Source organism: Lygodium microphyllum, chromosome 18 (assembly GCF_053477565.2).
Source record: "Lygodium microphyllum isolate KBCC chromosome 18, Lygodium_microphyllum_v1.1.10, whole genome shotgun sequence".
Taxonomy (NCBI): Eukaryota; Viridiplantae; Streptophyta; class Polypodiopsida; order Schizaeales; family Lygodiaceae; genus Lygodium; species Lygodium microphyllum.
This window is the reverse complement of record NC_141152.1, coordinates 114,004,834-114,140,342: the sequence shown is the minus strand read 5'-3', so window position 1 is coordinate 114,140,342 and position 135,509 is coordinate 114,004,834. Positions and strand designations below refer to the sequence as shown.

The following is a 135,509-nucleotide window of genomic DNA, read 5'->3' as shown; positions in this document are numbered from 1 at the left end:
ATTGACAATGTGAAGGATCTTCTCTCAAGATTGAATTTGAGATGAAGGATTTGGGAGAGCTACGCTATTTTCTCGACACAAAGAGTATAAGGATGTCACAGAGATGGTATATGTTGGATATATTGAAGAAGTATAGTATGGATGATTTCAAGCCTTTTATACCCTTGGATATTAATGCTAAGCTTAGTGCACATGAGGGTGACTTGATTGAGGATGTAACTATGTATCAGAAGATTGCGGGCAACCTTATCTATTTGATGATCACTAGGCTAGACTTAAGCTACGCAGTTAGTTTGAGGAGTCTGTTTACACAGCTTCTACGGAAGCTACATTTGGATGCAATGTAGCACACATTGCGCTATGTCAAGTCCACATTGGACTATGCCTTATTCTATGGTGCAAGTGTACCATTGAACTTGCATGGTTACACAAATCCAAATTGGACTCGTAGTATTTCAAATAGAAGATTGACCAATGGTTTTATGTTTTCCTTTGGGAGTGTTGCTATTACTTGAAGCAACAAGAAACTATTGAGAGTCATTCCCTCGACGCCACGCAAGTAGGTGCCACATGGCAACAGTTGGGCTGCATCAGTCGGCTGCATTTAATGCAGCCAACCTTATCAATTATTGGCATTATTTCCAGCCTATAAATAGGCTGAGTTTCCAGCAGTCTTGGCGTATTGTCTCTCACAGATTTCAGCCTGCTAACTGCGGAGATTGCTCTCGGGGCTGACGGAGATCAAGATCCTCAAGGTGGAGACATACGCAGATATTCTCTCTACACCCGTGTATAATTATGCATCCTTATACAACATTCTTCACTACAGATTTTTTGTGTTTCACTGTCTCTTCCCTCTCTCTCTGTTCACTCTTTGTCACAGTCATTCGCTTCGGCATTGCTTCACTCTGACATGGTATCAGAGCATTAAAGGACTGACCTAGGGTGGGGACCTATCTGAAGAGGAGTTTTCAGTGTGACCCAAGGCTACGTTTTCAACGTCCAAGTGCGAGCAAGTGGGCTGCGCATCAAAACAAGGCTGAGGCGAGCGTGGGCGTGCGAGAAAAGAGAAGATTTGCTGAAGCTGCTGATGTTTTTGCTGTTAGAGACAAGGCAGTCTGAGACTCTTCGGTGGGAAGAGTTGGTTCCTATGGTCTTGGACCAAGAGGAGCAATTGAAAGGAACCAATGCTTCGAAATTTGAAGCTTTGGTTGGTCAATCCTCTCAGAAGAAGGGGAAGGACCAAAAGAAGAAGAAGGAAGACAAATCTAAGAAAGACAAAGACAAGGAGTCTACTTGTCACATTTGTGGCAAAACAAGTCACTGGAAGAAGGATTGCCCCGACAAGGAGAAGAAGGAGAAATCTTCAAAGGATTCTAGAGCACTGGCTGCTCCCTCATCAGCTGCTTCCCTCCATTTGGAGGTGGTTGAGGATTCGACCCTACCGGCTTCTAATGCTACGTCGACGGCCCCATTTACTTGGGAGTGGATTGTTGACAGTGGTGTCTCTAGGCACATGACTCCTCCTTCAGCAAGTGTTACTCATTTGCGGCCTTCTCATGGTCAAACTCTTATTGGAGGTAGTTCATCTATTCCTATTCAGGGATGGGGCAACATGCATCTCATTCCAAATGGGCGTGGTGGTGCCCATGCATCTGAGGTACTTTATGTGCCGGCTTTGGGGTATCATCTTCTCTCGGTGTACAAGATTTGTGCCCTTAGCCTCTTGGTCGAATTTTATGTGGATTCTTTTTGAATTCTTGACCGAGGATCGAGAGCCGTTCTTTCTTCAGGTTATGAGGAGAATGGAGTCTATAAGTTGCGGTCTTCTTTTGCCTTGACTTCTCTTCTTCTTACCTCTCAAACTTAGTCCCGAGCTTTGGCATGCTCGGTTTAGTCACCTCAATTATGAATACCTTCGGAAGGCGTCTAAGGACCAGTTTGTTCGAGGTTTGATGGATATTGTGGTAAGTCAGCAGCCTTGCGTATCTTGCATCCATGGGAAGCAAACTCGTGATGTTGTTCCCACCAAGGCTTTAAGGCGATCTTCAACACCCTTAAAGCTTGTTTCCACTGATCTTTGTGGACCGATGCGGACGGAATCCCTTCGAGGGAGTTTGTATTTCATGCTCATTGTAGATTATTATAACAGGATGACATGGGCCTATTTCTTGAAGATGAGATCAGAGGCTTTCTCCAACTTCAAGGATTGGTTGCTTTTTGAGGAGAACCGTTCGGGGCGGAAGTTGAAGACCTTACGATCAGATAAGGGCAGAGAATTTGTGTCTAATGAGTTTGCTCGGTTTTATGCAAATCATGGCATACACCAGGAGTTTGCTAATACAAACACCCCTAAAGAGAATGGCATTTTGGAGCAGAAGAATCGCAATGTGATCAAGATGGCCTATACTATGATGGAGCATCGTCAGACACCTCAATGTCTATGGGTTGAGGCTATGGCTACTTCAGTTCACATCCTTAATCATTTTCCTACTTCCGTTGTTGTTGGTATGACTCCTTTTGAGGCGTACTCTGGATCAAAGCCGATGTTTCTTATTTCAGGGTTTTTGGGTGTGATACTTATGTTCATATCCCAAAGACACAGCGTGACAAATTTGAAGCGGCTTCTAGAAGACAAGTGTTGGTGGGCTATAGCTCGCAATCTCAAGGCTACAGATTGTATGATCCTGTGAAGCGGGATGTCTACACGAGCCATGATGTTCGGTTCATGGAGGTTCCAACCCCAAAGAGGGGTGAGGATCACCTTGTACTTGGAGATCCCAATGATAGTTGGGCCCCAAAGACTGTTCCTCTCGAGCCTGTGTCTCTTGAGGATTTTTCTTCGGATGAGGAGCCTACTTCCCAGCCACCGAATTGGTCCTCCATTGACGATGGACCTTCCAAAAACTTCAACAGCTGGAGAGCGCCAAGGTGAGATTCAGCCTTCTCATTGGGCCCGTGACACGCTCTGAGATTCAAGGATTGAGGGGGTCCTAATGAGTAGCAAACGCAGGATGGACCACAAAGGTCACTGCGGCACTAGGCACATACTATGGAGCTTGTTTGCTCTAACTACTGTTTGATGTCCCATGTTATGCACAATAGAGAGCCTACATCAGTGAAGGAGGCTTTACAGTATGATCATTGGCGAAAAGCAATGGAAGCCAAGTTGGAGACTATTGAATAGAATGGCACTTGGTACCTTGTGCCTCGTCCCTCTCATAAGAAGGTGATTAGTGTAAAATGGATCTTCAAGACCAAGTACCATAGTGATGGCTCTTTAGACAAGCACAAGGCTTGCCTTGTTGCTAAAGGTTTTGCACAACGCCCAGGCGTTGATTTCCATGATACTTTTGCCCCTACTGCTTGCATGGCGACTATTTGTGTTGTTTTTGCCTTGGCTGGTCATAGGAGATAGCCCGTCTTTCAATTGGATGTGAAGTCGGCCTTCTTGAATGGTGATTTGAAGGAGGAGATCTATGTCGAGCAACCTCCAGGCTTTGTTCTTCAGATGGAAAGGTTACAAGTTTAAGAAGGCCTTGTATGGCCTAAAGCAAGCTCCGCATGCTTGGAACGAGAAGATTGATTCCTTTCTCCGGTCTAAGTTGGGATATCAGCGCTCTAGGGCCGATCCGCAACTTTATGTGCACACTTCTTAGGGTGGTCATGTGTTGTTTGTTTTGTATGTTGATGATCTGATTGTTACAGGTAATCGTGCCTAGAAGGTCGAAGAGACGAAGGCAGCCCTACATTAGAAGTTCGAGATGATGGATTTAGAACTTCTCCATTTTCTTTTTGGGCCATGAGATTTATCAGACTCAGAGGGGGATTTTCATCTCTCAACAAAGATATGTATAGGAGCTCTTGGTGACTTTTGAGATAAAGGATTGTTGGTCCATTTCTACTCCTTTGGATCCGAGCTGGAAGGCCACTTCACACGTAGATTCTCCTTTGGTGGATGCTACCCGCTACTGTCAAAAGCTGATTGGATCATTGATTTGACTCCTCAACACACGAGTTGATCTCTATTTTGCTGTAGGTCTCTTGGCTAGGTTCATGAGTGCACCAGCAGGTACAGGTGCTTCTGATCTTGTTCTTGCAAGTTGGAGTGATTCAAATTGGGCTGGCAACATGAACCAACGGCGGTCTACTACAGGTTATTGTTTTACTTGGATGCTAGTGCTATCTCTTGGAGTAGCAAGAAGCAGCCCAAGGTAGCCCTATCTTCAACTGAGGCAAAGTATCGGGCTGCGTCTTCTCCACATATGAGACTATGTGGCTTCGGCGTTTATTGGAGGAGCTTGGCTGCCCCCAGACTCATCCTACTACTTTGCGGTGCAACAATGAGAGTTGCATTGCCTTGGCACGAAATCCCGTATTCCATGCCTGGACAAAGCACATCAAGATCTAGTACCACTTCATCAGGGAGAAGCTTCTAGATGAGACCATCGATGTGGAATATTGTAAGGCCGAAGATAATCTTGCAAATTTGTTTACGAAGGCACTTCCCTAGGCTTTACTTCACTGACATTCGAGATCCCTCCATGTGCTGCCTTGTCCAAGATCTCAGAGGGGGTGTTGAGAATCATTCCCTAGATGCCACGCAGGCAGGTGCCACGTGGCAGCAATCGGATTGCATCAGTCGGCTGCATTTAATGCAGTCGACCTCATCAATTATTGGCATTATTTCCAACCTATAAATAGGTTAAGTTCCTAGCAGTCTTGCCATATTGTCTCTCACAGATTTCAGCCTGCTAACTACGAAGATTGCTCTTGGGGCTGACGGAGATCGAGATCCTCAAGGTGGAGACATACGGAGATATTCTCTCTGCACCCATGCATAATTCTGCATCCTTATACAACATTCTTCACTGCAGATTTTCTGTGTTTCAATCTCTCTTCCCTCTCTCTCTCTCTCTTCTTTCTCTATTCACTCTTTGTCACCGTCATTCGCTTCCACATTGCTTCACATTGACAAAAACAGCCAATAGTTGCCTTGTCTAGTACAGAGGTGCTACAATTGCAACATGTGAAGTAGCTTGGTTATGCAAGCTACTTGGTGATTTGGGGATGCATGTGAATAAGAAGGTTATCACCTACTATGATAACCTTAGTAGCATTCAATTTGCTAGAAACCTAGTGTATCATGTCCGAACCAAACACATAGAGGCCCATTACCACTTCATTCAGGAACGGGTTCTGATAAGTGATACTGACTTAGTTTATGTCAACACAAAGGATCAAGTTATTGACATTTTCACCAAGGCCTTGGAAGCTGAGAAGCTTCAATACTTCAGGACTATGCTTGGAGTTCATGAGCTCATCCTAAGCTGAAGGGGGAGTGTTAAGATGTCGAGCTCTACATGACCTAGCATCCACTATGCACCTTGGTGATGTGACAAGATATTACTCACTTGCATGTTGGATGACCAACATGAGGATACACCAATGATTCTACAACTGGGACTATACCCACGTAGTCCACCCTTGGTTATGACACATTTATTATGCCGCCTCTTCTTTCCCTGACGGGTTCACACTTAATGACCACATGTACATAAGTTGTAATACTTTTATATTAGTCTTTTATCATGTCATAGATGTTCTTTATGTGGAAGAAGAAGAAGAAGATTTCAACCCTATCTCTCTATTGTAATGAAAGAAGCTGAGAGAAGAGAAAAAGAGAGCTGAGGAGAGAGAAAGAGAACAAGTAGAAGAAGGAAGAAGACTAGAAGAGGAGAGAGAAAGAGAGAAAAGAGGAGAGAAGGGAGAAGGGAGAAGGAAGCCATGGAAGCTGGAGATGAAGGTGAAGAGTGTGATCTTGATAATAACTAGTTGCCCTAATTTGGGGCTCTTACACCTTAAATAACCCGGTCAGTGTGACAGGGTGTCTAAACCCTAGTCGGTGTGTATCCCGCTTGTTACAATCCACCCCCATGCGAAAGGTTTTTGCTCTCAAAAACAAGGAGAAATAGAGGGGAGTGATAGGTGGGCTAAGGGAGGGTTGCAGAGTACTACTCAAAGCCCTTTGACAATGAAGATTAGGTGTGGAGAGACTAGGGACAGCATGCAGTCCTGAACCGGTCTGCTGAAGTAAACTTGTCATAACTTTTGATAGGCTAATCCAAATAGGGCGTACTATATGTTGAAACGGAGCTTATGACGAGTACTTTCAGCCTATGTAGAATGCACATGCATATGATTTGAGTAAGTACAAAACTGTTCTAAAACAGTGTGCAGTCTGCGGGCGGGAAGTGGGCAATTCAGGGCATGACCAGCTAGTCTTCCAGCAGTTGGGATTCACGGAGGTAGGAAAATTCATTGAGGATGGTTGCTAGGCACCAAGAGGCTTCTTCCAAGGGGAGGCCTTGCCATTTGATAAGGTATTCTTTGATGGATCGGGATCGTAAGTGCTTATCTCGCTGCCCAATGATTGCTTCAAGAACATATTGAGTGATACCCTCTTCATCTATGGAAGGAAGTTCTTCCACAGTCCACTGAGGAGCCTACAAAGGGTTTCAACTAACTGACATGAAACACGTTGTGAATTTTGGTGGTAGAGGGGAGTTCTAACCGGTAGGCCAAGTCGCCAACTCTCTTCAGGATTCGGTATGGGCCATAGAAGCGATATGCTAGCTTGTTACTGCTGCCCTCTTTGAGAGTGGAGTAGCGAGACTTAGGCACTTTCAAAAGGACCAATTCCCCCTCTTGGAATTCGAAGTGCCTTCGTTTTTCATCAGCATAGAGTTTCATGTGTATTTGGGCCTTCTAAAGATTCATTTTGCATTGCTGAAGTAAAGCTTGCATGCGATCCAATTCAGCTTGACTCTGAGGATTGATCTTATCAGTAAACAAGACTGTAGAAAGGGGAACCTTATATCCATATAAGGCCTCAAAAGGGGAAACTCCAATGCTAGAGTGTGTGGAGTTATTATATGCAAACTCAGCCAAGTGAAGCCTCGTATCCCAACTGTGTTGTACATCATGGCAAAAGTGCCTCAAATATGTCTCAAGCCATTTGTTCACTCTCTCAGTTTGGCCATCAGTCTGAGGGTGGTATGCAGTGGATGGGGCAAGCTTGGTCCCCATGGAGGTAAAAATTGTCTGCCAAAAGTTGCTCATAAACTTTGCATCCCGATCATGTACTATGACTTGTGGTAAGCCATGCAACTTGAAGACATTTTCCATAAACTAAGTGGCCACCTAAGAGGCAGTATATTGGACCTTAGTGGGGATAAAGTGGGAGGCTTTGGTGAGGCGATCAACTACCACATAGATATTGTTCCACCCTTTCTTGGTCACAGGAAGGCAAGTGATAAAGTCCATTGTGATGTGAGTCCATTTCCCTTCAGGGATAGGAAGAGGCTGCAAGAGGCCAACGGGCCTGAGTGTACTATCCTTGTTCTGTTGGCATGGAACACATTTGGTCACAAAGTCCTTGACGTCCCTCCATAAACCTTTCCAATGAAAGCTCTTGGCAATCCTGTCATATGTTTTGAAAACACCCAAGTGACCGGCAATGGGACAAGAATGCATTTCTTCCATGATCTTCTGTGTGAAGGGGAAAGTGTGTGGGATGACAATCTTGCCATGGGACCAAATAAGGCCATGCTTGAGCTGATATTGGGAGTTTTCAGCCATAACCCCATGCTATAATTTCTGAAATATGTGGCTGAAATGATCATCTAACAAGTAAGCCTCTTAGAGCTCTTCAACCCAATCACTGTGCAATTCTGAGATAGATGACACTCTGCATGCCCACATTCGCGAGAGAGAATCAGCCACAATATTATCCTTGCCCTATGTGTGTAAGATGTCGAAGTCATAGTTTTGTAAGGTTGCCACCCATGGCCTTTGCTTAGGAGTCAAAGTAGACTGAGTCAAGAAGTATTGGAGGACTCAGTGATCGCTTTTTACTTGGAAGCGGTTGCCATACAAATAGTGGTGCCATTTCTTGATAGCATGGAGGATGGCCAACATCTCTTGGTCATATAAATTCATTTGCATCTCCTTCTCGTCAAGCTTGCAGCTTTCAAATGCAATCACACCATGCTCTTGCAACAAAACTGCACCAATACCCCGGCCACTGGCATTACAATGAATGGTAAATAGCTTAGAGAAGTCAAGGCAAACAAGGATGGGGGCTGAAGTAAGCGCGTCCTTTAACTGTTTGAAGCTATGGTCTGCAGTGGCATCCCAAAAGAATGACTCTTTTTTCAAGCGATCAGTCAAAGGTGCTGCAATGGTGGCATAGTGCTTAATGAAGCGTCTGTAGAATGAAGAGAGACCAAGGAAGCCACGCAAGGAAGTGGTGGTAAAAGAAGTGGGCCAATCCTTAACACATTGCACCTTTTTCGGGTCAGCCTCCTGTATACCATTTTTACTCACAATGTGTCCCAAGTACTCCACAGATGCCTGCATGAATATGCATTTGCTCTCTTTAGCAAAGAGCCGATGCTCTCTCAATATGTCAAACACCCTCCGAACGTGTGTCAAGTGCTCCCTAGATGACTTGCTGTAAATGACGATGTCATCAAAGAAGACAAGCACGAACTTGAACAGAAAAGGCTGCAAGATTTTGTTCATGAGGCTTTGAAAGGTGGCAAGGGCGTTAGTCAACCCAAAAGGCATCACAAGAAAATGGTAAAGTCCACAATCAGTCCTGAAGGCCGTTTTGACCTCATCTCCTGCCCGCATACGAATCTGATGGTAGCCAGAGCGCAAGTCAATTTTAGTGAAAAAGCATGTCCCTTTTCACTCATCCAGCAAATCATCAATCCGTGGTATGGAGTAGCGGTTCTTCACTATAATTTTGTTCAAATACCTGTAGTCAATGCACATGCGAAAGGAGCCATCTTTTTTTTTTTTTACTAAGAGGACAGGGGATGCATAGGGGGAAGAACTCGGTTCAATGAAACCCATCTCCAACAACTCCTTGATTTGCTTTGCAACCTCTTCACACTCACACTTGGAGAGTCTATAGGGGGGTTTGTTCACTAGCTTGGAATGGGACTCTAGGTCAAGTGGTTGGTCCACTTGTCTCTTGGGAGGGAGGGATGTAGGCATTTGAAACAAGTCATTGTATTCCTCAAGTAAGGCTTGCAAGGCACAGTCATGTGATACTGGCGGAGGGCTGATCAGAAGTGTCCTTATTTAATTGCAAAACAAAGATTTGTGAGCATTTCTTAAACTCCCATTTGAGTTGCTTTGCTATAATGAGCTGAAAATCAGCATGATCTCGAACTCCCTCTAGGTGGATAGGCTGTCTATGCATCATAAACTCCATGTAAAGCTAAGAGAAGTCCATAGCAATTTTCCCCAATTGTTTTAGCCAATCACAGCCCAAGACAACATCAATGGGGCCCATATCTAGGGCAATCAGATCAACCACTGCCACATAATTTTCAGCCAAGCATAAGGGAACTGCGAGACAAACATGTGTGCTGATTTCTTATTCTCTGTTTGCTACTTGGACCTTCAAGGGGTAGTGTAATGCCATAGGGGTACATTTCAACCGATCAATGGCTGATTTATTGACAAAACTGTGAGTGCTTCCACTATCCACAAGGATAAAAACACGCTTCCCATTGGCACTGCCTTAAATGCGAAGGGTACTGGGGCTGCGGGAACCGTCCAAGCATCCAAGGAGATCGAGCAAAGGAAAGTGGGAGGTGGGTGGGATGTTAAATCAAGTATCTATGAGGGAGCACCGCCCGGGTCAAAGGGAAACCCATCCTCCAAGTCATAGAACTGCTCATGATCAACATCCTCCATGGGCTCAGTCTGATCAATGGCTAGGTCATCCTCCTCATTGTGCCAATTTTCCATGACATACATGCTATGAACTTTGACCTTAGCTGTCTTGTATGGGCATTTGGAGGCATGATCAGCAGTGTACTTATCTCCACACTTAAAGCATAGGCCCTTTTATTTCCGTTCCTTCACAACATCTGGGGAGATGAACCGTTGACTATTGGATCCATGGGAAGGTAATGCAGTGGGCTGTTTATTTTCAGCATACCGATTTTCAGCAATAGAGCCCGATGTTGTCCCAAAGGTGCCCATTTTTCTTTCAGTATGGAAGGCGGGGTAAGTGGGTACTTTGGGGCTGTTATTAGGCATAGAAGTGCCTCAAAAACCACCTCCGTATAGGGCTGATCGTGAAGGGATGCGGGGAGGTCCAACACCTTGCTGAAAATGCTCATTCTTACGGTACTTTCTTGCACATCTCTCAACCAGTTCGATTGCATCAAACAGTGTAGTGGGTTCTTGGACCATGACATCAATCGATAGACTCGATTCCAACCCATAGATGTACTTGTGCAATTTAGCATCGTCACTAATGCTTTCCACCTACATGGTCAAGTTCATGAACTGATTGGTATAGTCACGTACAGTGAGGTTACGTTGGTCAAGAGTGTACCATCGTCTTGCTAACCGTTCTTTTTCCACAGGGGACACAAAAACTTGGACCATATGCATTTTGAAATCTTCCCAATCAATGAACTGTTGATTCTCCCGATTGATATAGCACCACCAAGTGTGGGCAAAACCTTCCAAATGGAGAGAAGCAAAAAGTATTTTCTGATCATCAGTGCGGGGGTAGATGTTGAAGTAGGACTCCAACTTGGACGTCCATTCTTCCAGGTCAGATGGTGAGGGGGATTGCCCATTGTACTTTGTGAGAATGACCTTATCACGCAGATCATAGGGGCCATGCTGCCCATGAAATCCTTGTTGTCCATGCATCCCGTGGTGGCCATACATGCCCTGTTGTCCATACATCCCTTTTGGTGCATTAAGCCCATATTGTCCATTATAACTATGCTGTCCATGATTGCCAGGCTGGCCATTTGTACCATATTCTCCTTGATGGGGCTGATTCATATGGGGTGCATGGGGGCTCCTACGTAGAGCGGGTGAAATTCGACCCAAGGTGGAAGAAGGCCTCAAGTGACTGTTGCTGGCATGGTGGACGAGGAAATTCAATAGGGGCTCATCATGTGTATGAGAGGGTTCCCCGATCTCATAGGTAGAAGGGAAATTTTCCTTAGCGCCAAGTATACCCTGTGGGCCATGCGGCGGTTCCTGATGTGGAGGGCGTCTAGAGTCATTGGTCTTCTCTTGGGATAAAGCAGTCACTAACTAAGCAACAAGAGCAGTGAGTTATTCTGAGGTCTGTTGGGTCTTTGAGTTTGAGATAGCCATGTGCTCGATCGCTTCATCAAACTTGGACATCATCTGGCGGTGGTTGGTGACCATATCATTGTGGCGTTTCATATGACGGAGCTCATGTTGGCAGAGGGTGTGATTAAGAAGGGCATACAGGTCCGTTTCAGGCATTTCATCCTGTATGTCACCATGGTAATCTTACGTTGAGCTTGGTTCCTCATTCATGGAGGTCCAGGAGTCTCTAATCTCCCTTTGGAGTTCCTCTTGAGACTTGCTTTTGCCTTTCTAGCCAGCCATCTGGGTGCATTCCACAGGACCTGCTGTCAGTAAAAGGGGCGTAACTCTTTGTAGGAAACTCCGATTGGTGAGATTTCGGACTCCAATCGAAGGGGACGACGGCCTCTTCAAGATGAGCTATTAACCTTTATGACAGAAAATGATCAGAATTTTCTGTAAGGGCTTTACAGTGTTTGTCCTGGAGCAGTCTGCATCCTATCCACAGTGACCCTAGTGCACAAAAATGGGCATAACTTTCACACCGTAGCTCCGATTGGGGAGATTTTTAATTCAAACCGAAGGGGACAAAGCCCTCTTCAAGATGAGCTATAGGATTCACCCCCAGATTCAGGACAGAATTTTCTGCAATGGGATCTTTGTGACAGTCCTGCAGGACTGACCAAAAACACTGCATGTCCCTTAGTACCAATGTCTTACATGGATAGAGCATAGATCAAGGGGCCTAATCTGCCACATCAATAGCATCTTGAGCATACTGAACATAATCCCGAGCATCATTGCATACCCATCAACTCTGCCATTCATGCATAAGTACATTCACTGCCATACATCTCCTTGACTGCATGTACTTCAAGTGGCATACATGGGTGCCATTAGCATTGTGGGATAGCCAAGAGAGATCATTGGGACAGGGAAGTGGAGCTCATGGAAGTACCTGCACCTGCAAACAAGTATTGGGCTCCGGATCACCGGGAGGTCGGCAAAGTTCCCCCCAGGCCGGGTTGTGCATCCCTTCAGAGTCTTAAGTGGTAAGGGAGGGTCACCTCTCTTTTGTCTTACCACCTCGCCTGGCATCAGCCTTTTTCCTCAACCGGAGTATACATGGCAGACATTTTTAATTAGCAATCAGCATGAGATGCATTGGAAAGAAGACATTGGGCCTTTTCATGAGATGCAAGGAATGATGAAGGTTGGGGTAGGGTTTACCTTGGCAGTCCAATGACTCACTAGCTGCTACTCACCCAATGTACAATGGCTAATATTCATCCAAGACCATAAGACAGGGTAGGGGTTAATGTCAGCCATTACAATGAAATTCAGGAAGAGGTATGATGCTTGTAAGCAATCTTGAATCTCTCCAACAATGGATTAAGCTCAACAAGTGGCTAAATTGAGAGATTAAGATCAGAATGGCATACCTCTTTAATGCTTGGGACGACTGTTGAAGCCCGAATCATCATGATGCCACTTGCTCCCTTGATCAAGTCCGGTTGGGTATCCATGGAAGAGTGCTCCAGCATTTGAGTGCTCTTGCCGATGAAGAAGGCTCCCAAGCTTATCCTTGAGCTTGAGCTTCAAGAATGGGAAGCTTCAAGTGAAGCTTTCATGGCTGCCCGCAAAGCTCCCATGCATGCTGAGCTCAATGGCTTCATCCGGGCAAGAGAAATCCTTCACGGACTGAAGGGTTTGTGGGGTTGAGCTCTCCAGGCCAGAGAAAGCTTTAGTTAGAAGAATCCATGGCTGCCCCAAACTATTTCAAACAATCCCAGCTGCTGTCCACCATGGGAGTTGATTCCCGGGAGCAAAAGTGCCAAAGGGGGAAGGCCAATGTGCTGAATCAGTGCCCTGGAGTGGCAGGGAGGGGAGGGCAGCAAGAGGAGGAGTGGCAAGAGGGCTGGGGAGGGGCAGGACAGCCAGCGCAAAATGCGCCGAAAATTACGGGGCTGTCCTGCAGGCCTCCTGGGCAGCAAATCCCCCCAGCCCACCACTTAATCAGAAGCTTGGGGGCTCAGGAAGGAGTCCCGGGGCTGGTTGATGTCGGGGAGCACCCTCAGGTCAGATTTTTTTGGGGTTTCTTTGGGCTGGCAGCCATGGCAGCTTGTAGGAGAAGAGAGAGAAAGAGGGTTGGGGCAAAAAGTGATTGAAGTTTTGCCCTCTTCCAACTCCTAGGACTCTAAACTTGGCCTGGAACCCTTAAATTTTGCATGAAAAGAAGTGACGACCTGCTATTTTAACCGTTTTACCTCCAATTATGTCTAAGTCTCCAGCCATAGCTCTTGCTTGCTCCAAAAAGCTAAAGTTAACTGCAGTCCTCCTTGCTGTACCTGTACCTGTAAGCTGAGTAACTAGGGTTTTTGGGATTTGAAAAGAGAGAAAGAAGAAAGAGGAAAAAGGACCAAAGCCTGAAGCTCTAATACCACTTGTAATGAAAGAAGCTGAGAGGAGAGAGAAATAGAACAAGAAGAAGAAGGAAGAAGACTAGAAGAGGAGAAAGAAAGAGAGAAAAGAGAAGAGAAGGGAGAAGGAAACCATGGAAGCTGGAGATGAAGGTGAAGAGTGTGATCTTGATAATAACTGGTTGCCCTAATCTAGGGCTCTTACACCTTAAATACCCCGGTCAGTGTGACAGGGTGTCTAAACCCTAGTCAATGTGTATCCCGCTTGTTACATCTATGTTCTCAAGTCTCCATTGCCTTGGTGCGTGTGCTCTTGTGTTCTTCACCTCTCTCCCCTTGTTACATCTATGTTCTCAAGTCTCCATTGCCTTGGTACGTGTACTCTTGGGTTCTTCACCTCTCTCCCCTCCTGACTGTTTTCACCACCACTTAGGGATTAGACATATTCTACCCCTCTTTCAGGCCTAGACTTACATCCATCACCTCTAACAGGTTTAGACATCACCCTTCCACATACAAATTAAAGCTCGAGGCCTTCCACCACATTGACTTAGAAACTATCCTCCACCACAAATGATTGGAATTAGTAGGCAATCAAACATACATTACAATCTCCAAATTTTGGTCACATCAATAACCCAAGGACTAGGGTTAAGGTTTAGGAAACAACCATCCCTCTAAGAAATTCTGTTACTTTTAATATCTTCAATGTTAGGGTTAGTGTTTTTGTGTTATCTTCTAGTGGTGCTTGGGCACAAGTATTCTTAGAGCCTAATGGAAGCATCCATACCTCCTCATATTAAGCCCTTTAGTAGCGGTGCTAGGACTTGGTAGTGTCTTGGGTTTGCACGTAGTTTTTCTCATATTTATGTCAAGTGATAAGAGAGAAATGGGTAAAGCTAAAAGCCTAGTTCTTCTCGCATTTATGTCAAGTGATGAGAGAGAACTGGGTAAAGCTTTACCCTAGTTCTTCTCGTATTTATGTCAAGTGATGAGAGAGAATTGGGTAAAGCTACAAAGGATGCAATGAGAAACGGGATAGGTTTGCAAAAAGAAAACACAACCTGTATGACAATGACTAACTAGATGCAAATGCAGCCTCCAATGGGCATCTGAATGCCAAACGAAGCTGTCCTAGTGCTGGACGGCAACTAGAAGGGATACTGCATTGTTCCAAAAAGCAGGTAGGGAGGTGGGTGGCAGCACCAAAGTAGGGAGGCTGGTGGCAACATGCAGAGTGTTCTCTAGGGGCGCCTGCAGATGAGAACATAGCAATCATGTGGAAGGCTCCAGGGCTGGCAGCAGCCTGCAGTCCAAAGCACAACACCCTGATAGTGGGTGGCAGCCTGACTGAGGTGGGTACCAGTCAGGTGCTGGGCAGCAGTCCTCCAAGGCAAGGGCAGCAACCAAGGAAGGGGAAGATGATGACGTATGGTGATGACAAAGATGATAAGGAAGGTGATGGAGGAATAGCACTGCAAGTGAGGAACAGGATGATCAGAGTGATAGGATTGCCCAAAACATGTCCTTTTATATGAGATTTTTGGGCATTCATCCTACTACCAAATAAAGCATCCTTTTCTCTAATAATTTTTTTTGGGATTGTTTTTGTGGAGTTAAATTAGACCAAAATGCATGATAATTCATCTCATATTAAGATATTCAATTTTTACTTGCTCAACTCCTCATCAACATCAATTTGAGTCTCCTCTGCTACCTTTTGTGCTTAATGCCTGTGTTTTGCTTCTCCTACTTCCCTAGTCCCATCTATAATTGCATAATTGCACAAAGACACATTTCAAGCCTGTACAGAATGTCTTGGTCCTACAAAACTCTTTTCTTTCACCAGTCTGTTAAGAAATTCTTTTCTAACATGTTTAATTTCTGAACCATTACGGAACTGTTATTATAGGGCCATCCACATTTTGGAATTGATGGGTGGCTTCATGCATCACGATTCATTTAGTAGCCATAATTGATGGCTAGTACTCTTATGATTCGCGAACCTTAATTATGTTATTTAATTCAAGTTCAAAAGTTTTCTTAGTCCTTATCTATCAGTTAAGGCTATCTATGCTTATTTGCATATTCCTAATTGATGAATTTCTTAAATGCCAAGTGTCTTTTTTTGTGCAAGACTTGTTTCTTATCTAAAGTTTTGCCAAACTGTCTCCCATGTATGAAACCCATGTGAAATCTCCCAATCCCTGAAACTCCTGGCTACACTAGTCACATTGCAGCTTGAAACACAGGTGACCTTCAGTCATGTATGTGCTGCATTTAGTTCTGCATGCCTTCTCTTCTTCTTTGTGTCGCTGTGTTCAATCTTCTCAATATGTTTGGGGCCTAGCTGCACCTGCACTCTAATACCATAAATGAAGATTGAATGCTTGAACACTCACTCATACAGAGCTCACAAAGATGGAGTAGGAAAACATAGAACTGAATAACCGGGAAAACACAGAACTCATAACATGGAGTGGAGAAACACAAACTCAAAATATACTGTATGACGAACTCGGCCTTCAACTGAATGCAACTAGATATGTGCGCTACAACTGAGTGACACGCAGGCAATACTAGGACAACTTTTACGTGTGTCAGTGGTTAAGCCTGAGAAATAAGGGACGCCCAGAACAAAAAATGAGGTGATCATTCCATAGGTACTGACACAAGAAGCACAGAGGCTGTTCGGCATAGCTTAATATGTTTATGTGCAAGTTGAGACCAAATGTAGAGTACATGTACTCCAATGGAGAAGTTGCAGATTTTACTTGAGGGTTTTTAGCTAAATTAGAACAGCACCCTTTCTAGAAAAAAGCATGTAGGTTACAGATTATGTTATGTTGGATGTGCAAGTCATTAGAGTTACAAGCCATCAGCTACAAAGCTTCACTGCATGCGCATGCACAAACAAAGCATCTGCTACATGGACACAATAGGACGTCAAACAGACTTGTTTTTTTCCGGACTGTTGATTGTTCTCTAGGCACCTACTGTTCTAGACAAAAAGGCACCTTAAACCTTAATAAGACTTGCACAGGAGTTCTCCACCCAGTAGATTACCTGAATAAGCATTGCTCGGAAGAGCTCCCCACCCAGTAGATTTTGCAAAGGGTGTGTTATTTCTTTTTCATATCTATTACAACCACAAGAGAGCATCAGTACAAATTCTGAACGTCACTGAACAAACATGTTAATATAGAATCGGCTGCTTGTCATTCCCTTTGAAATTGCTAGTATATTGCTGAAATGCAGTAGATGGTAAATGTTCATACAAGTTTAGACATCAACATTATTAGGATGAAATCTGCAGTCAGACAGAGACACCACACGCAAGAAAAACCAACTTGACTAATTTTAGATACTTCTCTGATGCATTTGGCAATTCATGCGATTCACTAGAAGTTTAAGTTGGTCAGTAAAATGGACACAAACCATCTTAGCTTTCAACACTATTATTCTCCCAAAACAGCCATGGGCCCAACTGTTACTCAGAGCTAAAATGCTAGCAAGAAAGAAAAATCCTTAAAAGATAATTATTTTCATGCACCAAACAACTAATCATTTCTTAAGCCTGCTTGCATAGAACAGAGAATCAATGCAGAACATTCACAATGTCAGCTTATTTCAACTCTTTTTAAGCTTATCACAATATCCCAGAGCTAACTCAGAACTAGGTCCTGTTTGAAGAGATTTAGAATCTTCTCACACTCAAAAGTCACCTTTTTCAAATCTGCATACCCTTCGGAATTATCTTGTGGTCTTTTCATGTTCTCTAGCAATTTTTAACAGAAGATTGGCGTGATGTAGAAAATCTTTAACACTTTTCACTTTCTCTCCATGCAATGATACTCATATGGGGATCTTGGCTACAATGCATGAACTAGTATTAAGGGACCAGAGCCGTTTGTTAAGTGTTTGAAACTATGACATGCAAAATCTATTTTGGCTCGGTTGACTCTTTCAGTCTGACTATCAGCTAGATGGTTCCCTTGCATAAGAGCTGTGTATCAACCACTTCAGCCCACGAGAGTTTATTCATTTGCATCAACTGGGTTTAAAACTGGTGGTGCTAAGACTATTCAGATTTTTTAACTTTGTTTTTTGAGAATCGCCCCTTTTGTAAACCTTTCTGTTTCCAATCAGTTGATCTGTCAGTGGAGCAGCAATCATAGCATAATTTTACAAAGCTTTAAATAAACCAACAAAAGTTTGCAGCTCTTCAAATGTTTAAGCAGCAGTTCACTAGAGAATGGCCCCTACTTCTCAGACTCCAGACCACATGAACTTACAATACAAAGTTTGCAACTCTTCAAGGTTTTTGCAGGTCATTGGATAAGAGACTCAGCTTTCTCAAAAACTATGCGTATTGCGATTTTCATCCCATTTTGACATATTACACCCTAGATAATACACTTTCTCGGTGATAAATAGCAAACACACTTTTTCCTCATAGCACTAAAATACTTATTTAAGGTGTTAAATATGCTTTCATAAATAAGACAAGCTTCCCAAGCAATGGCATTCATGCCATAATGGATCAACTCTCTCAAAAACCATCGTATTGCAATTTTCACCTCACTTTTATATAATATGCCCTAAATAATGCAATTTGTTGGTGATAAATAGCGAATACACTTTTTCATCATAGCAATAAAACACTTGTCTAACGTATTGAACTGTTCTTAATCATGTCATCTAAAAAGACAGACAAGTTTGCCGAAGAATGGCATAGTTGCAAACTAAGCCATGAGTGTTCTTGCATTACTTAACCACAAAGGCATATCTTACAACTCAGATGATCAAAGGATGTGCAAAAAACACTCTTTGGTACATCTTTGCATCATACATGTACCTAAGGGTAAACTTATATGAGGTTGATCAATCTAACATACTTAGCTCATGTAGTTTATCATGAACCATTAGTTATATCTACAACCTCTATGTGTGTGAACACACCACAATGTGTGTTAGTGTGTGTACATACCTCAATATGTTTAATAGCATAGGGTTAGGTTTCGGGGGATCCCAAGGCTATAAAATAAGAAGAAGGAAGAACAAGAAGAAAGAAGAATATGAAAGAAAAAGAAGGGAAGAGGAGGGGGGAGGAGGGAGGAGGGAGGAGGAGAAAGCTACTAGCTCTGTGGACGAGAGAGAAATGCAGCAGAGCAGAAATGCTCCCGTGGATGGGCAGAAGAGAGAATGAGAAGAAAAAAAGTTCTGGATAAAATGTCCTGCCAAAGGTGCACATGCTGAAACAAAGTTTCAAGGATTATATTTCGGGAAAAACAATGCCACAACAACGTGAAATTTTGGTGTTTTGCTTAGCATTTGATTAATTGTTAACCAAACATGCAAATGTGAGATGCATATATGATATGCAAGTTAGTTACTTCCCAATGCCAAGCCAAGGACCCCAAAACATCAGTCGGTGCCAAAGGCAAAAGTTGTAATAAGTTGTAATTAACAAGTACTAGGTGGTTTGGCCTACATCATTTTATTAGCCATTAATGTCAATGGTGACATTAGGAAGTAGGCATTAACAAAATAGGCCTAGCCAATTAATTGTTGACTAGCAAATTTATTTTTCTAAGCAAGGATAACTAATTTAATTAATTTTCAGAATTTATATCCTGAAATTAATTTAATTTGGCTGGAAAATTCTAGAAAATGCAATTAGAAGGCTGCCCATGCAAGTGAGAGGAGGCTGACTAGAGGCTGAGAGGTGGAGAGAGTGATTCTAGAAGTCTACCAAGTTAGGAGACTATTGGAACAAGTCACCAGGAAATCAAGGCCATTTGCAGCCACCAAGAGCATCTCGAAGGGCAGACGACAGCAGCTCCAAGTACCAGGACAGCAAGCAACATCTGGGCAGTGCAGATTGTGGGCAGGTGACAGCCTCCTCACTGTAGGTGACAGCTCCAAAGGCTGTTCCAGCAAAGTAACAGCAGAGATCAGCCTATTTCTCACGACAGAACTCTGAATTTTCTCTCTCCCAGAACTCTCTTTCATTCTCCAACGATCTCTCAAGTTCTCCCAGCACTCTCTCTCATTCTCCAATGATCTCTCAAGTTATCTCAGCCATTGTAGGTGAAGAATTGAAAGATTCACTGCTAAAAACCCTAATTTACAGCAGAAAGTAGAATTTGATAGCCACCTCAGGAAGCGCGCTAGCAATTCAAGCCTAATATTTGAAATTCAGCAGCTAAAATTCAGGAATTTCAAAAGATTTCAAAAGCCCAGCCAGCCAACAAAAAGTTTGGGGCAGAATTTGTCATCCAAGGAACAGATTGAGGCCAATGCCCAAGCAAACCGGGGGGAAGCAACTAAAGGGATGAGAAAAGCAAAAACAGAAACGGGAATAGAAACGGAAACAGTGAAACGGTAAAAATGTGATGTTTCAGGGCATTTCCAGTAACAATGTTCTATGGAGACAAGCCACCAATGGTCTAGTCGACCATCCAACATCCCCCCTCGTGTTGGGACGCATATTGCAGTGGCTGTCCAATGGCTGCATGGTCCTAGGGTCTACATGGACCTTGATGACCGTCCAAACGGAAATGAACTGGAGGGTTGCTACCACTATGCCTCCACTAAGGGGGTTTACCTAGAACAAGTGGAAGGTTTGAGCAAGGGGGGTTTATATTGGGTGCCTTTGGCCTTAGATTGAGACTCATCATTGAAATGGCAGCCTTCTAACAATATGGGCAAAACCTATTCTTCTTGGGTACACTCTGCCCATTCATTTTTTATACCTTACGAACCATAGTAGTTGACAATTAAATTCGTAGACAATAGGCAACTGGGACTGTGAGATTATATAGTGAAACAATTGAAAGAGAAATGAGGTGGCAAATAAAGTGATGGCATTGGGTAGGCAAGTGGTTGGCTAGCCACTGCATGCGGCAGCAAGATGCTCAACACTGACTCTAGGCAGTTGATCCGTGGAAGGTGGTTGAGCCTAATAACACTAGTGCACCTCTCACAACCGGTCATGGGATAGGAATAGAACCCCTATGGGATAAGTACCTAATGGATAAGTACCCCCCAAAGAGGTGATGTATGGACATGTGAGAGAATGGAGTAGCAAAAATAGGGATGACTTGTGTTAATCGGTCCATTTTGTAAAAGATTAGGTGATGCACCAAAAGCAAAATCATCAAAATAAACATACAAAAAGCGGTATGACATGACCTTCTACCCCTCTTCTTACATCCACATACTAGTATGGATTTGGGTCTCCATGGTTACTAACACCCATAGCCTAGGCTGCCCATATTCCACTCTATTTATACAGGATTGGAAGGCAACATTATCCCACATTCAATGTTCTGGTAGACCACTAACCCACGATAATTTCATGCATAAAGCAAGCAATCATTGGAATGCAATATTCGAAGAACCTTTGGCTGTCCAAGAGCCTATAAAGCTTACAATTTGCCCAAACTAAGAAATGTCCTATCATCTTTAAAAGAAATTAGGAGACACATACAAACTAAACAAAATTTATCCTAATATGTAGTTAAAATCTGGCCAAGCTTAATGTAAATAGGTTCAAATAGCTCATCCCCTTTTGCACAAAACATTCACATCTATAGCTTGACCTTTACCAGAGTACATATCCAAACCTGTTCATCACAATTTCCATCAGTTCTTGCTCCGTTGCATTGTTAGAGACATCATGACCTTTTGACTGTTCTGCAAAAGCCTTCAACATCCTGTCTTGCAAATCACATGAAAGGCAACCTTAAGTTGTGGATTTCAGGAAATCTCTTACCATTCTAGAAGCCTTATGAGATGCTTTGAAACAGCTAGTTACCAAATAATGACACGAGTCTTCTAAATCAAAACAAAATGCTTGCCAAAAAAAGGCAATCTGTTTTAAACAAATCAGTCATCAATATGATTCCAGAAAAATATAGTAAATAAAAGTTAAGCCTCAAATGTTGACTGCAACGCTTCAGAAAAACATAATAACTAAAAGTTAAACATCAAATGCTGACCGCAATTCTTTTCAAATAGCTGTTTGCTATCCTTACAAAGGATGATCTCTTCACAATTTCAAACCTTCACAATTACAAGCTCTACATAATAATCTTTATGCTTAAAACCCACCTCATGTGAATATTTTCTTCTTACACACAGTATACTTGATGCAACTTAAAGAGGCAAATGCCACATCTGTCTAATTCATAGTTGTCTCTGTACATCGTACAATACCAATCATACCGTACGATCCGTACCATATGTATCCGTACGAAAAAATAGGCCGATCCTCGCCACGCGTCTACACATCCTCCCGCATTCCGCCTACGCTTTAACCCGGTGCGTTCTGCCTACATGGCCCTTTTGGGCGAGTGGGAAGCCTTAGATACCTCATCTCACCCCCTTTTCCAGCTATGCACTCCTCCCCCCCCCCCCCCCCCCCGGGCCCTCCTTGGATTCCATCCAGCTGGCAGCCCTCTTTGACTGATGACCCCTCTTTGACCATTTGACCTGTCTCTCATCTACAAAAGGTGCTCCTATCCTCCATGCTTCCACAACAATTCAGCAAGTATTTGCCATTCTCATCTTCCTCTCTTGGATCTTGAATTGACTTGTGATTTGTCATTCTCATCTCCCATCCCCTCTTTCCTATACCCTATCAAAGTATTTGCCATTCTCAAATCTCATCTCCCATCCCCGCTATCCCGCACCCTATCAAAGCATTTGCCATTCTCATCTCCCATCCCCTCTCTCTCACTCTTGTTCTTTCAACTTTACCCCAACCCTCGTGCCTCTCCTCTCAAGCATCTCTCTCTCCCAGGCCTCTTCATCCGTCATCGGCACCATGACTCCTGAGAAGCACGAGGCCTTCAATTTGCACGCAATCCATGTGGAGAGGGACACAAAGAAGTCCAACTCCCACCATTGGATATGCAAGTATTGCAAGAAGCACTATACGAGTGGTGTAGCTCAGCTTCTCCAACATCTTTCCAAGACCAAGGGGCAAGTTGCTTCATGCAAGGAAATCCCTCAAAACATCACGGAGGAGACTCTCTCCAAGATGAGAGAGGGATCCACAAGAGGAGGAGGAAGTGGCTTATCGGCACCAACTCCTATGCCTACTAACGAGGAAGCATCGAATGTGGACACATCTTCAACCAATGCGGGAGAGGCCTCTACCATTGGTGGTGGGGGCTCCAAATCCACATCCAACTCTAGTAAAAGACAAAGAGTGGAGGCTCATGCGGCACCGGAGAGACAATCCTCTCTCTCTCAAGCTCCCGGTCATGTACATGGATCAGTTGTCTTTCTTAGAGAAAGGCAATGACTTGTGGGCATTGAAATTGCATGCACGGTGATTGAGTGCAATCTTACATTCAATGTCCTAAAGAAAGAGCAATGGAAGATGGTAAGAGCCATTGCCAATGTGGGTCCATGTGAAGGATAGACTGGTGTCACATACAACGAGATGAGGACGAAAAAGATTGATGAAAAGGAGAGGATTGATAGAGCCCTCGATCCTATTCAGGCCACATGGATAAAACATGGTTGCTCCATTTTCACCAACGGACGGAGTGGTCGTAAGAAGCGGGGAATCATCAACATGCTCGTCTCATGTCCACTCGGCACTTACTTTTTGCGGGCCGTAGATACCAACGAGAGGGGGGAAAAAACAAAGGGCGCATTCATCTACTCCCACATTCCGCAAGCTATCATTGAGGAATACATTTATCATTGCCTTTTAAATTTTTTTTACTTTCTTTTATTATTATAATTGATTTATGCATAACTATCTATCTCCCTATTCTAATTTCTCTCTAATATCTATCTCGATTCTCTCTTTCCCCCCAGTCCCCACATCTCTTTATTCTTGAATCTTGAAAAGTTGAGTTGAAGAAGCCTTCTTCAACTCACTTTGCTTACATGTGGTGATTGCTGGAGCGCCTTTATGAGGTGTGGTCCCGCCTTGCACCACCGCCTTGCGCCAGACAGTGGTGTCCACTCTATGGAATGAGTGGGATGAGCATGAGACAAAGGAGGCCAAAGCCATGTAGCGCTTGTGTCTTAATGAGCAGTTTTGGCAAAAACTCAGTGACGTCATTGTCGTAACTCCCTTTTATAGGGTGTTACATATGAGTGATTGCAAGGGCCTACCATGGGCCTTCTCGTTCACTTCTTTAGAGTGGCATTGGTGGAGGCACGTGCTTGTACAATGATCACAAAGACACGGCATATAAATATTTTAGAGATAGCAGAGAGGAGATGGGCATGGATGGATAAGCCCATCCATGGTTTTGCCGCATTGGTACATCCGGTCTACAAGTCGGCAACGGTCATGGATGATAGAGAGTTCCGTTCGGACCAGCTTGCTTATTTAACTCGTGTGGTCCCTGTGGATAACCACAATGCAATGTTGGAGGAGCTAGGATGTTATGCATATCAGAAAGGGCATATGGCTTTTGCTTCTCCCACTTGTTAGAGCAGAGAGTCACTTGTGAAGCCTTTATTTTTTGTGGCAAAACTTTGGATACGCATTGGAGACCCTTCAAACCTTAGCCATGAGGGTCCTTGCCCAGGATTGCTCTTCCCATGCATGTGAGAGAAACTGGAGTGCCTATTCTCTCATTCACACAAAGATTCCCAATCGGCTTAGCACATGATAGTTAGAGCAACTAGTCTATTGCCGCACTAACTTACGCACGATGAGGGCTATGATGAGCATGGGTAGTTTGAAGCAGGTGAAATTTAAATACTTGACCATAAAATTTAAAATTTATTGTTTTAAACTTTGAACTTTGAAGTTTATACTTTACAATTAAGACTTTAGCATTTACAATCTTACGTGCATTGTATAGGTGAATGTTGATACATTCAAGTTAATGGGCGACACTCTTCCGAGTATATCACGAGGTGGACGAGGAGGAGATGATTTTTGTAGAGCTCTACAAAGAGCTTATAGCAGCAGATACTTGTGACACTCACAATCAGTGTACTCATGGGCAAGGAGTTCGAGTAGGTGATAGCAGGGGCATGGTCATTCGACGCCCTTCAACATCAAGGAGGGGTGGTTCAAGTGGATTGCAGACATATGTAAGGCAAGGCTCTAGTAGCTCATGTCCTGTGCCTCATGATAACATCCCCCTCTTGTCTACACAGCCGCCACCTAGGAATCCACCATTTGATGATGATGGTAACCTCATCAGTGAGGATGAGTATGAGTGTGTCTCATCATCTGATGCCGAGGAGTCATCTTCAGACTCTCTTGATGAGCACTCACATGGTTCTGATGATGATGATAGTGATGCCTCACCATAGATTCGCAGATCTCTCTCTTTTTTGTATCTACTATCATTGTATCCACATGCACGATGCCACTATGATACACTAGACTATAGTTATAACTTGTATCACATGTTTTGCACAGCCCATGCAACCGCGATGGTCACCCTCATGTATTCATCATATTTTGTAATGAAATGGCTATTTCTAAAATTCACTTTAAACATGTATTCTATCATTTAATGATTTTATGTTTTTTTTAAATCATGTTTAAAAAAAACTCGTACTAATATCATACCATATCTTATAAAATCATAAGGTATCATTTAGTACCATATTTTGTCATACCGTACCGTATCATACCTTTTGTACCTGACAACTATGGTCTAATTCAATATCCAACTAATCCCACTACTACACACCTCCTTCAATTCCTCTATTTGACTATGTGCAATACCAAATAAAGAACAAAGGAGTATCAACGCAACCTCACATTTTTTCCACTCCTCACATTTCTTGTACGATTGAACAATTTGGAGATGTGCATTTACTAAGGATCCAAAGGATAAGCCTCAAATTGAGGTTTCATCTAGCTATGACACCATCATGGATGCTTTTTTTCATTATCCTACATCATGATCCTCCATGGTCACCTAACCTTACTGCAATCTTCTCTACTTACAGGCATTAATGCACTGCCAAACTTTTCAAGTGCTTAAATAGCAATCCTACTTCCCAATTTATCATCATATCAATCTTTCGTTTTTATCCTAGTGAGATCCCACAATACTCTAATCTAGGAGTGAGAACTCCAAGCTCCCCTCTTGCATTTCGATTTTTGTTAGCATTAAATACTGCCTTCAAGAGAGAAGGCATTCCCATGGCACTTGCTATTAGCAAATTTGTCAACTCATGGGTGAATCTGTACATATGTATTTGTAAGATAGACATAGGAGTTTATTTTGGGCATTTTTCTAGTGCTTATTTTTATGGTTTCTTGCATTTCTTGGCTAGTAGACTACAGTCCATCATGATGTTGGCCAACATAATGAATTTTAGGTATTATTTTATGCCTATTTATTTGTAGGCTCCCTCCTCCTCACTATTAGGTTAGGGTTCAGTAGCACGTGCACACTCATAGTGAACAAGTCAACAACAAGAGAGAAGAGAGTGCTAGAAGGTCACATCCACTATGTGAGAATGAATGAAAGTACAATCCCTAAGGTACTAAGTACCGCACCCATTGACGGTGTTCACACAGGGAGAAAACCCTTCTCTAGCTAGAAGGTAAAAAGTGTATGTGGGATAAGGGACCATTCACACCAAAACTTAGGAGGAATATGATAAGTGTAGCAAACCCCCTTAAGTGAATGATGTGAATGGATACAAGGAATACGTAGATCAATCCCCAAATGGTATCAAGCCTAGAGCATGAGAAAGGCTTCAAACTTCTCTCTAGAGAGAGCTCTCGTAAACACATTTGCCAAGTTGTCTTGTCTAGGGACATAAACCAAGTCAATCTCCCCTGCATATAGCCTTTCTTTGACATAATGATAATGCACCTCAATGCGTCTAGTGGGAGCATGAAAAACTAGATTCCCCGCAACTACCATGGCACTCTAATTATCAATGTAAATAGGAGTGGGTGACTGTTGTCCCACATCAAGATCCAAGAAATGCATGAATCACCAAGCATGAAACAAATACCACTAGTAACTATTGGTATTTGACACTCTCATGTCAAAACAACCAGTCCAATCACTGTCTGAAACCCATACAAGCAAAGAGTAGTGCCTTTAGGATAAAAAAGGGCCAATGTCTGAGTGCCTTTACGATAACAAAAGACACATTTAATTGCTTGCCAATGTGTAGTACTAGCCCTATGCATAAAGTATGAAGATATGCTAGGGTTTACACTGAGGAAACACGGTATGTGCAACCAAGTGTGAAACACACAAACTCAGACAAAGACAAGCAAAACCTCAAATGCTAAACGCAAAAACTAAAAACTCAAACACAGAGACAAACACAGAGAGAAGAAACTCTACAGTGAATGATTGTTGTAAATGAATGTAAGAGTGTACAGAATGCCCAAGGACAGAGCAATGCAATGTTGGAGAGTAACATCCACCGGAGACGGATCCTGAGTGTTGTAACCACCAATTGAAGATAAGAGAGTGCTAAATAATAAAGGCCAGCAAGCTGGTCACCAAAACACATCAATCGGAGGTTGAAATCTAGTAAACTTAGTAGTGTACCACCAAAACAAGGCTGAAAACTGATCACCCGAGACAAAGAATTGTCAAGCAACAAGAGGAGAGGTGTTTGCTGATATAGACGGCTTGCTAGACAACAAAAACGCAAGTATTGCAACAATCATCCAATGGAAGAGATGGCAGCAGCCTATGGCCTGGCTGATGGGCTACAGTCCGTGATGGCTAGACAGCATATAGTAGGTGGCTAATGGCTGAAATTTGCACAATAGAGTGAAAAACCTACACAAAAGGATAAGGCTAAATGGTGGGCAGCCTGTCTATTTATAGATATTGAAGGGTGCTCCAAAAATTAAGGTTTTGGGGGACCATTGAAACACTCTCAAACCGCATACCAAATTTTCATTTTCATTAATTAAGCATGTTTTGGGACTGTTTAAAAATGCTAATCAGCTGTAAAGCGTGTTTTAGCTCCACATAAAGTGTGCCAACTGAGAGACCCCAAACTAAATATCTTGCCACGTATTATGCAAATACAATAATAGCCAACAACCTGCTAATAAAGAGATGTTGGGTTTTACTCACGCCTACACTCACACGGGAGTATCAGTGATTCGCACGTAGGACACTGGGACACTTTTTACTCTCCGTAAGAGAGGTTTTTTCCCCTAGTCACTTTTATTTTCATCTATGTATTTACGTTACACATTTTGGTCACTTATCGCAAAATACACACATCTATGTGTGAACGCACTTTAAGTCACTTTCACAACCCTAAAGTCTGAGTGTTGTACTTTGCACTTCACATTCTATTATGCAAACAGTCGTACTATGACCACTCCCTCTATCTATCAGTTGTGTTCACTTCTTTTGGCTCCATTGTGGTATTGCACTCTTACATTTGATATCAGAACTATTCAGTAAGTTGTCTCTTTGCTCTCTTCACTCTCAGCTCAGCCCACGTGCTGCTCCTGCCTGTGGCAACCTGTGCTTCTGACGTGCCTTCTCTATTCTGCTCAACCTCTGCAACTTGTTGTCGCTGTTCAAAACAGTCAAAAACCCTGATTTCACAGGCACAGTCCTGAAAACCTTAATTTTAGTGGTGCAATCCAGAAAAACCCTAATTTTATAGGCACAGTCCAAAAAACTCTAATTTTGCAGGCGCAGTCCAAAACTGCCACATCAGCACCTACACAATCCAGAACTGCTCCAGATCTATTCTGGCCTGCCACTTTCAGCAGCCATGCTCAGAACTGGTTCTGCTTGCTCTCGAGTTACCATGTCAGCATATTTTCAGATCTGCACAGCTGCTACAAGTATATTTTATCGTTTTAGTTAAAATTTCAGAACCAAAGCAAAGGGCTTTTGCAGAAACAGGTCAATTTTTGCTTCAGCAAGTGCTTCAGTGCACAAAGTGAAGAAATTTACAGATATTTGGGTCAAAAAATTTGGGGTTTTTTTATTTTTGGCGAGCATTGGCACATATAATGTGTTTTTAGTCTGAAATTGACTAAAACTACGCACATTGGATAGTCAAATTTTAGAGCTTTTGTGTTTTTAGTGTTGCTGAGTACTCTTCTTGCCTTGGACAGCATGTTGTTTGCTCAAATCTGGAAAATTTCAGCACATTGAGGCAACATTGGTTAAGTGCAACATGATTTGGTGATACTTTGAGTAAATTTGGTCGATTACAGCTCGTCTCTTGCTTTAATTTCTGGGAATTTGAAGATTTCCAAGTCAGCCAGCTTTTGTAATTGCTCTTTCTGCATTTGATTAAGTGACTGACATTTATCATGGTAGCTCATGGACAGAATGATGTCTTCACTTATGTTTCAAAAGAGGATAGATTGGATGGCAACAACTATTTTCTAAGGTCATTTATGATGAAAAATGTGCTTGTTGCAAAAGGTCTTTGGGATTATGTCAATGGGGAAGAAGCATGTCCTGGTGATATGGCTCTTGCAACCCCTCCACAAGCAGAAGGTTGTGGACAAAGGCAAGAGGGTGCAACAGCAACCTCTCAACAAGCAGCAGACATGGACAAAGGCAAGAAGTTGTCACACAGCCACCACCCCAAAGAACACCTCCTCAGAGGGCTTGGGACACTAGGGATGCCCAAGCATTGTCACTTATTTCATTGGCAATTCAGCGGTCGATAATTCCACATGTTCGTTCTGCTACTACTTCACAAGTAGCACGACTTACACTTAAGCACATGTTTGCTAGTAAGAATGAGACACGCATTTCTTTTTTGAAGGAGGAGCCTGAAAATGTGAAGATGGAAGAAGGTGACGCTAAGCAAGATCACCTTAATAAAGATTCAGGACTTGTGCAAGCAGTTAATCAATGTAGATGAGTATTATTTTGATGCTCGGATGATTTCTACTACTTTGAACTCTTTGCCACCATCTTATTTGGCCTTCCACGGTACATTGAATCTTATAATGCGAGTTTCTCCATAGCCACTTACTTTTCTTCAATTGATTAGCTTATTGCTGGAAGAAGAGCAAACAAAGAATAATAGTGGTGCGAATGTAGTAGCTTTTGAACAAGCTTTTGTGGCAAAGCATAAAGGTAAGGGCAATCGGTCCAAGAATGCTCCACAGAGTTCTGGAAGTTCTAGTACTTCACAAAACAACAAGCAGGGAGGCACACAAGCAAAGAAAGGCAAGTGCCATTATTATAAAAAGCCAAGTCATTATATCACACAATGCAAGAATGGATTGCCAAGGAGAAAAAGAAGGAATCTGGGATGTCAATTTCAGATGCACCTTCTACTTCTACTGCTACAAAGCCTGTGTCTTTTGTCATTGACCGTGACTATTGTTTTTATACTAGCAGGTATGATTCGTCTTGGGCAAATAGACCATTCAGCTCTACCGAGAATGCTAGTACTTAGTTTTTTTACAATGGTGCTTCTAAGCACATTATATCCCGCAAGGATATGGTGCTTCTAAGCACATTATATCCCGCAAGGATTTGTTTACCTCTATTGTTGTAACTCCTATTAGCAAATCAATACAATGTGCCAACAATGCATCTTATCCTGTTAAAGGCATTTGAGAGATTTTTTTGATAGCCATTAATAGCTCCGCTCTCCATTTGCACAATGCTTTATATGTGCCAAGGATAAAGAAGAATTTGTTGTCCATTTCTTCTTTAGCAAAATGTAAAATGTAGGTCACTTTTATGTAACAAATGCATGGTCATGGATAAGGAATTCTTGACTTTCGTGCTCACTGGCACATTATGACATGGGCTTTACGAGTTAGATGCTTACTCTATTAATCAATCAGTTTATTTGGCATATCCCGTATGACTACTATTAGGTGTATGGTTGCATTGGCTGCCCATTATGATTGGATTGTGCACCAGCTTGATATTAAAACTACATGTTTACATGGGGAACTTCAGGAAGAAGTGTATGTACAGCAGCCCATTGGTTTTGCAATTAAACGATCTGAACACTTGGTATGCAAGCTGAAAATGCCTTGTCTAGTTCGAAACAAGCTCCACGAGCTTGGTATGCAAAAATTTAAGCCTTCTTGCTCAGCCAAGGGTTCATAACAGCCCATCGAAGTCTACTCTTTACGTATGCAAAGAGGGGGGATCCTTGCTGGTCATCTATCTTTATGTGGACGATCTTCTACTCACAAGGACACATGCTGATCAAATTTCAACATATATAAAAATTTGCAGCAGCCTTTTGATATGTCAAATTTGAGGCCTTTACATTACTCTTTGGGCATTCAGTTTATTCATGATGCCAGAGGCATTGGATTGTCACAGTCCAGATATATTGGTAAACTCCTTGAGAGGTGATTTTTTATTGCGTAGCTGCCATTCAATGTTCATCTTGTAAAGCATCATTTAAAGAAACAGATTCCTCATTGCATGCAGTAGCGGCGACAAGTGCCTACATAACCAAGTTACCTTGTGCATGGCAAGTGGCTGCTCTAGTTCTACCGAGAAGTGGAACAAACTGTTTGTTGTACCATAATGTATCTGACAGCCATCTAGGGATTGTTTTAGATTCCCGAATAACAACCCTCTAATCAGTCACTTCATAACAACTAATGCCTTGATCAATGGGCTGAAAATCACGCTACTCTTTAGCGCATGTTTACAGCTGATTTTGTTGTTGTAAACCCTTAATAGGTTGCTGAGACCAAAATCAGGTGCACTTTGCTAAAATAAAGACAACAAACTATCAAACATGTCCATAGGTCCCACATCGGGCTGATTTTTGCAATCCATGAAGTGTTGACCAACATGTTCAATGAATACCACATCTCTACTAACAAAAATCTTATTGGTGGAGGATTGGTACAAGCAATACCCTTTCTTTTTGCACTATAACCAAGAAAAATGCATTTGACAGTCTTGTCTTCCAATTTATGTCTTTGTAGTTGTGGCACCAAAGCATATCCCAAACAACCAATGATGTGAATATGTGACACCACCAGTATCCAACCATCCCAAGCCTCATAAGGCATGCATTCAACCAATGCTTTAGTTAGGCTGCGATTCAACACATACATTGCACACATGATAGCATCAAGCTAAGACTTTGGGGATAGCTTATTGTGTGACAATAAACGTGTCATTTCCATCAAAGTGTGATTTTTCTTTCAGCCACACCATTTTGTTGAGGTGTGCAAGGTATAGTATACTGATAAATACTGCTCCTTTCAATCAAAAAGGAGTTGAACTCCCATGATATGTATTTTCCCCCTCGATCGATATGTAGTGTAATCACCTTGAATCAACTGTCATTTTCAGATAAGGCTAAGAAGGTTTTAAAGCATGCAAACACTTTTAATTTGTGCCTCAAAGCATATGCCGAACAATGACGAGTCATATCATCAATGAAGGTAACAAAGTACAAGTCATATGCCCACACCCCTTTCGCGGAGAACATCGCAGTCTCAACTGTCCCTTGCTCTCATCTATAGTCTAGCATCTATTTCCATCCTTCCATCCACAGTTTGCAACTGTTTACAGCAGAGCAATTGTTGCCGACCACTCTCCACCTGCCACTTGCTCAAATTTCTCTCTCCTCCCTCCTGTCGTTGCTTTTTTTCTCTCTCCTCAGCCTGTCGCAGCAAATTTTCTCTCCACTGCCTGCATTTGTTGTTTTCTCTGCTGCAACCTGCGTTTTTAGTCTCTCTCTCTCCTTACCTGCGTTTTTAGTCTTTCTCTGACTTGCACTGTCATCTGCATTAGATTCAGCCTTCCTTGGCTACATTTGCTGGTGTTCGACATCCGGAGGCTGCCTTGCTACGATTCGGGATCCGTTCAGAGTATGACACACTCTCCAGCTCAATACCCCTACCCTGATCCTTAAGATACAAGAGTTTGAGGTTCAATATTCATTCATTGCATAGTGTGATTGCTGCATGAGCATTATATATTCAGCAGTCATATCACTTCATTTTTTTTCTGTGTTCATTGTCTCTAAGTTACCCTGACCCTATCTGGGTTCTTTTATCAGTCTATGCTTTGTCGTATGGTTTCTGTTTGTGTTTCTATGTTAGGATATTTCTTTACATGGTATCAGAGCAAGGTCATTTGAGAGAAACCTAAGCCTTAATCTAAAAGCTCTCCGCAGAAGCAAAAACAACAATAGGTTTAGATGACTTCAAACACAACAACATTAGTTCAGTCTCCAAAAACATCTATGCCGAGAACCAATCGAGAGTGGGCAAATCAGCTTGCTCCACAAAGTTCCAACATGGTGGAAGACACTTCTAACCACAAGGAAGAAACAAAGTTATGTAAGTTGTCTGATGAAGAATATCACATGATCATGGCTTATAGACAAAAGAAGATTGAGGAGCTCGACCGAAGAATTTCCCTTCAAGAAAAGCTTCTCAATGAAGATATACATGATTTTCTCTCTTCAGATTTTGCACATAAGTCTGATGATGTTGCAGGGCCGTCAAGACCTTCCTCAGGGATGGGCCTATTGTGCTAAGAAATGCACTTAGCTACTTAAACAGCCCCAAAACATGCTTATCTTAGGCTTATTTTAGCCAAAACCCTAAAACAGGGAGCGGATCAAGAAAGTTAAGTGGGAGAGGATCTAGAACCCTAATTTTCTATAAATTGGCAGCCAGCCCTCCACTCTTTTACAATCTCGTTTTTGCAGGTTTCAGGTGTTACCAGCTTGCTGCCCACACCCCGGTCACAGAGGACATCTCAGCCCGTGCTATCCATCACTATTCCCTACAATTTGGCCCCTGTTTCCAACCCTCCACACACTAATTGTTGTTGTTTCTGCCTGGCAACTAACTGTTGTTCATCTGCACTGCTATCGTACAGCCTGCCACACCAACAAATTGCTGCATTTGCAGGCTCCAGCTGCTGCCCTGACAGTTTTCTCTCTCCTGTCTACAGTCGTTGTAGTCTTTCTCTCTCCTGCAGGCTGTTCTTCCTGCGTTTTCAATCTTTCTCTCTCCTGCAAGCTCCTTTTGTAGTTTTTCTCTCTCCTACAGGCTGTCCTACCTGCGTTTTCAGTCTTTCTCTCTCCTGCAAGCTCCGTTTTTTGTCTTTCTCTCTCCTGCAGGCTGTCCTGCTTGCGTTTTTAGTTTTTCTCTCTTGCAAGCTCCGTTTTTAGTCTTTCTCTCTCCTCACTGTTGTCTGCATCAGATCCAACTTCTCACTGCTGCATTTCCTGGTATTCGACATCCAGAGACTGCCTTGCTGCGATTCGGGATCCATTCGGAGTACGACACACTCTCCAGCTCATTACCCCTGTCCTGATCCTAGAGATACAGGAGTTCGAGGTTCAGTATTCATTCACTGCATAGTGTGTTTGCTGCATGAGCATCGTATTATTAGTAGTCATATCATTTCATTTATTCACCCTGTTCATTGTCTCTGAGTTACTCTAACCCTAACCCTAACTGTTCTTTTTATCAATCTGTGCTTTGTCGTACGGTTTCTGTTTATGTTTCTGTGTTAGGGTATTTTTCTTTATAGGGCCCCCCTATTGGAGAAAGAGATCTGGAGTATATTCCATTCTTTCATCCTCTTCCATCTACTCTGGTGTAAGGTACTTTAGATTCATCTTTTCTTCCTTCGTCTTTTAGCTCTTCTGTTTTGCAATATACTAGTAGAAATCATACAAAAGAGTACAATCTGTTGACTACGGAAAAGGTTCTCTTGAGGACCAATTCTTGTATATTAACACATGTCATGGGGATTATAAGAAAAAGCCAAGTACTTTTTCTTTTACCCTTCCTTCTTTTCAGTTTACTTCTCAAAATTAGAACGAATTTGGTGTTTCTATTCCTTCATTACATGGTGCATCTTCATCATCATCTTTTCATTTTCAATTATTAAATGGGAGAAATGAACAAAATGCATTTTCACATTTTACTCCATAAATTCAAAACCCACCTATCCCACCATCTTCTTCCATTCACACCATTCACATTTCCATTTCAGACACCCCATGTTGCACCACACATCACACCGAGGGGTTATGGAAACATAAGCACACCTTTTAGGATCTCATCCTTGCCTCAACCACGTGGCGTTCCACCTTCTTCTCACACACTTTCGGGATCATTGCAGCCTAGGTATCCCTCCTAGTCTCTCCTCAGTGGACCTCCTGATCATCCTTCTACTGTGCCCCAGCTGAACTTTGGATAGGGCTTTCATGTTTCAGTGCCTCCACCTACACCAGTATCTTATAGAAACATTCATGTTTGAGTGTCTTTGCCTCAATCGGCACTCATTGGACATTCACAGCCCATTTCTGCCTACCCATCTCTTCCCTCTCCTTCTTCCTATCAGACTCCTCCACCACCACCACCATCTTATTCCACCCATCCATCTTACACCACTTTCTCGACACCTCATGGTTCTACCTCATGTTCAGCCAAGCATGCATTCAATGACAAGACTCACTTCAACGGATCAAACTTTACCACTTGATCGAACTTAATGAGACATGTCCTTGACTCACAGAACCTATGGGATCTTATAAGGGTTTGAATCCCAACCCGATCCCACACTTGTTCCATACGAGGTTGTCCACTCATGAAAGGCTAGGAATGCCTCCGCTATTGTCGAGTTGATGCAAGGCTTATTGCCTGAGTTTCATTCTCAGCTTCAGCATTTTGACTTAGCATCAAAGTAATGGGCACACTTGACTAACCGCTATGTGGCTCAGAATAGAATCCGTCATATCAATCTTAACCATGAGCTTCAAAATTTCAAAACCTCTGGGATGACTTGAAAGTCAAGTTGGCTAAGTATCAACGTCTTCTTGCCGAATTCTCTACTATAGGGACTCCCAAGTCCTCTAACAATCAAGTCACACTATTTCTAAACAAACTCCCCATGAAATACTTCAATTTTGTGGAAGTATAGTTCCAAAGCCTACCATGCCTACTTTCTATGAATTTGAGTGTCAGTTGACGCGTTATGCACGGTTGTTCGATCAATTTCATCTGAATAATCCCTCAGAGAGGACTCTTATTGCTCATTCTCAGAAGGGGCAGCAAGGAAAGGGCAAACAAAATCAAACTTCCAATCAAAATCTCAGACAAAATCCATCCGGGGAATCACAAGGAAACTTCCAATCACAACTCAAACCAAGGTGGCAAAATGTACCTAAAAAGAATAGGTATTGTCAACATTGTCAAAAGGTTGGCCATTTCGACGACAAGTGTTGATCAAAGGCAAGAGGCACAGCACCAAAACCTAAGTCTCAGACCCCAGCCCCTCAGTCGAGTAACCCCCAACAGGGGAGGCAAGGTGATGGCAAGGGGCACTTTAAAGCTCAGACTCACACTGCCACTGGTCGACCATCTCAATCGGCAACATTCTCAACTCCAAAGAGCTTGTCCGACTAGAAACGAAAAATGTGGTATCAAATATTATTATTGAGGAGATAGAAGAAGATAAAGATATTGATTTGTTGGTTGCATCTTCAGATCCACATGCTATGACAATGGAAGACATGTATATCACTAAAAGAATGTGATAGATGCCTTATTATCTACTCATGATGGTTTGTCACAATCATGGATTGTTGACACTGGTACTTCATTTCATGTAACTCCATCTTTGGAGTGTTTTTCTTCTTATGCAGAAGGTAACCTTGGAAAAGTTCACCTAGGGAATAACCATGCATGTGATATTGAGGGAGTAGGCACCATACACTTGGCGGAAGGCATGTATTTTGAATTTAGTCCATTCTGATGTATATACCATGCCAATAAAAACTCATAGTGGTTTCCGTTATTTTATGCCTTATCAATGACCATTCTAGAAAGCTATGGGTTTACTTGCTTAGGCAAAAAAGTGAGACATTGGACGCCTTTAAAAGGTTTTATGCATTTATTAGTACTCAAAAGGATTTAAAATTAAAATACATAAGAACAGACAATGGGGGAGAGTATGTATCTAAAGAATTCAATAAGTTTTGTGATGTCAATGGGATTAAATGGGAGCTTACAGCTCTTTATAACCCATCGTCTAATGGTGTGGCTGAGCAAATGAATCGCACTTTATGTAAGAAAAGTTGGTGCATGCTGTCCACAGCTAAATCTCCTGCAATCATTTTGAAAAGAGGCACTTAAAACCACAGTGCATATTTACAACCGATCTCCATATCATGCACTTGAAAGTGGCATCCCTCAAGAGGTTTGGTCTGGCAAACCTGCTTCATATAACCACTTAAGGGTCTTTGGCTACAAATGCTATGTACATGTACAAGTTGATAGCAGAACCAAACTTGACATGAAATCCCATAGAGGCATCTGGGTTATGGGGATGAAGGTGAAATGGGCAATAGAGTTTGGGTTCCAAGCATGAAAAAGGTGCTATGCGACCGAGATGTGGTATTTAATGAGTCAAAGCTACTGAAAAATGCCACACCTAGTGATTTAGACAAAAAGAAAGTAAAATTTCAGTATGATCAACCACTTGGATTGCCATCAACCACTAAAAGGTTATGATAATCGGCGTATCATCATTGAGCCAATTGACAATGGGCAACAAAGGGATGCTGAAAATCAGCTCGGGCAACAAAATCAGCATGCTGAAAATAAATTACAGCAGCCTGAAAATGTATTATAGCAACATGAAAATGCAGTTCAGCGGCCAAATAATGAGATCATTGACATTCCTTTGGATGTGGATCCATAGCCTGATCACACAAATCATTGGGTGGGGCTCATGATGTTTTTCAACACGACTCTGAAAGGAAGAGCTACAATGTGGTATCATGTTGGGACCATAACCATGATTGACATATTCTTTATGGTCTTTCGATCAGACTTTGCCCCTGAGAGAGAAGGTCAGTATTGGCTACACATTCTAAATGTGATATGCCAAGAGCCCCATAAGAATGCTCAAGCGTATACCAAGAAATTGAAAGAGGTGTTTTGCAAATCACAAACCTCTATTCCTATTCCACCTATTGCCCAATTGTAGTACTGTTTACATGGATCAGACTTTAATATCCAAGTGCAATTGAGTAGTGTTTCTCTCTAATATAGACACTACTATTACATGAGAAGAGGAGGTAGAGTTATGCATACAAGCAACCTACGTATCTAGGGAAAACCTAAACTTGAGTCTAGGTCTTGGAAATAATTAGGCATTGATCTGTGGAAGTCTTGGTGCCACTAGTACACCTATGACCGATTTGAATGAAAGAGGAAAAACAATGCAGAATATGTGCCCATGCTATCGGCTCCTCTAAATGTTACTATACTAATGGCTAGCCAAATGATCCCACTAAATAATAGAAGCTAAATGATGAACCCTAATGTCATGCAAACTAATCAATAGTGGCTAATCCCTAATCAGGTGGTTAGGCTAGCTGAATGGCAAGTGGATGATCACTACTACGAGTCTAGTGCATCAAATATTCCTTGCGAAGTCAAGGGCATGATGAAGAATCATACTGATATGATAACGGAACAATATAGACAAACAACCATAGTTGTTAATTACCTAAAAATGCAACAAATTTTGATATAAAGTCAACGTTCTTGACGAGGGTGGTCCATCAAGATTTAGCTATAAGTGGTGTGGTGGCCAGCACTTTCCGAGAAACTAGCCTAATGTCAAATGTGATATAAGTGGGAAGTTCGGCCATCTAGCTAGTACTTGCCAAAGTAAAATCACCTCTCTTCAGTGAGGGAGTAGGTAGCTATGCCTAATTAATCATTGAGCACAAGGGAATAACCTTCAGTAAGATGAGGGACCAAAGTATATATTGTAGAGAGGAAAAGATTTTGTAGAAGAGCTGCCTAATAGTGGTGGTGTTAGCCTTATTGAAGTAGTGCATGTCAACACCACTAAGGCTTCCAATTTACAAGCTAGTACAAGAGGACAGAAGGTTAAAGAAGGCAATAGGGATATTGTAAAACTTGTTGAAGCAAACCCTAAATAGGATGATAAGGGGACATAAGTCCTTAACCCTAATGTGGAAGCTAGTCCTTTAAAAGCTACTGATGACAAAGATGATTCCAATAAGGAGCTGCCAAAGAAAAAGGTAAAAGCCAAGAAATGGGCACATAAGCCTATCTAACAAACCAAGAGAATGAATGGTCTAGCAGGAGAAGAGAACCATTGCTAATTATCATGAATTTAACTTAGCCAATTCTCTTTGCAAGATAAATCCCAATGTGAATCTTCTACAGCTAATCAAGTTATCTCTGGGTATAGATAAAGAGTTAAAGAAGATCCTTCAGACATTGGGTATATCATCGAACCCTTGGGAATAGCCTGTGTGGAAGATGGCTCATTTAAACATGTTGAAAAGCATTGCCCAAGGGTGGTAGCATATGTTGACAGCATACTAATAGATCATGCCATGGTGGATACGAGATCCTTTGTCAACATTATAAGTTCAGAATTGATGGAAAGGCTGGGGGACTCTAAATCCAAAAGGATGTATCCATAATACTCTAGATGCTGATGACGGTTTAAGGCAATCGGAAGATTGCATTACCAAAGTCCACATGACTGTTGCTAATGTGGAATGCATTTTGGACTTTAGGGTTATTAGATTTACGGGGCAACCAAGCTATCAATTATGATTAGAAAGGCCATGGATCTTGTAGTTTGACTATCAAGTTGATATACCCATTGGGCATCTTATTTTTGGCAGAGATGCCAAATGCGTAATAGTGAATCCATATCCTAAATCTCCTCAAAGCGAGATAGCACCCTTATCTTTGACATAATTAGATGTATTAGAGGATCCTTTTGGTAGTGAGACTTTGTCAAGCAATGAATCAAGAGGGGGTCCATTACAGAAGATGTCTACCAAGTGACTCTTAATGAGTTGATAGAAGCTCAAGACAAAATCAGAGATGCAGATGTGATTGAGCTAGATCTCGATACGTTGAATGAGCCATGACCAATTAAATTAGGATCTATGCTTAGTCTGGAAGAGAGGAAGGACTATGTGTCCTTGATCCAAGAATTACGTGATATTTTTACCTAGAGCTATGATGAGCTGAGGGGCATTTCTCCTAGTCTGGCTATGCATACTATTCCCCTAAAGGAGGGCAACTATCCTATTCGACAAAAGGTGAAGTGTATGCCTTTTGAGCTAAGGGACAAACTATTTGAGAAGCTACAAAAATTACATAAGGTTGGCGTAATATTTCTTGTACAACCACGGAGTGGTGTTCACCAACAGTAGATCAAGAAAAAGAAAAATAATCAAATCCAACTTTGCATAGAATTCAGGGAGCTTAATAAATAGATAATCAAATATTACTATTTGCTATCATTTATTGATCAGATCCTAGATCAATTAGTACGTAGGGATATCTAGTCGTTTATGGACTGCTTCGATGGTTATAACCAAATGGCTATCACAAAGAAAGATAAGTTGAAAACCACATTTATCATTATATTTGGTACCTTTGCACATCATGTTATTGCTTTTAGATTATGCAATGCGCAAGGTTCTTGGCAATGCACGACTGATAAAGCTTTTGGTGATATTTTCCAAGAGGAGGTGAAAGACTTTATTGATGACCCAGGGGCAGCCACCACAAGGAAGAGATAGGTAATTATTTTGAGAAAATATTTCAAGCAATGCAAGTAGTTTTGTATTGCTCTCAATCCAAGAAAATACGTATTTGGAGTGCCGTATGGATTTGATGCCAGGAGGCATACTTCACGGTGGATTCCGTGCCACGGTGGATTCTGTGAGGTTTTACGGTGGATTCCGTAAACTTTGTTGATCGGAGCTCAGACACAAAGTGGATTCTTTGTGCGAGAAGTTGATGGGGACGCCTATCCTTTTTGGGCATTTCATTAATTTAGTGTGTACATGGGTGATTCCGCAAAATACATATTAAATTAATAAACGTTTATGAGTTTAGAGTGCGCATTCGTGATAAATTAAGGTTAGGATTGATTTCTAACCAGTTAATTTATTTATGTAGCTAAAGACTGCTAGGTATTCACTTTTGTCGATTTAATTGTATTATTTTACTAACGATTGTGAATGTTTCAGTTGATGTGTAGAGATAGCAGCAGTGGCGGAGGAAAGCATTGGAGGATAGCGTGTATTCGAGTTATCACTTATATTTTGATGGGTGCATACCTTAGGCATGGCGCCTATATTTTGTCGCGCCTATTTATTGAGGCGTTGGATATTTATTTATTATTTTATATGCGCATGGGCGCACGATTATGATATTTGTATTTGGACATTGTATTGGGTATGCCTGACTCTTTGGGCGCCCGCCCATTAGCTTTATTTCTATTTTGTGCTAAAGCAAACTCAAAAGCCAAAAGCGTGCTAATTTGTAATTTGGGCTATTATTTGAGCTTGAAGATGATTAATACATAAAATACATGCTTTATGGAGCGCTCACACAAGGCATGGGGGGAGATTGTACCCAATTGGTCTCTTGTTCATGTCGTGTATGCTTTCTACCTTGATTTTTGTGCAAAAAGTAGAGTTCTTTTGTTCTTGGGGACCTTTCGGCGTTCACCACGCGAGCATACAACATCTGATCTGTGCACCAGGATTGCTATTGGGCCATGTGGTTAGCTCGATTCGTATTGTGATCAATCCTAAAAAGATAAATGTTATTGGCACTATGAGTCTACCACGTACTCCTAAAAATTGCATAGCTTTCTGTCCATCAATTTGATATTATTGATGATTTACACTAACTAAGAGAACATTGCCATTGGCAAATCTATTGTCCACAATATTATTAAGTTTGGGAATCTCCCAATTCCCATTTTTTGAATACTAAAAAGGTGGCACCCGGATAACATGCCCATAATGTGACGAGAGCTAGAGAGCAACAGCTCTTATTTCTCTCACAAGAAAAGTACTTGATTGTTTTTCTATGGCAAATGCTAAGCCTCTTGGTGTTCCTTTACCACCATACCTTAAGCTTAGCAAAGCAAACTGCCCAAAAGATAATAAGGCAGCCAGCTCTATGAAGGGTGTTCCTTATGCTTCAACTTCTGGGTCACTCATGTATGCTATGGTTGCCACTAGACCTGACATCACTCATGCAGTGGGAGTTGTGAGCAAGTTTATGTTAAATCCTAGCAAAGCACATTGGGAGGCAATGAAATGAATCTTCCGATACCTTAAGGGCACACAAAGAAAATGTATTTGCTATGGAAAGGGTACATTAGACCTGCAAGGATATTGTGATGCAGACATGGCAGGTGACTTGGATACTCGTAAGTCTACTGGCGGGTATATATTTACTTTGACTTGTGGGGCCATTTCTTGGTGCTCTAGATTGCAAAAGATAGTAACACTTTCTACCACTGAGACTGAACATATTTCAGCCACTCAAGCTTCGAAAGAAGTTGTTTGGCTTGGTCGTTTGGTCAAGGATTTTGGGCTTCCCACCAAAACACTTGTACTTGGATATGATAGCCAAAGTGTTGTATGCCCAACTAAGAATGCAATGTTTCATACACGTACCAGACATATTGATGTGCAGTATCACTTTATCAAACAGGTTCTGGATGATGGTCTAGTCACACTGACTAAGATCAAAAATAGGATAACCCTGCACATATTCTCACTAAGAGTCTTGCAAAGGCTCAACATAAGCATTCCATTCGACTAGTGGGAGTTGGTTAAAGGTTCACATAGGACCTTTAAGTGGGAGGTTGTTGGGTGTAAAGGCCATTTTGCTACTCTCATGTATATATTTACTTGTACATGTGAACACAACCTTGTAGGTCTAAGTGTACCATACCCTAATTATAAATATATTCTTTTATTCTTTGTGTGTACCACATTGGTACACACCCATCTCAAATTTCCACACACTTTGCACTCTCTCTACTATTGAATACACCTCCTTTGACGCACATACTACCTAAGTACTTCCACTCGCACCCTTCAAGGGTTTCCATGACTTCCATTTGTTTCAATGGCTAGTTGCAAATGTTAGATTGACCATACTCATATTAAAGCAATTCAGCCTAATTACTCTTCTTATAACAGTAGTAATATTAACACATCGAATTTGTATGCATTAGCATCTCCTTTTGCAAGTAGACAAAGTGTAGTGGCAAAACTCTAATCTGAGGTAGACTAGCCAAGACCGTACATACAAGAGATGCATCGGGAATTATTTCATCAATATTAGCAAGTTACTCTATAATTTCCTCGACACGTGTAATGTATGCATGCACAAAATTGTCCTTGGTCATGTGCTCCATCTCCAACTGCTTGTGCAAATAGGCTACACGAGCCTCATTACACACCTAATACGACGAAGCAAGCTTATCCCAAGCATCCTTGGCCATTGTGCATAACCAAATATATGAGATAACTTGTCTCTTGCACGAGAGTGCAATCAAAGCATGAGCTTGGGCATCATTCCCATCCCATCTCAACTCATCTACTGTGGGAGATGCAGGAGTAGCTAGAGTGGAAGATCCACTAGTGATAATGGATGAGCTTGAAAAACATATAGCATTCTAAGTAACCAGGCCTGCAAGACTCACTTCTGAACCACATACATAACCCCAAAGCTACTTGGCAACAAGTACAATATACATGCTTCATCATGTATGTCCACATGGGATAATTGGTGCCATCCAATTTGTCCAAGTCTCCAAACACGTTGAGATAGCAAGCTCAACACGTGCGGACATTGACGATGGACCACCTGGCTAGATGCGTCCGTACATCTACACTTAGCACATTGGTAGTCATTATGATACTCACATGGCCACTAACTTATCACTTATTATATTTAGTTTGTTACGCCTACCTACAACTGGCAAAGATATAGCGCTAGTCGATTAGTGTAGTTTGTTATGCACTCTTTGACTTAGTAGGCCACTTTCCTTTATGTTGTATCTTATCTATACTTTGTGTACATTGTATTGTGTGTGGAAGAAGAAGAAGAAATCAGCAAGAAAACGTTTTGGCCTCCATCTCTCTTCTTGTGTTCTTGAGTGAGCTTCCTCTTGTGTATACAGTGTGTTTTTGGCGCAGTAGCTCAAGCAAGTCCCCCACCACGCGAATCTTGGTATCAGAGCCGCGCCACTGAGAGACTAATTTTGAAGGCTGAAGTGAAGAAAAAGAAGCAAGGTTCGAGCAACCAAGCAACAGGTAAGAAGCTCTCCCATTCTTCCACTCTTTCTCTTAGTGCTTGTGGAGACACCGGAAGCAGGGTAGAGTGAAAATCTTAGATTGCTGTGAGATTTCTATTTTCTTTTGTGTTGTGAAGTCTATTACAACAGTCATCTACACTTCCCCAAATAGAGAATAATATGGCTGGGGGAAAAAACCTCTCATATGGAGAGTGAAAAGTGATCCAGTGTCCTATGGATCACCGACACTCCTCTGAGCATAGACATAAGTCAAACCTAACAAACCCCCCTAGAGTGAAAAGTGATCAGCATACAAGGATTATCCACCGAAAGCGATCAAATTGAAAGCATTGCGAAATGCTTCAAATTTGTCAGAAGGAAAATCTTTGGTGAAGATGTCAACCATATTGTTGTTGGTAGAATAGTAGACAAGGCTGAAATACCCTACATGTAGCTGTTAGATATGATCAATGCCCCACCCTCATTAGGTGCTACCAATGATCCATGGTGCTCAAAGTTGTAAGGCCCCCATTATGAGGAGAAGCCAAATGTGAGCCCGGACATTGGTTGAGTCCTGACTTGTATATCAGATGAGGTCTATGTGACCGGATGGCAAAAAGGTGACTGTTGTGGGTCTAATCTTTGGGTTAGACGGAGTGGTTAAGCTGGTAGCAACTCGAGGCACATTGCATTGAGTTGCGTGGTAAGGGAGTTAAAAGGGGCCCCTATTGTGGGGTCCGGGGGCCGCGGAAGCGGCCCCTGGCTGGGGGGTCCCAGGGGGGCCAGCGGCCCCCCTGGCAGGGGTCCGGGGGCAGCGCCCCCGGCCCGATGGTAAAGGGAATATTCCCTGGAATATTCCCTGGCCGACTAGTGGAGGCTCATATGGTAGGTCGGTCAGCAGGCCGACCTAACGACCTTCGCGGGCTATAAAAGCTAAACCCCTTTGCAGCCATCTTACACTCATCTTTCACCCAGTCAGAGTTGTTGTTCCAGCTAGCCTTAAGCTCTTCACCTATCTTCTGTCTAGATCGCCATCTAAGCTTCATTTAGTGGAAGCGCACGGGTGGACAGAGCCATCTTTGTATCAGTTGTTTGGAGTTAAAGAATTTTACTGATTCTCCTCTTATCTGTTGTGTACTCTCTATCTCTTTCTCAGATTCTGTTCGCTGCGCCGTGTAATATTTTACATGGTATCAGAGCCCAGGGGGCTCTAGAGATCGGAGAGAGTGCAAGAGGCCAAGGCTTCAACAGCAAAGAGAAACGATGTCGACTCCGGGAAGCAGTTCTGGCGCATCAGGAAGCGGTGCAGGAGGTGGTGCTGCTGTACCGGCTATTCAAACACTGAGGATTCGTCCACCAACCTTCAGCGAAGGCAAGTTAGATGGTACAAACTACACCTTGTGGAAGTTCAAAATTACTACTATCCTTGATTCTTATGAGCTTCTGGAGACTGTGCTGGGGACTGACGCAGAACCACAGCCTACCCCCGACCCATCAAATCCTAGTGTGATGATTCCTCCGAATGCAGATCTTCTACGAGCTTGGAAACGAAGGAATGCAGATGCATTGTGTGCCTTAGTTACAAGCTGTTCTGACAGTGTTTTGACTCTGATTCAGCATACAACCAAAGCGTCAGAGGCTTGGAATGTACTAAGGAGTCAGTATGAAACACGAAACCAAACAAGGATTCAAAACTTGGAGAATCAACTAGCAGCGGAGAAGTTTGCTGAAGGAGAGACGGTTGAAGCATTCATCACTCGGATTAAGAATCTGCGCGACCAGATGGCTGGCGCTGGGATACAAAAGACTAGCGAAGAGCTAGCTCGGAGGTGTCTTCGGATTTGTCCACAAAAGTTTGATGGACTAGTAACTGCCCTTAATACTCAGGTGAGACCTCAAGCTTTGACTTTTGAGGAGTTTTGTGCATTATTAATGGAGGAGGAGTTGAGGCTGAAAGCCCGAGAAGGAAGCAACAATGGAGATGCTGCATTCTCTACCAATGCAAAAGGCAAAGGTGTTTCCTCCACCAAAAATGATGGTGACAAAAAAAAGAAGGGCGGCAAGAAGAAGTTTCAAGGAGAGTGCTTCTACTGTAAGAAGAAAGGACATGCAATTGCAGATTGTCGTGTCAAGAAGGCAGATGAAAAGAATGGTACCCTTAAAAGTAAAGGGAAAGAGACAGCCAATACGGCTGAAGCAGAGTTGGAATTATTCATGGCGACCATTGAGGAAGTGTGCTCCTCGGCGCAAGAAGAATCTACCACTGACTCTTGGGTGTTGGATAGTGGGGCCTCCCGTCACATGACCAACAAGAAAGGTCTATACAGTTCTATGCAGCCTCTACAAGAATCCATCACTGTGACGGTTGGAAATGATGCTAAATGCCCTGCTGCGGGCACAGGTACTATTTCTTTTGTTGCTGCAAATGGTGAAGTCAAAAAGCTTTCAAATGTGTTGTATGTTCCCGAAATCAGAAGAAATCTCTTATCAGTTGCTGCCATAACTGATCTTGGTCATGAAGTGAGGTTCAAGAAGACAGGTGCAGAAATTATTGATAGTGCTGGCACAATTGTTGGCAAAGGAGAAAGGAGGAACAACCTGTATGAGCTAAGTGCTCTTACAGCCACCGCTGGAGTGGGCACAAGTAAGCTTTGGCATGAAAGGTTTGGACACATCGGATTTGCAGTATTGAAGGAGATGCAAAAGCAAGGTATGGTTGCTCACCTACCTACAATAACTGAATTGAAGGAACCATGTGAAGCTTGTATGATGGGCAAGCAACAGAGAAAGGCATTTCCACAAGAAAGCAATAATAGAGCACATGCTCCTCTAGAGTTGGTGCATGCTGACTTGTGTGGTAAGATGCCTACACAGGCCTTGGGGGGATCTTCTTATTTTATGTTGATTGTCGACGACTACAGTAGGAAGATGTGGGTGTACTTCCTTCGTGATAAGGCTCAAGCTTTTGGTAAGTTTAAAGAATGGCTAATACTTGTTGAGAATGAAACAGGGAAAAGTGTGAAGAAATTTAGAACAGATGGTGGTGGTGAGTTCAACTCAAAGGAGTTTGAAAGCTTTTGCAAGAGCAAAGGTATCAAGCGTCAATTGACAACGCCTCACACACCTCAGCAGAACGGTGTTGTGGAACGCAGGAATCGCACCATTGTGGAGATGGCAAGATGCATGCTAAAGGGCAAGGGATTGCCTAACCATTTTTGGGCTGAAGCTGTTAATACTGCAGTCTACATTCTAAATCGGAGCTACACAAAGGCTCTCAAGGGAAAAACACCTCATGAGGCTTACACTGGTAAGAAACCATCTGTTTCACATTTCAGAATTTTTGGATGTGAATGTTATGCACATGTTCCAGATGAGAAGAGAAACAAGTTACAACCAAAAAGCAGAAAATGTATCTTCTTGGGTTATAGTGATGAGCAGAAGGCTTACAAGTTATATGACCAAGAGGCAAAGAAGATCATCGCGAGCCGTGATGTGGTGTTCAAGGAGGAGCCGCATACAGTGGAGGAGGAGAAGGCAAGGTCTTCCACTTTATCATCAAGCGAAGAAGTAGTCCACTATGAACCTGTCCCGAGAGCTATCCCTATCCTTAAGGAGGAGGAAGCATCATCTTCAGATGATGAGGAAAAAGTTCACCAACCTGACATCACCCCACCGGAAAAGCCATTGCCGCGCTGGGTGAAGCAGCTCTATGACCACAATAATCCTATGCCTGCATCTGTTGAGGAGAAGGCAGACGGACCAAGGAGGTCTCAGAGAATAGAGGAGCAAAGGAGGGCTTCTGCTCACATAGTCAACATGGCCTTGATGGTTGAGATTATGAGAGAAGTAAAGGAGCCAACTGACTTAGAAGAAGCACTTGCAGATCCATCATGGAAGGCTGCTATGCAGGCGGAGTATGACAGCATAATGAAGAATGACACTTGGGAGCTAGTGGATCGGCCAGCAAAGCGGAAGATTATTGGCACCAAGTGGATCTGGAAGGTAAAGTACAAGGCTGATGGTACCTTAGAAAAGTACAAAGCTAGACTGGTTGCCCAAGGATTTTCACAAGTTGAAGGGTTTGATTTTCAAGAGTCATTTGCCCCAACTGCCAGAATGACCACTATTCGCACGGTACTTGCAGTGGCTGCCCACAAGAAGTGGCCAGTGTACCAAATGGATGTTAAGTCAGCGTTCTTAAATGGTGACCTCAAGGAGGAGGTGTACGTGGCTCAGCCACCAGGGTTTGAGGCCCCCCATTCTGAGAACAAAGTGTGTAAACTGAAGAAGGCATTGTATGGGCTGAAACAAGCCCCCAGAGCATGGTACCAGCGGATAGATAGGTTCTTTTTAAACCTAAACTTCAAAAGATGTGCCTCAGATGCTAACTTGTATGTTTACAGGGATGGTAAAAAGTCTGTAGTGATTGTCCTATATGTGGACGACCTTCTTATTACAGGTGACTATGAAGATATGATCAACCAAACTCGAAAGGCTTTGAGTTTTGAGTTTGAAATGACAGACTTGGGCTTGCTGCACTATTGTTTGGGGATTGAAGTCTGGCAAGAGCCAGGAAAGATCTTCATCTCTCAGAAGAAGTATGCATGGGAGATCTTGAAGGCATTTGGCATGACCGAGTGCAAGGAGATAGCTACACCTATGGAGGGGAATGTAAAGTTATCCGTTGAGGATACATCAGCACTAGCAGACATTGGGAGGTATAGGAGGTTGGTCGGCAGTCTAATCTACTTGTGTAACACCAGACCAGATATCAGTTTTGCTGTTGGTGTTTTGAGCAGGTTCTCAAACAAACCTCATGAGAGTCATTGGAAGGCTGGGATGCGGGTGCTCAGATACTTGAAGAAAACTCTTGACTATGGTATCACATACAGTTTCGGAACTTCTCTTGTGGGGAACTGTGACTCAGATTGGGCAGGAGACATTGATTCCAGGAAGTCAGTTTCTGGTTATTGTTTCTCTTTGGGTTCAGGAATTTTCTCTTGGATTAGTAAGAAGCAACCAACAGTGGCATTGTCTTCTACCGAAGCAGAGTACAAGGCAGCTTGTTTTGCTGCATGTGAGGCCGTATGGTTGAGAAGGATTCTATGGCATATGGGAGTGCAGGATGAAGAACCAACTGTGCTGAGATGTGACAATCAGAGTTGCATCGCCATTGCCAAAAATCCAGTGTTTCATGCACGCACCAAACATATAGAGATCCAGTATCACTATGTGCGTGATTTGATGGAGGATGGGATAGTGGAATTGGTCTACTGTCCAACAGAGGAGAATGGAGCAGATATCTTCACCAAAGCACTTACGAAGGATCTGCTTCAAGTTCATCTTCAGAGACTCGGCATTGGGCCGAGGAGATAGTTCACCTATGGGTGGACATTGAGGGGGGGTGTTAGATATGATCAATGCCCCACCCTCATTAGGTGCTACCAATGATCCATGGTGCTCAAAGTTGTAAGGCCCCCATTATGAGGAGAAGCCAAATGTGAGCCCGGACATTGGTTGAGTCCTGACTTGTATATCAGATGAGGTCTATGTGACCGGATGGCAAAAAGGTGACTGTTGTGGGTCTAATCTTTGGGTTAGACGGAGTGGTTAAGCTGGTAGCAACTCGAGGCACATTGCATTGAGTTGCGTGGTAAGGGAGTTAAAAGGGGCCCCTATTGTGGGGTCCGGGGGCCGCGGAAGCGGCCCCTGGCTGGGGGGTCCCAGGGGGGCCAGCGGCCCCCCTGGCAGGGGTCCGGGGGCAGCGCCCCCGGCCCGATGGTAAAGGGAATATTCCCTGGAATATTCCCTGGCCGACTAGTGGAGGCTCATATGGTAGGTCGGTCAGCAGGCCGACCTAACGACCTTCGCGGGCTATAAAAGCTAAACCCCTTTGCAGCCATCTTACACTCATCTTTCACCCAGTCAGAGTTGTTGTTCCAGCTAGCCTTAAGCTCTTCACCTATCTTCTGTCTAGATCGCCATCTAAGCTTCATTTAGTGGAAGCGCACGGGTGGACAGAGCCATCTTTGTATCAGTTGTTTGGAGTTAAAGAATTTTACTGATTCTCCTCTTATCTGTTGTGTACTCTCTATCTCTTTCTCAGATTCTGTTCGCTGCGCCGTGTAATATTTTACAGTAGCCTCTCTCGAACAAAGTGATAACGTATCTCTATGTGTTTCATACATGCATGAAACACTAACTTCCATGCCACTACAATGGCACTTTGATTGTCAGCAAACAGAGGAGCAGGCTCCGTGACGGATACATCAAGATAAGCCAACAAATGTCTCAACCATACATATTCAACTATAGTAGTGAAAGCTAGATGATGTGGCAATAGTGGATTGTTTCTTGCTAAACCAAGAAATGCAAGATGAGCCAAGAAAGAAACAGTTACCACTGGTAGAGTGACAAGAATTAAAATCACCGGCCCAATTTGAATCATTATAAGCATGTAATTGCAACGGTCCCCCCTTGGCATAAAGCAATCCAAGAGTCCTTGTACCTTGCAAGTAACGAAAAACACGCTTCACAGCTTGCCAATGTAACATACGTGGGTTGTGCATATATTTGCTCAAGGCTGAAACTACAAACTAAATATCTAGCCTTGTATTGAACAAATAAATGGCCTTGTATTGAACAAATAAATGAGGCATCCAACTATTGAAGCATATGTATAAATGTCAAACAAATCACTGTCATCATGCAAAGGCAAGTTGAGTCCAGTCTCCATCAGTGTGTTAGCTAGCTTGCAATCTTGAAAGCCAAATCTCTTAAGGAGTTTACCAATATATCAAGAATGTAACAATCCAATGCCTCTAGCATCATGAATAAACTGAATGCCCAAATAGTAATGCAAAGGCCCAAATCTAACATTTCAAAAGTTTGCTGCAATTTTTCTTGAATGCTGAAATCTAATCAGCATGTGTCCTTGTGAGCAGAAGATCATCCACATAAAGACAAATGACCAGCAAGGATCCCCCTCTTTGCATACAATGAGAGTAGACTCTGATGGGCTGTTAGTCAATCCTTGGCTGAGTAAATAGGCATCAATTTTTGCATACCAAGCTCGTGGCCTCAAGCCTTTTTCAACTTACATATCAGGTGTTCGAATCCTTTAACTACAAAACCCAAGGGCTGCTGAACATACACTTCTTCTTGAAGTTCCCCGTGTAAAAATGCAATTTTAATATCAAGCTAGTGCACAGTCCAACCATGATTGGCAGCCAAAGCAACCATATACCAAATGGTAGTCATACAAGATGTAGGAGCAAATGCCTCATAATCAATGCCCTTCTTTTGCACATAGCCTTTTGCCACAGGCCTGGTTTTGTACTTATCAATGGATCCCTTTGCTTTTCTTGTCAACTTATAGACCCATTTAGTACCAATGGCTTTCTTTCCAACAAGCAATGTAACTAAATCCCATGTTTGATTCTTCATGATAGAATCAAATTCACCTTACATTGCTGCTATCCAATGCACACTCTGTTGTGCATCCTCAAAAGAATCAGGCTCCTCACCATCAAGTGTTTTTGTTGCCGTAACAAACTCCATTGTTTTAGCATGATCATGCAAACGTGCTCGTCTCCTAGTATGATCAGCAAGAGAAGCATCCAAATGACTGTCTTTTAAAAACTACAAGTATACCATCCAGGCATTTATCTAGCCTCCTGATTATGTACATGCTCTTGATGAACCTCAAATTCAACGTCTTGCTTTGATTTTTCATCAAAAATCACATCCTATTGACAAAGACTTTCTTGGAACATGATCGTACATATATACCCTTTGCTCTCACTACTGTACCCCATATATATACACTTGGCAGCCTTGTTGTCCAACTTCTTTCTCAATACTTTGGGAATATAAGCATATGCAAGACACCCAAAAGTACGAAAGTGACCAACAAAAGGTTTACGATTGTTCCAAGCCTCAAAAGGCGTGACATTTTTCAATGCCTTGGTAGGGCACCTATTCAAAATGCGACAAGCACACATAACTACTTCCATCCAAAAACCATGTGGCAAATTTTTAGCTTTCAACATACATCTTACCATTTCCATGAATAACCGATTCTTCCTTTCTACAAACCCATTCTATTGTGGAACATATAAAATAGTATACTAATGTGCAATGCCTTTTTGCTTCAAAAATTTGTTCAACAAAGAAGACATGTATTTCCTCCCTTGATCCGAATAAAGAGTCTTAATCCGATAGCTAGATTCATTTTCCACAAGTGCAATAAAAGCCAAAAATACATCATACGCCTCTGACTTTTTCATCAATGAATAGACCCAACAAAACAAGTAAAATCATCAATGAAGATGATAAAATAATAACATCCACCCAATGATTGTTTACATAGGTCCACATATATCTGAATGCACAATCTACGACCTCGTTATTGCCTTAAAAGTAACATCACGAGAGGAAAAGAAAACCGATTCATTTTTCCCAAAATGCATCTCTCACAAATATGCTCAGTACGTCTCTCCAAGGGAGGTAAACCATCAAACATATGAGTACCCTGCATAAGCATCAAACTGCCATAGTTAGCATGCCGCATGCAAGTATCTCATAACTCTACCTGTGACATAGCAAGAGTATTAGTAGATGCCAAGTAGACTAACTAATCAATCAAATGAGCATCTAACTCATAGAGTCCATGACATAATGTGCTAGTCAATACCAAAGTCAATAATTCCTTATCCCTGACCATGCACTTGTCATCATCAAATGTGACTTGCATTCCACACTTAACTTAAGAAGAAATGGACAACAAATTCTTCTTATCGCTAGCACATATAATGCATCCTACAAATGGAGAGTAGAACCATCAATGGCTTTCAAGACAAATCTCTCCAACACCTCTAACACGATAAGATGCATTGTAGACACATTGTACAGATTTGCCAACAAGAGCTGCAATAACAAAGGTAAACAAATCCCTACAGGATGTAATGTCCTTAGAAGCACCATTGTCAAAGAACCAAGTGCCGCCATCCTCTATAGATCTAAATGCTCTATCTACCCAAGAAGAATCGTAACTACAAGTGTAGAAACAGTGGTCACAATCAACTACAAACGAAGCGGACTCCGTAGCAGTAGCAGTAGAAGATGCATCGAAAACAAACATACCAAACTCCTTTATCTCCTTGGCAATGCATTTCCTGCATTCTGTGTAGTGACCTAGACTTTTACAATAATGGCACTTGTCCTTCTTGGCATGCGTGCCCCCTTGTTTCTTGTCGTTCTGTGAAGTGCCTAAACTTCAAAAACTATGGGAGTATTCCTAGACTGGCTGTCCTTGCCCTGGTGTCTTGCCATAAAAGCATGTCCAAAGGCTACAACATCCACCCCACTGCTCTTCCTTGTTTGCTCTTCTTCTAGTAGCAAACTAACTAACTGAAGAAAGCAAAGTGGCTACAAGATTTTCGCATTGTGAGATTCAATGTCGTGTGAAAGGCCAAATAAGAGAGTGGCGAGGAATTCAAAGTAGTAGAGATCATCTCTACATTAGAATAATACTAATTTGCATTCGCTCACACAAGTCCTGAATTTTGTTAAGATGATCTTACATAGCATCACCTTCATCCATCTTTATATTTTCAAAACTCCTTTTTCAAGAAAGAAATGTGTGTCTCATTTTTCCCACCAAACATTTGCTCAAGTGTAAGCCATGCTACTCTTGAAGAAGTAGCAATACGTATATGCAAGATTATGACCTGCTGAATTGCCATGCAATAAGCGACAATGCTTGGGCATCCTAAGTGTCCCAAGCCTTCTATGCAGCTATTCTTTGGGAAAGTGGCTGAGCTGGAGCTGGCCGCTAACCACATCCTCCTTGGGGAGGTGTTGCAGGAGCCACAACTCCACAATTGACTTCTTCATCACTAACATACTCCCAAAGGTTTTTAGCAATGAGCACATTCTTCATCATAAAGGACCACAGAGAATAGTTATTGCCATCCAATCTATCCTCGTTAAATACATAAGTGAATACATCACTCTATCCTTGATTGGCCATGTTAAGTGTCATTCTTCCGAAAGGCACAAGAGCAATAGCCAAAGCTGGAATGACTTGGAAATCTGTAGATTTCCAGAAATTACAGCAAACACCAAGCTGTAATCAACAAAATTGTGTTACACATGATCACAACTCTCCAATGTGCTGAAATTTCCACAGATTTCAGTAAGTAGCACGCTGTTCAATGCACAAACAGTGCTCAGCAGCATGAAAAATGCAAAAACCCCAAAATTTAACTGTCCAAAATGCACAATTTCAGACTGAATCTTCAGTACATGTGTCAATGTCTGCCAGACATGCAAAAGTCCCAAATTTTTTGACCCGAATTCCAAGAAATTTCTGCAATCTGTGCCCAAAAGCACTTTCTGAAGCAGAAATCCACCTTTCTGGCACAAACCCTTTGTTGTAGCTCTTACTTCCTGGATAAAAATAATAAAGTATACCTGTTGAGGCGGTAGTTGGCGAATAGGCGGCAAAAGCTAACGGTGCTGGCGGAGCACAGGTACCGCTAGAGCTGGTGGCGCTGGAGCTGGTGGCACAAAACAGGGGGACTGGCTGCCCTGGCAACAAGCAGCACTGGACAGAACAGGGGGCGGTGCAGGACAGGACGGGCATGGGAGGCAACACCAACTAGACTAGGGAGCAGCATAGCTGGATTGCAGCACTGCAGGCGGCAGCTTCTGAGTTGAGGTGGCAACGGCGGCTAGGCGACAATGCTGCAGGACGCCTGTGCTGCACGCGGCAGCTGCTGGGCTGTCTGGTCGAGGGCAGCATCAGGGTGGCAAGCCTACTGGCTAGCTGGGAGCTCCGAGCTGATCTGCACCAAGCAAGCCTAGGAGCTCTGATACCAAATGTTGAAGATGGAGATGGCAGCTACCAACTCAAAATATAGTGACCTGGACCAAGCAAAATTGGGAGCTATGATACCAAATGTTGAAGATGGAGATGGCAGCTACCAACTCATAACAAAGTGAACAATAGAGAGAGAGAGAGAGAGTCAGAGTGTAGACACACCTTGATACACAATCCAATTCAAGTGTGTAAGTGAAAGTACAAAGTACAACCCTTAGACCTTAGGGTTCTATAAGTGCCTTAAGGTGCGTTCACACCCAACAATGTGTAAAGTGTGGCAAGTGACCGAACTTTGTAACTAACATAAACACAAATAGAGAATAATGTGGCTGGGGGAAAAAACTTCTCATACGGAGAGTAAAAAGTGCCCTAGTGTCCTATTGCAGATCACTGACACTTCTCTATGAGCATAGGCATGAGTCAAATCCAACAGGACTGGTGCCTTGCACCACCGAGTTCCGAGTCTTCTTGTATTCATAGTCGTCCCTACTTCCACAATCTAATGTGTTATCACCATTCAGTTATAAACAAGGATAACTAGCAAAGCATCAACAAGAGGTGCAACTTTACAAAGACTTCTTTATTTGATTTGTAAAATGATGCACTGCAGGCTAAGGTCTACTTCCCAAGTTACACATTATTTCTAAGAGCACCGCAACATGAATGACTCTTTGAGTAAGTGCATAGGTCCAGCACTCAGCCTTGGTTCCTCTACTGGGAGTGTTTATCCTTTGACTTATCCAATGGTGTTAGAAAAACTTCAGAAGTTAGCTCCTCAATGTCAACTAATACCACACAAACAACCCTTAGATTGCACACAGAGGTCCAGCATGCAGCCTTGGGTTCAATTTTCTCCATTGAGAGGGTTTATCGATTTAGGCAAACTTGCAACTGACCTTCCACTTGCCAATCACCTCCTATTCTAGTACTTCATCAAATTTTCATACACTCACAATCCTACAGCAGTAGATCTATCACATTTGTGAAAGAGCAAGGAGAACTTGGATCAGTTTGACTTGTCTGTAATAAATGAGACAGGCTTACAGCATGCTAAGAACTTTCTTCAGAATAATGCAACCATGCTCCTCAAGCACACCCTCAGTTAAAGTTTCCTTTTTGACTTCTTACATTCAAATTAGTTTACCATAGCATCAGACATGCCATTGTATGTCTGTAGACTGTAGTTATAAGCGTTGTGCTACCTTTGGTTTCATAAGTCTTCAGAACTTTTAAAGTCATTCATAAAAATCTCTCTCACTCTTCTAGAAACTCGTGTATTTCTACTGATTGAATCGCATTTCATTTCCAATCCCTAGATAGAAGCCAGATACATTCAACAAGTCTAACTTTAGTAAGAAAACTCAATTGCATTTCATTTCTGAACTCGTCAGTAAGAGCCTCACACATTCGACAAGTTTCTCTGATAACAAAAATGCAAGATGCTGCTTTGTGTATCTTCATTAAACTGGTATCTTAGAAATTCACATTTTGTATTAAGACGGAAGAGAAACCTGCGAAGTGAATCAGCTGTCAATTGAACATCTTCGATCTCTGCTGCTCCATGATGTCGTCTCCTGAATGTCTCAAAAAGATCATCTCGTATGGACAGCAGCTGACCTTCAGCAGAACCACAGCATTATCAGAGCTCAAATGATTATCTGTCTTTTTAAACAAGAGAAAACTAGACAAAATTTGAAATAGAAACTTCGCTATATGCAGCCTCAGGTTGCATGACATGCCAAAAGCACCACCCCCTTCCAAGATCCCACAACTTAAAAAGGGACCATTCCCCTCCCTCCCTTATTATGACAAGCTGCCATGCCTTTCCTTGCAACCAGTCTGGCAAACAGACAAAACTGAACCATTTTGGCAATCAAAGGCTGTTACAGACCCACTTCACAAACACATGACAATGCCAATGAAAGAAATCTATGAAATAGCTCCGAAGGTTTGCTCGGACATGTTATAAGTTCTGAAACACCTAAGTTAGAAAATCTAGACAAGTTTTGTCCACTGATAGCCTCACTAACTGCCATGTTGGAAAACAAAAACTTATTAGATATTGAGTTGCAAACTAGAGCATAACAAGACTAAACAGGTTTCCTGCAATATTCTTAGTTGCACCACACAATGATACTTCATCAATAATACTAGCTAAAATAGTAGGAGAGTATCTCAGGTTTGTAAGCACATTATACCGGCTTTTCAACATGCTCTTTTGTGAATGCCACAACAGCTTCACCACCCTGTTTCAGCCAATTTTCTAAATCGCTGCTACCCATCAGTTGGCTATGTTGAACAAGCCAACCCGATGCCACAGCAAGCCCCACAGCACCCCCTGTGTAGCGAAGCCAGAGCCTTGTCACTCTCCTTGGCTTTCGATAATTCTGCATCTGCATTCACAGCACGGCCTTTGTAGTGAAAGCCTTGAAATTTTAATTATACAAGTCTTAGCTTTCTTCACACATCGATGAGTACAAAGGCACGTACAAAGTATAAAGCTTGCAGTATATCTTCCAAGCAGTATTAATATGAAAAGAAACACTACTTACAAGAGTAGACAAGCCATCATCAAGCTGTTCCATGATTCCAAGTAACATATCCACACATCGACTGATTTCCGTATCTGCCAGGTCTTTCTTGTCAAACTCCAAGGTAATCTTCATCGTAGGTATGTTTGATTTCTCATCTTCAGCTGTGTTATAGTCAACCTGACTCAAAAGAAAGTAGAAAATATTGCTATTCCAAACAAATAATTGGAAGAAGCAAACATCATTCAGTAACAGATTAGTTATATTCTTTGTTTCTTTTTTTGTCTACTAATTCAGCAATACTCCACAGTACTGTGAGTAAACCTGATGACTCTCACATCTGTATATATCATGTATGATAATTAAGAATTTGGAACACGTTCCCAACTGTTCAGCATCAACATTCGGTACTTGTACCAGCAATACCAAAAATAGAGCAGTAGACTAAATTCCTATTTTGACTTTTATTCGCACCTTTCTCAAACCCTTGATTTATTTGCAAATCTCAAGTTCTTGGCCAGTTCACCTTAACTTTACAAGTGCACAGCCCATGACAGTATCAGATAAATTTCAGCCCAATAGTCTCCTCTTCTTGTTACTCTTCCTCCTCCTCCAACTTTTTTCTTTTGGTCAAAATAAAATGTCTGATTAAAATTACTCAAAAAAAAACATCGAAATACATGAGCTCAACAGCATAACTGAATTAGAAAGTGTTTGCATCACATACAAACAAACTTCATCTCATGGCAACCAGAGGGATTAAGGAAAAAAGCCAAGTCAGGGGGGGTAGTATTGTTGAGCCACTAATACCATCAACTGAGCTGTTAATTAATAGAATTTTCTTGTTAAACAAAGAAAACCCTCATTAAAGCACCAATAAGAAGCGAGAAAGTCACATCTCCACCCGCTATTATACCCTCATTATACCTAAAAGGTCCCACCCCAAATAAACTAAGATTGTCAGAGTGCAGCGATACGGAAGTGTGGGACCAAGACTGAGAGAGAGAGAGAACGCAAAGAGAAGAGAGAGAGAGAGAGAAAGAGTGAGCGGGATGCGTCGCTGCCGCCTGACACCATCGCCTGCAGGTCCCGCCCGTCGCCCTCGCCTGACACCCTCGCCTGCAGGTCGCGCCTGACGCTTGCCTGCACATCCCGCCCGTCGCCCTCGCTTGACGCCCTCGACTGCAGGTCCCGCCTGACGCCTGCCTGCACGTCCCGCCCGTCGCCCTCGCCTGCAGGTCGCAGATTCCGTCACGTCCCGTCGTCACAGGTTCCGCCACGCAGGTGCCGTCCCGCAGGCCCCGTCCCCGTCCCTGTCCCGTCCCGTCCCGTAGGTCCCGTCCCGCAGGTCCTGTCCTGCCGTCACGCAGGTTCAGTCTGCGGCTGGAATCGGCCGCTGGCATCCGTCCGCCGCTTTCTCTCTGCGGCAGCAGTGCGCGTCGCTCTGGTAGGCTCTGCATCAGGTTTCACGCCCTTGTCTATTCCACCAAAAACCCTAAGTTCAACAGTCGCCCTGCTCCTGGCGCCGCCAGCGTTCCCTGTTCCCGGACACTGCTGACGGACACCTGCCCAGCAGCCCAGCCTGTCCTGTCTTGCTGTGGAGACCGCCCGGCCTGTGCCTCGCCTGTCTGCCCCTGCACAGAGACAGAAAATAAGGGAAAGCGAGTGAGCCGGCAAAACAGAGGGTCAGTCCTCCTTCGAGATCAAATCATCATATACGATGGCTGGTTTGGATCTGGACTTCATAGATCAAACAGTGGCAGCACTGGGCCCGGATTCCGATGCGGAGGACCCTGAGGATATGATTCCGTGCAACGAAGAGATGCCCTCTGGTCCTGACATCCAGCCTGCGGGTAAACGTACCAAGCATGCTTCGGAAGAGATAGACGTTTCTCAGGATCGGTCCTATGCCCAGGTTGCCTCGGATTCGGTGGACTCTCAGGAAGTGGACTGGGAACACTTGTTGGAATTTGCAAACACTTTGCTTGGCGATTATGTTCAACATAATCAGGAAGCATTTTCTAACTCTGCACCTGACGATGTGCTGGACGCCACCGTGGATCCAAAAACTGTCCCACGCTCTTTTTCGGTATTTTATGATCGCGCAGTGATACTTTTCTTCACTGGTCGAATCCCGTTGCTTTCCCGTATTCGCCAGTGGTTGCAGCATCTGCTACAAGGGGACTGTGTTGAAGAGATTTTTGTTGGCTCCCGGGGTTTTTTTGAGGTCCTGTTGAAATCAGAGACGCACCGTGCTGCTCTCCTGTCTAAACTGCCTTTGTTTTTTGAACGCCGGTTGGTTCATGTGGTTCCCTGGCGTCCAATGGCAGATTTTCAGCGTCTGCTGCAACGTGAATGCCCGGTCTGGGTCGAGGTGGAAAACTGTCCGGCTGTTTATTGGCCGCTATTGAAGGATGCCATGGCTGTTGTGGGCACTGTTCTGGTCCCTCCCAGTCTCCGAGCTGTGAATCGCAACCGCTTGTGTATGCTATGGGACACTGCAAGAAAAAGGCCTGCCTGGTTACGCCTTAATTGCCCTGGCATGCACCCATTACACTTTCGTTTGAAATGGGGCAATTTTGCAGGGCACTGCTTCTCCTGTGGACAGTTGGGGCACTTTATGGCCGAGTGCCCGGAACAGCAACACACTTCCCATGATGGCCATGCTATGCCGCCCATGGAAGAAATGGTGTGCGATGCCCCATCGCTGGATGCTACCCATCAGCCTCAAGCTTTGGCCAAGGGTAAACAACAGGTTGCGGGTCTGGATTCTAGCGCCACTGATTGGATGGAAGTCCGTGCAAAAAAAGGCAACAGGGTTGTTGCGGCCCTGGAGAACAATGTGCCTATTACATCACAAGATTCCATGCGTACATACATGCGAAGGAAGGACATGCCGTCTTCTGAGCGCTCGGCTCCTGCTATGGTTTCCTCTGCCCCCCGTCATCAGCCCGCCCGGAAAATGTCCTCGGATCGTTCAAAAGGTCCTTCTGCTAAGCTGGCATTTGATACCAGAGGTAATGTCATTACCCCGTGGGATCGTCGTTATCCCCGTTCCATCCAAAAGCCCGCAGATATGCCGTCTACTTCCAAATCTGGTCCGCAGAACTCTTTTGCAGTGTTGGCAGATTTCTTGGACGAGGGAGTCCTGGACATTCTCGCTGACAAAGTCAAATCGAGGCAAGCAGTGCCTCGTACCTGATTTTGTTTTGAGTATACATGAAAATCGTCACGTGGAATGTGCGTGGAATTTGTTCGCGACACAAGCAACATGCTATGTGGACTGTGTTGCATGAAAATCAGTGGGATGTCCTGTGTGCTGTTGAGCACAAGACTCATGATGAAGCCGGAAAAGTGGTCGATTGCCATGGCTTTAGATTGTTTTATGCTGGGTCACAGGCCATGCATTATTCGGGTGTGCTCATGATTGTCCATGACAAATATCAGCCTGTTCTGATTAAAAATGATGTTCATGGCCGTTTTTTGGTGATTGAAATTATATTCGAAGGGGAAATCTTATGGCTACTTGGCCTCTATGCTCCGAATGATTCCTTATCTCGTCGGGCGCTTTGGCAAACTTTGCAGGCCTCCTTGTCACTTGGTAGACAGGGCTTCTTCATGGGGGATTTCAATATGTGTGTGGATTCCTCCCAGTCCACATCAGAGCATTCGGTGATGGATACGCCGGAAAGTCGTATGTGGCAGGCGTTGGCTCTTGACGTCCTCAAGCAAGATCTCTGGTCCTGGCTACACCCGTCCGCTACAGGGTTTACTTTCCATTCTGCCCAGTATGCAACAACATGGTCGAGATTGGATCGTATATATATCATGCAGAATGATGATTTCCTTCCTGAGCTGCTCGAAATAAAAGTATTGCAGCAATATGCCCTGTCGGACCATTTTCCTCTGCAGCTTGAGCTGCTTGCACAACCCATTGCCCCGTTCAAGCAATTTCTGGAGAGACTCCCTTTGCGTTTCAATTCGTCTTACCTGAAGCATGCCATCTTTCAGGGCTATATGCAGCAATTGATTGACAGATTTCTCTTCGACTTCTCTTCTCAGGGCACTGCGTCATTCGAACGATTGCTTTCTAATGTGCAGCGGGTTGCTCGGCAGTATGGGATCCACCATGCCTCTCTTTGTCGGCAGCGCCACAAGGCAGCCGAGGACATGCTGGCTTTGGTTCGTTCTCTGCTGGTGGACACTCCGGATGATGCATTTCTGCTCGCACTGGGCATGCGAGTGGCGGATCTTCTTAAAGAATTCCAATTGAAATCATATCAGCAGGCCAAACTGCAACATCTGACAGAGACGTTGCAGGATAATGCATGTCAAACCCATAAATTCTTTCGAGCTCTTCACGCCTCTCCTGCCAGGGAGAATATGACCAGACTCGAGGATGCAGAAGGTCACCTTATCATGGATCCGCAGACTATTGTGCAGATGTGCAGGACTTATTTCCGTGATCTTCTCGGCACCACTTCTCCACCTACAGATCAAATCACTCAGGCCCGTTCGGTTTTTTATGACTTGGTCCGTAATCAGCTACCGCAGGACATGCAAGCTGTTATGGAGTCCGATATTTGTGAGGCAAAGGTTATGGACGTCTTGTTACATTTGCCCAAGGATAAAAGCCCGGGTTGGGATGGTCTCACCAATGAGTTCTTTGAAGCTTTTGCTACCCAACTGGCGAAACCATTGCAGGCCTTGTTTCAGCAGGTATGGCAAACCGGGATCATGCCTGCCTCATGGAAAGAAGGCCTTATTAAACTGCTTCCAAAAGTTCCTTCGCCATCTACATTGACACAGTGGCGCCCCATTTCCTTGATGGGTTCAATGTACAAAATCTTTTCCAAAATAATGGCGAATCGGCTTCATAAGCATCTCCCGGCCATTGTGCATCCTCTACAGTATGGTTTCATTAAGGGCCGAAATATTCTGCACAATGTATTGAATGCTCAACTAGCTATTGATTATGCAAGGCATTCTAACCAGGAGGTGGTACTCATTCAATTGGACCTGGAAAAGGCTTTTGACTATCTGGATTGGTCTTTCGTTGCTGAACTTATGTCGGCTATGGGCTTTGGTCCCAGGATGTCTCGTCTAATCTACACCATTAGCGCTGCGGCGTCTTCGCGAGTCATGCTGAACGGTGGTGTTACTGAGCCATTTGTACTTGCCCGCTCAGTCAGGCAAGGATGCCCTTTGAGCCCGCTATTCTTTGCCCTCGCGACACATCCAGTTCTTTCCATGTTATCCCATATGGTAGCCTCTTCTCAGTTGGCCGGTCTGTCGCTTCCTTCAGGCCAACACTTCATTAGCCAATCCCTGGCGGATGATACTTTTATGATTTTGCGGGCGGACAAGGACAACCTCAAGCGCGCATTGGATGTTTGGGGCATTTTTGGCCAAGCCTCTGGCCTTCGCATCAATGCGCTCAAATCAGCCATTCTCAGCTGCACGGAGTCGGATTTGCAGTCCTTGGACTGGCAGGGTCTGGTTGTTCCTCGTGGCTCCATTGTCAGGCACCTTGGGTACCCTTTGGGTGTCGACGTTCCACCAAAGCAGCTTCTGCAGTGGATTTCTCAGAAAATGATGGCCAAGTTTATGTATTGGAAATCTCAAGCCTGGCCCTTCCATATTCGTCTCAAAGTGGCCCAGACAATTATGTTGCCAATGTTGACATATTTTTTGCCATTGTTGCCCTGGACTGCTACGACTCTCAATGTTCTTACTCAGTCTATTCGCTTCATGCTATGGAAGAAGGACTCATTGCATGCAGGTATTTCCTGGATTTCTTGGTCGCATGCCTGCACCCCTAAACGCATGGGTGGCGGAGCTATTTTAGATGTCCAAACTCACATGCAGGCACTCCGTTGGTCTCTCTTTCGCGCCATGTGCTTGGATCATCATCCATGGGTCGATATAGCCCGTTATTTCCTTCAGAGCCACGGGCTTCTACATGGCAATACCCAAATCCGGACTTCTTGGTGGCATGTTCTTAATGCTGATTCAAGGTTCTCCAGTTCTTCCTCGTCGCTGCTCAATCATTTGGTAGGTTCCTGGAAACGGGTCCTTCTAAAGGCTCAGTGGCATCCAGCGGAGGATCGCTTGACTACGAATTCTTTTCAATTGGAATTATTGGCAGTCTCGCGTTTACTTGTATGGGAAGGCAAAAATGAGCTTAGACCACAATTCAACCGGATGGCTCGTTTGGGCTTGTCTTCGGTCGCGGATGCCACCCTTGCTAGTCGTAATGTGCTTATATCTTTTCGTACAGCCAGGAGGCTTTACAGGATTCCGCGGGGATATAGGCCTTTATGGGAACAGCTTTTGCGGATGCTCCAGAACAGACAACCCTTTCCTGCCCTTGCTTCAGATCATCCCTGGCAGGATTGGAACCTACAAGGCCGGCTGCCTTTAAGCAAAGCTTCTGCTAATCAAGTTTATCATATTCTGGTCAAAGATCAACAATGGTTAGTTACCAAAGCCAATGCTTTATGGGGTTTACGAAAATCCCGGTCCTGGTGGACGGCAACTGTGATGGAGGGCTGGTTGAACAAGACCCCCTTCAAATGTAAAGTATTTCTTTGGAGAGTGATGATTGGTGGTCTCCCGCTTGCGTCGGCTCTTTCCAAGCGACGAATCTCCAATGGCAACTGTTTCTTTTGCACCACTGCGGTGGAATTGGCCCGTCACAGATTTATTTCTTGCCCTGTTGCAAAAAAAATCTGGTTCTTTTTGTCGGCTATTTGGCAAGGAGCGGTTGGATTCACCCTGCGCCCATTTGATTGGGTTTTCGGACAGCCCAAATACCCCACTCCTGCACAGCCACATATGAAACTCATGTATCATTTTCTTCGATATTGGGGCTGTTGGCATAACTGGACCATTAGGAATGCTTTTCTTTTTGACTCCGCCTATAATGTTCAGCGACATATTGCGAGGCTTAAGGGCCTTTTGTATTGGCAGTTGGATCTTCTCCGGCATTCTCATTTGCTCTCTAGGGAGGACTTCCGTCCCTGGCTTATGGCAATTTCATCTGCCCCCTTGCCATAACTTTGTAACTTGTAGCACCTAGCCCCTCTTCACATGATGGCCTGGATTGGCGTCATGTATCTTGTAATCAAGTTATCTTGTACTTTTTTTCGTAATTAATACAATTACCTTTTACGAAAAAAAAGAGAGAGAGAAAGAGACAGTGGAAGATGAAGATCTGCTGTATAAAGTGTGCTGTATACAAAGATATGCAGATATGTACACGGGCGCAGTGCGCGGGACTGCGTGTCTCCACCTCGACGATGCAACCTGCTGTTCACCTCGAAGTCCGCTGCAGTCTGCACGATCTCCAGCCTGTAACCTGCGAACAGAACTATGGAAATCTGTGCAGAATATCGGCTATAAATAGCCAGCCAAAATGCGCCCAGAATAGACCAAACTGACCGGTACAGGTCGGACTGCCACGTGGCAGTCCGACTGGTCAGTCCGACCAGGCTGCCGTACTGTACGGCCAGGAATCTGATCGCTAACACCCCCTCTTAGAGCCTGGACCGGGCAGAAGCCTGAGGGATCTGGCATGTCTCCGAAGTAGAGCCTGGGGAAGCGCCTTCGTAAACAAATCTGCAAGATTGTCCTCCGTCTTGCGGTACTCCGCAACGATGGTCTCATCCAGAAGCTTCTCTCTGATGAAGTGGTACTGGATCTCTATGTGCTTCGTCCGGGCATGGAAAATAGGATTCCATGCCCAGGCAATGCAACTCTCATTGTTGCATTGTAGCAAAGTAGGACGAGTCTGGGGGCAGCCAAGCTCCTCCAACAATCTCCGAAGCCACACAACCTCACATGTGGTGGAAGAGGCGGCCCAATACTCCGCCTCAGTAGACGAAAGGGCTACCGTGGGCTGCTTCTTGCTACTCCATGAGATAACACCGACACCCAAGGTAAAACACTAGCCTGTAGTAGACCGCTTGTGGTCCACATTGCCAACCCAATCCGAGTCGCTCCAACCTGCAAGTACAAGATCTGAACCACCTGTGCCTGCTGGATAATGAATCCCTAAGTCAGATGTTCCCCTCAAATACCGAAGTATCCTCTGGGCAGCCTGCCAATGCACCGTCTGAGGTTCACTCATGGACCCCGCCAAGAAACCAACAGCAAAACAAAGATCAACACGAGTATTGAGGAGCCAAATCAATGATCCAATCAACTAACGATAGCGTGAAGCATCCGCCAAGGGAGAATCTGAATGTGAAGTGGCCTTTCAGTTCGGATCCATAGAAGTAGAAATGGTCCGACAATCCTCCATCGCAAAAGAAACCAAGAGCTCCTGTACATATCTCTGCTGAGAGATGAAAATCCCCCTCTGAGACTGATAAATCTCATGGCCCAAGAAGAAATGGAGTAGACCCAAGTCCGTCATCTCGAACGCCTGATGTAAAGCTACCTTCGTCTCTTTGACCTTCTTGTTAGCAGAGTATTTGTCAGCTCATGTGTGAGTCTCTGAGCTTGATCTAGGCTGGGCATTTTTATTAGGTATTTTAGGTTTTTTCTAGTGTGGCATTTTATGCCAGTGGAGCATTTTTATGCACCAGTCGGCCAGCATTAATGCTGTCCGACCAGCATTATTGCTCCCCACTTTTTCAGCCTATTTATACTCAGTGGCTCCTCCTCAGTCAGTCACTTCATCTTCACCATCTGCAGACTCTGTGGAGAGAGGAGCCAGTGCCAGTGCCCACGCAGCCAGTGACTCACTGTTGTATGCGACTGTCTCGTGTTCAGATATATGGATTCCATTTCCCATGCATACATCTGAGTTCTCATCTGTATCGTGTTCTTTTCTTTTCTCTTTTTGTCTTGTGTTTCAGCAGTTTATTTCAGCACATGTTTATGCTTCCACCGCTGCTCCACTTCTGACACTTCTGTGCATGATCACCTGTGACAATCAAATCGTCAACATACAACACAAAAAGCACACAACCAGCCTCGGAAGTGTGTACATAAAGCTGCGGATCGGCCTTGGAACGCCGATATCCAAACTGTGACTGAAAGAACGAGTCAATCTTCTCGTTCCATGCAACAAGGCCTTTTTTAACCTGTAGACTTGCCCATCTGAAGATCCAAAGCCAGGAGGCTGCTCAACATAGATCTCCTCCTTCAAATCACCATTGAGGAAGGCTGACTTCACATCCAACTGGTAGACAGGCCAGCCAAGGCAAGAACAGCTCGAATAGTCGCCATACGAGCAGTGGGGGCAAAAGTATCATGACAATCAATCCTTGGGTGCTGTGCAAAACCTTTAGCAACAAGGCGAGCCTTGTGCTTGTCCAAAGAACCATCGCTAAGGTACTTGGTCTTGAAGACCCATTTGACGCCAATCACCTTCTTATGAGAGGGGCGAGGCACGAGATACCAAGTGCCATTCCTCTCAATAGCCTCCAATTCGGCTTCGATAGCTTTCTTCCATGGTGCGGACTGTAAAGCCTCCTTCACGGAGGTGGGCTCTCGATCCTGCATGACACGGGTCATCAAAATAGTTAGAGCAAACAAGCTCCGTAGAATGTGCTTGGTGCCTCAATGACCGCCGCGGACCATCCTGCGGTCCCCACTCCTCAGGGACCCCCTCGATCCCTGAATCGCGGAGTGTGTCACGGGCCCAACAAGAAGGAGGCCGGACCTCTCCTCGCGGACCTCTCCTCGTCTCTCTCCAGCAGCTGAAGACTCTGGGATATCCACCGGTGGTAACTCCTCAGGGGTGACCGGTGGCGCGGGCTCCAAAGGAATTGTCTCGGGAGCCCAACTCTCCCCTGGATCTCCAAGAACGGGATGCTCCTCACCCGCTGCTATGACCGGAACCTCCACGAACCACACATCTCGACTGGTGTACACATCCCGCTTGACGGGATCATACAAACGATAGCCTTGGGACTGAGAGCTGTAGCCAACAACCACCTGTCTTCGGAAAGCTGCTTCAAATTTATCACGATGAGTCTTGGGAATGTGAACATAGGCATCACACCCAAAAACCCTGAAATAAGAAACATCGGGCTTAGTCCCAAAGTAAGCCTCAAAAGGTGTCATCCCATCAACGGCCGAAGCGGGGGATCGGTTAAGGATGTGGACTACAGTAGCCACAGCCTCGGCCCACAGAAACTAAGGTGTCTGTCGGTGCTCCATCATGGTGCGCGCCATCTCGATCACACTTCGTTTCTTCCGTTCAAGAATGCCATTTTCTTGAGGAGTGTTAGTGTTAGCAAACTCCTGATGAATACCTTTATCTGCACAAAAACGAGCAAACTCATTAGAAACAAATTCACCACCCTTGTCGGATCGCAAGGTCTTCAAGTGCCGGCCCGATCGGTTCTCCTCAAAGAGAAGCCAATCCTTGAAGTGGGAGAAAGCCTCCGACTGCAACGCCAAGAAATAGGCCCAAGTCATCCTGTTGTAGTCATCTACGATCAACATGAAGTACGAGCTCCCTTTCAAGGACTCGTTCCTCATAGGGCCACAAAGATCCGTAGATACAAGCTCCATCGGTAAAGTAGACCGCCGCGAAGCTTTGTTGGGAATCGCATCCCTATGCTGCTTCCCACGAATGCAGGAGACACATGGCTGCTGGCTCGCCACTATGTCTGACAACCCTCGAACAAGCTGTCCACGTGACGCCCTCTGAAGATAATCATAGTTGAGGTGACCAAACCGAGCATGCCATAGCTATGACTGTATGTGAGGTAAGAAGAAGAGTAGGGAGAGCGGTAGAAGACGTCAATTTGTAGATGCCTTTCTCCTCATATCCTGATGAGAGAACCTTCCTGGACCCACGATCAAGGACTTGCACCGAATCACTATCAAACTCCACCAAAAGTCCAAATGAACAAATCTTATGAACCGAAAGTAGATGATACCCTAAACCTGGCACATGCAAGACCTCTGAGGTATAGGTACCACCACGTCCATCTGGAATAAGCTGCATCTCACCCCGTCCTGCAATAGATACCGAAGAGCTATCTCCAATGAGAATCTACCCACGCGAAGATCGCAACTGGGCAACACCAACTGATAAAGGAGTCATGTGCCGGGAGATACCACTGTCAACGATCCACTCTCGAGCCTGGGGAGCTGTCATCGCAGCATCAAAAGCATTCGATAAAGAGTCCTCAATGACTGCTAGATGAAGAAACACAGCTGATGAGGGTGCAGCCACCGCTTCAGAATCCTTGGAGTCCTTGTTGGTATCCTTCTTGTCTTTGTCGGGGCAATCCTTCTTCCAATGGCCGGTCTTACCACAAATATGGCATGTGGATTCTTCGTCCTTGTCCTTCTTTGACTTGTTGTTCTCCTTCTTCTTCTTTTGGTCCTTCCCCTTCTTCTGAGAGGCTTGACCTGTCAAAGCTTCCGACTTGGAAGCATGTTGTCCCTTCAGTTGTTCCTCTTGGTCCAAGACCATAGAAACCAGCTCTTCCCACCGAAGAGTAGACTCACGCCCCGAAGCAATAAGGGCAGAGTAAAAAGCACCGAATCGTGGCGGCAACTGGGACAAGAGTGTGATCGCCATGTCTTCGGAGGAAATCAGCTTCCCCGCATTCTGAACCTGCATCTGAAGCTGTCTAAGCTTGTTGATGTGCTCCCGCAACGAAGAAGACTTGTTCACGGACAAGGTCCGCATCTGCACCTCCAAAGAAACCCACTTCATAAGGGTCATCCGGTTATACATCTAGTCAAGCTCTAGCCATATCTCCCGAGCCACCGTCAAGTGCTCGATGTGGGCTATCACAGCTATAGTACAAGACAGAAAAAGAAAAGAACGAATCCGAGCATTCAGTTTGTCCCAATGAGACTGAGCCTTGGCCAACTCCGCACGAGCATCGGAAGAGAGTTTGGACTCATCTCTCACCGAGGGCTGGTCGATCTCCTCCTGTACAAGCTCCGCCAAATCGTAAGACTCAAAGATGGCCAACATCATCACGTGCCATATGCAGTAATTGTCGCCATCGAGCTTTTGATCTGCGGGAAGAGCCGGTAAGACAGGCACCTTCCGATCCATGATCGTCTGGAACTTCAAGTCAATCTCTATAGACATCTTCACCTATAATGCCTTCACAAACACAAAAGCAACCCCCTCTGACTGTGAAAACGCAGCCTGCTAGGGCTCTTTCTTCCGCGTTCCGAACCTTCTTCACCCGCCAAAGGCGATGAAAAAGTAAAACCTGCACTTGAAAGCTGAAAACACAGCCTTCTTCCTCTTCAAACAGCAGCAAATTCACCAATTGGACTCCTTTCCCACGCACCCACGCTCGCAGTAGCCTTGTTCCGATACGCAGCCCTCCCGCTCGCCCTCGAACGCTGGAAACGCAGCCTTGTGTCGCGATGGAATCTCCTCTTCAAGTAGGTTCTTCACTCAGTCAGCCCTTCTTCACTGCTTTGATACCATGTCAGAGTGCAACGATTTCCATGGGACCAAGACTGAGAGAGAGAGAACGCAAAGAGAAGAGAGATAGAAAGAGACAGTGGAAGGTGAAGATCTGCTGTATAAAATGTGCTGTATACAAAGATATGCAGATATGTACACGGGCGCAGTGTGCAGGACTGCGTGTCTCCACCTCGACGATGCAACCTGCTGTTCACCTCGAAGTCCGCTGCAGTCTGCACGATCTCCAACCTGTAACCTGCGAACAGAACTGTGGAAAACTGTGCAGAATATCGGCTATAAATAGCCAGCCAAAATGCGCCCAAAATAGATAGGTCGGCTGCATTAAATGCAGCCGACTGACCAGTACAGGTCGGACTGCCACATGGCAGTCCGACTGGTCAGTCCGACCAGGCTGCCGTACTGTACGGCCAGGAATCTGATCGCTAACAAAGATATCAAACCAAGAGTGCCATGATGGGCTGCCCAAGAGCCTACCATGACCATAGAGGTGATGCCAAATGGATTTCTTCTTTCAAGTAGCCCAATCTAATGGGTTTCACATTTTTCTTAGTCTCCATACAACAAATCATTGTTGTAAGACAAGGATGGGGTAAAAAAGCATAGACAAAGAAATGATAATGTAATGATGGGGGTATATTGCGATGTGCCATAGGAAGCTATGATTGTAGACTACTAGAATGATGATGCGTTGCAAATACAATGGATCCAAGTCAACCACTCTTTGACAAAGAAGAGGGAAGGCATGCTTACACAATGTCAACGCATGGGTGATCCAAGAGATAATACAAAGTGTCATATTCAACAGAACACTGTGCAAAGTGCAATGATTCCATTTGAGCATTGCCCTCATGGAGAATGGTTCGCTTGCCCAAGCACTCTTTCATAAGTATGATCATTAAGGCACATACAAATAATGATGTTAATAAATATAAATCAATAGTGGAAGGAAATCAAAATCCCATAAGCATCAACAGAAGTAGTTGCCCTCTCTCAACACAAGACAATGGAAGGGAAGGCTATGGAACCCCCTCTTCCCATCATACCAATGTCAAAAGGGGAGGGAGGACCAACATCAATCCACTAACAAAGGTATTAAAGGATAGGGCAACTGAATGGTTTGGTCAAGATATCAATGTAGTGTTTGACAATGGCCTAGACTCTAGATAAATGGAACTTAGCTACACTGCTCTCTAGCGAAATGGTAGCGGACCCCAACATACTTTGTCTTTTGGCTAATGATTAGGTTGCCCAAAAGTGTTGTGGCACCTTGGCTATAGCTATAAATCACTGCCAAGATCTCACAAGGGAAGTGTAGCTCCACTAATAAGCTCCTTGAGTAGATGGCCTCGATATTACCGTCATACAAGGGCCAATATTCCACCTCCACTTAAGATGTAGCTACAGTGTCTTGTAGTCGGCTAAACCAGACGGTTGAAGCTAAACCCAAAGAGAATATAAAGCTACCATAGGAGCGCGAAGTATCCAAGCCTTTGGTTCGATCGGAGTTGGTGTATCCCTACGAGGTTAGTCCTCTATTGAAAGACAAGGCATAAAAATAAGTACATTTGAGCCTCGACATACCTTAATACACACACATACAAGAGATCCAATGAGATAGCTTTGGTACACTAAAGAATTGACTTAAAGTGGAGACTGAATAAGCTAAGTCAATGCGGGTGTGAGTGCGCCATAATAATTTTTCCACTACTGAATGCTAGGAAAGAGCGTCCTTTTGTTATGACACAAAAATACCCTAGAATGTTGGACAACCTCCATGCCCAAGAAACATGAGAGAAGACCAAGGTTGATCATCTTGAATGTGGAGCATAACTGTGATTTAAGCTCAAAAATAGCACACGAGTCAAAATCTATGATCAAATGATCATCCACATACAAAAGCACATAGCTAAACTACTTTAGAGGAGATCGTACATACAGGTTCAGATCATAAGGAAACTAATGAAAGCCATGTGATTGGAGAAAGTTATTCAATTGATGGAACCAAGACCAAGGCACTTGCTTCAATAAGTAAAGAGCTTTTCAAAATCCAAGAACCTTTTTCTCATGGCCTAGAATTGAAAATCCAAGTGGTTTAGGCATATGCACTTCCTCATCCAAGAAATCATTCAAAAAGCACTCGACATCCATCTATTAGATAAGCCATCTATGGTGAGAGACCAAGACTAAAAGAGGTAGAAGGATGTCAACAACACAAGGTAGTAATGGGAGCAAAGGTCAGGTCTCCTTGTAATGATTACCATGTCTTTGTCTGAACCCATGAACCACAAGGCGAGCCTTACACTTGTCTAGGGCCCCGTCAGCTTTTAGCTTTGTAAGAAAGATCCACTTTATAACTATGGCTTTCTTGAGACTCTAACAATCCACTAATGTCCAAATGCCATTCCAAGATGCTTGAGGGCCTCTTGCTTAGCTTTTCAGCTCAAAATACGCTACATAGTCCGTCATGAGGGCAGCCAAAATAAAGCAGGCACAAGCCTAGAAGAGTGTCTTGGACGCTTGACGATGGAATTGCGTGGATGGTCTTCGTAACTATGACTTTCATGCGACTCTAACAATCCACTAATGTCCAAATCCCATTCCAAGAAACTTGAGGGCCTCTTGCTTAGCTTTTTGGCTCAAAATGAGCTACATACTGTCATAAGGGCAGCCAAAAAAAAGCAGTAAGCACAAGCCTGGAAGAGTGTCTTGAATGCTCGAGGATGGAATCAGGTGGATGGATTGGAAATCCCAAGAAGCAGTGTACTTATGCTGCAACCCTCAACTCTAGGCAGCCACAAACCTCGCCCATACAAAGGCACTGCAAGCCCAAGTGAAAAATAGGCTCTTCGCTCAAATTATAAGTTCTCTATATTGATTACATAAAAGAGACTCGCAATTTCAAAGTTAACAAGTGCATCCATGTGAAGTCTTCAGCACTGATGAAACATCAAACTTGACACCACCAAGTTGTTGATTTTTTAAGTCTTTTCTAATGCTTTGGTGTGCCAATAAAAATCAACAAGCAGCATGCTCAAGTTCATTCTGTGTTGTACAATAAACATGTTACTTTCCTGGAGATTTCTGGCTGTCACTGATTGGTAAATACATCAATGATCTTGCAATAAGATAAGCTTAATGAAATCTTCTTATTTGACAACTTCGCCATAACAACATAAGTTGAAAACTACCTTTACAACATCATATGTTCCTTCAAAACGTATGAGGACTGCATGTACTGATAGCAAAGCTGAGTGAACTGCTTCCTTGATTTGGCCCTTTTTCAAATCCTCCCCAAACTTATCAGCCTCTTTAAAGACCTGCAGAATATAGAAAAAGAGGAGAATAGGAGGATTTTATTTCACATCAACAAACAGGTACATCAAAGCAAGGAACCACCTATGCATATACATAGATACATGCAGAAAATCCTAACCAAGGAGCTATTTGGAGTCTAAACAGTCAACCATGGGCCAATGAATCAAATATCTGAGCCTTCTCAAAAGTCATCTGACATCTGTATGTAACAACAAGCAAATGCAGAGAAACAAACACACATCAACTGGCTACATGATGGAGGTAAGCAGATCTCTCTACTGCTATGTTTTCCCTTCACTGTTCTAATTATTTGTCTCTTCTCTCTTAAAACATAGCTTATCACTCAATTCTATGACTTGAAGATTACAGAATTCAAAACACATTTCCAAGCTCATCAAGATCTTCTATTGTAAGCTATCTACAGGCACAAACTTGACAGAACTATACATTTCGCTCAAATTTCTTCAAAGGCATTTATAAATGGAAGCTAGGAGGACAAAAACCCAATACCACTTCATTGGGAGGAATCAAGAAGGCAAAGGGTTCCCTGACTTTTCAACCATTGACTGTACAACTGTATCATGGCTTTTTTGTACTACACCCTCCCTCCATCCCTCTCCCTCTCCATGTCTCACATTATAATGAGGATGGTACAAACCTCCCCTACGGCACTAGCAAGCTGACGTTGTAAAGCTGACAACAATTTCACTCGCCAAGAAATTTGGGCAAGTGCACTAACAACAAGTCCATGAGTTGAAGATCTCTCCCGTAGGGTATCACTTAGCAGTTTGGCAAGCCCTCGGAGAAATGCATATGGGCCCTGTTCCAACAACATGAACTTGACTTTGTGTGTGTCAGTTCCCTGGCGAAAACAGAGTAAAGAACAGCATCATGAGCAATAAGCATGCTAATTGGAATCCTCCAAGCTTGCAGGATCAATTACTTGGATTAACTGACAAAAGCTCACTGACCTCAGCACGCTCCTTCCAAAACTGTAGATTTTTTTCACAATCATGAAGCCTGCATAGCAATTTATCTGAGACTTGCTCAAACAGATCGATAACCTTCTGTACATCATCCAACTCCCGTCTGCATTGCATTAGCATGGCATTCATCACATGACTTCCAGCAAAGTCCAACACAGAAACTGACCTAATACCAGCCTTACTATTGAAGCAGAAAATCAACTAGCAGCTAAGCAACCAAACATAGTTCTAACATATGGAATTTCTATCTATGTAAAGCCTTGTGCCTTGAGAAAAGTTGCCGATACTGCTTGGCATTTTCATTCTTCTTGAGTTAGCAAAAAGGAACAAAAGGAAAGGAATGATTCAAGCCGAGCACGGTGAACTGCATGGACTTAAGATTCAAATGCTATACATTACAGCAAGGTATAGTATGGCAATAATGTGCCACAATGGAGGACTCCAAATGATGAATAAAAGTCAGGAAATATGTGTGCGTATAAGTACATTGTGGATGGTAAAGGTAGTGGAAGGGCTCGTCGTCTTCTTCTGCTCTTACGATGAGTCCATACGATCGAGCTAAAGGGAGCTGTGAAGGCCCCCTGAGCGTATTCGGCAATGGTCTCAAGGCTGCGTAGAAAGCCTCTTGGCCATGAACTGGAATAATGCAACGCAGCTCTTCTCACTTTCCTGGCAACATCTGTCCATCGCTTGGCCATGTCCTCGTCTTCAGCGTCGCCAGATGGAGGAGCCGGATCCATTTTATGTTGTTGTTAAAGACTGTTTGATTTCTCGTCCGCGACGGATTGTGGCCGAGGTGGTGACGGTGAGGAGTCGGAGTCGGGACCGCGCGGAGACGGAATCGTTAAGGCATCCATTAATGTTGCTAAGACGGTCCTTATTAGTAAGGCCCGTTATTTACCTATTCCCTTTCCAGCGTCCTTAGAAAGGAGGGGCTATGCACTACATCTCAAGAAAGACGTCATCTCGTCCAACACCTATCAATTTCCTAAGGAAGGCAAAGCAGTCTACTGAGAGACTTTTACTGAGCAAATCTACAAGATTTTGGTTAGTTGAGATCTCGGCAAGCTCAAAGGACTTGTCCTCAATGACCTCTCGAATAAAGTGGTAACATACCTCAATGTGCTTTGTTTTCACATGGAAGACCAAATTCTTGGCCAACTGAATAACACTCACAAAATCCTAATGCAGCGTAGGGACCATATTAGTAATGCCAAGGTCTACCACCAGACGGCCTAGATAAAGAGCCTCCTTACAAGCTTTAGTGGCTATAATATACATTGCCTCTATGCAGTAGAGAGGGCTATGTATTTCTACACCCTATACATCTAAGAAACAACACCTCCAACAAAGGTAAAGACATAAGCCATGGGTGGACTTTCGACTATATGCATGTCCTACATAATCAGAGTCAGTGTATCCCACAACTCTTATATCCTACCCACCATAACATATGCACATGGTTATTGTGTGCTTCAGGTACCTCATGATACCCTTGACAGTATCCCAATGTCATTTGCCATGTGTAATTGTATAGCATGCCACAACTCCCACTGCAAATGCTGTGTGAGGACGAGTGGCTATCATGGCATACATCAAAGTGCCCACTCCTAATGCATAAGGTGTTCGGGCCATCTCAGGCTTCTGTTCATCAGTCTACGAACAATCATCATGACTAACCTTCACGTGAGAAGGTAAAGGACAACCAATAGGCTTGAAATCACTCAAGGACCTTCTGGATGTACTCCTTCTGTGACAAGTAGAGGAGCCCTTTAGAGTGATAACGCATAATGCGCATCCCAAGAATATGTGAGGCATGTCCCATGTCTATCATCTCAAAGCTCTTCTTGAGCTGATCTTTCAAGGCATCCAACTCATCATGATCACTCCCCACAATCAACATATCATTCACATAGAGAATCAAAATCATAAGGCTACCATTACGAGTCTTCTTTGTGTATAAACACGGATTTATATCACTATGAGAATATCCCTATGAATGCATAAAAGCATCAAACTCATTATACCATTCCCAAGGTGCCTACTTAAGGCCATAAAGGCTCTTCCTCAATCTACACACTAGGTAGTCCCTGCCAGTTTTTGCAAAGTCCTTAGGCTACTCCAATGTAAATCTCATCATGCAAGTCCCCACGAAGAAAAGGCATATTGGCATCCATCTAATAAAGATCCAAGTCAAACTAAACAACCAAAGCTAGTACCAAGCATAGGGTAGTCATCTTCACAACCATAGAAAAGACTTCATCAAAGTCCACACTATGTTATTGCTTAAAGCCTTTAGCAAACAATCTGGCCTTGTATCTCAACTTGGGGCTCTAAGGGTACTTTTCAACTTGTACACCCACTTGCATGGCAAAGCACTTTTGCCACTAGGCAAAGGAACTAAATCTCACGTATAATTTTTCTATAGCGTATAGAGGGCTCAAATTGCGTAGGATGTCCTCTATCTTTGGTAGACAAGACAAGTTGTGGTACATCCTGTGGAGCATTAGAGATCTGGGCCACTGAAGCATCAACCACTACTGTAGGTTGTCGAGCTAGCTATATAGTAGCAAGAGGCTCCTCCTGAAATATCACCCTGCAAACCTCAACAACATGCTCAAGCTACTTATGCATTTTCTCTTCATGGAAGACAACTTCATTGGCTGTTGCGCATCACCTTCTAAGCTTGTGGATCCCATAGGCGATAGCCCATCTCACTTGCATCCCCATAACCAAGGAAGATGCATTTTCTAGACTTAAGATCTAGCTTAGTGCACTTATCCTTAGGTACATGGCAGAAAGCCTCACAACCAAAGACATGCAAATGGGAGAAAGGCACACAAGAAAAAGCGCAAGTCAATACTTTTGTAAAAGAGCGCAAGGCGCACTATGATTTGTTTTAAGAGCACTGACGTGGAATTTGTAAAAGTAGATAGGCAGTAGGAAGGAAGCTAGAAATATAGGAAGATAGGAGGACAATGGGAAAAAGGGCCTAGGCTATAACCGGCCATGTAAAAAAGGGGATAAGGGGATGACCACCCAAAAGGGATTTAGGGCTTTGTATATAAAGTTGAAAAGTAAATGAGAAGCTCATTCTAGTGTGTGGCCAGAAGTAGCTCTCCTCCTCCTCCTCCTCCTCCTCCTCCTCCTCCTCCTCCTCCTCTTCTTCTTGCTTGCTTGTGAGAGAGGGAGTGCGAGAGTGTGAGGGTGAGGGACCATGGTGGAGAAGCTCTCCATCTTCTCCTCTCTTTTTCTCTTCCCTTCTCTTCTCTTGTCTTGCTCGCAGCAATGGAGCTTGGAGTGTGGAGCTTGAGGATGGAGCTTGCACTTGGAGCATGGAGCTACCGGAGTGCTTGGGAGAGAAGGAAACTTGATCGAGCATGTTGGCAAGCTCACTACACTCGTAGAGATGGATAATGCATCGGCTATGTGAGAGGTAGCCATTAGTGCTTGGCTTGGAATGCTTGAAACAATAAGCAGTCCATGGGTCTCAGCAATTGATCACCTCTACATTTTGGATTCGTTGGCCGGGACCAACGGATTCAAGCCTTGAGCGCTTGCGCGCTTTGAATCGAGCATTGAAGTAAGGTTTTCCCCGAACTAGTGCTTGAGGTAGATAGGTAGAAAGCAAGGGAGTTTGAAGAGGTATTCGATCTCCTTGGCAAATCTCTTTTTGATTTTTCAGATTTGGAAAAGCAAGTTGGAGTAGTGTAGGTGTTCTCTTTATGATTTCTGTTTACATTTAGGTAGAATAGGAGCAAAACAATGTGAGCACACAATAGGGTTTTTGCTATTGTATAACAGGCTGAAATAGGGAAAATAAGGGCAACAAAGATGAAATTCTGGGTTAAATGCTAGTAAGAGTAGCAAGACTAAGGTGAGTGTAGACCTGTGCAGGGCAATAAGAGGCCAAGAGTGGAAGACCTTATTTTGCATTTGAAAGGTTAAGGAGAGCTTGAGAGAGATAGAGAGAGAGAGCTTGCAGGTCCAGGCCTACATTAGATCGATTGGAGCATATCGGGACTTTCAGTGAGATTCAAGTATGGAATGCCCTTGGCCCACATCCCTCTTTAATTCCTAGAAGTTTTGGTAGCCACTAACGACATCTATCTTAGATTTTTTGGGTAAATAAATGATCAACACGCATTTCAACTAATAGAATCGGACGCCCCCCATAGTGTCTGATTCCCAGAATCGGACCGAGCGACCTGCCTGACTCCCAGAGTCAGACCACTCGGATAAACCTATATGTTCCGATCAGACACCTTATTCAATTTTGAAAATCAGGCAACCCATAATCGGACACACAATCCGTTCAATCGGATGCTTGACCCATCCAATCGCGATGCTCAGACCACAGAATCGGACCAGTAGCCTTGTTTGATCAAACATACCTGCTTCGATTTTCAAAATCGCACCATCTCAGAATCGGACACTTGTCAAATCGGACATCTAATTGCCAAAATCGAACGCATGAAAATTGGACCAACCGTCCAATCGGACAACCTTCCCCAACTGGACCACTCGTCCAGTTGGATGCCCCATTTGTCCAGTTGGACGCGCACAACAATCGGATCACTCTATAGTCGAACCAACCATAGGACTCGGACCCAACTACCAATCGAACCACTCTTCAGAATCGGACCCAGTCTAATCAAACCGTGCGACTCTGAAATTTGGACCACCTAGAATCGGATAGTTCGATTCTGGGAATCGGACCAACAAATCAAAACAAGAAAATATAGACCCAGAGGCCGTATAGAGCCGAAAGTACATCATAGATCTATCATCGAGCTAAAATCTAGAGCAAGTAGTCTAAAACTTGGCTATGAACGGTCCTTCAAATTGTGCATGGTGTTTAGCGTGCGGCCCTGTGGGCCAAGGGGGACTGTCCCCCTCCCCTGCGGACTCCCGCAAAAGAGGCTCTGCCCCCTCCACACCTCCTCCAAGTAGGTTGGAGAGAAAACACGCACCGTGACAGGTCCTCCAAATTAGATTCTAGTGTAATAAGGGCTCTACACAAGCATAGATTCTCACTTGCAAAACAACAACCAAAAGCCCATACCCGAACAAAGACAAACAGAGACCCTAGAATCTCAATGGGCTAATCTAGCCAACAAGGGCAAAAATGCCATACCACAAAAACATGTATAGGTTGCGTCCAGATTGCATCTAGTCAACATAGAATGCAACAACATCAAGCTACTACGAGGATGGCTAGACATGACAGTCTTGACGATAGATGCACCTTGAACAACACCAAACAGATGACCCAAGATATCAATAGAGAATCCAAATCTAGCTGTGTAGTTGGGGATTCAAGGGCATGTATCAGAAGGCTTGAATCTATAAGCCAAGACCCAGAAGATGAAGACATAGTGCCGCTTGCTTATCTTAGGGTCAAACTCACTGCAAAAATAGAGCATAATGTCAATGCTCTCATCGATGAAGGAGCAAATTTTAATATCTTGACCTGTGAAGCATGGACTCTACTAGGCCAACCAGAGCCCACATCGACTAATGCAACTCTTAGTCCTTACGGGGGACACTCACAAGCACTTGTAGGGATGTGCAAAATCCCTGTAGCTATTGAAATTGAAAGCTTGCTTATCCTATTCCATGTTCCTCTAAATAGTGCAAATTGTGGAAAGGAAACCCTCTTAGGACGACCCTTCAAAAGGGTGACAAAGTGTGAGACTGATTATGTAGCACAAAGGATACACTTGACACTATTGGGTGTGATGAGAATCACAACCTTTAGCAAGGGTGACCTTATCAAACCTTGAGGGAAAGATAAGGAACATTCTGACATACAAGGCAAGCCTAGTAACTATAGCAAGGACTTGTTGAAAGAGTTGATTCAAGTGCATGTTGAACAGAGAGAACCCATGAGCGAGGCCATGCTTGAAACAAGAAGGTCAAGAGACAATGCCAAGGATAGGCTTTGGACTTACAAATATCATAAAAGACCGCAAAAGAAGACCAAGCCTTATATACAAAGGTATCGATGGTGGAGAGCCAGCACAATGCATCGATGGATATCCAAAGTGTTGCTACATGCTCAAGGGCATTACACATGTAACTGATGGATTTGGGTGCCAAAGCCCTTTGCTAAACCACCTCTATCAGCTGAAGGCCAGATCGTATTGAAAGCAAAGAAGCGTAGGAGGAAATCTAAATGAAAATCCAAGTCTTCACTCAACAAGATTGGAGTGACTGAACCCCTCACGATTGAAATCAAGAAACCAAACATGATTGTTCGAAAGGTAGATCCTCAGTCTAGCGTGCTTAACAAGCAAATATCGGACGTAACCATTGAGTGTGCATGAAGACCACTAGTGCCCAAGAAACCTTTGACTTTCCAAGAGGATAATGAGCACCACAGACGCAACGTTGCTCATGATAAGGCTGATTGCTCAACAAAGCAAATGGCAAAATCGTCAAAAAACAACGAGCAAATATTCCAGCCAATACCAAGTTGTTAATCCCACTCGAGATGGCAGACAAATGAAGGAAAAAGCGAAAAAAAGATGGAAAAAGAGCAAAGACATGCAGACGGCCTCTAAAGCTAAGCTGGGGCAAAAAGTACAATTTTAAATAAAAGGTGCCTCAAAAAGCTCTAAAAACTCTTGTAAAAGAGCACCAAGCTCCCTCATGTGCCAATTGTAAAATATTAGACGGGTATAGGCAAGAGGCATAAGGCTAGAAGAGGGAAATAGAGAAAGGACCTTGCCACAACGGCCGGTCATGTAAAAAAGGGATGGGTGCCCATGGGATTTTAGGGCTTATATATAAAGTTCAAAAAGTGAATGGAAGCTCATTCTTTTGGTGTCTGGCTAACAAGAGCTCTCTTCTTCTTCTCTTTTTCTCTTCTCCTTGCTTGTGTGTGCTCTTGAGAGAGGGAGTATGAGAGTGTGAGGGAGTGAGTGTGTGGGAGTGAGGGATCAAGAGGGTGATGCTCTTCACCATCTCCTCTTCTCTTCTTCTCTTCTCTTCTCTTCTCTTTTCTCGTGCATGTAACTATGGTGGATGGAGCTTGAAGATGGAGGAGGCTTGAGGATGCTTGAGCCAGCATCTAGGATTGTGGAGCTACCGGTGTGTGCGAGAGAGGAGGTAACTCATTTTGGCATCAAGGTAAGCTCACTACACTCGTAGGATCGACGGCGCATCGGCTAGGTGAGAGATAGCCATTAGAGCTTGCTTGAAACGCTTGAAATAATAAGCGGTCCATGGATCTTGGCGGTTGAGCGTGAGCTCCCTCTACATTTTGGTTCCGTTTTGCCAGGACCAATGGATTCAAGCTTGAGCACTTGCACGCCTCATATCGAGCATCGAAGTAAGGGATTCATCCCCGAACTGGAGCTTGAGATAGGTAGGAAGTTGGGTTTTTTTATCTTTGAAGCAAGTAAGTATTTTGGGTTATTTTGTTTGTTTGATGATTGGAAAACATGGAGAAATCATTTCAGTTTTTTGCTTTCGATTCTTGTTACATTTAGCATAGGTTAAGATTAGGAAATCAAATCGAAAAAGGGTAGAGTTTACGGTTGCAACACAGGGCAAAACATGGCACAAGTCATGCAAAAAATGGCAAAAAGATTGCTTGGGATGCTTAATGTCGGCAAGTGAGTGATTAGGAGTGTCCAAGCCTTACCCAGGAAGGGGTTTAAGAGCCAAGAGGCCAAGGAGAGCTCATTTGCAACCCTTGCAAAGAGAGAGAGAGAGAGAGAGAGAGAGAACACGGAGAATCGATTCGAACTTGTCGCTGGAGAACCTATCGATCACTTTAGGTATATCAATCACTTCCCCTTGCCCCCTAGTTGTGATCTGGAAGGTTGTGTGTGAAATGATTAGCTAAATCGTCAGTTTCGATCAAAATCGCCTTGGTACTGCCTCATCACGCGTAACTCGGCCCGTCCAAGCGGCCGATTTCTGAGCCGAGTCCCAGAATCGGCCCTCGACCCTTTGTCTTTCGACTGACTCAGCCCAAAACCCTACTTGACCCGTCCGAGTGACATCAGTCGGTCCCACTTACAAATTCAGCCCTCGACCAACCATCCTGCTCAGCCCTCAGCCCGTTCGAGTGACCCAATTCAGCCCTCGGCCCGCGCAAAACTTGGCCCTCGGACAAACCTGATTCGACCCTCGGCCCATCCGAGTAGACTCCCTTGGCCCATCCGAGTAATCCCCTCTGACTGGACCTTTTCGGCCCATCCAAGTCAGCACCTTGACCCGTCCGAGTCAGCACCTCGGCTCGTCTGAGTCCACCCTGTCCGAGTCGTTCATTCGGCCCTCAGCCCCTCCGAGTCACGCACTCGGCCCCTGCAATTCGGGAAAGTTGGGCCGAGTGTGGACTTTTTCAAATTTTCCAGAAATTTGACTAGACTCAACTAGAGCTTAGCCGCACAACCTGTCGCGAGTCCTCCTGACGCTCAGAACTCAATTCTGGCGCAAGGAATAGGCAAAATCATAAGGCATGGCCACTTAGCAGCTTGCATAGGCTGTCGCGAGACCTAGAATCCTAAAGACAACCACAGAGCCATAAACCCTGACCAGACCAAGAATGAGCAAGGCAATGTAGCAAGAAAACCCAAAACCCTATCAAGACAGCCAGAGAATTGATCGACAAGCCTATCATGCCCAAAACGAAGCGAGAGTGAGTAAGATGCTTAGATATTGTTTGCGACACTCACCTTGAATTTTCGCACTTGAAGTACACTTAAGGAAAACTAAAAGCCTGATTGAGCACGAGTGCACGGGAAGGAACACACACACTGAGAGGAGATAAATTGAGGATTGTATTTAATAAGTTAATTAACTCACTCACATAAACAACTCAAGGAACCCACCAATAGGAGAAGACCCAAAGACATAGACAGACTATTAACACACAGAGTAGGTCTAAGCAAGCGATGCCAAAGAGGTGGATTTGACAAACTTACTAGTGGAGCACGAGAACACGATGCTGGTAGAAGAAAACCTAGACCGTAGACCGAATGAGAAACTCGACTTAGGAGTCTTTCCAAAGGCAATTCAGTAGAGCTGGTTAGTAGCTAGGATGCGCACGCTTGGTACGAGCACCGCGGTAGGACAACAGATGCCATCATCGCAGACTTAGAAGAGGAGAGGAAGCTAGCCCACAAGGCACTGCAAAATGATAGTAGAGTACAACAGAGACCAGCAGGCTAAGAGCCAAAGGCAAAGCACATAATTGCATGAGGTACAGTGGGTGCTGAACCTAGCCGATAGAAACCAAATTGATCACGAGAGAGCCCTAGAAGGAGACTTAATGCTGAGCGAGCTTCTCATGAAGCGACTGCTAGACAACACAACACCAGAGCAAAGTGTCGTAGCACTAGCGACATCACTACTAGTAGGATTAGGAGCAAACCAAGGCTCCAAGAGCCAGTCCAAAATCCCAATCATTGCAAAGCAACTCGACAAGTACCAGCCCCATGATGATCCATACAGTTTCCTAGAGCAATTCGAGTAAGTTTGCGAAGCTAATGGCCTCACCGACCTGACTCAGCACTCTCAAGCATTCGGGCTCTGCTTAGGTGACAAAGGTAGGACTTAGTATACGATTTTAGATTCCGCAGGAGCAAACCAACTTCAACGGCCTTAAGAATCTCCTCATCAAGAGATTTGCCAAGCCTGGATACCCCAACAATTTGCTAGTGCGACTGATGAATGTCAAGTAGAAGGAGAAGGAGGACATTCGCGATTATGTGACCCACGTGAGGAGTCTCTTCAAGAGAATCCCTATGGGCGAATGACCAACTGAAAGAGCAGTGTCAACTATATTCATTAGTGAAATTTGAAATGAGGAACTATATAAGGCTTTGGCAGGCAACTCAAGCTTGCAACGAGACGCGCTAGCTAGGGTTTTTGAGGAAGCCATCAAAGTTGACGATAGTTGAAAGAGAGAAGCTCCAGGAGCTTAAACTCAGAAGAAACTAACTCGGGGAGCTCAGAGAGCGCTTCAATCGGCCAGCCCTACCTAGCGAACAAGCCACAGTCATTCTTCGAAAGGGGAGCCCCATTGGCCCTTCCTGCGCCTAACGACATTAAGTCGGCTATTCCTAGGATGGACATAAACCCTACAGGCATACCTAGACCTCGTGGTCCCTGCATGACCCATCCACCAAGTGACGCTCCAGTCCACTATGTGGAAGAGCCGAATAAGGAAGAGACTTACGTATACCCTTACGTCTTGCACGACGAGGAGGGCAACGCAGTCCCTATGGACTATCGACCAGTACCGGTGATGGCATTAGGAGGAGGAGGGGTAAGAGGCCTAGGAGGGCAGACGTAGGATCCAATCATCTGTTGGACTTGTGGTCACCCAGGGCATGTCTCATCACGCTGCCCTTAGAGGGAGTAGCAAAACAGAGACAAAGCTGACCTAAGGTGCGTTGAGTGTGGGATTACTCATCTCTTCATCGCTGGAATGCCCAAAGCGAAAACCATCTTCGAGTTCAACCAATGTGCTATTTGTCCCATTGGGGCTGTTTGGTGTTGAGGACCTCGATGGGGAGGCCACACCTATCCCATTACGGGTCATGACTCGTACCTAGACGAAGCAGGCCGGCATATCACTGCCAGGGCCTAGCAACCTCGATGCAGCATCGATAGGGAAGAAGAGCCGTATGTGGAGAAGGAAGAGGCCTGAAGCTAAGGTTGCACTAAAAACTGAGAGAGCGGGAGGGAAGTACTTCTTGACACAACTGCCATTGAAGAAGCCTATTCCTTCACCGTCTAGGGTCTCAAGCTCGACATTGCCGGTTCGGCTAATTGCCGAACCTTGAAGGGTCCGAGACCTCTGAATTTCATCTTTTGCTTTTGTCATTTAACTGAGTAGAGGAGCACTAAGTCACCCTGTTCAAACTCGTGTTGCTTGACATGCTTGTCAAACCAGCTCTTTCGTCGGGCTTTCTCGCAGATAAGCACGTGGGTGGCTAGAAGACGAATCTCTGATAGGCGTTCCAGCTCGACCAAGCATTGCGTCCATGCTTCCTTCCCTTCCCATAGTTCTTGGAGTGCTATTCTTAGGCTAGGGACGAAGAATTCTAATGGTAGAATTGCCTCAGTTTCATAGGTCAGCCTAAAGGGGGTTTGGCCCGACGGCCGTTTTATAAGCTGTGTGGTAGGCCCACAAGGCTACCATCAACTTGTTGTCCCAATCGCTTCGTGAGGCTGAGACTACTTTAGTCAGGACGTTGATAAGAATTTTGTTAGTTGATTATGCCTGGCCATTAGCCTGAGGATAATATGGTGAGGATTTGCGATGGATGATGAGAAAGGTGGATAGGAGATGTGCTATCACTTCATTGATGAAGTGAGTGCCTTGGTCGCTAACCAGTTCGATGGGGCAACCGAAGCACGAGATCACTGCTCCTCAGCGGGGGCACAAAAAAAGAGATGTTACGCGAGCGGTAATCGAGAGCAAGTCTCTCTCACAACCCAATAACGAGACGTTAAGGAGTATCGGTTGGGATAATTGACTTTGTTGGATGCACAACACAACTTGAAAATTTCAAATATTTGACAATACACCACGAAAAACAAAATAATAAAGAACTGCCTCTTGACATTGTTGTTGTTTTGATTGTGAGTGTTTTGATTTCTTGTGATTATTGAAAATGGCTAATGAATTTCCTGAGTTCCATGGTAATCATACTGAAGATCCCGAAAGATTTTTAGAAAAAATAGAGTTGTGTTGTTTGATAGAGAGAGTGACTAATCTTGAGGATAAACTCCAGATTTTTAGATCTCAATTGCAGGGAGAAGCACGAAATTGATTGCTTGACTATGAGAGAAGCTTGAAATTTAGGAGACTACTACTTTGCCTATTGGAAAGAAGGTCACTGATGCAGAGGTAGAAAATTCAGCCCTTATGATAGCCGAAAAGGGAAGTACTAAGGTAGGGGAATACCCGTATCCGAAGCGCTAACTAGAGGCCATAGAGAAAGTGAAGGGATGGGTGAAAGAGGTCCAAGAGCACCTAAAGGATGCTAAGCCCATCCTAGAGGACAAGATCGATGATCTCTCCAGCATAAGCATGCCAGTCTCACCCCCTCGACTGAAGTCGGGGGATGCGACCGCACCACAAGCATTACCGCTTAGGCCAAGTCTCGATGTTGCAGGCCCGCAAATCAGTCACGGCCATTGGCCAGGATAATTTGGATTAGGAGAGAGATGAGCATCCAATGACCTCCTTACCACGTTGGTGACCACCCCTGTGACACTAAGACTAGGATAGCATCCCACCCTATGGTGAGACCTGAAACAGTGGGTTGAAGGATCACGAGAGCAAGATGCTGATCTGCACGACCATGATGCAAAGACACAAATACCAACTCTAACGCTGCACTCTGTGCCAAAATCCTTGCGCGTTAATGTCTTTTGGGAGGGCACCGAGATGCATGCAGTCTTACCGGTCCTAGCCCTAGGTGACACAACGAGAAAGGGGATCGTAGACACGGGAGCTGGGGTTAGTGTGCTTAGCCATGCAGTGCTTCAAATTGGGGAAACCCACTTGTTGAGATTGCTAAGTTCAATGTCACACTAGCAAATGGTATGAGAGTGAAACCATTTGTGATGCTAAAAAACTGGCCAGTGAAAATCATAGGTGTCTAGTTCTTGGTTGACTTTATAGTCATGAAGGGTGTGGACTACAATGTCCTATTAGGCCGACCCTAGATGCGCAATGCCAGAGTCATCGAAGATTGGGGTAACGGTTTAATCTTCCTTGGCAATAGAACGGACGCTGTGAGGGTAGAGATGGACACCTGGAAGACCTCACTAGTCGACTTGGATGCCACCTCCGCGATGCTTAAAGGGAATGCTCAAGTCAAGAAGTCCTATGGATCCTTGACCAAGTATATTCCATGCCTAGAGGATGAGCGAGATTGGATGCATGTCCTTGCTACAATCGACCTGCCATTCTCAGATCATGAGGCATACGAGCAAGCCATCAAGACAATTGATAAGTCTAAAGATGCACCCTCCGTACAAGTTTGCATGATGCCAAGAACCCTTTAGGGGAGACCTAAACTTGTCACCTTCCAAGTGCCAAATAATAAGAGAGAACACCAGGAGATTCTGGAATATTTAACAGGCAAGCTAGCTAGCAATCTAGCTATCAAACTTCAAACCACTCCAGGATCTCTTAGATGAATCCCAATGGCAATGGACCAGGGTGCATGACTTGAACCTCATGTACAACGAGGCCCTAATTCCCCGATCAAAGACAAGAGATATACCAAGACCTAGGAGACGATGAGCAGTTTGACAAAGAGGACTCCAACAACGAATAGGAAGACTGTCGATCTTTTAGTGATGAAAGCGAGGGTGAGATGGATACCGTAGAATACGACACTGAGGGACAGAAAATAGAACAAATACGGGTAGACTCCAAGCCGTAGAAAAAGAGTGCCTTCAGGATAGAGCGAGGGGTCATGCAATCGATTATGATCGCACCTGGTTGGAACACGTAGGAGCCATAGATTTCGATCAAGTAGGCCTAGCCCAATCCGGTACGACACTAATGCTTAGGACAGAGTCACCATTTGAGTTGTGACCACCTCTTCTAGCGAAGACATGAAGTTTGACTCTGAGTTGGAGGTAAGTTTAGATTGCGACCCAGACGCACCAAGGGGGACCTACCCATCCACTTGAGGTGCAGATGGTTGAAAGAGGAAAGGATAAAACAACCCAGGGACACACGAACGGAAGAACAGAGAAAACCATAGAGCCTCCCTAAAAGATTTACGAAATTCAAGAAAGGGGATAGGGTAGTGACCCTGTTGGGTGCCAAACATCAAGGGCAAACGAGTGAACAGATTGAGGGACCACCCAAGGTTAAGGAGGTGAACCTAGCCCAAGAAGGGAAGAGACCCCGACCAGTCTTCATTGCCGATGACTTGACTGAGGAAGAGGAAATGAGTCTTGTCACTCTCTTGCGAGAGTACATAGACATATTCGCTTGGTCCTTAGAAGAGCTTAAGGGGGTAGATTCCAGTGTAGTGACTCATAACATACCCAGGACACCAGATGCTACGCCGATCAAGCATAGTGATCGTACCCTATCAAAACACGCTCACACGGTCAAGGAAAAGATTGACAAGCTAATGAGAGCAGGATGCATTTACGAAATTGAGCACAAGGACTGGGTATCACCCATAGTCATTGTCATGAAGAAGAACGAAAAAATCAGAGTGTGCATCAATTACAAGAAGGTGAATGCTGCTACTAAGAGGGATAACTATCCATTGCCGTACACCAAGCACATGCTTGAAAGAGTGGCTGGCAAGGAAGGCTACAATTTTTTGGATGGCTTCTCGGGATACAATCAAGTGCAAGTGCATCTTGCCGACAGGCATAAGACTGCCTTCGCCATTGAGTGGGGCGTCTTTGCTTACATAGTCATGCCCTTCGGGTTGACTAATGCCCCCGCCACTTTCCAACACCTCATGTGCGCCATATTTAAAGACATGCTTCGCAAAGCGTTGGAAGTCTTCATATATGACTTGTGTGTTCACTCGATCTGGAGAGAACACTTAGACAAACTCCGAGCAATCTTTGAGCGGTGTCACCTATATCGTCTCTCCTTGAATCCTTTAAAGTGCCAGTTTTGGGTGAAGCAAGGATGCATCTTAGGGCATGTGGTGTCAAAGAATGACATTGCCACTGACTTCTCGAAAGTCAAGGTTATTGTTGATCTTCCGTCCCCAATCAACTATAAGGGAGTTCAATGCTTCTTAGGCCATACGGGATACTATCGGTGGTTTGTGTTGAATTATGCGTTGATTGCCATACCTTTATACAAGCTGCTGATTGTCTTTGAATGGATTGAAGCATGCCAACGAGCATATGAAGAGTTAAAGAAGGCTCTAACCACAGCATTGATTCTACGAGCCCCAGATTGGACCATTACCTTTCACGTGTATATTGATGCCTCAAAATTTTATGTGGGGGTAGTGTTGTGCCAACCTAACCTTCTGTGCCAATTGTAAAATATTAGATGGGTGTAGGCTAGAGGCATAAGGCTAGAAAAGGAAAATAGAGAAATGACTTTGCCACAATGACCGGTCATGTAAAAAAGGGATGGGTGTCCATGGGATTTTAGGGCTTGTATATAAAGTTTAAAAAGTGAATGGAAGCTCATTCTTTTGGTGTTTGGCTAACAAGAGTTCTCTTCTTCTTCTCTTCTTCTCTTCTCCTTGCTTGTGTGTGCTCTTGAGAGAGGGAGTGTGAGAGTGTGAGGGAGTGAGTGTGTGGGAGTGAGGGATTAAGAGGGTGAAGCTCTTCACCATCTCCTCTTCTCTTCTTCTCTTCTCTTCTCTTCTCTTCTATTTTCTCACGCCCGTGGCTATGGTGGATGGAGCTTGGAGATGGAGGAGGCTTGAGGATGCTTGAGCTAGCATTTAGGATCGTGGAGCTAGCAGTGTGTGCGAGAAAGGAGGCAACTCATTTCGGCATCAAGGTAAGCTCATTACACTCGTAGGATCGATGACGTGTCGACTAGGTGAGAGGTAGCCATTAGAGCTCGCTTGAAATGCTTGAAACAATAAGTAGTCCGTGGTCTTGGCGGTTGAGCATGAGCTCCCTCTACACAAGTCCACCTAGGAGTCCCAAATCTCTTGCACCCTCTTTCCCTAAATGGACACAAGAGGCACAACAATAGTCATCGAGTGCAGCTACTCAATCCCAATGTCTATCTCCATCTGAGCTTCCAAATGTCCAAAGTGCGGGACCTGACAACACCCCTAATTCTGAACCTAGGGATATGCCTATGCAATCCATTGTGGCTAGCCTAAATGATGCTCGATTTGCACAAGTGAATGCTCAAAGGGCAAAAAATGACACAACCACTTCTGATCTGCCTAAGGACTTGACAGTGCAATCTACCAACAATAACGAGTCCACTGAACTAGCCGCTACTACTTCCAATCAGGAATCACAACAATCACAGCCTTTGGCCATGATGACGCCCCTTGTTGTGGAACGTGTCCCTAGCAATGCACCTGTGGAAGAGGTGTCGCAACCAACATCCTTGACACCTCTAGCACCTTCGAAGCACCTAAAGCCTAGGGTTGAGGAGAAATCTCTTGAAGATTTGGCCAAGGAGATGGCGCATCTGACTAATGAACCAAGGATGAAGTACTTGATGAAGGTTGATCACAAGTTGATAGCCGCGTGTATACGTCCATGTGGACATTGGAAGGCCAACACTAGAGCACACAAAGCTCATCGTCGAACCCTTGGACTTGGGATGAGCAACAACATGTTTGCTCCCTCTATGTAGCTGTCTCTCAAGAAGTCATAAAGGACATCCTAAAGGCCACAACTAGAGAATTATACTTGATACCCTCACTCTATACTGCTCAATGTGAGACAAACAAGGAAAAGCTCAAAGAAATCAACAAAAAGGGAAAGGACAAGGCAACTTTGTACAGAAATGGTACTCCAACCAGAGTTTGGCACAGCCAAAATTGGCCACCGACTAATGACACTCGCTGAGCAAAGGAAAGCCCTTTGGACATCAATACATAATCCCATGTATGTTGCTTCTACCTCATTAAGAGTGATGACAATGGTCCATGAGGTCCAGCTTTTTGCCACTGTCCAAAAACATCCCTTGTACGATAAACTGCTTCTAGAAGAAGATCTACATGTGGCTAGTAGGCTAGGAGTAGGGAGCATGGTACTGATGTTAGTGCATATGTCTTCTACTTCACTCAAGACCTGACAATCCTAGATCTCTATGCTTCCCATCAATACAACCCTGACTTCTTCAGCTGATTACATCCAAGCATACATGATGGGAATCCTAAGCCATCTCTTGGTTCTACACTAGAGTTACTCAAATCTCTTCAGCAAGAGAAAAATAGCTCTAAACACAACACCCGCTCTGATAAGAAGGAATGGAGTCATGTTCCAATAGGTAAGGACAAGATTCTAGAGCAAATGCTAGACCAGGGGCAACTACCAATGCAATCAGATGAGGAGCTAAATGCAGGGGAATTAGCTAAAGAGTTAGACTCTCCATGAAGAGAGGCAGTTGTACCCTCACAACCTTGTGAGACTATTCAACAATCTGCTACTATGTCCCATACGGACATGCTAGAAAAAGAGAATGCTGAGGCTCAACCAAGTACATCAACGGCTCACCTAGTTTAGGGTCTAGAATCTTTAAAGGATACACCTCAATTGCCCAAGAAAAAGAGGAGAAAACAAAGGAATTGCAAGTGGTTGTAGGCACCAAGAAGATTGAGACCAAGAGCGCTAAAGAGCTGAGGAATAAAGCATCAAGTCCATCCACCAATGAACCCATTGCCATCTCTCCTAGTAGCGGTGAAACCTCAGACACATTCGTGCATTTTGATAAGTCAAAGCAACCTTTACCATCAACGGTTGCTTGCGACACAATCCACTGACAATAGAACTTGCATTGACCAATCAAGAGTGGATACAACACTGTCACAATAGGTTGACAAAACTATACCAATCACATCCGAGGAGAACCATACACAATAGCAGCAAAGCCTCATGAGAAACATGAAAACCCCGAGGACATAAGCAATCCTAGCGTTGACCAATCTTGCTCATCTAGGCCTAAGCCCCCAGCTATGTTAAAGCCTAGGGAAACTCCCAGAACCTTGCATGAGATAGCAATCGAGCAAGCCTTCACACAGAACATAGAAGTGTCAAAGAGTGCTTGACTGAGTTGGATGCTAAACTCAAATTATTTGCAAGTGTCTACATCCTTGCAGACATGGGCACATTTCCTAGGGAGTAGCTTGAGGAATAGTTGCCATATCCACTATCTTGGGAAGAGCAAGAATATCTTAACGAGCAATATGACAAGCTTTTACATGAATGCATGCAACTGATCTCTCTGACGAGGAGGCCGACGAACTATGCTTAATTGTGACATTCAATGAAGTGCTTTGCCAACCAAACCTCTTTGAGATAGAGTGACTAAAGAAACAATCAAAGGGTCAAAGTCAATTTGAAAAACATTGGTTTGAAAACTGCACTACAATGGCCAAACTTGGAGCCCATCTCAGAGGAGCGATTGGCCAAATGGCAGTCTCAAAGAGACCCAACCTATGTGGCACCAATTTCCTTTTGAGTACTAATTGCCATTTGGGGTATGAAATTAGCCAGAGCCAGCCAAGAGAACTCTCTAATTGATAAAATTCTCACTGAGGAGGAGCTACATGTTGCGAGTAGACTCAGACAAGGTACCATGCTACTCGATATTGCAAAATATCTATTGTTATTGAGTATGCTACCATGAGTACTAGATGAGTGTGCCACACTCCGGTACAATCCTGAGTTCTACAATTGGTTTCTATCCTCATGAAGTGACATGGATTAATGTGCATATAAATAAACAATGTGTTTTGTGACTGTGTATAGATAACACATGAAAAAGATAAAGTAAGCACACACACAAGCAATGATAATCAAGCACAGGCAATATGTATCGAAGTCAACACCATGGGATTCAGATAAGTGATGTCTCTTTGAGTTGCACCCATTCATTATGGTTGAAGCATATGACTTGCATATATTCTCATGAGTTGCCAAGTGAATACAGGATGACACAGGTCTCTGTACAGAAGTGTTCAATGTTCAAGTCACCACAAGACCACCAACCCCACAAAGAACCATTATGGAGAAAGCGACATAAGAACAAAGAGCCATGATAGAAGCCCCGCTACTGGAAGAGAAAGTCACCCCTACAGAAAGCACACATTGCATTTGAGCATGGCCCAAAGCATAGTCATTGGCTACTCTCTCTTTCTTGGCGAGCAGACTCTACATTCAGGGCAAGATTAAGGTGGCAAGCTCCTGTTCATAGTGGAAGAGCAAGCAAAGTACAACTTAATGGTGGAAACGAGGGGTTTCAGCTAGTTTACATTCAAGCTTACCCTAAACCCAAAAGATGCCATCATGGAGGAGCCAGCCGTAAAACAACTCCTGGACTAGTGAAGTCTACAAAGGTATGTAGAGAAGATCGGAGGCTATCGATTATAGCAAGTGCGTAGAATTTGCAAGGAGCTTTGATGCTGAAAGAAATTATGGCATGGTGATGGTAAGAAGAGGAGGAGAAGCTCGTAAAGTAGAGGTGGAGTGGAGTCCTATGGCAGTGGAGACGGCCTTGGGTTTAGCCATAGTAGTAGGACTGAGAAACGCCCAAGGAGGGATGTGTATAATATGCTGAGGGTGAGCCATCACCAATCCAAGAACAAAAGGGAGACAAAGTCTATAAGGAACAACATGACAACATGGAGAGAGTTACTAATGAAGAGGGGAATGACCAACCATCTCAACAGCAAGAGAGTAAGAGGACAATTCGTGAGCAGCAAGGCTAAAAAATTGTCAAGTCAAGTGGAAAGGAAAGATCACACTCTCAAAATCCCCATAAGAAGAACCCAATCCACCTCAAAAGAAAACAAAGAGCTACAAAGGGTGGAGGAGGAATTGAGGAGCTTAGGAGAAGAGCACAAGCAAAATCCAGAAGAGGAGAAGAATGACTAAGGCAAAAGGGAGGAGGAGATTACTCTAATGAAGAAGGAATCAAAGATTTAGCTTACAAGCTGGAACATCGCTGCAAGATGGACTCCATGCTATGACACCTAAGCCTAATACTGGCTTAGGAGTAGAGGAGCAATATGCTTCCCTAATCCCAACTGGCTGAATCTCACAAGAACTCTCCTTGCTAGGGGTTTGGGGAGCCAAAACAGCAAATGCAGCCACCTCAACAAGAGCCACTGAAGCTGGTCCATGATGAAGGGCGTAACTCTAAATTAGATCAATAAAAGAAAGAACAAGTACATGATTCAAGCCCCCTCTGTGGCCACAACAAGTATAGTTAAAAGAGAAAAGGGCTCCATGCCAAGCCATGTATTCCTTGGGTAAACCTCTTTAGCCCCCTCGAAATGTAACTACTATAGGAGCATCAGGATGATGTCTAGCATGTCCCCTCCCAATCCATCTCCAAAACAAAAAAAGAAAAAAGATAAATAAAAAAAAGAAAGAAAGTGCAAACAAACAATGACTCCCACAAAGAAAAAGGAAAGAAACAATGAGATTTTCCATGTATACCAGAGTGTCACAAACACTGCACCTAGGGATCCTCAGGTTAGGCATGTCGGATGGCCTTGATCAGCTGGCTTCGTGCCTAGTCCCATAGCCCTTCCTGTCCCCCCCACTTCACACTTAGGGCACATCAAGGGCAGGACACACCTAGGGAGTTTGTGCTCGCCTATGGTTCGATCAGTCTCCCTAAGTGACACCCACATCACCTCCTGTGTACACAAATTGGGTCCTCAAGTGTGGGATAACACTACATGCTTCCCTGAGGTTACCTAACTCCCAGTTTTACTAGCATGGACACCATGCAACACTTCACAGTGAGGTAGTTGCACCCCGAGGTAGTGCACTTCCTTTTTTTTCCAGGTATACTCAACAATGGTGGCGATTAACCACCACCGACATTGAAGTCCCCCACTATCCGATCAAATCTAATCTTGACCTCCGCAATCTAATCTCGGTGTCGTTAAGCTCATTTATGCTACATTGTGTTGTCAAAATCACAAATGATGTCTCAAGAAGCCTTTAGGTGTACTTCTCCTCAACAATGATAAAATTTTCCACCCCATTGAACCCTTGCTTCATCCACGCGTAGCTACAAGGAATCAAACTAGCAGTCTTCTAACTACGTAATATTTACGTATGCACGTCCACTCACATAATATATCTGCACCACAATCTATACACTGTTTGGGTCCTCAAGTGTAGGACATTACTCTAAGTTTTCTTAGAGTTTGACATGTCTCCCAAACTAATCAAACTACGCCTTATGCATGATAAGAAGACTAGCATTATCCCTAAGGAGAGACCACATATGAGAGGTTTTCAATTGTAGGTATTGCAGACTCCAACGAAAGTACCGTCAGCTCATCATCAACACTCAACTCTAAATTCTTGTCCTTTATCATCCTGCAAGCCCACCAAAGTATCATCTCGTGCTACAAAATCCCTAGAACATCAACACTTGTGCCAACCCATGAGGGCAACTCCAAAAAAAAACTAGCCCTATCACCAACTTCAACCCCCCTATCACCAACCAATCAGGTCAAGAAAGTGCCACCAACCACCTTCATTCACACCACCAAAAATCCAAGGCAAATCACAGTAGTTCCTTCTACCCATGTCTTGAGTGCATGCCAAAGCCTGCTACCTACGACGGTGAGTGCCATGGGACTGGCACTCATCTAGGAGGGGGGTAATGTTAACCCTCAGATGAACAAGGTGGAAAATCTAGAAAATCTAAAGCAGAAGATAGAGCCAAGGCAAAAGTGAAACAGAAGATGAAGGCGCGCCAAGAAAAATATGGAAACACAAGAAGTACAGAAAAGTCCTAAATCAAGGAGAAAGGCGCATAAGAAAAAGCGCAAGTCAATACTTTTGTAAAAGAGCGCAAGGCGCACCATGATTTATTTTAAGAGCACCGGGCCATGCAAATTGTAAAAGTAGATGGGCGGTGGGAAGGAAGCTAGGAAGATAGGAGGACAATGGGAAAAAGGGCTAGGCCACGGCCGTCCATGTAAAAAAGGGGATAAGGGGATGATCGCCCAAAAGGGATTTAGGGCTTTGTATATAAAGTTGAAAAGTGAATGAGAAGCTCATTCTTGTGTGTGGCCAAAAGTGGCTCTCCTCTTCTTCTTCTTCTTCTTCTTGCTTGCTTGAGCTTGTGCTTGAGAGAGGGAGTGTGAGAGTGTGAGGGAGTGAGTGTGTGAGGGTGAGGGACCGTGGTGGAGAAACTCTCCATCTTCTCCTCTCTTCTTCTTCTTCTCTTCTCTTCTCTTCTCTTCTCTTCTCTTCTCTTCTCTTCTCTTCTCTTCTCTTGCTTGCAGCAATGGAGCTTGGAGCATGGAGCTTGAGGATGGAGCTTGCTTGAAGCTTACACTTGGATCATGGAGCTATCGCAGTGCTCAGGAGAGGAGGTAACTTGATCGGGCATGGAGGTAAGCTCACTACACTCGTAGAGATGGATAGCGCATCGGCCATGTGAGAGGTAGCCATTAGTGCTTGGCTTGGAACGCTTGAAACAATAAGCAGTCCGTAGGTCTCAGCAGTTGATGGCCTCTACATGGGGCTTTGTTTTTCATAGACATTGCAAATTTTTTCCTAAAAGTCCCATACAGACTACCCATCAAAGAGAACATTATAGAACACCTGCTTAGAGAGAGACAATATGATGATAGACTTACATAGCTCATCTAATTTAGCCCAATCCTTTGCATAAATAAGTTCAAGCTTGACATCCTTGTGTTTCAAAGGCCTAACATGCATTTTTTTACACTAAAACTTGCAATATTTGGGCCTTCTAGTAGCTATAGTTGGTGCCATCCATCTTGTCAATATTAAAGATCGCGTTATCACTCAAGCCACTAGCCATAATGAAAGCAAACAACTTATAAACTATCAAAGCAGGCTATTGTAATATAATTGCAAATAGCCCTAAAACTACTATTAAATCAAGCTAAAAACAATGGATACTGAGTAGGAAATGAACTATCTACAGACTCAATGCAAAGAACTATCAAATGGAGGTGACTGCTTGCATAGACAATGCAATAAATTGCAATTACAACATGCTAAAAATGAAGTATAATAGTAAGTAATAAATCAGTGCTAAAGATGGGCAATCATCGATATAAGACAAACTGCAACTTCCAAGGAATAGCTCCAACTAACAGTGAGTGAATATGCGACTAGCACAGGGAGCTATCAAAGAATCAGTGTGTCAGACTGAGATACATCCCATAGGCATAACCATCACGCATAGAGTGGGTCTCATGGGTAATAGAAGAGACCAACTAAAGGCACAACAACAAATTGAGCAATGTAACGAAAGCTTAATACATAACCAATCAAGATACACACATTACTAACAACATAGTGATAGAGATAGGTGCCGGCCCAAGAGAAATGTCAAATCAGTCCACTAAGCATCAACTACGTACATAAAGAATGACAAGAACATGTAAATATCACCAAGTCCCGTGGTCTCACTAGAAGAGCCTTAAGCTCAACTACATAACCAAATGCTAAATGCAATATCCAAGTGTCAAGTAGTGGTTCCCATTGGAATAAAATTCAAGTGCCAAATGAGCAAACAAAGCTCAAAACATCACATAGAAGGCATCTAGACATCCAAGATCCAAGTAGCATATATCCGGGAGCATCGGACCCAAGTAATTTACAAAGCTCTTACTAGAGCATCAAATAGCCATACATAACAGTGAATGGCAGTCAATGTTAATATTCAAACTTCCAATCTCACCTCAAAAGCAAGTCAGAAAGCATGTAACATGAACAATAAGCATCAGTATATCAACCCAAGTAGTTAGTAAGCACTCGAGAAGCAATAGGCATGTATTCCACACTGACCAAATGAGCTTTAGCCTTGCTTATTACAACAATGAAAAACCTTTGTAAAATTGAGCAAAATAATGCTCAAATCAATCCCATAGAATTCCAATACATTAGCATGACATTCCCAGATGATTCGACATCAAATAGACATCCTAGGAAGCATAAGTGACCTCCTGACACAATGAGTGAAGGGTCGTCTTGAATTGTATGACAACAAACTGTCACAAAATGGGAATCAACAGTTGATCTCGGGAGTTTAAAATGATGTGTAAGATGACAAGACCGATATTGGGGAAGATTCCAAAGGTTGACAAGTGCTAGCAAGAGTAGTGCTAGGAGCTAGAGGAGGATGGGGCTCAGACTGTTAGTGAGTGGGCAATCCAAATAGGTGCAATCACATGGGCTGCTACTAAAGGGGCTACCTTAGGTGCTAGCCTTAGTAGGCCTTGTGGAAATGCTCAATGGCCTCTAGCAAGGCCCTAGATTAGGCCTCCAGAGGGGGGAAGAAGCAAGGAAGAAGTTGGAGTCTAATGCATATCTTAGGGTGAAGAATCTATGGTTGCCATTGAAACTATGAGCTAAAGCTTTTCTCCATAAACTTAAGCAATAGTGGGGTGGGCTCAAGCTCTCCAAGAAGATGGCTCTAATACCAATTGAAGAGAGTGAGCCCTGAAGTGGAAGCATGGAGTGAAAGCAAGAGCTACGGAGAGAGAGAGAGAGAGAGAGAGAGAGAGAGAGAGAGAGAGAGAGAGAGAGAGAGAGAGAGAGAGAGAGAGAGAGAGAGAGAGAGAGAGAGAGAGAGAGAGAGAGAGAGAGAGAGAGAGAGAGAGAGAGAGAGAGAGAGAGAGAGAGCTTCAACAGTCACAATGTGTGACTGGCCTTCTATTTATTCAAATGTCACTAAAAGAATAAAGAATGAAGCGATAGTGATTAGCGCTCGCCATTGCAATGTACAGGTGTGCAGGTATTCAGGTACTGTCAATGTAACTAATATACGGGTGGCTAGGCATAGGCACCTTTACCCCCCAACAATTCTCTCAATATTAGAGGTATGATGGTGCAAATATTTGGTAAAGCCTAACATTTTGGTTCTATTATTGAGATAAGGACGAAAATCAATGCACCTAAGGTGCCCATTGAGACTCAAAGCTAATTTGAAGTTGCCCATTTGCCTACGTACATAGACTACCTACCACACATGCAACTGGAGGCACTAAAACTAAGGATTTGAAGTGATTGAATGATGATCTAGGGTTATATAGGACTAAACATGAGCTTGCTTGTGTAACCTTGACTTGCTTTTTTGAGTTGCAACCTATCCAAATTAGCACATTACCTAATTAGGATGGTTACACACCAAGCATAGTGTTGCTTTTTTGCTTTTTCTATCAAGAAAAAGTAAAAAGGTCTATAGTTACGACCCTATGAACCCATGATTAGCATAAGGGAAGCCCAAACTTGTACTGAGTGGTCCAATAGCAATCATTCATAGCTTGGTTTTGCTTTTTGCAACATGCTTTTTGCCTTGTGTGCCTTAAATAGCAAGTGTAAGCATGAGGAAAAATCTAGGGTAGTCCATGATTATCCATGATGGTGCACATATGTTGCAAAATACTCACTCCTAGCACCTTATGACTCTATATCAGGCCATGACTTATCAACTAGCAATAATCCATGCCACAACCCAAAGTGGGAACCCATGACTGTATTGTAAATGTCCATGATCCCAACTTGGCAATTCATGACCCTACTACAAGTGTTTACATTATGACCCTTTTGAGTAGGCCATGAATCTAAACTCTAGCCATGACCATCCAACACCACTGCATGACCATAATTGTATCCTATAACTTATCATGGAACAATCCACGATAGCACCTATTGCTAGCCACAACTATAGGCAACCCATGACTAGTTATCATTGACTCCATGAGCAGCCATGATTCTCTTAAATAGCCCACAATTATGCTTATACTAAGTAGGTAGAAAAGTGGCCAAGAATGGGGTATATGATTGCCATGTCTTCAACCCATGATCCATCTCAAAGAAACCCACAACCCCAATTCGGAAGCTGCAACCATATTGTGTATACTCAACCTAGCTATCCCATGCATGCAATCATTTATGTGAAGCCAACAAAACTGACAACTTTACAAATAGCCATATCCTCAAGAAAGCTTGTCCACAATCAACAAGGGAGAGAAAGAGACAACCCATGACATGCCCATGACTACATACATTATAGAGGGAGAGAAGGCCACCTACCTATGTGGATTTGATTTGGGTAAGAAGGGAAGAGAGAAAAGAGAAGAGTTGAGAGAGATAGGGTAGGTGACTCTTGGAGCCTAACCTTAAATCCCATGGAGGAGGAGAAGAGTGAAAGAATATTATATTAGCATTAGTATTGGCATCAACATCAATTCCAAATCCATTACATTGAGCAAAAGAGGTATGCCTTGAGACTTTCTCTATGTTTGAGCAACCATGAAAGTATAAGAGCTTATCTTCTTTGCATTTGGATTGCATACAATCCATGTCACTCCTGAATAGTACATCCACAAGGCATCCACACTCCCAAGCCTTTCTTGCTTGATTGAGAGAGAGAGAGAGAGAGAGAGAGAGAGAGAGAGAGAGAGAGAGAGAGAGAGAGAGAGAGAGAGAGAGAGAGAGAGAGAGAGAGAGAGAGAGAGAGAGAGAGAGAGAGAGAGAGAGAGAGAGAGAGAGAGAGAGAGAGAGAGAGAGAGAGAGAGAGAGAGAGAGAGAGAGAGAGAGAGAACAATAGCCATCGTAGCTCTGCATAAATGGGATGTAGCATTGGTTGGTCTCTATTTCCATGGTCAATTGTACTTTATACCTAACCAAAAATGAATAAGGTTCGCCTTTCTCAATGGGATGCACCATTGGTTGGCCTAGTTCTAGCCAATAACAGTATGGAAGGGTATTATAATCAGCACATTCATCAATGGGTGCATCAAATATGAGCTATATGGTGGTAGCCAAGAGTATTTGGAGGTAAGTAGGTGGAATTATAATGACATCCTCCCTTCCCAAGTTATTGATAGTGGTAGCTCTAATATTTGAGGTTCTAGGCAAAAGATTAGTTGCGAGCTAGTGGGTGAGTTGTGTGCATTGCTTCAATTTTTCCTACCATGTTTGCTCTACCCTCATGACGGTTCATATGGGAACATTGGGCTCCTTCATGGGTGGCTTGTTAACCACATCATTAGTCTACCCATTTCCTTGAACTACAACACCATTAGTTTACCTACCACCTTGGATTGCCATATCTTCAATCTACCTACTTCCTTGGACAACCATATTAATAGTCTATCGACTTGCTTGTCTACTCGACCACATCATCACAAGCTTACTTGAGTTAGTCCACATGAATGTTGTGCCTACCCACTCTTGGCCATGATCCCCTAGCCCATGACTAAAGTAGTCTGCATGTTTACCTACTTCTCTAGTCTACTTAATTCTAGTTTACTTGCTTGCTTGTCTATTGAAGTGGTTGGACTGCTTTCCCACAACTAGTTAGCCTAATTGCTTGTTTGCTTGAGACTAAGGGTCTAAGACCAAGATTGCATAGCCTACTTGTTTTGGACTTAGACCCTAACATCAGCCCATACTTTCCTACTAACTTAAGTATCTACCAATGACTACAACCAAGCTTGTGTATCTATCTACTTACTTGTTTATGTATCTACCTATCTACTTGTTTGCATGTTTACTGAATTCATACCCATACTTATCCAAGACCATGAGTGAGTAGCCTACGACTAAGACTATTCTAGATTGAGACTATGCTAGCTTGTCCAAAGGAATATTAATCTAAGTAAATAGGTTTACCTAAGATCAATACCAAGTGGCATCCAAATTGTGTAGTTTACCCACTTTTAACCTAGAGCTACAATAAGTCTACCAGCCCATGATTACATTAGGCCATAGCCCTACTAATCTACTTGCCCATGTCTACAACCTAGAGCATAACCTCAAATTGCAATTTTGAATCCTAATCCACTCTAAGAAGTTAGCAAACTAACATCCCTTGATCATAGTTATGCACACACTTCTTCTATCATAAAAAAGTATCGAATCAACACCGTGATATGCACTTTGTAATTGGTGTCACAATTGCCGCAAAAATGACAAGGGGCATACTCAGGAGCCAACAAAGATGGATAATGACAGCTTTCTACAAACAACACCCTAGGTGCAAAGTGATAGTTATTCATAGCATAGAGATCAAACAACTAAGGCACTCAAGACTCAATCCAATATGTATATTACTGAAGTCAGAATTAATACATCAATCAAGGACCAAATGGTCTTGCCACAGTTCTTTGGAAACAAAAGGGAACTAGATGACTATAAGAAACAATGACCAAGGCAATACTACTATTGAACACAAGGAGTGGGGGACAATACAATATAAAGTCTGTTGTGAGAGCACCCAGGATGCTAGTCAAAGAAGACTTGGCAGAAAGACTTAGGAAGGATATGGCATCGAGCAAGAGGACCCTTTGTTGCTTAACCTCTTTGGCTATGCATATACTCAAACAACATTGATTTGTTCCCTTTAGTTATATAGGCTGTTGCTTGTAGGGGGACATTCTCTTTGCCCATGTGACGTGTTCGATAGCCTTTACTACATTTGCACCCATCGGCCCTTTATGCACAACTGAAAACTTGGGCTTAAATGCCACTGAATGTCGCCACCTCTTTAACATAGGCGTATATGGTGGATTCAAATCCAAGAATTACTCATTGATGTCACATTTATCCTCCATGTTGGGCACATTGTTAGCTTGGAACTAGTCCAATGGCAGAGGTGGGGCTAGAAGGGCCAACGGTGGAAGAGGAGGTAGTAGAGTGTGAGGTGGGTTTGGCAACCCACCAAGAGTTGAGGTGCTGCTAGGCCTCTAGGCGGGTGGCAGAGTGGTGAGAGAGGACTGTACTAGAGGTGGTGTTGCTATAGTCATAGCTCAATGTGAGTCCACAGGGGGGTTGTGGGGTGTTGTGGAAGACAAGCTCGGCTACAAGCTTCTCTAGATAGATGGTGCCAAGCCAGATTTGTTGCTACAAGCTAGTCCCATTCAAAAGTAATCCTGATGAGGTGGGCTTGGACTCCTTTCAGTTCAAGTTTATGTTGGGACTCGGCACTTGGGAGGGGATGGATTTGGTGCTAACATTTGAGGGAGAGGGCCTTGGATTGAGTCAAGCAAGCCTGGAGTTGGTGGGAGGTGGGATGACCCACTTGATTTAGAGCCCCATTCCAAGCCAGTAATAAACAAGCCACCTTATAGACTCTCCAAGTGTGAGCATGAAGAGGTTGCAAAGCAAGTGGAGATGGGTTTCATTGAACCGAGTTCTTCCTCTTATGCATCCCCTGTCCTGTTAGTCAAGAAGAAAGATGGCTCTTTCTGCATGTGCATCAACTACAGAGACTTGAACAATATCATAGTGAAGAACTACTACCCCATCCCACAGATTGATGACTTGCTAGATGAGTTGAAAGGGGCATGCTTTTTCACTAAGATTGACTTATGCTCTGACTACCATTACATTCGTATGAGGGAGGGAGATGAGATCAAAATGCCCTTTAGGACTGATCATGGGCTTTATCATTTTCTAGTGATGCCTTTTGGGTTGACTAATGTCCCCGCCACATTTTAGAGCCTCATGAACATAATCCTTCAACCCTTTCTGTTCAAGTTTGTGCTTGTTTTCTTTGACAACATCCTCATTTATAGTAAGTCACCAAAGGAGCACTTGGCACATGTGAGAAGGGTGTTTGACATATTAAGAGAGCATCGACTCTCTGCTAGGGAGAGAAAATGTACCTTCATGTAGACATCTGTGGAGTACTTGGGACACATTGTGAGCAAAAATGGCATATAGATGACCCAAAGAAGGTGCAATGTGTTAGGGACTGGCCCACTCCCTCCACCACCACATCATTGCGTGGCTTCCTTGGTCTCTCTTCGTTCTATAGATGCTTCATTAAGCACTATACCACCATTGCAACACCTTTGATTGACCGATTAAAAAAGGAGTTATTCTTTTAGGATGCCACAGTTGATCATAGCTTCAAGTAGTTAAAGGACGTGCTTACTTTTGCCCCCATCCTTGTCTTCCCTAACTTCTCTAAGCTGTTTACGATTCATTGTGATGCCAATGGTAGGGGTATTGGTGCAATATTGTTGCGAGAGCATGGTGCAATTGCATTTGAGAGCAGCAAGCTTGATGAGAAGGAGATGCAAATGAATGTATATGACCAAGAGATGTTGGCCATCCTCCATGATATCAAGAAATGGCACCACTATTTGTACGGTAGCTGCTTCTAAGTAAAAAGTGACCATCGAGTCCTCCAATACTTCTTGACTCAGTCCACTTTGACTCCTAAGCAACAATGATGGGTGGCAACATTACAAAACTATGACTTTGACATTTCTCACACTTGGGGCAAATATAATATTGTGGTTGATTCTCTCTCTCAGATTGAAGAGCTTCAAGAAGCTTATTTGTTAGATGATCACTTCGGCCACATCTTCCAGAAATTATAGCATGGGGTCATAGCTAAAAACTCCCAATATTAGCTCAAGCATGGCCTTATTTGGTCCCATGGCAAGATTGTCATCCCACACACTTCCCCCTCCTTCAGGCAGAAGATCATGGAAGAGATTCATTCTTGCCCCACTATTGGTCACTTGAGTGTTTTCAAAACATATGACATGATTGCCAAGAGCTTTCATTGGAAAGGCTTATGGAGGGATGTCAAGGACTTTGTGACCAAATGTGTTCCATGCCAACAGAACAAGGACAATACACTTAGACCCGTTGGCCTCTTGCAGACCCTCCCTATTCCTGAAGGGAAATTGACTCATATCACAATGGACTTCATCACTGGCCTCCTTGTGACCAAGAAAGGGTGGAATAATATCTATGTGGTAGTTGATCTGCCTCATCAAAGCTACCCACTTTATCCCCACTAAGACCCAATACACTGCCTCTCAAGTGGCCACTTAGTTTATGGAATATGCCTTCAAGTTGCATGGCTTACCCACTTTATCCCCACTAAGACCCAATACACTGCCTCTCAAGTGGCCACTTAGTTTATGGAATATGCCGTCAAGTTGCATGGCTTACCACAAGTCATAGTACATGATCGAAATGCTAAGTTTATGAGAAACTTTTGGTGGACAATCTTCACATCCATGGGTACTAAGCTCGCCCCATCCACTGCATACCACTCTTAGACTGATGGCCAGACTGAAAGAGTGAACAAATGACTTGAGACATATTTGTGGCACTTTTTCCATGATGTACAACATAGTTGGGATACATGGCTCCACTTGGCTGAGTTTTCCTATAATAACTCCACCCACTCTAGCACTGGATTCTTCCCTTTTGAGGTCTTATATGGGTATAAGGTTTTCCTCCCTACAGTCTTATTCAATGATAAGATAAACCCTCAGAGTTAGGCCGAGTTGGATCACATGCAAGCCCTACTTCAGCAATGCAAAGTGAATCTTCAAAAGGCACAAACGTACATGAAACTCTATGTTGATGAGAAAATATGGCATTTGGAATTCCAAGAAGGGGAATTGGTCCTCTTGGAAGTGCCTAAGTCTCAATACTATACATATCAAAGTACTTGTCATGAATGCTTGAACCTAATTAAAAAATTTCTTAGATAGTTTTGATTAGAATCACTAAAAGTTTTCCATTTTCTACAAAAATGGACTTAAAGATGAATATAAAAATATACACTTTCTAGCTTTTTTTATACAATAAATGGATTCTCAAAAGTTCATGGAAATTGGTTAGAACAACACTTAGCAATGCTATTTAGACCTCTTAAAAAGTTGACAATTTTTATCTAATTTCAAAGCTCTTAATGGGAATACATACTATACATATCAAAGTACTTTTCATGAATGCTTGAGCATGATTTTTAAAAAATCTCAAATAGTTTTTATTAGAATCACTAAAAGTTTTCCATTTTCTACAAAAATGGACTTAAAGATGAATATTAAAATATACACTTTCTAGCTTTTTTATCCTTTCTATTTTTCTTCAACTACTATCTTGTGTTGATTACATTTTTCTAAAATCGTTTTCTTTTTAATATTTCTCATTGATGAGAAATGTAATTTTTTGTAGAGGATCCAAATTACCACAAAAGTGGCTTTTTTGCTACAAGACTAGTGTTAACTAGTTTATCCATCACATCCTATTTTACTAGAGTAGCTCTAGAAACATGCTACTTTCATGCATGATATGTAACCTTGCTAAAGGCCATGGGCATAGGCCAACATGCATCCTGGCCTATCTTTGTTTTCTCTTTACAAGCATAGAGACAACATCCTTAACATCCTACCATTGTTGTAACCAAATTTCATGCAGTTTTGAGAATCCATTTATTGTAGAAAATAAAATATTTGACATGAAACTTGTTTCAAATATTTTACTCTACTATCTTACAATATTGGGAAAGTTTGTTCCAATTTTGGTAGCACGTGTACATGTTATTTCAAATATAGTGAAATAGAACTTGAACTGTTAAAGTGGCTTGCAATCACTTTTGTGGACTTTTATAAGATTAGTATTAAGGATATGCATGATTGTAAGAATGGAAGAAAAAGATCAGTCTATTGTACCAAGAGCCCTAATTTGGGAAGGATTTGTATAATGATGTATCTATTGTGATATCACTAAGTAGCATGAGCATAGGGATTGTGAGACTTACACCTCTGTTAGACTAGTGTACTACTCAATCCATATTTTGAAAAGGGTAGAATGGTTTGGATGATAAGATTATACAGAATGCTTATGCTACAATGAAAAAGGTGGTACTTTTGTTCCTTAGATTGAGAAAGATCCTAGATATGTTGCTATGTCTCGTAAGAAACTAAAATTTGGTCTCATAATATGTATGTTGTAGAGAAGGAAAAGACCCCTCGAGCTAGATAAATGATATATGTTATAGAATCCAAGATACACGCTCGACTTTCTTATATACTTAAAATATATATGGTGAATATTATGTTGTCACAGAGGGAGAATAGATGAGAGAAAAGAAAGATGTAGAGAGAGAGGTAGAGAAATTGGCAACACACTAGGGTCTGGGAAAATGGGCTAGTCCCCCCCCTTGCGGAGTTATATTATTAACAAGGAGTAAGCTCCTCCATTACACATAAGATAGTTCTTACTTGTAGATCTTGGAAACAAGATCACGGTTCCTTGCACGGTATACAACCAGCTAACACTTGCCCAACTTGGAAGTTGGCACCTTTTGATCCTTCTTGAGTCTCCTTCTCTCCTACACTATTGTGTAGGGCTCTCCTCTTGGTGTTTGATTTCAGCAGAGCTTCCGTAGCATTTGCACCTTCTCTTCTCCTCTTGGAACTTGATTTCAGCAGAGCTTCTACAGCACTTGCACCTTCTCTTCTCCTCTTGGAACTTGATTTCAGCAAAGCTTCTACAACACTTGATTTCAGTAGGGCTTTCGCAGCACTTGCACCTTCTCTTCTCCTCTTGAATACATGCAAAGTGATGCTTCCTTCACCCCTCCCTTACACCCAAGGAGAGCCTCCTCTTTTATAGGCTTTCAAGAGCTTCTCTTCTTGGAGAGAGAGTTGGGTTGATCTTCATGCAAGATGTGGTTGTTCCACTATGCAGCACTAATTTCGAGATATTTCTTTGTGCATTGTTTGGATGAAAAAACGTCCAACACGAAAGTTGTAGATCTCGCTGTTTCCGAGAACCAATGTGGCCCGTTTTTAGAGATTGTTTTTCTATTGTGAGATATTTTAAAAATGGATTTTCCAAAAAACAGCTTTTTAAATTGTACTCTTAACTTGTGGTCCATGCAACCACCTTGAGTCATAGATAACGAGAGTTCATTAAATTGCCTTAGGCCTCAACCTTAAGATTGAATTCCACACAAAAGCTTGTATCATTTTAGACCTTAGAAAGAGAAAATCACTTCTCTTCTCACTTCCGGAGGATCATGTCTCTCGTCTTTCTTAGTGAGAGAATTCTCTCTCTCGTCTTTCTTAATGAAAGAAAAGACCTTAAACCTTGACTTGTAGGGGAGAGGATGACCCCAAATGAATGCAATGATCATTACACATAAGTAAAACATTCCTAGGCGTCCTTGGATGCACACATAGATACATATACACAATGCTAATGCACTTCCTCTTCTTAGAACTCAATCCATCTTCATTTATGTGTAACTCCTTGGTTCTTGTGTACACTCTTACACTTGGCAGACACTTCTTTTCCCCTTCATAACTTGTACTACTTGTACCAGATATCCCCGCCATAGTACTCTGATCACCCCATTAAGTGATGCACTAGGAATACTGGTCTCTAAATGGTCTCATGGCCATGCTAGATCATCATCAACACTTAAAGAAAAGCGAGCCATTAATTTATTGACATGAATTTATTAAATAGAGAATGCGTAATAAACAATCAATTTAGTGACAATATAGATAAGAGTATCTATGAGATGATAGGCTAGTACACTCTAATGGATCTTTTTCTATGTATGAATATCTTGCTAGGTCATAGAATATAGATATCATTGTGAAAGAGAAGAGAAAAATGGGTGATTGTAGTCCCATTACATCTAAGAGGGTTACAGAGAGGAAGTGATAGATTTGACTCAAATCAACCAACCACCTCTTGCTACGCTTATAGCTAAGCACGCCATGAAGGATATTGTAAAAGAGAAAAGGCAAGAGTGTGCAAAACTTGAGGGAGAATGATCTAGATACAAATTTCAATTAGATATTGAAATTGTAACTTATTTGAACAAGGTTCTTGAGGAGCATATCTGGAATATCAAAGTAGAATTCATAGTGGAGGGTATTCTTGGCATTTCTAAGAGAGATTTCCACAAGAAAATCATCAATATTATCAAGATAAAGAGACAGATTTTTGGATCTATATGCCATGATGTAAGGTGAAACGGAGCATGGATTACAAGCTATTCAAGAAGTCCATGATGATGTTGTAGTTGTTGTAATTAATTTTTATGATGCTAAAAATGTTGTTGTTGATGATGGAAAACTAGTTGCTATGGCTAAGAAAGTAGTGGTTTGTAGGAATACACAAACAATGAGAGAGATACACTATAGTAATGAATCATTGCGCTCATGAGACTATAGAGACAATTGTCAAGGTTGGGGATCTTGAAATGCCTTGTATTGTTCTCATTGATCATGGTTTGAAAATAAATATCATGATCACAAATTGTATGAGAATAGAAGATGGTTGGTGGATGTTGATCATGGATGGAGGATGAGGGTTACAAATAAGTATTTAGGGGATTTGTATATAGCTTGCCCAAATATCAAGATTACTATAGGTGATGTCTAGGCTGAGCAACGTTCTTTTGTGTAGAATTTCTCTTTCTATCCCATTATCCTTGGATAGTGGCATATCTTTGTTGTATGTATGGAAATAAAGGTTTTAGATAATGGATTAGCCTATACAAGAATGAAGAGCTAAGATTGGAAGAGGGGTGTTTAATTTTTGATTATATATATTAATCATGTCAAGAATCAAGATACATTGAGACATTATCCATTGCCACCAAATCTAAAGGAATTTAGAGAGCTCGGTTTTCAATGAGTACCATTGTAAAGCAAGACTATGATAGTGTTAGATGAAAAAAGCTCTCATCTTGTATAGTATGCTTAGGTGCTTTATTATCAATGCAAGATGTGTGTTATCGTAACTTTTAAACATGTTGCTATGCTTGAAATGCATCAACTTGTATATATGAGACAAAGAGATTGGAGACTCTAAATGTCTTGTATGCCAACAAATTAAGTATCACCATGGAATAACCTATGGTTTGCTTATGCCTTTGTCAATTTCTGTATGTGTCATCACCCAAATGCTTTTTGAGGTAGAAATATGTTGGTTGAAAAATGCTAATTCAAAGAGATGGCAAGAAATAATGATAAAAGAAGGTTTGAATTTTCTATACTTAGCCTAATGCACCCACTAGGGAATACATTGAGCACTTTTTTTAATGCAATGCATTTGATTTCGTGTACCCTGTGTTTTTAATACCATGTCATGGAGGGAAACAATACTTAATTGCACTATATTTTATGCATTGGCATGGCATGGGGCCCTCTAGCACTATATCCAACAATTAAATTAGATGCACGAGCACTTAAGTGAGCACCATCATTTTGCATACACTTTGAGCACTACACAAGGGGTCATTTTGGCACGATGTAGGAACCTTATGAATAGTGAGAGAAGTGGATGGGCAAGTATGAGGGTCGTGCATGACTTTGAGTATGGCAAGGGTTCATCTATCATCATGGCTGCAAGTAAGATGAAAGGCAGAGTGCATTAACTTCTGATCAATGAGAAGTGAGGTAATGAGAGTTAAAGGATAATAAGTAATTCAATGAGCTTTTCATTTATTCATAAATTCACGAAGCATTGGGATGATGATATAGGAGGCTAGGGAGAAGAACTTTACGATGCATACATCTTCCCTTCATGTGCATTAAATGGTTGGAGTGCATGGCATTATTGACTCTCATATCGGGGGAGCAAGCCACTCCTCAGGTATTGTTGTGTCTATCTCTCTTCTCCTCAGCTCCTTCCTCTTTGGTAGCCTGATACTCATTGCAGCACCTCCTTATCCACCATCTTGTACACCTCTCGCCATGTCCTAATGGTACGAGCCAGGCCGGCCTCCCAACCAGCCCATCGGATGTGGGGGTGCTTGCCAATCTGTGCCCCTTCTCAATCTTTGACCTAGGGGTTCCAAATCACCAGCTGATTGGTCTATCTCCTCTTTGCAGCTTGGGGGGCTCTAGATTATGGCCTTACGAAAGCCCTACCACACATGGAGCAAGCTGCGTAGGAAGGGGGATCTAGGGGGGTGATATGGGCTATCGTGAAGATCCATCTCAGGGATGGCCTCCACTCACCGCCAAGCCTCGGTCTACAATCCTAAAGACCCTCCTGCCAATCTGTACCCCTTTCAATATTTGACCTAGGGGTTCCAAATCACCAGTTAACCAGTCTATCTCCTCTTTCAACTTGGGGGGCTCTGGATTAGGGCCTTACGAAAGCCCTATCACACATGGAGCAAGCTGTGTAGGAAGGGGGATCTAGGGGGTGATCTAGGCTATTGTGAAGATCCATCTCAGGGATAGCCTCCACTCACCGCCAAGCCTCCATCTACAATCCTGAAGACCCTCCTGCAATAGGACCTTCCAGGTTTGCCCTCCTGGTGTGAGGCCCTAGACTACTAGCTTGCCCCAAGAGGGCCATACTCTGATACTTCGGGTCTATGATCCCAAGCCGTCCCTCTAACTGATGCCACATGATGGTCACCCACACCACCTTGGCCCCCTAGAATCCATGGAATCGTTTGACCAAGACCAAAGGAAGTTCTACACTAGGTGGCGAAGCTACACTACATAGGATGAGGAGAAGCACCAAGACAAGGTGATGTACCAGGCCATCGCTAGGAGGAATTGGTTAACCATTGGGGCTCAACCTGCTAGTGAGAGGTGAGCAGTACTCTAGTAGGTCAGTTTCGTCCGAATAGAGTCCAGGATTGGAAGAAACTGGTGGGCACAGGAGTGACGTCGAGTCCCACTTGGAACCCTAGGTAACTGATGATTTGGCCTCTACTCACCCATCTAAATCCTAGGTGGACACCCCAATCTGTGCTAGAGTCGAGGTCTATGAGGAAACCAACCAACTTTCACCAGTTTATTTTTGCTCCTGCTGCAATACAGAACACCTCAAGAGCCAGCCTCACTCTCTCCAGCATCAACTCATCATCCTCTATGTAGAGTGTTGTATCATCTGCATACTCCGAGTCTAAGAGATCAGCCTCTGCTCATTGGAAGTCAAAGACCGCGTAACCCGCTCACACCTAACTTGAGGAAGTGAGACATTGCCTTTGCAAAGAGTAAAATAGGTATGGGCCAGGGGGAAGCCTTGCCGGCGGACCGATCTCGCCAACCAAAACTCCTCCCCTCACCTACCACCTATGAGAACCCTACTAGTAGCCAATTTGTAAAGTGTAAAGACCCCGCGGATCCATGCCTGGGAGAAGCCCAACCTCACCATGGTGCCCTCTAGGAAATCCGAGTCCACCCTGTCATAAGCTTTCTCGAAATCCAAGAGTAGTACAGCTAGTCCCTGCCCACTATGTCGAGCCCACTCTGTCACCTCAAAGAAGGTGAATACATTGTCTAGGATACTCCTATCTTGGACAAAGCCTTTTTGTGTGTCATGAATGATGTGTGGAAGCACAGGGCATAGTTGCCTACCAATCATCTTTGCTAGTGCCTTATAGGCCACTGACAATAAGGTGATCTCTCTACACTGGGAAATCTCCAACCGGTCTCCCCCTTTGGGGAAAAGACTAATGAGGCTTGCCGAAAGACTCCATGGCATCTTTCCAGAAGTGAAAATCTCTTGGAAGGCCATGATTAGGGGGTCCTTCACCACCTCCTAGTAGGTAGTGAAGAAAGCCTTAGAGAGGCCATCCTCTCCCGGGCATTTCTTCTTGTCTCCAATTTAGTTGTAAATATCAAGAATGAGCTGATGGATGTAATGACAAAATAGTTACACACACTAAAATTGAATACTGCTAATCTATCAAACACTACAAGAGTAGGAAGGGATGTCAAATAGTTGGTGTGGAAAGTGCCATCAAGTGGAACATCTAACCATTGAATGTACCCAAAAACCAGCCATCCATGGAGCCTTTTATTCTTACTGCTTGAGAAAGAACCACATAGAGGAAATATGGCCTCTAAAGGAGATGTATGACAGAAGGAAGAAAGATGAGGAAGCAAGGTTTAGCTTGCTGGAATATAAAATGGAAATCCAAGACATTGGCCCAAAGCCTAGAGAGTTTGGTCCTAATTTTAGTCCAAGGAGGTTTTCCTCCTAAAGCTACAGAGGAGATAGTCAAGTGGTGGACATAGATTCGAAGTGGAATACTACAAATGCAAAGAGAAGGGTCATATCTCTCCAAACTATCCAAACCCTAGAAAATATATGGATTATAAGCCCCTTTGTAGCCAATGCAAAAGGACAAGGCCACATTACTAAAGACAGTCCTAGTCCTAAGGCAAATACGATTGAGTACCATGTAGAAGAATCAAGAACTTGTCTCAAAATTTGTAGAATTGGAAGTAGTAGCAATTATGTGAGCCAAGAAAAGAGAACCAAAAATTCCCAATAAAAAGTTTCCCCTACAAAATTTGTAAAGTTTAAGCTTGCAAAAAATCCATAGAGTAGTGCATCACATGATAGTACAACACATAGCACTACAGTGACACAAAAGAATACAGAGACATCCCAGAAGGAAGGATGAGAGATCTAAGAGATGAAAGACATGGATGTACCTCTAGTAGAAGATGTGGTAATGGAGCCACTAATTGAAGAAAAAGAAAATTAAAGTGGGTATTGCCATCTTTCCTAGTTGGTTGGAGAAGCCATTGGATCCAATAAAAGAGTATGACTTGGTGAAAAACCTCGATACATTCATTCTTGACATTATGATAACTATTGACGTTGTCTCCCAATCATAGAAAGAGATTCAAAAACTTTCTCATGTAAAGACGTGGCCTAAGGATTGTGCACTCAATAACTGCTATCACAACCAATGAGGCTCCAAAGCTTATGAAAGAAGTAGATGTGTCCAATGCCTTCCTAGATTTGGTACTCTAGAGACTAGCATTTAGATAGAAGGTTGCTTCATTGCAAGTGCATTGAAACATGGAGACTCTTCACAATGAACATGAGGAAATCCATATGAGATTGCAATCTTTCCACCTTGGCCTAGAATAAGGGACATAAGGTAGCCTGTCGCTGAAGAGCTGCCAAGTCTGCAGGGGATAAAAGAGAAACTGGCTGGACAGGACTCTGTGTATTAGATCGAGACTGAGCCAATTGATCTTTGAGTTGTTGGATTTAAACATTGCTTTGGTCTAGGATAGCTGTGGTGGATTTCAACTTCTCTGCTTGGGCAGCTATCTCCTCCTTCATCTCTTGACTCTCCTTCTGTAACTTATCCCTCTCCTCTGTTACATCAACCACTTGAGACCTAGCTTCTGCCAACTCAGCTTGCAACTTGGAAATTTCAGCTTTCTGAGAATCCACTAGCTTAGTCTGCTGCTCCATTTGCATACAAAGGTCAGAGAATTTCTCCTGAGCAGAGGCTAACTCAGTAGTGGTCTTATTCAGTTCCTCCTTAGACTGCTGAACTTCATCATAAAATGAAGAATATAATTGATGGATACAAGTAGTCATCGAAAGTTCAATAGAACTCTGGATATCCTTGCACAGGAACGGAATAGCATCTCTTGTCACCAGGCAGTGAACAGAAGGAATATTAAGGTCGAGCATCCCATCTCTATGGGCTTTGAAAACGTTTGGTGTCTGAAGGAATGCAGGCAAGCTGCTGCAAGATTGGGCAGGAATCGTCACTGGAACTGGAGGAACAGGCATTGAATCAGCCACCCTCTTGAGGCGTTTTCTCTGAATGACCAGGGGAGGAGGAGAATCATCATCCTCAATTATCACTTCATCGTCTTCATTATGAGGCAGAGGAGGAACTTCTGGAGGATCAATTGGAGGTAAAGGAACTTCCTTTGCTGGGGCAACATGTAGCAAGAAGACATAGAGGAAGGACCCAAATGTAACATTAGTCACATTGCCTCGAGTAGCTCGGATAAAATGGTGATCCATCTTGGAGAGGAGGTAGGTACCCCAATCAATGGTAATGCCTTTCAAAATCATTTGGGAAGCTGTAAACAACTCCTTCGAAAGACAATGAGATGGGGATTTTGCAAGCATGAACCTGTCCTGAAGGAATTGGCAAATCTGTTTCCATAAGGGATTGGAAATCATGGAAACACCCACTCCTGACGTGGTAATGACCTTCTTCCAATCAAGAATATCTTGAGTTTGCTTCTGCAACAGCTTCAAAATATCATCATTGGTAAACAACTGTCTTGCAGCAGGGACAGATTCCCCACGATATGGCAAACCAAGAGCCTTGCCTAGACTCTTCGGTGTCAGAAGAACAGTTGTGCCATGGACTGGACCAGAACTCTTGCTGTAAGAGGTTAGAAACTCGTCACAAAGGGAAGGATCATCTGGAACCAGGGGGAAAGATAGGCTCACAAACTTGGACAAGCCCGCATTAGCAACAATATTCGAATCCAGTAACAAAGAATAATCATGGATAGCTAAAGGAACATACTGAATCGGGGGAGGAGTACGAGAGGGCGCCATTCAGATGGTTACACACACACCACAAACACAGACAAACAAAGAGAATGCTTGCAAAGCAACAGACAAAAACCAAGGATAAGATATCAACCAAAACGGTAAAACGTGACTCGACCAACTATCCCCAAGCAAACCATAGCCTAGAAAAAATTCGACATGACCTCTAGACATGTGCGACCGAAAGCTTCATGCTATGCAACATGCAATAAGGGTCGAGGAGAGAGAAAGGCGGGGGTGGGGGGATAGGGAAGGGTGTGGGGGTGCCCATGGGGTGTGGGTGGGGGCCATGAATGGGGGGGAGGGGGGGGGGGGGGGGGGGGGGGGGGTTTGGAGAAGGGTGCCCATGGGGGGTGGCCATGGGGTGTGGGTGGGCATAGGGGAATGGGCGGGGGCCCATAGGAGGTGCCCGCCATAAAGGAAAAGCGTACCCCCGTCCCGCGCGCGTGCGCTGGGCAGGGTAAAAAAAATTTACCGTGACGGGATCGAAATAGCACCCGGATGGCAGTACGGGGCATGCGGATGCGACCGGGGCGCGTGGAGACACATGAAATTGAAAACAGGCGCGTTCACGCGCGGGAGGAGTCGCGCGAAAACATGTAAAAATAAAGAAAAATTAATATCTCCCAATCCGGTCATCAAAACGAAATGTTGTAAAAATAAAAAGTGGGCAGGACGACAGGGGGAAGATAGGGGAAACATGCAACGGGAGTTCCGGGGGAAAGACAGGGCATTCACATGCAAAAAACGCAAAAAGGGTCAAAAAACGCAATTAAAAATTAATATCGTAAGATCCGTGCATCAGAAGGAGGTGCAGGAAGAAGGAATAATGTGTAGAAAGACGTGCCTGTCAATCCTATCATGTCAAAACATAGTTCCAACTGAGATAAGACGTGTTCACATGGAAAAAATTCCAAAAAACAGACCTGAAAATAGAATCGGAAATTAATATTGGACGAACCGCTGGCCGGAATGACATGCAGTAAAAAGGAGAAATGTCCACAGGAAAGGGTGGCATAGGGTTGTCATATCAAAAAGCAGTTTCGGTGGAAGTAGGAGGGGTCACATGCGAAAAATACCAAAAATACGCCCGAAAATACATTTAAAAATTAATAATTAAAAATCCAGAAGTCGAAATAGGATGGAGGAAAAAGGAAAAAGGTGGGGGAAGGCATGCAGGACATGGATGTCAAATCAAAGTGGAATTCCGATGCAAACAGGGCAGGTTCACATGGAAAAATATAAAAAAGACACACGAAAAAGTCGTAAAAAAACCACAAAATTAATATTGGACAAACCGTGCATCAAAATGACATGGAGTAAAAAGGAAAAATGTCAAGGGGAAAGTGGTTGTTAGGGCTATCACGTCAGATCATGGTTTCGAAGCAAGCAAAGCATGTTCACATGGAAAACCGGCTAATGTGCGCAAAATGCGTCAAAAATTAATAACGCGAAAACAGTACACCGGAACAGGGGTAGGTAAAAAGGAAAAATGGTCAGTTGAAAGGGAGGAACATGGTTATAAGGTTGGATGTGGATTTTGGTGAACATAGGATATGTGCACATGGCAGGACCGCAAAATTAGGGAATGAAGGAAAACTACAAGGGAACAGCCCCGAGGGTGGGTGAAAAATGAACGAGTGGGTGGGAAGGACCCCATTAGGGTAAAAGCAAGGCATAGCATACATGCATGAGCAGGTTGAGGCATATGCAGAAGGGTATGCAATGTAGACGCGCAGGGACACGTCTCCACACTTAAAACCTGAACGGATAGGGTTAACCGAGCAACAGGGACCTAGGACCACACAACAGACCATCCGCTAATGTCCCCACACTTAAAACATGAACGTCATTGAGAAACAGAAGGTGTAGGGTTAGAAAAACTTGGCCCATATTGTCGAGAATCAAGGTGGACTGTCGATGGCACGTCCTGTGTCGTTGTCGGCTGCTGCAGGAGGTACCAAGGTATCTTCACAGCACACATCCTTCATGGCAGGGACCACACGACAACACCCAAGGAGGTAGCTGGTTAAAGGAATCACAGGAAATTTGTCGATGATGAGGAATGTTGCACTCAACTCACAGTCACTCAAATGGAATGAAAGAACTGTCACTCGCCCCATGACTAATATCACTCGAGGAAGAATGATTGAAACCCATATCTCATACCCGGTTTAGGAATCGACAAGGGAACGGTGCAGAGGGAGTATGCCAGGGTGCACAGTTGATGGTGCATCAGTGCGTCCAACCCGTCTGGCATAGGTGCAAGGAGGAAGGCAAGGGAGCCTTACAGTGCAGTGTACAGAACAGGGTGACGTGTCCTGTGATGACGGTAGAGACCCATCCTGTGGGTGCATAGGGAAACGGGTACATACGTGACTCCAAGTGTCGTAACGTCCCTCAAATCTCACGTCTCGGTAATTGATTGAAGAAACTCCAGTCACACTCAGCCCACCCTCTGTCTCACGCTCTACTGATAGATACATGAGGGTAGCCCTTTCCTGAAATCCATTGATGTAATCCTCACAGCCACTTGTGCAAAGGTTATATGCCTTGTGCGCATTTGATGGTGCAACTGTGCGGCCCGCCCTGTGCCGGCATACCGTGTGAGAAGAAAGGCCAGGGAGCCTTATAGTGCAGTGCCTCACCTCTCATTTGATTTGAAGGGAAAAGACTGGTCACTCGCCCCACCCTCTGTCTCACACTCTGTTGATAGTTACAGAGGGCAACCATACTCGCTTTCCCATCCGGTTAGGATGAAAGCTCACATCACTCAATTGTTTGTCGATGAAGATCGCGTCCTCAGTTGTTGTCATCAAGGTGTTGAAGATGAGGCATACCCAGGGAGGCAGCCAACAAATCTGGTACTTCAATTGGTTGTAGAAAAGATCATCTGCGAAAGGGGGCAGATAGACTGATGAAGTTGCAGAGACAGCGCACCAAGGGAGGTGGCTTCAAATTTCTTCTGGACAATTTTCTGCTGGCGAGTCAGTTATCCTGAACTGCGGGGTGTTACCACCTTTTCCGCAGCTAGCTTCCCGCCCAAGGGTGTTAAACATATTTTCTTGGAATGAGGCCTGCTATGATAGGGAATTTCTTCCTTTTCTCCCATAACAGTTTTTTTTTCATTTTTCTTATCTTGTTTTTTTTTTCTTCTCGTTTTTTTTTTCTTATTTTTCCCTATTCCCGAGGGTGTCTCCACCTTTTCTCGAAGAATAGGTCGGCATGACAGGGACGAAGTCCTTTTCTCCCATGACCGATATGTATAGATATTTTTTCTTTTTTTTTCTTTCGAATTAAGCAAGGGAATGGTAGAAATACCATTTGTCAGAACCCACCTCGCCACTGCCGCTGGTGGAAAATAGAGGATAAGAGATCAAGGCTGGAAGGTGGGGTTGAGGGGACAGAGGGTTGTGTCCACTTCATCAAAAGTGGCTGAAGAACGGCTATCAGAAGTAGCATCATAAGAGTGAGAGTGCCACGCCAACGAGGGAAAGGATCAGGTGACCGTGATTGTCAAGATCCCCAAGGAGGGAAGTACTTCTTCAGGCGATATCCATTGATCAGGAAGGGATCATCAGAGGCATCAATGGTCTGCACTTGGACAGAGCCATTAGGGTTGACAGCAAGTACCTTATATGGGCCCATCCACCACTGTTGGAGCTTGCCAGGAAACTTGCCAAATCGTGAATCATAGGCTAGGACCAAATCACCTTCTTTGAACTCCTTGTGCTTGATGAAGTTGTCATGGTAAGCCTTGCGTCGAGCTTGTGTGGCTTCCATGCACTATAGAGCCATCCTGCGAGTTTCGTCCAAACATTCCAAGTGCAGGAGACGGCATTGCAGTGAATCATCGTCCCCCAAACGCTCTTAGATAGCCACTCTCAAAGAGGGTAATTCCAGTTCAACAGGGAAAACAGCTTCTGTACCATACACCAGCTGGAAGGGTGTCTATCCTGTTGCTGCTTTATGGGAGGTTCTGTACACGCAGAGGGCCTCTGTAAGTTGATCATCCCAATCACGACAATGTTCGGCAATTATTCTTGTCAAGATCGAGCAGAGGATGCGATTCGTGACTTCGACTTGGCCGTTGGCTCTGGGGTAATAAGGAGTGGACTTGCGATGGCGGATCTTATACAGCTCTGTCAACTCTTCCATGACTTTATTAATGAAATGAGTGCCTCTATCACTTACCAGCTCTAAGGGACTGCCAAAACGGGTGATGATATTCTCGTACATGAACAGGGCTACGCTGTTACCATCATCTCGCTTTAGGGCTTTAGCTTCACACCACTTTGTGACATAATCCATACATATGAGGATGTATTTGTTCTGTTTCCTTCTAATGGGAGGATCGATTGGGCCTACGAAGTCGATTCCCCACTTCTCAAACGGCTTCAAAGGAAGGATAGGTTGCAGTGGCATGGCACTTGTCTTCGTGGGTTTCCCCATCCTCTGACAAGCATCACATCGCTTGTAGTAATCATAGGCATCCTTATGAATGGTAGGCCACCAGTATCCTGCTAGCAGAGCCTTCCTGGCTGTGGCTTCTCCTGCAAAGTGGCCTCCACATGGCTCGTCATGGCAAGCCTTCAAAACAATCCCAATCTCATCTCTTGCAACACATCTTCTGAGCACTTCATCTTTGCCTTTCTTGTACAGTGCACCGCCTAGCAGGGTGTAGGGGGCTGATTCTAACATAAGCTTCTTCCTTTCCTGACTAGAAATACCAAGAGGATATTGTTGGGTTGCCATCAGATTGGCAATGTCTGCATACTAGGGGGTTACAGTTTCTACCAGGAATAGGGAAGCATTAGGGAGGTCTGGATCATCCTGCTCCTCGTCTGCAGTTTGCGAGATACGCGACAGATGATCAGCCAGAACATGGGAATGACCAGGTTTGGTAATTACCTCGAAGTCGAACTCCTGAAATAGAAGGAGCCATCTCATCATTCGTCCTTTCACATCCGCTTTGTTCATCAGGAAGGATAGGGCCTCGTGATCCACATAAAATTTAAAGTGGGTAGACAATAGATAGTGGCGTAACTTTTCTAGGGCAAACACCATTGCCAAGCACTCAAGCTCTGTCATTGTGTAGTTCCGTTTCCTATCAGTGACTTTTCGGCTTGCATAATAGATGGGTTGATCCAACTTCGAGGAGCCCTTCTGACGGAGAACTGCGCCTAAGCCTTCAATTGATGCATCAGTGTGTACATGAAACTCCTTCATCCAATCAGGAGGTTGCAGAATGGGTGCCTCAATCAGACACTGCTTTAGAGATTTGAAGGCTTTGTGACATTCTTCCGTCCAAAAAAACTCTACATCTTTCCTCAGAAGCTTGTGCAAGGAGGTTGACTTTGTTGCAAAATGGGCTATGAACCTTCTGTAGTAACCCACATGGCCTAGAAATCCCCTCAACTGTTTAAGGTTGGTGGGTGCTGTCAGAGCTGCGATCTTTTCGATCTTTGTAAGGCCTGTTGATATCCCTTGTGCAGAGACAATGTGGCCCAATAGAACTCCAGAAGAGACCCCAAAGATGCATTTGTCGGGGTTGAGGGAAATCCCATACTCCCGGCATCGGTCAAAACATTGTTCTAGGTGTCCCCAGTGTTCCCGGATCAAACTATAGACACAGAAGTCATCCAAATATACCTCAATAAAGTCGTGCAGATGATTTTGGAATGCGGCCATCATGACTCGCTGGAAAGTAGCAAGGGCATTGCAGAGCCCAAATGGCATCACTCAGTATAGGTCCCCCATTCTGTGGTGAAGGTTGCTTTGGATTGGTCTTATTCTGCGATCTGCACTTGGTTGTATCCGCTGAATCCATCCAGAAGGGAATAAAGCTCATGTCCTGCCACTGTGTCCAACAGTTGGTCTGTGAAAGGGATAGGAAAGTGATTCTTCTTCGTCTTCAAATTGAGCTTTCGGAAGTCAACACATATTCGAAGCTTGCCATTCTTCTTGGGTACAACCATGATGGGTGAGACCCATTCACTATTTGCCACTGGATAGATGTTTGGTGAAATGTGTCCCTTTTCTCCGCATCTGTAACATTCCACTTCTGATCTCTGACCACTGCCAGACTGTCAGTTCATCCCACAATGGCGGAAATGTGTCCCTTTTCTCCGCATCTGTAACACTCCACTTCTGATCTCTGACCACTGCCAGACTGTCAGTTCATCCCACAATGGCAGAAACACATCACCATCATGATGCATACTCGATGTGGTGGACAGTTTCCTCTTCCTGTTGAAGTAGCAGAAACTTACATCTTGGTGGCAAACTGTTTGGGAACAAACTGAAGAGCAGAAACAGAGAGAATGACCATCCATGGAAGATTTGGCATTCATTGAGAAGTTTCCAGACATCATCAAGTGGGAGATTGTGAAGAAGCTTCACGAGTCTTAGTCTGTGGAGGTTCACAAAGTTGGTGTTTTGATAATCTTCTGTTTGTTCAATTAGCAACCCACTGGAAGTTGGTAGACAGAGTGTTTTTCACAACATACACTATTGAAACCATCAGAAGCTGGCATTACTATGATGATGGCACCACCACAATGCTTAGACGTATGCATTTTGACACATTCAGAACCGAATACCTTCCTCTGTGCAGTGGCATGAAAGCAGAATTCAGGGACGTTGAAAAGGAAGAAGTAGAAGAAATGTTGGCAAGAGAGTCCTCCAGAGACTGAAGCCTTTTGTTATCCCTCTGTGGAGCATTAACAACATAGTGGAGCCAACCCCCTGATGAATGACGCAATAAAGAGGCAAGCGTTGGAACGAGTCCAGAGTTACGTGAGAAGAGAGAAAGTAAAAATCAGAGCTGAGAACAAGCTTGCAGCAGAAGCCGCCTTTGACGCCCTTGCGGAACTCTTTACAGAAGTCCCAATGGCACATCAAGCCCTTCCTCCTCCTACTGGAGGTCCACTTCCAAGCCAGATCCGTCCTGAAAATATTGATGACAGGCCAGCGAATGTAGTCCCGTTGCCAGTTTTTAAGGGAGAGTACAATGAAGACCTTGATCTTCATGTAGCAGAGTTTATGGTAGCATGTGTGGCTAACAATGCCAGAACCCCTGAGCATTGGTTAGCAATATTCCCCTCCACTTTCAAGGGCGCGGAGTTTCAGTGGTATGAGAGACAAGCAGCATGAACTTTTGGCACATGGGACGACCTGAAGTTGGCCTTCCTTACTAAATTCAGGCGTGAAGGTTTTGAAGAGCGGATGCAAGAGGAATTTATGAACCTAAGTTAGTCCTCTGGAGAAAGAGTAGAAGCTTATGTCTTACGAATGGAATCCATCCTAAAGAGATGGACTAACCATAATCTAGATGATGGCATTCAGAAGGGGGTGTTTCTCAGAGGATTATAACCAAAAGTCCGTAAGTTTGTGGAGCTGCAAAGACCAGCCACATTGCAAGCTGTAACAGAAGGTACAAGACTGTACAATGAAGTGGAAGCTAGATTGGTGATGAATCTAGGAAGAGGAGTCCTACCTCCTCTGATGCCAGGAATGATGTATCCACCAAATGCAGTCCCAGGGACAGTCCCCTACCCCTACCAACAGATGCCCCCAGTATCACAGTACAGTGCACCAAATCGATAATGGCCACAATCAATGCCTCAAATGATGGTTCAACCACAACAACAATGGTCCCAAACAATTTCCCCAATGCCAAATCAGCAGCAACAGTGGAACCCTACCAACTGGAGCCAACAACCAACAGTTCAAGCAGGATCTCTGAATCAGAATCAAAACAAACCCCTCTGCCCCAGCCCAACCTGTTTATGCAGTGATTATAGAGACTCCTCAAAACCCTACTGCCAGTACCTCAGGAGGAGAAAGCTTGAAGGATTATTTATCCAACTCAGTTGCAAATATCAAAAAGGAGTTGATGGATGTGATTACAGAGCAGCTACAGACGCTGAAAGTGAATACCGCCAGCATATCCAATGTGGCAGGAGCAGGAAGAGATGTGATGCAGTCAAATACTTAGTGTGGTAAGTGTCATCAAGCAGGCCATTTAGCCACTAAATATACACGAAAACCAACCGTCCTTGGAGCTTTTTGTTCCTACTGTTTACGGAAGAACCATATAGAGGATATTTGCTCTCTGAAGGAGATGCATGATAGGAGAAGGAAGGAAGAAGACGCAAGATTCAACTTGTTGGAATCCAACATGACAACACAGGATATTGGACCCAAGCCTAGAGAGTTTGGTCCTAATTTTGGACCCAGAAGATGTGGCTTTGATTATGAGAAATTCAAACTCTTCAGTCGAAGAAGAAACTTTACAAACATCCATTGAATTCTTCTCTTCTTGGCAATGCCATTTCCTTCATTTTCAGCCTCTTCTGGTGCTTGTTGATGGCAAGATTCCCTGGCTGCGCACCAAAAACATGGATCCCCAAGAGGAACACCAAGGAAAAGGGAATTCCCTTGCAAGAAAATATATCTTGTAACATCAACAAGCTTTTTTATTAGGTTTTATATGATCACAATGAAGAAAAGAACACCATGCACAATAAATCTTCATGCAGCATCATGTAGATCTGCCACGGATTTGATAGAATCAACCATATTCTTCAATATCTTCATAAAATCCATCAATATAACAAAGAAAGAAAAGGAATACACCATCTTTGAATGGAATTACATCACATAGTATTCATCTTTCAATATCTCCATAGTCTTCTCTCTCAATCTCTCACATACAATCACTCTGTTTTAGTAGAATTGGCTATCTCTGACTCTCTCTCTCTCTCTCCATCAATAATACATCATATCCTCACTAAAATCTCTCATAATCACTCACAATAATCCTTCTTAGGTCATGGATACCCCTCCCAAGAGGTGTGTCTGATATGAAGAGGCACCAGAGCCACTACAGTGTCTTTTCGTAGCTCACCACTGTCACTTCACTCCAATCTTTACTTAAGTCTTCAGCAGCTACTTCTTTCACTTATTTGAGCTCTTTTGCACTTGTATTCACCTCTTTCCAAGGCCATAAAACTTTCCCAAGCTACACTCTCATCCATCAGAACACATACAGAAGCATACAGAAGGTCTACAGAAGCTCATCAAAAGCTCATCAGAGAGTTACAGAAGGTCAACAGAAAGCATCAGAACCACATAACTCCAAAACCATTCCAAACCATAAAAAACTATTCAATAAGCTTTCAAACAATCTCAAACCCTATCAACTAATATTCCATCCCTCCTTTCAGAAAGAAAACAAAACAAAACAAAACAGAACCAATCAGAACATATCAGAATATATTAGAACTTCACATCTCTACTAATAAACATCATGAGCTTAATAAAACCATTCCAAACTATCCAAAACACTCTCAAAACACTTCCAAACCAATCAATCATCTCATAAAATCAACCATTCAGCTCTCAAAAACAACAAAAATCAGCCAAAAAATAGGTCATTTCAACACTCAACAATAGCACTATCACTCGAGCCACCAACCATAATGAAGGCAAACAAGTATACAAACTATCAAAGAAGCTACTATAATTACTATAAACAGTCCTAAAATCATTGCTAAATTAGACTCAAAACAAGGGGTACTGAGCAAGTAATGAATTGTCCACAAACTCAAGGTAAAGAACTATCAAATGACGGTGAATCCTTGCATAGACATTGTTGTAAATTGTAATTATAGAATGTTGAAGATGAAGTACATAAGTAAGAAATCAATGCAAAAGTGGGGCAATCACTGATCTAAGACAAACTACAACTATCTAGAAATAGCTCCAAGTAGCATTGAACGACTAGCCTTCCCTTTATTCAAATGTCCCTAAAAGAATAAAGAATGAAGTGATAGTGATGGGTGCCTATCTCGTGCCCCCCATCAGCAATGTATATTTGTGCAGGTATACGGGTACTATAAATGTAACTAATACATGGGCAGCTAGGCATATGCACCTTTACCCCTAACAAACTAAACAAAGATCCTAGAGATACCACCATAAACCCCAATGGAGAGTTAACACAAGGTTGTGATGGGTTCCCAAAGCATTGCTACATGCTCAAGGGTATTATACAAGAAATTGATGGATCTGGTTACCCAAGCCACTTACCTCACCACCTCTATCAATGAGCAACCAAAGAAAATGACCTAAACTTGGACCATGTCCTACGACAAAAGCCACTTGAGAAATTGCAAGCTAAGAAGCTAACCCTCACCTATTAAAAAAAAAAAGGAGAATCAACCTAACATTGAGGAATGACCACTTAATGTAGCTGTCAAACCCAAGAAAAAGTTGGTGATAACTCTTAAGCCAACAACCCCAAAAGAGGAATCAAAGTGTGCACTCCATGGTAATATTCTTGCTACGTAAGAATGCTCACAAGACAAAGGAGTCACACTATCAACAAGCAATAAGTAGCCATTAGAGGCACCAACTAGTTGCTTAAGAGACCCGAATCTTGTGAAACATATTTACCTACGTAGAAACAAGAATCCCAATAGTGACATCCTCATGTTGCTTCTCAATCTATGCAAATAGACTCATAACAATTAGCCAAGGACATTGTCACACCCAACCAAGGTAAGGATTGAAGCAGTCACCCTCAAATGATACAAGTAGCCAATATGCTGAATCCATTGCTATTAGTTATCAGTAGAGATCTCAATACTTAGAACCTTTTGCCATGACCAAGCCCACATCCACACATGAACAAGCCCTTGTTAGTCCATGTTGGGGTAAAGGTGCCTCCGCCGTGCCGCCCCGTGTATTACTACACTGACAGTACCCGCCACTGCACACTGTAGGTGGTGGGCGCCCGTCACATCACTTTATTCTTTACATTCATTTTTTAGTGACTAGTAAATAAAGGAATGCCCGGTCACACATTGTGACTGTTGGAGTTCCCATTTCTTGTCTCTCTCTTTCTTGCTCTTGCTCTCCCGCCATAGCTCGTGTGCAAGCTTCGATCCTTCTCACCTTTCAACTGGTATCAGAGCTTGGCTTCCTCTTGCTCGAGCTCGACTCGATGCTTCTCTACCTTCGCATCGACTCCCTTCACGCATTGGATCTCCATCCTGACAGCCATATCCGATCTCCCCGAGCTCCCGTCACTCCCCGGCTTCCCGAGCACCTTCCCGGCTTATTGAGGTACCTTCAAGGCATTGATACTGAGGTATTTGATCATTCTTTCAGGGTTTTATTTCAGTCTATAGGTTGCAAACAGCAAGGGCAGCCATGGCTTCAAACCCTTGAAGCTTATTCCCCTCATATTGTGCCTTACACCTATCAAGGCTCAAAGAGGCTTGTCATAGGCCTTTGATAGGCCCTTCTTGAGGCCCCCATTACCCCCTTTTCAGCCCATGTGGAGTAGCAACAAGTTCAACACCAACAGGGCAGATTGCACCATTTTTTTCCAAGCTGTTAGCACTCATCTACTTCAGCTCCACACTTGGCCATTGCTTCTTGCTCTCTACCTTGATCAAGAGGGCTATAGACTTCATGTTTGATGTCATTCAAGCTTTGGGCATTGGTCTTGATCATTCGGGGCTGATTTCTTCAGATTTGGGACTGTCATAAATTGTCATAACAGGCTGAAAACAGGGCAGCACCATTGGCATTAGCATTTGTTGCTTATACTCCATTCCGGTTGTGCTATTTGATGCCCGTATGCGGTCTACATGATGCCTAGTGCCTTGGGAATGTATGCACATGATTATACCATGATTTTGGCCTGAAATATTGGCTGATTTGGGATTGTTATTTACTATTATACAGTGCTGGAAACATGGCAGCCACACTTGGCATTGGCATTTGATGCTTATACTCTAATCCGGTTACCTTGTTTGATGCCCGTATGCGGTCTACATGATGCCTAATGTCTTGGGAATGTATGCATTCGATTTGCCCATGATTTGGCATTGTTTTTGGGCTGGAAATTGACAGTTTTGGACTGTTTAGAGCTGCTGTATATGAGCGGGCTGAAGCTCATTTGTCACATGTATTGCTTCTCTATCGATACCGGATGTATGCTATGGGTTATGTCATGATGTATTACACTTTGGGGATCGACTTCGAACTCATGATCGTGATTCCGGAATGCTTTTGAGCATCGCATTTGCTCCGTTGTTATTGGTTTGTCATTGGCAGTTTGGTCGACTTGACTGGCATTTGGGCCGCTTATGCCTATTGTTTGTACTTGACGGACAAGCTCTATGCATTACATGCTTTGGTCTGTGGTTGATGCCTCTTAGTTCGTCCATGCTTGACATATATTTTGGAGCTCCGATTTGGATGTTTTGAGCACTTCCGACTCACAGGGATATTGACTTTGGCTTGCTATTGGATGTATTGACTTGACAGAGATCTTGCCATTGGGATTATGTCTTGCTTAGTGGTTGCTACATCAGTTGCTTCATGTATGTCATGCTCTTGGGAAGCGTATGACGCATTGACTTGGTCACTTGTCACTGGTACTTTGTCTTGGGTTGCTTGAGCCCTTAACTCGTTTGTACGCCTTTTGTGCTAGTGGGAGCATCTTGCATGCTTACTTGACCTTGAGCAGGGATTACATGCTATTGGAGCAGTCTATGTCATTGAGAAGTTATAGATGTATTGAGACTTTGGGATTATACTCCGACAATTGGATGTTGCATTGAGTATATGTCTTGGTTCACAGGATGCTTATGAGTTGAGTCTCAATTTTGGATCTGCTTTCTTTTGAGCAGACACCTATTTGTGTCAGGTTTTGGCAGTTGGTTCTACATTTTGCCTAGATTGTCTTGGGGTGTGCCTCTTACTGGCAGATGCTATTTGACATCTCTCGGTGTTATGCTCATGTATTTTCACTGTCATTTGGCTTTGCTTTGTCCTCTTTATGCTGGCTTTGGACCCAGCATTGTTTAGTTGACATTAGATCCAGTTTTGGGACAGTTTGCTCTCATTATTGCAATTTTGAAATTTATTACAACAAGCACTTATTGGTGGACTGAGCAATATTTTTTATGCTGAAATATCATGATTTGGTGTACCGCACCTAGTACTAAGTGGGCAGCATCTTTTGGCACAGTTTTCTCGCCATTTGGAGCTCATTTCAGTGGATTTTGGGCATTTTCTGCAGTAAAACAGCCAGCAGTTTTACATTGTCTGTGCATTTCCAGCCTGCATTATGGCATCCTCTTGGATTGATAATGCCATATTTAACATCACAAAGTTGGATGGTACCAACTACTCTTATTGGAAGAGTCAAATTTGGCAGGTCTTGGTGCAAAAATCTCAGATTAAGCCACTTCGGTTGAGTGGGGAGCAGCCTGAAACTATGGACAATGACAACTGGCTTGAACTTGATGAGCTATGCAAGTCCATGATTGTATTGTCTCTCACTGAACAGGTACATTATAATGTATTTGAGGAAGCACAGAGTGCATGGGATCTATGGAATAAGATCAAGAATCTTTATGATAAGAAAAGTCCGGCGAGTTAGATGTACTGGTTGAAGCAGCTTATGGATCTGCGCGCATGAAGGATAATGCGACTACGTCTGCTCACTTGAGCCAGTTCCATGCTATACTGAAGAACCTGACTTCGTAGGATATCACTTGTGGAGAGGAAGTAACTCCTCTTTTCTTGCTTGGGACTGTGAATGAGTCATGGGATGTATTCCGCACTGCCCTATGTGCCTCTAGTGCTACTCTGAAACTAAATGATGTTGAGAGTGCTCTTCTACAGGAAGAGGTTAATCGCAAAAACTTGGATGCCTCTCGTGTTTCACATGCTTTGACAGTTAGAGGCAGGAATGACAGGAATGATCGTGGTAATAACCATGGCCGTGACTCGCAGAAGGGTCGGTCTAAATCTCGTGGAAAGTCGCGTAGTAAGTCGCGTGGGCGCAACGCTAATGTCACTTGTCATCATTGTGGGAAAAAGGGCCATATCAGACCACAGTGTCATGAGTTGCGCAATGAGAAGCACAAGGATAAGGGCAAAGAGAAAGTGCAGGAGAAGTCCTCTGATCGCAGCATAGTACCTGCGAAGTCCAGTGTCAAGATTGAAGAAATTAATGTCATGCAGACCGAGGATTCCGATGGTAGTGATGAGTTCATACTTGCAGCTAGTTCTTCTGATGCCTCACACTTGACTAAGACACCTAGTATGTATGCACAGTGTTGGTTATTGGATTCAGGTGCGTCCTTCCATGTGACGCCTTACCGTGAGTGGTCTCACTCTTACCGTACTGTATTTGGATCAGTCAGACTTGGAGATGACAGGTCTCTTGATATTGTGGGATGTGGAGATATTCAGTTACAGTTTTCCACTGGCAGTTCCTTTTGCTCGGGGATGTACGTCATGTACCTGCGCTTACGCACAGTCTTATGTCTGCAGGACAGTTGGATGATGCAGGGTTTCATGTCTATTTTGGGGATTCTGCCTGGAAGATTACCAAAGGCAGACTTGTGCTTGCTAGAGGTGCCAAGGATGGTAGCCTCTATCCTCTTGTTGTATTTGGGTCTTTTGTAGACCATGTTTTGGCAGTGGGCTCTATCCCACATGTATCACTTTAGCATGCCCGTTTGGGGCATATGTCTTTGAAGGGAATGAAAATGTTATCTGGTTTGCAGTATCTTCCGCCTTTGGACTATGCACGTTTTGACTCGTGTGATCATTGTCTTTATGGTAAGCAGAATAGGTCTACGCATAAGAAATCGGGTAGGCCATGCATGAGTGAGCCCCTGGCTTTGGTGCATTCAGATGTTTGTGGGCCCATGCCATGTATGTCTATGGGTGGCGCAAAGTACTTTGTTACCTTCATTGATGATTTTTCTAGGAAAGTGTGGGCTTATCCCATAAAGCAAAAGTCCGATGTCTTGGCAGTCTTTCAGCGTTGGCTTGCTCTTGTTGAGAACCAGACTGGGTATAGGCTGAAATGCCTTAGGACTGACAATGGGGGAGAATATGTCTCACGTGATTTTGAGCAGTTTTGTGATGACAGGGGTATTAAGCGTCAGTTGACCGCCCCTTACACCCCCGCCTAGAATGGTTTGACTGAGCGCATGAACATGACTATTCAGGAGCGTGCCCGCTCTATGCTTAGCCATGTAGGCCTACCACAGAGCTTTTGGGCTGAGGCAGTTAGTACGGTAGTGCATGTCATAAACCGATCGCCTTCTAGTGGATTGGATTTCCAGGTTGCAGAGGAAGTTTGGGCTGGTAAGCCACCCTCTTATGCGCATCTCCATGTCTTTGAATGTGAGGCATTCTACCATGTGCCCAAGGACAAGAGGAGTAAGTTGGATCCAAAGAGCATTAAATGCATCTTTCTTGGTTATGGTGATTCAGGAGAGATGGGCTATCGCCTATGGGATCCGCAGGCGCGGAAGATAGTACGCAGCCATGATGTAGTCTTCCATGAAGACAAGATGCACAGGCAGCCTGAGAAAGTGGTTGAGATCCGCAGAGTGATCTTTCAGGAGGAGCCTAGAGCTCCCGCATAGCCAGTTGGACAGCCTACAACTGCAGCAGATGCTCATGGTCAGGGTGTTGGACAGGCAGCTGGGCAGGCAGCAGAGCCTGCAGTGAGATGGTCTGCTAGAGACAGACGTCCACCTAATAGATTTCAACCCTCTATGCATTATATTTTGGTTACAGATGCAGGAGAGCCTTTCACTTATGATGAGGCTATGCACAAGGGTGACAGTCACTCCTGGGAGAGGGCTATGCAGTCTGAGATTGACTCCTTGCATAAGAATGAGACTTGGGATTTGGTTGCCTTGCCTAAGGGCAAGAAGGCTTTGCCATGCAAGTGGGTGTACAAGCTGAAAAGTACCCCTGGACACCCCAAGCCGGCATACAAGGCTAGATTGGTAGCAAAGGGTTTTAAGTAGGAGCATGGTGTAGAATTTGATGAGGTCTTTTCTCCTATGGTTAAGATGACCACCCTGCGCTTGGTCCTGGCTTTGGTTGCTCAGCTTGACTTAGATCTATATCAGATGGATGTCAAGACGGCTTTCTTACATGGAGACTTGCATGATGAGATCTATATGGAGCAGCCTAAGGGCTTTGCAGAACCTGGCAGGGAGCACCTAGTGTGCAAGTTAAAGAAAAGTCTTTATGGCTTGAAGTAGGCACCTAGGGAACGGTATCATAAGTTTGATACCTTTATGCAGTCACAGGGCTACAGCAGGAGTGCTATGGATCCATGTCTTTACACGAAGAAAGCCCATGATGGTTCATTGCTTATTTTGGTACTCTATGTGGATGATATGCTGATAGCAGGGAAAGCTCATGATGAGCTAGATGCTCTTAAATCTCAGCTGAAGAAGAGCTTTGAGATGAAGGATTTGGGACAGGCCTCTCACATACTTGGTATGCGCATTAGACGCGACATGCATCAGGGACTCCTCTACTTGTCACAGAGGGAGTATATTCATAAAGTCCTTGAGCACTTCCGCATGCAGGACGTAAAGCCTATTGGCTGTCCATTGCCTTCTTATGTGAAGGTATCACAGGTCGATTGTCTGCAGACAGATGAACAGAGGGCCGAGATGGCCCAGATCCCTTATGCTTCAGCCGTGAACAGTTTGATGTATGCCATGATAGCCACTCGTCCAGATATTGCCTTTGCAGTTGGTGTTGTGGCACGCTATATGGCTACACCTGGTAGGAAAAATTGGGATGCCATGAAGGGTATCATGAGGTACCTGAAGGGCACAATAGATATGTGTATTTGCTATGGCAGCCAGGATACAGGGGTCGTGGGGTACACTGACTCCGATTATGCAGGACATGCAGATAGTAGGAAGTCCACTTCTGGCTATGTATTCACCTATGCTGGAGGTGCTGTCTCTTGGATGTCCAGGGTTTAGAAGTGTACGACTTTGTCTACCACTGAGGCCGAGTATGTTGCAGCCACTGAGGCTTGCAAGGAGGCCATATGGCTAGGCCATCTAGTTGCTGACCTTAGGATTGATGCTATACCTACACTGCATTCGGATTCTATGAGTGCCATTCAGTTGGCTAAGAATCCGGTCTTCCATGCGAAGACAAAACACGTTGAGGTGAGGTATCACTTCATACGTGGTGTCGTGGAGGACAAGTCTATTGACCTTGTCAAGATCTCCACTGATGAGAATCCTGCAGATCTGCTCACGAAAAGCCTCACTACTGAGCGCTTTGCCTTTCTCAGGAGATTGATGGGCGTTGGATGAGATGTTGCCTTTCCTCATCCTTTGTACCTATGTACAGTTGTACTGCCTTTTTCTTTTCTTTCTCTCTCACTGGGGTAGATTCACCTTTAAGTGGGAGGTTGTTGGGGTAAAGGCGCCTCTGCCGTGCCGCCCCGTGTATTACTACACTGACAGTACCCGCCACTGCACACTATAGGTGGCGGGCGCCCGTCACGTCACTTTATTCTTTACATTCATTTTTTAGTGACTAGTAAATAAAGGAAGGCCCGGTCACACATTGTGACTGTTGGCCACATAAATGTTAATATCCTCATCATTAGTGATTTGAAAATCTCTTGTGAGATACATGAATGATAATAAGTGTGCCTCATGGAAAACTAGATCATCTATGGCATGTTTAAAAACTAATTTAAGTAAATTAGGTAACCAAAGGTTATGCTACCCATCTTCTAGTGGTTCTATGTCAATAGTACTCAATGTCATGTACAATAGAGCCTCTGCTAATTCTATTTGATCCAAAAGGCAAGGAGAGATGACTCAATATCACCATAGCAAATCTACATGTAAATAATCAATACACTAATAAAGACATTCCATCTTAGTAGAAAGAGCATCACACATATTGGATTGCTACTTTAGGTTTTCGAGCTCCTCTATGGAAGATGTAACAGAAGAGACCACAAGAGAAGGGGGAGGGATAAAAAGCTCTTACACTTTATGTTGTAACTCCTCAATAATCTTTTTTCGTGATGTAACACTTTTCTTAGAATACTACAACTCACCCTCACAATTGCCAAGTTTAGAAGCTAAAAGAACCATCTGAGATAGGGCAAAATCATGCTTCTGTGTAAGTGAGGCTTGAACATTCTTTGTAGCAACTAACTTATCTATCAATAGACAAATATAATCTTTATGGGTGTCCAACATAGTTGTACCCTCAACCATTTACTTGTGAATGTCATTCAAGGCATTGTGTTCTAAGGCTAAGTCCTCCAATAGTTTACTAGTTAAGGAATCCACTTTATCTTGCAAAGAGTTGTATACTTCTAGGTACACAACTTGGAGAAAACAAGTCATCGTTATTTTTAAATTTTCATGGACACTAGAGACCATCTATGAGAGTATTGGTCCAAACAACAATGTTTGTAAAGGATCATGGAGTTTGAGGATCAAGTTGCCCTTCCCTTTGTGATGCAAACAAGTTGGTGCAATAAAGAAATGAAAGAAGGGAACTGGTAGAAACAATAGGCATAAAAGCTTGTACAAGAGAAGGATCAAGAATAGGAGCAAGACAAGAAGGAGTCTATATACGAGAATGCTTCTTGGGGATTACTTTGGTAGAAGGTTTGTCTTTCTCATCAGAATTCTATTACATTAGAGGAGGAGAAGAAACTTATGATAGAGGTTGAGTATGAATAGTAGCAAGATTAGGAGAATAGAGACTCGACCTAGGGGAGGTGTAAAAGTAATCACCTTTTGGAGAAAAGCCCCATAAGAGACATTGCTAAGTTTACCTTTTTGAAATCACTAGAAATGTTGGTCCATCTTTGTCAAAAGGAATAGTGCCCAATTAAACTTAACACTCTAAAGAAATTTGATAAAAGTAATAAAAGATTCCTTTAATATGCACTTAGATGCATGCTTGCTAGTGTTGTGCTACACAAGCTCAACATAGTGGGACATTGAACACACATTTTCCTTCAAGAGCTTCAATGCACAAGAATCAAATGAATACCTCTCACATACCCTCTTTCAAAGAAATGCAAGCATTTGTTTGTAATGAGTGGCATGGCTTTCCTTCAATCCCATGAAGGATGCACTTTGCCAATCCATGATCCAAGTAAGTGATCCTTTGACTCTCAATCCTCTATGACCTCCACTTGTAAAGGAGAAGCATGGCCATGGCAAGAGAGAGAGCTTGGAGAGAAGATGAGTAGAGCTTCACCCTCTTGGTCCCTCACTCTCACTCTCTTGCTAAGAGAAGAAAAGGCAAAAGGCACAAAGGAAACCTCAAAGAAGGCAAAGGGGAAAGGTGCATTTTAAAATACAAAGGTGCCCCCAAATTTTGTAAAAAAGCGCCACGTTCTCTCCTGTGCAAATTGTAAAGAGTAGACATGTATAGGTGAAGGAACAATGTAAATATAAGGGAGTAGGAAAAGAGGACCTTAGACTAGATGCCTGGTCATGTAAAAAGGAGATGTATGCCCAAAGGAATAAGGGCATGTATAAAAACCAAAAAGTGAATGGAAGAGCTCATTCTTGGTGTGTAGCTAAAGTGGCTCTCTTCTTCTCTTCTCCTTGCTTGTGCTTGTGCTTGTGTTTGAGAGAGGGAGTGTGAGAGTGTGAGAGAGTGAGTTTGTGAGGATGAAAGAATAAGGGCATGTATAAAAACCAAAAAGTGAATGGAAGAGCTCATTCTTGGTGTGTAGCTAAAGTGGCTCTCTTCTTCTCTTCTCCTTGCTTGTGCTTGTGCTTGTGTTTGAGAGAGGGAGTGTGAGAGTGTGAGGGCGTGAGTTTGTGAGGATGAGGAACCATGGTGGAGAAGCTCCCCATCTTCTCCTCTCTTCTTCTCTTCTCTTCTCTTCTCTTGTCTCATGCACATGGCTATGGAGGATGGAGCTTGAACGTAGAGGATTGAGCTTGCTTGAGCTCGCATAATCTTGGATAGTGGAGATATTGGAGTTCTTGAGGGAGGAGGCTACTCAATCGGGCATCAAGGTAAGCTCACTATTCACTCATAGGAACAAGAGTGCATCCACAGCTAGGTGAGAGATAGCCATTAGTTGCTCACTTGAAATGCTTGAAGCAATAACCAATCCATGGGTCTTGGTGGTCAAGCGTGAACCCCAACCTTATTTTGGTTCCATTGTTGAGACCAACCGATTCAAGCTTGAGCACTTGAATACTTCAAATTGAGCGTCAAAGAGTAGGGTTTCATCCCTGAACCAGTGTTTGATGTAGGTAGGAGATTTGAGAGTTTAATCTATAAAGCAAGTAAGTATTTTGAGTTTTTTAAGGAGTAGGCAAGTGGGTTAATTCATTTCAGTTGAGTTGTGACTTTTGTTGCATTTAGAATAGGATAGGACCAATAAATCAAGGCAAATCAGTTTACGGTTACTATTGTATACAAGCCCAAAACATGGTAAAAATAAGGAAAAAAAAGGTTAAAATCCATTGACAAGGCAAAAGCACAAACATGACAACACTCGGCCACTAGATCGGGGGTTTAAGACCCAAGAGAAGGGGGGTGAAGGCTCATTTGCATTTATAGCAATGAGAAAGAGAGAGAGAGACAGCTAGGTTTTCTTATAGGTATGGGAGACCAAAAAATCCTTACGATCGTTGCGAGTGAACACCATCCTTGCTCCAGGTGAGTTACATTAGTCTCTAGGGTGTAGGAGCTCAATCCTAGGCAATGTGGGTAGGAGTAGGAAGCATCATATGAGAAAATTGTCAATTTTTTGTTCTTCTTAGTGAAAATGCTATTGCACTTGGCCTGTCCAAGCCTAGGATTCAGACAGGTTATAGTCATCCAACCCTTCTGGCCATTCAAACACTCAACCATTTGGATGACCACTATTTGGCCACTTTGATTCAACCACTCAAACAGGTACCCTATCCGAGTTGGACTCTTGATTGCTCAGACTTGGCCCACTCAGCCACATGTCACTCGGCCCATCTATACTCGGCCATTCGGCCTTGGATGGGGGCTAAGTTTGGGACTAGGATCCAACAAAGAAAATAAGAGAAGAAAAGGCAAAAGACGCAAAGGCAACCCCAAAGAA

The 135,509-nt window shown here is 43.6% G+C and overlaps 1 protein-coding gene across 1 annotated transcript; it reads right to left on the bottom strand.

The window, feature by feature from the left end:
- Positions 1–16,604: 16,604 nt before the first annotated feature.
- LOC148021271 (protein DGS1, mitochondrial-like) lies at positions 16,605–74,673 on the bottom strand. Its single transcript, XM_087698232.1, has 9 exons — positions 74,279–74,673; positions 73,778–73,895; positions 73,465–73,668; positions 72,680–72,808; positions 57,086–57,244; positions 56,732–56,926; positions 56,045–56,145; positions 21,218–21,307; positions 16,605–16,725 (listed from the first exon to the last, which is right to left on the bottom strand). The coding sequence occupies exons 1-9, from the start codon at positions 74,530–74,532 to the stop codon at positions 16,605–16,607; spliced, it is 1,371 nt and encodes a 456-aa protein (XP_087554358.1). The 5' UTR covers positions 74,533–74,673.
- Positions 74,674–135,509: the final 60,836 nt, after the last annotated feature.

Excerpts from the sequence above, each read along its gene's own strand:
- LOC148021271 (XM_087698232.1), bottom strand. The coding sequence starts at position 74,532 with ATGGATCCGGCTCCTCCATCTGGCGACGCTGAAGACGAGGACATGGCC. Across the intron at positions 73,669-73,777 it reads TTTGGAAGGAGCGTGCTGAG|GGAACTGACACACACAAAGT; the intron begins GTCAGTGAGCTT and ends TGTTTTCGCCAG. Across the intron at positions 16,726-21,217 it reads ATGGAAATTGTGATGAACAG|ATATGAAAAAGAAATAACAC; the intron begins GTTTGGATATGT and ends TGGTTGTAATAG.